This window comes from Streptopelia decaocto (genome assembly GCF_964273445.1).
Source record: "Streptopelia decaocto genome assembly, chromosome: 23".
NCBI classification, from domain to species: Eukaryota; Metazoa; Chordata; class Aves; order Columbiformes; family Columbidae; genus Streptopelia; species Streptopelia decaocto.
The window spans coordinates 3,199,480-3,336,922 of NC_138678.1; the positions used below are offsets into that span (position 1 = coordinate 3,199,480).

General features: G+C 52.0%; 7 protein-coding genes and 1 long non-coding RNA gene across 14 annotated transcripts in view; 4 read left to right on the top strand and 4 right to left on the bottom strand.

Annotated features, from left to right (window-relative positions):
- Window positions 1-4,685: 4,685 nt before the first annotated feature.
- On the bottom strand, window positions 4,686-8,126 carry LOC309449414 (UPF0500 protein C1orf216). Its single transcript, XM_082071529.1, has 2 exons — window positions 8,078-8,126; window positions 4,686-6,779 (listed from the first exon to the last, which is right to left on the bottom strand). The coding sequence occupies exon 2, from the start codon at window positions 6,761-6,763 to the stop codon at window positions 5,930-5,932; it is 834 nt and encodes a 277-aa protein (XP_081927655.1). The 5' UTR covers window positions 6,764-6,779; window positions 8,078-8,126; the 3' UTR covers window positions 4,686-5,929.
- Window positions 8,127-15,887: 7,761 nt separating this feature from the next.
- On the bottom strand, window positions 15,888-17,833 carry LOC309449305. The gene is made up of 3 exons (XR_014185931.1): window positions 17,271-17,833; window positions 16,924-17,087; window positions 15,888-16,782 (listed from the first exon to the last, which is right to left on the bottom strand). It is a non-coding gene; the product is annotated as an uncharacterized lncRNA (long non-coding RNA).
- A 738-nt stretch (window positions 17,834-18,571) lies between these two features.
- Window positions 18,572-34,235, bottom strand: CLSPN (claspin). 2 transcript variants are annotated; one of them, XM_082071319.1, is made up of 25 exons: window positions 32,911-34,235; window positions 32,056-32,185; window positions 31,047-31,510; window positions 30,633-30,797; window positions 30,201-30,290; window positions 29,953-30,025; window positions 29,751-29,859; window positions 28,592-29,139; window positions 27,720-27,911; window positions 26,331-26,518; window positions 25,802-26,004; window positions 24,810-24,874; window positions 24,229-24,434; window positions 23,589-23,749; window positions 23,266-23,492; window positions 22,961-23,075; window positions 22,503-22,584; window positions 22,114-22,208; window positions 21,550-21,714; window positions 21,338-21,459; window positions 20,995-21,122; window positions 20,625-20,727; window positions 20,403-20,485; window positions 20,042-20,203; window positions 18,572-19,833 (listed from the first exon to the last, which is right to left on the bottom strand). In XM_082071319.1, the coding sequence occupies exons 1-25, from the start codon at window positions 32,929-32,931 to the stop codon at window positions 19,720-19,722; spliced, it is 4,011 nt and encodes a 1,336-aa protein (XP_081927445.1). In that variant the 5' UTR covers window positions 32,932-34,235; the 3' UTR covers window positions 18,572-19,719. The 2 variants fall into 2 exon arrangements, with proteins under 2 accessions (XP_081927445.1, XP_081927444.1); XM_082071318.1 differs by having other exon boundaries at window positions 30,633-30,800; window positions 32,911-34,234.
- An 814-nt stretch (window positions 34,236-35,049) lies between these two features.
- Window positions 35,050-49,099, top strand: LOC309449467 (protein argonaute-4). Its single transcript, XM_082071600.1, has 18 exons — window positions 35,050-35,375; window positions 37,806-37,971; window positions 38,071-38,191; window positions 39,196-39,377; window positions 39,761-39,897; window positions 39,976-40,110; window positions 40,283-40,370; window positions 40,788-40,935; window positions 41,015-41,134; window positions 41,356-41,484; window positions 41,641-41,774; window positions 42,120-42,304; window positions 42,600-42,759; window positions 43,294-43,609; window positions 43,846-43,980; window positions 44,750-44,851; window positions 45,048-45,247; window positions 45,341-49,099. Exons 1-18 carry the CDS (start codon window positions 35,357-35,359, stop codon window positions 45,447-45,449), a joined length of 2,586 nt encoding a protein of 861 aa, XP_081927726.1. The 5' UTR covers window positions 35,050-35,356; the 3' UTR covers window positions 45,450-49,099.
- Window positions 49,100-50,775: 1,676 nt separating this feature from the next.
- On the top strand, window positions 50,776-71,213 carry LOC309449466 (protein argonaute-1). Of its 4 annotated transcripts, XM_082071598.1 has the most exons (19): window positions 50,776-50,910; window positions 56,748-56,931; window positions 57,635-57,755; window positions 57,849-58,030; window positions 58,289-58,425; window positions 58,547-58,681; window positions 58,929-59,016; window positions 59,861-60,008; window positions 60,288-60,407; window positions 61,580-61,702; window positions 62,154-62,287; window positions 62,714-62,898; window positions 63,048-63,207; window positions 63,441-63,531; window positions 64,743-64,937; window positions 65,019-65,153; window positions 65,860-65,961; window positions 66,718-66,917; window positions 67,202-71,213. In XM_082071598.1, the coding sequence occupies exons 1-19, from the start codon at window positions 50,886-50,888 to the stop codon at window positions 67,308-67,310; spliced, it is 2,574 nt and encodes an 857-aa protein (XP_081927724.1). In that variant the 5' UTR covers window positions 50,776-50,885; the 3' UTR covers window positions 67,311-71,213. The 4 variants fall into 4 exon arrangements, with proteins under 4 accessions (XP_081927724.1, XP_081927722.1, XP_081927723.1 ...); XM_082071596.1 differs by having other exon boundaries at window positions 64,743-65,153; XM_082071597.1 differs by having other exon boundaries at window positions 50,791-50,910; window positions 56,754-56,931; window positions 64,743-65,153.
- Window positions 71,214-73,600: 2,387 nt separating this feature from the next.
- LOC309449468 (protein argonaute-3) lies at window positions 73,601-109,734 on the top strand. 2 transcript variants are annotated; one of them, XM_082071601.1, is made up of 19 exons: window positions 73,601-73,842; window positions 81,895-82,066; window positions 83,211-83,331; window positions 83,871-84,079; window positions 85,199-85,335; window positions 87,178-87,312; window positions 88,263-88,350; window positions 88,495-88,642; window positions 88,840-88,959; window positions 89,589-89,711; window positions 89,913-90,046; window positions 90,126-90,310; window positions 90,584-90,743; window positions 91,000-91,090; window positions 91,238-91,432; window positions 91,786-91,920; window positions 92,296-92,397; window positions 93,123-93,322; window positions 93,858-104,044. In XM_082071601.1, exons 1-19 carry the CDS (start codon window positions 73,824-73,826, stop codon window positions 93,964-93,966), a joined length of 2,583 nt encoding a protein of 860 aa, XP_081927727.1. In that variant the 5' UTR covers window positions 73,601-73,823; the 3' UTR covers window positions 93,967-104,044. The 2 variants fall into 2 exon arrangements, with proteins under 2 accessions (XP_081927727.1, XP_081927728.1); XM_082071602.1 differs by lacking the exons at window positions 81,895-82,066; window positions 83,211-83,331; window positions 83,871-84,079; ... (13 more) ...; window positions 93,123-93,322; window positions 93,858-104,044 and adding exons at window positions 105,061-105,232; window positions 105,573-105,698; window positions 106,367-106,572; ... (4 more) ...; window positions 108,764-108,843; window positions 109,303-109,734.
- A 666-nt stretch (window positions 109,735-110,400) lies between these two features.
- ADPRS (ADP-ribosylserine hydrolase) lies at window positions 110,401-115,439 on the top strand. The gene is made up of 6 exons (XM_082071445.1): window positions 110,401-110,650; window positions 111,508-111,604; window positions 112,440-112,647; window positions 112,746-112,930; window positions 113,018-113,118; window positions 113,655-115,439. The coding sequence occupies exons 1-6, from the start codon at window positions 110,410-110,412 to the stop codon at window positions 113,945-113,947; spliced, it is 1,125 nt and encodes a 374-aa protein (XP_081927571.1). The 5' UTR covers window positions 110,401-110,409; the 3' UTR covers window positions 113,948-115,439.
- A 978-nt stretch (window positions 115,440-116,417) lies between these two features.
- COL8A2 (collagen type VIII alpha 2 chain) overlaps window positions 116,418-137,443 on the bottom strand; it is a 28,011-nt gene continuing 6,985 nt past the window's right edge. For both annotated transcript variants that reach the window (XM_082071226.1, XM_082071225.1), the window contains exons 2-3: window positions 124,796-124,977; window positions 116,418-121,282 (exon numbers count right to left, since the gene is read on the bottom strand). In XM_082071226.1, the coding sequence (XP_081927352.1) occupies window positions 119,361-121,282; window positions 124,796-124,961 (2,088 nt within the window). In that variant the 5' untranslated portion in view covers window positions 124,962-124,977 and the 3' untranslated portion in view covers window positions 116,418-119,360. The remainder of the gene's footprint in view (window positions 121,283-124,795; window positions 124,978-137,443) is intronic.

Here is a 137,443-nt window from a genome sequence, read left to right on the forward strand (position 1 = left end):
GTTATTTGCTCCATGAGAAGTGACTGATGAACCTTCCCCCTGCCTGCAAAATTCCTGGTAGCCACCCAGCATCGCCAGGGCACAGGGGGGACAGTGGGCAAGGGGACCCCAGCGCCCATTGCTGCCCCATCGCCAGCATCCACAGAGGTGGCCCAGGTGGCTCGGAGACTGGGGTGGGATGTTATTTGGGGACTGGGAGGTGACATCTCAGCTGGGTTTCAAAGCCATGTCCCTCCTGGGGACAGCGTGGGGTGGGCATCTCCCCCCCATGCTCCTGCCTGTGCTGGGTTTGGGGGTGAAGGACTGAGCAGGGCTGAGCCCCTAATCGGGGGCACGGCATCCCCCCCCACCGCATTGCCCCCAAATCTCCATTCGTTCTCCATTATTTTTGCCTTCCCCTCCTCCCCCTCTCTGTCTCAGCTGCCTGATGAATGAAGGATGGATTTTTAAGCCTTTTTTACCCCCAAGGCCCGCAGCGCTGGCTGGGCTGCTATCGCGGGGATAAACGCAGCTTTTGGGCCCAGAGCAGCATCGGCAGCGCCGCTCCCCCCGCGCAGGGTTATCAATCCCCGCTCAGCATCGCCAGTGCTGGGCTGGGTCCTCTCCACTGGGAGCCCTTTTTCTACCCTCTGGCCACAAGAAAGACCAGTGTGGCTTAATTCTGCACAGTATCAACACCAAACAGACTCAGACCAACGCTACTGGCTCCTCTTAATTCGTCTTTGTATTCCTCGTTTTTCATGAATTTTTAAAAAGTTTCCATTTCTCTCCGCGCCTCTGTCTTATCCGCTGGGTTTTGGTGGGTTTGCGGGGTGTACGTGCCCTGGTGCCTGCTCATCGTCACACAGAAAACAAAGGAGAAGGGAGGTCATCTGGGATCTCCACACCCTGGAAAGTTTTTGGATGGCTTGAGAAATAAACTCTCCCCCAGCTCAGCAGATGAAAGGGCCGGCACGGTTATCAGATCCGCGCCGCTCGGGCGCTGGCGCAGCGCGGTGACACGGTGCTCACCCGCCAGCATTGCTCAAATGTCAAAATACAGATGGTGCCACTCGCAGGGCAGGGCTGGAGCCGTGGGGTGGAAGGAGACTTTTGGAAAGCCAAACAAAACTATCTGAGCCCTTGATGGACTGAAAAAAACCCAAATGCATGTACTTGTTTTGCTCTGGTGCAAAACGCAGCCTCCATCCATGACTGGGGAACTGGCAGCTGCCTCGTCCCTCCTGGCCCTGTGCGGAGAGCGGAGAAATTACAGCAGAATAGAGAAAAATGGAGATTCCAAGATGGAAAGCACAGATAGAGCCCATGAATGCAGCCAAGCCAGGCTTGTTCAGCACTGGCGTTTATGGTTTGACTCCAAACACAGATAAGATGGGAGCCTCCCTCCACCGCCCTGACCTGAGCCTCTCTCTGCTTCCCAAGGCACGCAGGGTCCCCAGTGTCCCCAGGGATCTTGGTGGCAGTTCTGGCCATCCCAGGGGCTGAACCTGGCTCGGGATCTGCAGCCCCAGGGTCCATGCTGGTGGTGCTGCTGTCCCACAAATGAACTGGGACCTGTCCCCAGCAGCCCCCGGCCCAACATGCAGCAGCCCCGCGGGGTCATCTCCCCCATCCCGGAGCCAGGAGACATTTGCAGCGAGCCCCGTTTGGGGCTGGGTAGGTGTTTCTTGGCCATCCAAGCAGAACCTTTGTTTTTAAGCCCTCAATCAAATGCTCATAGACAAGCAGCTCGCGTGGCACTCGGGTTATTATCCCCTTGGAGGAATAAAGTGCAGCATCGAGGCTTCTGGGATTCAAACCGATGGTTGCAGGGCTCTAGATATTTCAGTGCTGCTGCTGCAGCCCAGGCAGGCGTCCCCTCCAGCCAGACAGCCAGTGCATCGCACGGGGAGCGCGCTGTGAAATAATGATGTACAACTGGCCTTGGGGCACTCTCTGCAGCTTGATTGGCCTCAACGGCAGAAGAATAACTGAGAGTTTATTGCTTCTCTTCTCCTGATCTTCACTCCCAGCTGTTTTCTCGAGGAGGTCTGGATCTCCGTCCCAAACCCGAGGAGCTGAGGAGTGGGGCTGGTGCCCAGGATGGGGCTGTGGCAGCGCGGGGTGCGGGAAAACCCCCCCGACCACCATCCAAGGCACGCGATGAGACCTGGGTACCTTTGGGACCCCATCCCCATCTCCTGCAAATTCTGGAGCATCACCCAGCACCCAACCCTACTGAGCACAGAGCCCCCTCTGCTCAGCCCTTCCCCAGCACCCAAACCTTCACCGCGATGCTGCACCCAGCGCTGGGCTCTGCCGCTGCCATCCGGGGAAAAAGGGAGCAAAGAGCATTTTCATGCCCAAAGTTGTTGGCCATCCCCAGCTCCCGGTGCCATTTGCAGAAGGCAAAGGTGAGATGGTGGCAGATGAGATGGTTTTCCCTTTTGTTTTGAGGAGCCGTGCTACAAATAGCCTGATTTCTAAGATTTCTCTATCATTAAAATGTAAATGAAAACAGACGCGAAAACAATCTGAATTTCCAGCCGAGTTGCTCTTGCTTAATATTCTACCCCGAAGGGGGATGTGCGGAAGCAACAACATTTCAAAGGGAATCATTAAAGAAGGCAGGCTCAAACTGCGTTTTCATCAGATACTGTGGCAGAGCCCAGCACTCGGGGTCTTGCCCATCCCGCCGCTGCTGAAAGGACGAGCAACAGCTTTGGAACAGAGAAACATCCAAACGGGGGCAAGGAAAAGGCGCAGGCCGAGCGAGGGGAGCAGCCCCGGTGGGATCTCCCTGCCCGTCCGCAGCAAAGGGAAGAACTTCTGCTGTAAACCAAACATGAGACCTGCAAGTCACCGAGTCGCAATAAACAGCCGATCCCAGGATGCTTTAAGTGCGTCCCTGTCTGGATCTTAATGGCCTGAGATGATTAATTTTCTTTTGTGCTTTCATAGCATCAGTTATCACGCTATTCGATTTTATTTTTAAAGACTTTTTTTTTAAGACCACAAAAACTGCAAAGAGTTAGAATGGATTCAGATTACAAGGTAAAGTATTTCCCTACAAAGCTTCACAAATACTTGATTTTTGTTTTTAATGCTCTTATTTTAACTTTCAAAGAAAGGCAACATTTGCCAAATCTTGCTTTGTGCAGTAAAACCAGGCCACTGTTACAGGGATTTAATACAATAATAACAATAAACTTTCAGAGGAGACTTAAAAACAAAGGGCCCTGTCTGCCGAGCAGTGAAATTCAAGCTCCCACGCCCCGGGCTCCGTCGCTTGTCGTCCCCCTCGTGCCGGTCACGAGCCCCAATGTGGCTCCATCCAGCCCCACCAGTGATGCTCAGCGTCCCACCAACCGGGTGTTTGGACTCAGAGCATCTCTGAGCCCCCACCAGCTGCATTATCCATCTACCAGCCGAAGATCCAACCCCTTATTTGCTGAGGGCTGGAAATCCTGGAGTTTGGGGCCATCCCTGGGTTGGTCCCGGGGCTCAACCCTGTCCCCAGCCCCATTGCACCCACCCTGCACTGGGACGGGGGGTTTGCAGTGTTACACCCCCCAGGGATCTCTCCTCAAGTCTGGGCTCAGCTTTTTGTCTCTTTATTGTTCCCCCCCACCCTGCAGTTGGTTGGGTTTTTAATTAATTCACAAATCTCACTCGGGCACCGGTGCTGGGGGTGGAAAAACCCCCTCTGTCTGAAGATGATTTTGCAAATCAGCACCGGCCATCGCAAAGCAGCTCTCGGGGCTCCCAATAACCCAGGAGGAAGCCTCGTGCTGGCGGAGCACATCCGCCACTTTGATGTGCTCCCGCAGTTATTCTTTCATTTCTTGAGCAAATAATCTGGATTTTGACAATATTTACCTTGGAAATAATTATTTGTGTAAAGCATTTGACCAAGATAAACAGAGAAAGGCTGGGGCTCTGCAGGGCTGGGAGCGCAGGCGGCCCAAGGGCTCAGGTTCCCCTAAACCTGCTGGAAAATGGGACTTAAAACCAAGAACACGCGTGTCCTGAGGAACCGGTGGAGGACAAACCTCACCATGGCCCCGGCTGCGGAGCGGCCTAAGGACAGGAAAATACAGCTGCTGTGCCCTTCAGGAATTGCCAACCCTGAGTCTGTAAAAGGGGCTATGGCATCCCTGAATTCCCACCCATTGGGGGCTGTAAAGGAGAAGAAGAAAGAGGGGGGAGAAAAAAGGTGAGGGAAGGTTCAAAGGCCGGCTACAGCTTCGGGTTTTCATCTCTAGTTAATCTCTGCAAGGCCTGAGGCAAAGTCACCTTTGGGTCAACACTCAGGTGTTTTTATCTGCGTCCCCATCTGCCCCAGCTGCCCCTCAGCCCCCCCATCTGTGGGGCCACAGGGCAGGGCAGGGGGGGCTGCCCCGGGAACCTGGTCCCCCCCGCTTCACCCCACGCTGTCCCCGGGCAGGGGGTCAATCCTGCACCCGCACTGCACCCCAGCACCCCCACGGCAGGAGACGGCAGCGGTGTCCCGCCTGTTTCTGAAAGCAAAAAGCCTTTTAAATTGAGAAATTCATCTAAATGAACGAAGCGCAGGTATCGGTACAGCAACGAGTGCACCCAGGGATGGGAGATGGTGCTGGGACCTGCGCCCTGACCTGCTGCTCCAACGCATCCCCCCAGCACACTCAGGGAAATGAAGGAACAAATCTGAGCTCTCTCACCTCCAAGGCGTTTATTAAGGTGTGCGACATGCCCACAATCACACGTCTGGGACACAAAACAGGCAGCAGGCGCTGGACATGAATGAGCAGGATGTGGAGGCAGCCAGAGCAGCACCAGCTTTCAGGGGTGCTGCAGGACCCCTCCGGTGAGCTGAGTGTCCCCAGGACTCTGGGCAGGATGGGTCCCCTTGGTCCCCTCCTGGCTGAGCCCTTGGCTGGCAGAGAAACCACCCCGCTGCTGCTCCGTCTGCATCAGCAACTTAAATAGAGTCATACATGTCATACTAACACTTAGTAAAATACAGCAAACAAACACAGCATCTCCTTTTAATCTCTGTTTGATGACTGCTCTTTGTATTCTGTATGCAGTTCTCACTGGATAAAATGCAGATTAGAAAAAAATACTCTCTTTGCTTTCGAGTGATAAATTAATACAAACACCAACAGCACGACTTTGCAAGCAGCTTCCTGATGATGCACCGTGTTAAAGCATCTCCCACGACAGACAGATGTGCATATACACACACTGGCTGCGAGGAAAAACCTAAGTTAACTCTTCTCTAACACTGAATCTAAAAAATAAATATATATATTGGATTAAAATCAGTTGACACTTAAATTTACTCTTCAGCATTCTGAGGTCACTTTTCAGAATGATTTTTATTTCCCTCTCTTTCCCCATCGCTCTGCATGAGTTTAGATCTTATCTGCAAAGCTTCTACATGTGCTTCATGAGGCCGTGCACCCAAAAGCGGCTCCGGACACCTCGGTCCCACCGAAAGCACCAGCAATGTTTAAGGGTGGCTGGGTTGTTTCCGAACAGGCACACGGGTGGGGATGTGGGGTGAGGTGGGCTCGCGTCTGTGCCCCAGGACACACTGAAGTGCTTTGCCAAGGTACATTTAGAAGCTTTGCTGCCCTGAGGCCCACGGAGAGCTCAGAGTCTGTCCCGCCACAGCCTCACACAAAGGAGATCAATTAGATTTAAAAGATGAGCCTCATCACCCAGGCTCAGCAAAGCCCAAGGTTCTGATGTCTACCCAGCCCGACACCACAGTCCCCAGACCAGTGGGACGTGGTGCGGGAGAAAAATTAACTCCCATGCAGAGGGAAAATCGAGATGATGCTTTGGGGACTCTCGGCTACGTTGGAGAGAGATGGGAAGGACGGGGCGGGCAGCAGGCGCCCGGCGAGCGCTCAGCACCAGAGATGCTGCCGACCTGCCCCACACGGGCCCTGGGGGCACCTTAGGGGCTGGGGGCAGCCGCGCCGGCGGGACACGCCGGGCCGTGCTGCATACAGCGGATGAGCTCCTTGCGGTTGTCCAGGATGGTGTCGAAACTCTCCTGCAGCCGGTTCTGCTGGTCCACGACTTTCTGCTGGAGGCCGTGGATCCAGCGCAGCAGGGCCAGGCGCCGGTACATCACCAGCTGGATGTGGTGCTTCTCCTTCTCCCGCTCCTTGAAGCGCTCCTTGTCCTGGAGGTGCTGAACGGCCTCCGCCAGTGCTGGGAACAGGGTCCCGGGCTCAGCCGCCCCTACCTGGGGTGGGGTCCCAGGGCGGGGGGCAGCGGCGGGAGGGTCCCAGGTGCTGCCGCAGGCGCTGTCGGGGCTGTCGATGCTGAGGGAGCTGCTGGCGTAGCCGTTGTCCTCCACGGGGGAGCTCGGGGCCTCGCCGCATCCCCCGCCCGGCTCCTTGGTGGCGTTTTGGCCTCCCTCCCCGCCGACCTCCGCTCCCTCGGGGGGGCTGCGCACCCCCGGCTCGGGGAGACGCGGCCGCGCGGTGCCCGGGCTCAGGGCGGTGTCCCTAAGCCGGCCCTGGACCATCTGTCTCTGCGTTAATAACAGCAGATTATCGGACGGATTTGCGGTGTTTTCGCTCCGGCTGGAGCTCTCCTCTGGCGGGGTCCCCGGCGCTGCCCGGCTCCAGTTCTCGTTGCTGTCACACACCTCTCCCACGAAGTTGGAGTTGGAGTCCTGCCCGCAGCCGGCCCCCGGCACGGCCGTGCCCAGCGCCGGCTCCCCCCGGCCCTGCTGGAACGGGGCGTTCGCCGCGGCGCCGGGCACGCAGAAGGCGAACATCTCGCTGGTCTCCTGCCTGCAAGAGAGAGGCAGAGCCATAACGTGTCTGTTTAGCATGTGGGCTGGCACAACCAGACCTGCGATCGGCCATGGCGAGATAAAATATTACTTTATTTGCCTCTCCTTAAAACTGCTGAACCCCAGTCAGGGGCCAGGCCAAAAGCCAACTGCCCGAGGCAGAAGGGCTCAGCCTTTCCTGGCGTTTGGCTGCTGCTCTCAGTGTGTGCCCAGGAAACATTGTCAAGGGGTGAGTCCTCACCCGAAACAGAAGTTTGGGCAAGCACCTGCACCCATTTCTCCTCCTTGGGAGCTGTAACTCAAAACCACGCTGCACGGCTCCCCTTCGGTGCCTGTCGGAGGACGCAGGCATGCAGCCAGCACGCTCTGCTCCAGCAGTGTTTGTGCTCATGGTACACGCAATTAATTCAATCCTGGTAAAGGTTTGCTTGGAAAGAGCTGCTTTTCCAGCAGCAATAATATTCATTTAAGCAGGTGAGAGTGCCTGGGCTCCTCTGCACAAACTCACCTGTCTCCCTTGGGCTGGGCTGTGGGTCGGGTCTGGTCTCCACCAGCACCCAAACCAGTAACGCCACCAGGCAGATGCCTTCTCTGCAAGATGGAGAGCAGAGAGGGCCAGAAAAGGAAAGGTTAACCCAGCACCTCTTGCCGGGTCATTGGCAGCAAGAGCGGATTTCTGAGCTCTCTCCCAGCAAGGACACGCTCACAGGAATCACACAAAGGAAAACCCATCGAGTGTTCCAGTTTCACCCCTGGAAAGCCACACAGAGGCAGGAACAGGTCTGGGGTGCAGTGTACCCAGCTTGGGGTGTGCGGCAGGGGCTGCAGCAGTGCCGGGGTCCCAGGGCAGAGCCGTGAACATGCACCGTGTCGCGGTACCACCGTGGGCCCATCTCTCAGCACCGTTCCCTGCGTCTGGTGACACCCCACGCTGTGCAGGATGCCCAGGGCAGGGGATGGGGAGCTCAGCCCCACAAGTGCTGTTTACCAGGGCAAGGATGGCACCCGAGAGAGGAGTGCGAGAGCCAGGGGCTCCTGAAGGCCTGGGGGTCCCCCCGCCCCGCCCCTGAGCTGCAGCCATCGGGGTGACACCCGCGTAAATCCGCATCCGCTGGATGCGCCGTGGGAGGATGCGGCCCCGGGGGCACCGAGCCCAGGAGCATCCCCGCACCCCGCACCGCAGCCGCACTGCGCCGGGAAACCGCCGCGGGGAAAGGGGAGAGGGAGGAACCGGGGGCAGCCGCGACCCCCGAGCCCAGCCCGGCCCCGCCGCCCCCCGGCCGGCCCCGCACTCACCGCGCCCCGGGCTCGGGCCGCCGCCGCCGCCGCGGGTGGGAGCGGAAGCGGCCCCGCGTGGGGAGGCGTCACGGCCGCACTTCCGAGCGCGGCTGCGGGGGGGCCGGGGCTGCGCTGGGGACAGATGTGTGACTGTGCATCTCTATACGCGCCGTGCCGCTGGGTGCGGCCACCGCACCCGCGGGAAATCCCTCCGTGTCTGCCCGGCCTAGGGGGGAAAGGGGAGAATTCCCACCCGTGTCAGCCCGCGGGTGGGAGAGTCTCCTGGGGGCAGGGGGCTGGAGCCCCCGTCAGCCACCGCCCGGCGCAGGGTGGGAGCGGGGCTGGGCGCTGGGCTGGGTGCGTGTGGGTGTATCTCCCGTGGGTTTCACCCGGGGTTCAGACACCCTGGCTCCTTCCCCCCTCCTGCACTGTCGGTCCCGTGAGCCTCAGCAGGTCCCCGCGGGGACGGGGGGGACGGTGGGAACCCCGTGCTTAACGGGGCCTTTATTCCCCTCGCCCAGAGCCGGGGTGTCTGTGCGCTGGGAAAGGAAAAGGCTCAGCAACATCAAACGGCTCCCACGAGCACTGGGAGTCACATGAAACACCATGAGTGTTTTGGGAGATAAAGAGGCTTTGTGGGGCTGGGGGGGATGCGCGGCGGTGAGGCCTGGGAGCCGGGGCGGGGGCAGCCGGGTGCTGCAGACCCCCGGTTACCTGCAGAGCTGCCCTGCTCAGGGACAGTCTCACCTCCCTCTGGGTCCAGCTGATGTGAGCATCACCAGTGTCCCATAGGAGCTCGGGATGGACGTGGCTTGAGCACAGCACCATCACCCCACGGGCTCTGCCACCCAACCCACCCTGCCCAAAGGGAGTCTCACCCATTGAGGACTCAGCACCACCCAAAGGAAGAGGAAGAGGTGCTTTCAGGGTGGACAAAAATCCTCTCCAAAGCTCCTGACTGTTGGAGGTGGGATGTAGGGGAGAAATGCTGAGAGCAGATGTTTCCCCCTGATATTGGAAGGATTTGGAGCAGTGGAATAAGGCTAATAAGTGAAAAATAAGTTCTTTTAACTTCCCATCTGCCTGACAGGCCCCTAGGCAGCCTCTCCTGCTCTGGACTGCTCCAGCCCCCAAGGCTTCGACACCTCCATCAAGAAGAAATCCATGAGGTGGGACTGAGAGCTGCACCCAGGGCACTGCGGCTGCAGGAAAGCCTGAGATTAAAGAAACAAACCCTTCCTGTCACACAGGAAAGGCAGAAACCGACTTAAGACACGTCGGGCAGGAAAGAAAAGAGAGTTTGTCCAAACAATGGGCTCAGCTCAGCTCTGCTCTGAGCTGAGTGTTTACTTGTTGGTGCTGCTTGTTAGTGCTCAAAGCAACGCAAGATATTTGTGACTGAGAGCTAGGAGGAAAGTTTCATCCATTCAGGGACCTTCTCCTCCCGTTTACTGAGAGGAGGCGCATCTGAAAACGGGCTCTTTTCACCCCTTGAATGAGCAAAATCAAACTCCAGGTTCAGGCCGGGTTTGGCTGGCGGGGCAGGAGCAGGTTCGCTCCTCTCTGGGTTTACTCATCCCCAGCACAGTGATTCCCGCAGGGCTGGTCAGGGTGGACATGCTGGAGCAGCTACAGACCTGCTGCTTCGGCTCTGGCTCCGCTGGCGGGAACCTCCCCTGGATTTGGGGGTTTCCTCCCCCAAGCGCCGTCCGTGGTGGGAGCCGGGTGGGTGCCGGGTTCCTGGGGGGAGCTGGGAGCATTGGGTGCAGGGGTCGGTCTCGCTGGGGTTGTTTTTGCACATGTTTAGCTCAGGTTCAGCCCAGCAGCCCCAGTCCTGGATTATCTGTATCTGATGCAGACCAGAGGGATTTGCTGCTTGCAATGAAAACAGCCCCGTTTCCCTGCAGAGCTGCATCCCCTCGGCTGCCCCTCACCCCAAAGATGCTGCCAGCAGGGACAGCTTGGGGCGCCGGAGAGGGGACGTGGGGACATGGGGGTGGCTGGGCTGATCCCTTCAGGGACAGGGGGACAGACAAGGTTTGGAGGTGGAGGGGGCTTAGCGATGGATTTCAGAGTCATCTTCCCCTCCCCTTCCCCCACTTTGTTCCAGAAATAAATTAAAAGCTCTCTCTCCAGGAAATTAAAACTCATTTAAGAAGACTGAGCGCAGGACACGATGCGCTGGGGTTTCAGAGGTGGGTGTCCCGGTGCACCTCGAAGCTCAGAGAGGAGAAGGGTGCTGGGGTGACCCCCCAGAGCTGCGGCAGAAGCCACTGCCACCAAAGCAGGTCCCTGGGACCCTGGGTGCAGCCTGGCTGTGGGACCCCCTCTTGCACCCAAGATGGGGAATCTGTCCTGAAAGAGTTAAGGGTGAAACATTGCAGAAATTAAAAAAAAATAAGAAAAATTACAGAAGAAAAAAATGCCATGAACCACATGCGACCCAACCTCCCCAGCGGCTCATCTGAGTTTAATAACGGAGAAGGGAAATCTCCCAAAAAGCTCTCAGAGAAATTAAAGTAAACAGCGTGCTGACCTCCAAGCCCAGGCTGCCCCGCCGCTGACTCGGCCCGGCTGCGCGGCCACCGGCTCCTCGGCCAGCGCTGTAATTGTAAACATGTTCAGGTAAATACAAGCGGGGGGTGCTGGGGGGTCCCTGGGGAGCCTGTGGCCGGGTGGGAGCAGCTCTCAGCGGAAACCGCGGCCGAGCATCAAAGATGTGGCCATAGGGCATGCTGTGGACTGATGGCTCCGGGCAGTGTGGCCGTGCTGTGTCCCCAGATGCGAGGGGCTTGGGACAGTCGAGGCTTGGGGACCAAGGTGGCCCGTGGGCCTAGGAGCCACTGGGACCATCACACTGTGGGGTTGGGGCTGCAAAACTCAACACCAAGAGCACTGGCAGGTCCTGCTGATGGAGGGAGGAGGAGGAGGATGCTCTAAAGGGTTTGTCCTCTTGGCCTCGCAACATATGAAACAACACTCTTATTTTTGTAGATGTTGGGTCATTTTTGTAGGCTGAGGGAAGGAAAAGCAACCCCGGGCTGTTTGAGTGCTGGGGCTCCTTGCCGGGGAGGGGACGGCAAAGCCACCGGCGTCCGAGGGGGTGGTGGGAGCTGAGCATCGCTGCCAGCCTGGCCCTGCTCTGTTCTCAGACCTGTCCCCATCCTCATCCCCTTCCTCATCCCCTTCCCCATCTCCACCCCCATCCCCATCCTCATCCTCATCTTCATCCCCATCCCAAACCCCATCCCCATCCCCATCCCCATCCCCATCCCCATCCCATCTTCATCCCCATCCCCATCCCCATCCCCATCCCCATCCCCATCCCCATCCCCATCCCCATCCCCATCCCCATCCCCATCCCCATCCCCATCCTCATCCTCATCCCCATCCCCATCCCCATCCCCATCCCCATCCCTGTCCTTCAGTGCCCTCACATGCAGCATCCCCTTGTCTGCGTTTCCCGTGGGGATTTTTGGAGAAAACTCCCCTCCAGGGCAGGGGAAGGGGTTGGAGGGGGCTGGATCTGGGTGCCCCACAGCCCCAGTGCCAGGCTGGTCCCCACTCCCTGCCATCTACCTGTAAAACAAATCATATTTCAATCAGACTCAAAGGCAGTGACAGATGCGCTGTATTTGGTGAAAAATGCCAGGAATCCACATCCAGATTGGATTTCAGAGGAGCCGGGAATCCCATTGAGGCCAGAACATTTGCACGGGACTGGGGGGCAAAGCCCCTCCCAGGCCTCAGGGTCAACCCTGAGTGGCGATGGGGAGAGGAGGAGGAGGAAGGGGCTGCGGGGCCAGAGAGCCCAGCAGGGACGGGACAAAGCACCGGTGACGGGGACCCAGCTCTGGCCCAGGGACATGCAGCCCCATCAGAGACCCCCTCACCAAGCCCCCGCGTTTGGGGAGAAACCTCCTCCCGAGCCCTCCTGCCTTTTTGTGCCCCAACTCCCAAACCCGGGGCTGATCGTGGGCTCTGCTGTGAGTGCAAAGCTGGGGTCCCGCAGACGTTTCCTCTGGGGTTTATCAGCTGCAGAGCTACAAACGGGGAATATTGACGGCAGCTCCACCCCTTCCAGCAGCCCGGGACCCAAAAATCACCATTTCCTCTTGGCCTGTGAATCAGTAATAAACTCCAGACAGAAAGCTCTGATTAGGAAATTGTTTGGGAACCGGAGGGGAAGGGGGAGGGATGGGCGCTCGCCGCCTCAGCCGGGGGCTCGGGGCAGCTTTGGTGCTCGGTGTCACCTCATCTTGGGGTCCCCATGTCTGTTCCAGCCACAAGTGACACCCCATGCCCAGCTTGGGGTCTCCCTGGGTCTGGCTGCAGCCAAAGCTCACCAGGGGGTGGAACTGTCTGTCTGTGAGGATTTGGGGATGGAAATCACTCCGTACATACTTGTTTCTTTGATGGGACCGTCCCCTCCCTCCCTGCAGATGAAAGGCTCAGGGCAGCTCCCTGCACCCCCCAACTGCCACGCACTTGTCCTGCAACAGAAAGGCTCCACATTTGGACCTCATAACGCAGAAAACTTCAGGATTTTGAAATTTCAGTCTTGGACACAAATCTGATACATTCCATAAATGTTTTAATTTATCCCTTTGTCACAATATTCGATAAAAGGTTTCGTTTCAGCCGCTCTGCTTTGATTAATAACTGTAACAGATTCTAACCTGAAGGAATAGTCTTATATTGCGTTCGTGGAAATTAAATGTGTGATTGCACATAGTCAGGATTTTCTGATGTGGAAACTGCCCCACTGGAGAACTCTAATCAAAACCCACTTTTTTTATTCCTCAGTTCCCCCTTCCACTATAACAAGTCAAAACATCTGTTAAAATTCAATCAGAGCAAAACTGGCTTAAAAAAAAGTTCAAATTCTGAGTGTACAATTAAATGAGTGTCCACGTTGCAGCCAGGTGGGACGGGGCCGACGGCCCTGCACGCCGGGTGTGGGTCTGGGGTCCTGGGGGGGTCCCACTGCCCCGTCCCCCTGTCCTGACCCTGTGTCACCGGGAGCCGTGCGGTGCCACCGGCACCTGCCGGAGCTGCCACTGCTGGGCCGATGGTGACATCCCGCCAAGGCTCGGGGCATCGCTCTGGTTGTGCTGGGACCGGGCAGCATCTCCCCAGCAGAAAAGGCCTTTGAAGCAGAAGGCGCCTTTTAAACCGAAAAGGACGTTTTCCTTATGTTTGACATCCTCTACTTTTTAATAAAAATAGAAACACTGGAATTCCAGGGTTGGGTTCCTTTTCCTTCCTCTTTTGTCCTTGTCCACGGCCGATGCAGGGTTTAAATGTCCCTAAGCCATGAGCAAAGGATGGAAAAGCAAGAGGGAAAACCCAGACCCCAGAGCATTTGGGAACAGCAGCACTTGTGTGAGCACTGTTGGGTGCCGATCCAGCCGTGCCGCAGGTGCCCCTGTGCTGGCCGGGGAGCGGTGGCACATTTTTGAGGTCAGAAAGCAGAGTTTTCAGCAATTAGAGCAGCATGCCAAGACAAACCCCCGCTTCCTGGCGGGTCCGTTCCCACCAGCCGGTTTGGGTCCCGGCGAGACGGACCCCGGCGTGGGGCTCTCCTGGCGGGAGCAGCCCGGCAAATTCTCTCTGCATGGGTGAAATTCCCTCCGCTACCGAGGTTATTATCTCCCAACAGGAACCAACAATATCCTTTCATTTAGGCACTAATTTGAACAATGTGCGTGGCCGGGGGAGGAAGGGCACTCGCTGCTCCAGAGCCTTTGATAAATCCGGGCAGGAGCCAAAGCAGAGGGAAAACCAAACCTTGCGGTGATGCGAGCGGCTCCGCAATGCGCGGCCACGGGCTGGTGCTGCTGCATACACGGCCCCAGCAGCTCCCCAGGGCTTGGTGACAGTGTCCCACGGGCTGCGGCCACCTCGCCCTGTGCAGTTTGCAGTGTGATCAGCGCAGTTTGCAACTGATCCCAACAGGGATCTGCCACGTGGCCGGCAGCAGCAGCATCCCCATTCCCACCCCATTCCCACCCCACCCCATTCCCATCCTATTCCCATTCCATCCCATCCCACCCCATTCCTGTCTCCATTCCCATCTCCTATCCCATCCGTATCCCCATCCCATTCCATCCCACCCCATTCCCATCTCCATCCCCATCCCATCCCCATCCCACCTTGATCCCCACCTCCATTCCCATCCCATTCCCATTCCACCTCCGTCCCCATCTCCATTCCATTCCCATCCCATTTCCATCCATATCCCCATCCAATTCCATTCCATCCCTATCCCCATCCTTATCCCCATCCAATTCCATTCCCATCCCTATCCCCATCCCGATCCTTATCCCCATTCCCATCCATATCCCCATCCAATCCCATCCCCACCCATATCCTCATCCAATCCCATTCCCATCCCAACCCCACTGGCCACCCCAGTGCTGGTCCCTCCTGGGCAAACCCTGTGGGTGTTTGCAGGGGAATTTGGGGGGATTTCTACTGTATTTACTCTTAAGGTGCAGCCGTGATGAATATTCACACCCATGTGGGGAGAACAGGCGCGTTCCCCGCCAGGGATATCAGTTGGAACATCATCTAATTGATTACATGGAAATTGCTCCTGGTGGAAAGGGAAGCCCTCGCCTCGCTCTCGGTGAATTCATTTAGCTTTCGCCATTCTTCACTGTGCTCAATTAATCTTGTTAAAGTGATATAATTTTAGCTTGCACTTCACACACAAGGGTACAGGGAAGGCCCTGGCTGATAACGAGGGGAGGTTTGTTAATGAGGGGGTAACGGGGGCTCAGCCCCTTCGCACAGGGTGGTCAGTGGTGGGACAGGGGCTCCTATCCCAATGTGTGGGATCAGCCCTGAGACCCGTGGGACCCCAGGGTGCCATCCCAGGGCCACCGGGATGCAGGACGCTGGGTCCCTGTGCTGTCCCCAGCCCCAGACAAAGAGCGTTGGCTCCGCGGCCCCCCGGCAGCTGGCGCGGGGGGACGTAATCCCACAAATGTGCTGCTGCGGGGGGCTCAGCGGGAGAGCGGGGGGACACGCCGCCGAGCCCCCGCCGCCCCTCTCCATCCCCGCTATTGACTGCCTAAACAGTTCTTTGGTGATTACAATGTAAATATAGCTTTTCATGGAGTAAAGGCCTTTTATGGGCTGCACACACACTTAACCACTTAACCCCGGCACAAAAAGAGCAGTGAATGAGCTGGTTAGAGGCTGCTCGTGCAGAAAAGCGGCCCCTGAATAGGATTTGGGGAGCTCTGTGTATCAATTGCTGCGCTCCAGGGGCCTCAATGGGGCTTCCCGCGTTCGAGCATGTGCCAAAGGGCTCGCGTGGGGATGGATGGAGCGTCAAAAAGAAAGAGAAGAAGAAAAAAAGCAGCTGCTTCTCTTTTATAAAACAATGATTTATTCATAGCGACTTGGGGAAGTGGCGGGGGGACGTGGGGAAGTGCCAAAGTGATGCTCGTCCTGCTCCATGCCCAGGAGATGCTCGGGGTTGAGCACAGGGACCCATGGGGACCCCCGGACACCAGCGGGTACCGTCCCCACACCCGGGATCACGAAGGGCTGGTGACAAGCAGATTGAGTCCGGCTCCAGCCTTATTTTCAGGCCTGTGCAGCTGGAGGGATGAAAGGAGAGGGCGAGGCAGAGGAGGAATGGGAACAAGAGACAAACAAGGGCCCGGCAGATGTTGAGACTGACGCTCTTCCCCCCGCAGGATGCGGCTCCTGGTGACGCTGGGTCTGATGGGGGCTTTGCCAACAGCGTGGACCCCATCTAATCTTTCCTTTCTTGCCTTTTCCCGTCCCAGCAGAAGGGGACAGGGAACAGCAGCACCTTAGGAGCCATTATCAAACTTTGGGGCTCACGTTATCTCCTCTCCAAAGATCACACACACTCTGAGCCGCCCCACAACTGCCACATCCAGGCTGACGGGGCGTGGGAGCAAGATGGAGAAAGGAAAACCCTTTTCTTTTTTCTCTAATCTGGTGTTTAATTGCAAAAGATGGGGAAAAACGTGGCATTGGGGACGCTGCGTGGGTGCGAGGACACACGCGAACGCGCGCACGTCTCGCCCTCCAAAGGGAACTCGCCTCTCGGGCGCTGATCCCGCGGCACCACGAACATCGTCAAACATTAACAATCACTGTAAGGGAAGCAGCACAGAGCGTGTTGCATGAGAACAGCCTTGAGGAGCAGGGGAAAAGAATTAGATGAAAATAAAATGAATCTCTTGCAAAGCTGTAAGATTTGCTTCTCGCCCCTCCCCTCTGCGGCGCAATCTTTCGTGGCGTTTTCTTTAATTACAGCTGGTTTAGGTCTCTGCTGCCTGGAGAAGCGTCGCTGGAGTTGGCCATAAATTTGGCTTCTGGATGCTACAAGAGAAAATAATAACCCCCAAGGACTGAACATCTGTCCACGCGGAGCACGTACAATGTTATAATTAATATTAATGACTAGTAGATACAGAATGAGACTCATGCTCTACGGGTCACCTAATAAACCCAGCCTTTGCACCGTCAGTCCTGTAAGGCTTTTTTATTCTCTCTGCTGTTGATTGTTGCTTCTCAGTGAGGAAAGCGCTCACCTGTCAATAATAGTGAGCTCTCCTTTTCATTTTCCTATATTCTTATATAGTATTTCTGTATTTTTTGGGTTACGTACTCTATTTCAGTTAGACTGGGGCCATTCCTGCCTGTTTCTGCTGCTCCATCTTCTGCATTTCCTTCTGTAATAACGCAGAACCCAAAAGAAAAGAAGCAGGTGTTGCAAACGTCACCTGCGCTGTGGGATATTTCCACGGGCCCAAACCCTAGAAAGGCCACCCCAGCTAACGAGGGGGGTAAAGAATCATGACCCAGACACTTACCCGGGTGCCTGGGGGGCTTTTTGTCCTTTAACGCTCATACGGGGTCTGGGCTGACCGATGGAGGTTCCAGGACAGCCGAGGCGCAGCCGCCCTCGTGAGCATCGCACACCAAACACACCACACGCTTCTCCTCGTGTGGCCGCTCGGACAGAGTTCCCCACACGCTGGAAATACAGATGATTTTAGCCTGGATCCATCTGGTTTCCCAAATAACCTGTCTATTTGATGAATAACATAAATTAAATTAGACAAGACAAACAAATAGTTGTCTGTGTTTTTTTTTTTCTCTCCTCGCTCCCTTTTAGTCTCTTGGCAAAAAGGAAAAGAAAACATAATTCAGCAAGTACCTTGAGCCCCCGAGGAGGCCTGTGGTGGTGGAAGCTCCGGTTCTGAACGTGTCTGCAATGCCAACCTTTAACACGCACCCAGGGCCCTTCCTGACTCCGCTGCCAAGTTCTTCTTTAATTTCTTCACTGTCATTTACGTTCCTATGAGCTCATTTTCTCTGCAACCTCAGCAGGTAACACCACAGAGCTCCTCTCAGCGAGGCTCCACGGTGCAACCGAGGATCAGGTTTTATCCCCCCCGTCCCTCGTGCGGGTTGGGGAAACTGAGGCAGGGAGAGGGGCAGTTTTACAGCTGCCCAACGGGGACGAAACCTCAAGCTGCTGCTGTTTTTGTGCCTCAGGCAAAGCCAAAACCAAACGTCACCAGCTGGACCTGCCGGGAGTTCACCCAGGATGTGAGGAGTGGGGAGAAGCAGGGAGGGAAGGAGCTCGTCCTCCAGCCCAGGACCCCCATTCCCACCCTGTCCCCTCTCCTTGTCACCCCCCGGGGTCAATCCCCCCACCAGACCCCTCCAGCAGCAACCCAGGGGGGGATTTTTCTCCCCGCTAGCACAGCAGCATCATCTCAGTGCCAGGAGGGGCGAGCGGAATCAATAGGTGAAAATGAGAAGGCAAAACCGAGTTAATGTGCCAGACAGGAGGTGGGGGGGAGTCCTGGGGGGATGCAGAGGGGGTCAGTGAGCAGGGGGGGGTCACCCCAAAGCCCAGCGGGGAATTTCTGGGGTGCAGCACAGCACTTACCAGCAATATTCAGCAAACCCTGAGCTCCTGCAAGGCTCTAACAGCAGAAACATTTACTCTGGACAACAGCAGCGCGAAATCTTCCCACTCTGAAGTATTTCAATTTATAAGCTCTTCAGGGCCAACAATAGTTATGTGCACTTGGCTCTGGAACAAGCAAAATACATTTTGAAGGGAAAATTCTAAAGGGAAAGCAACACAAACGCCGTGGTTGTGGCTCGCAGATGCTGAGGTCAGTGTGCTCTTCAAGCCTTCACATGCAAAAATATAGCAATTAGAGGTCTATATAAATTTAATCCCTTCCAACACCAAAGAACACTGAAAACTGTACCAATTTCCTCTGGATTCAAGAGGTTTCAAGGTTTAATCCTCCTTCCTGCCCTTTTGCCGGAGGAAGAGCGTTCTCTTGCTGCTCTCTAGTGGCAGCCACTACTCACAAAACTGAGAAGACGCTGAGATTTTGCAGCTTTGAATGTTTTTGCCCAGTAAATCTGTGCTGAAAAAAAAAGAACAACAAACCCAACCAACACACACACAGAGTGAAATCAATACCAACTGCCTCCAAAATTAAAAACGTTTTATTGTAAAATTGCACTCCAGCTAGTACCATAACTCTTTATAAACATAATATACAGTAAAATATTTTACACGTGGCACACCAGGTGTATGCAGATGATGTTACAAAATGTACAGGTCAGGATAGTTCTCTGACAGAGTCGACAGTTTAAATAGATGACCTCAAGTCCCAGAAAGAGGTTTAGTATCACAGAGTCTCTAACACATTCAACGTGCAATCAGAAATGTCACGTATTCTGTCTTAAGTTTCTTTCACACTATTTAGTTGTGAGCGATGGCTCCTTACTATTTAATCTCTGCATTCTAGAGGCCTCTCGCCACTGCTCACAAATGGATGGTTTCTCCTGGATGGGCACAGCTTGAAACAATGGAATAGATGATTTAAGTCTTTAGTTGGGGGGAACAAAGCAAACAATTCCCCCAATCCAAGCAAACAAAAAATCCTGACACATCTCCACTTCCTCTCCCACATCTGTTATTCACATTCTTCCCTCTCCACACACCAACATTCATCTGGATGCATAAGAATATGAACAATAATAAAAAACACGGAAAGAAAGCCTTATCGTATTGCCTCATGAAAGACTTGGACCTTTTTCAAAAGCATACATTTCAAATATAAATTAGAGCTCCTCAGAACGTCAAGCTTTAACCTTAGAGAAAGACAGACACGGGGGGGAAAGCAGCGCTACCTTCACACTGCACGTGTAAACAGCACGTCCTGGCACCACTGACACTGCTGCCTCCTTCTCCAAAGATGCAGAAATACCTTTGAGCTACCTGCAGCACACAAACGGTGTTTTCAGGTGGACCCAGCACCACTGAAACACAAGAGATGCTGGGAGGACAGAGTTCCGTAGTGCGAGTTTCCTTAACGCCTGGAAAGACCAGGTTAGCGTTTCGTTCCGAACCAAGTGTGGATTTTGTGCTCACCTTTGTCACAAAGCACTGAGAAAAAAAACAAAGGGGAATAAACAAGATCATTGCCCAGAGGTTCCCAGAACCTGTGAAAGAAGCGGCAGCAGAATGTGCAGCGATTTGTTCGCCTTCCTGATTATCACCAGCAGATTTGCAAAACAAACCGCAACTGGCAAAGACACGAGATAGAACCTCCGGCCCTAACCAGGGATGTTCAGCTCTCCAGGTACTGGAATATGCTTCGGCTTTGACTTGTTTCCTCTGTGCTCTCCACCCTGGGCCGCTTGGCCACAGATGTTATTGCTGCAGCAGGACCTCTTTTCTTTGCCTGCGGGGGAACGGGGTACATTAGAATCCACAAAACCTCCACAAAGCTTAAATTCTGAGTTATCAGAGAATTATTTGGTGCAAGAGCACATACAAGGCAATCACAGAAAATATTTTAAGCAGCAATGCTCTTAACTACTTGGCAGTGCTTAGTGCCTGTACGTTGAAATAATCTACATGTCGGCAGCACATTCCACACAAATCTTTACCTGAAGTTTTGATTTCTCCTTCGCCTCTTCACTCTTTTCTGGGGAAAGAGTGTGGAAGACAAAATTCCTTGAATTTCGAGGTGCGTTTGGATTCAGATCTGACATTGCTGCCAGTTTCTGAAGGACGGCTTTAGGTCTGTTCAACAGAGACCCATTTTTGACCTGAAGAACAATGAAATGCTGTTGTTAAACCACTCGCACGAACAAGACAGCTCTTTATTAGTAGGTTACTCCTAACAGAAAAGCTCCGCCCTACTAAAATGTTACTTGCTACCACACAAAGCAGAAACGGCCGGAATCTGGGGTCAGTTGACCGCACAGACGCAGTTTGGAAATACCATTTTTCAGCCCCATTCCTGACCTGGACGTCGCTGGTGGGTCTGAACGTCTCAAAGGGGCTGCGGGGCAGGAGCGCTGTGCCTTGTACCGCGGCTGCCGGGCTGGCTGCAGACAAAGCGGAACACATCAGCCTCTGAACTTCATTGGAAATACCACAAATTTCATATCGAACTGAAGAGCTTAGAACTGAGAGTGGCCAAGCTTGCTTTCTCTTGATTGCCACTTGGATAAAAAGTGAGCTTACCTTTCTTCTGCAGGGATTTGGCAGTCACTTTTTTTGCTAGTTTCATGAATTGGCTGTCTTCACCAATTTCCTCCTCCTCCTCCTCCTCTTTATTTTTCTCCTTCTGTAGCAGAGAGAAGGCACGTTGTAAAATTGAAAAATTCATATTAAGGAGGAACATTCCGTTCGGTATTTTAAGTAGACAGAGTCATTTCCTCTCCCTTCTGAATTAGCTCCTCTCTCTGGACAAAACTTGTAGAAGAGAAGGAGCAGAATTCACAAAGACACATTTATAAATGGTATTTTTTTCCAGAGTTTAACTTGAGGAACTAACAATTTCACATCTAGCAATGAGACTGAGCAAGACGCCTTTCCTGAAGCTAATTAATACCTGCTCACGAAGCCACTGCTCTCGTTCAAAGCGCTCTTTCCTCCATTTCACTTCTGTCTCGTCAAACTGTTCATTTTCATCATCATTATCTGAATCTCTCTGAAACAAGTCAACCTGTGAATCATAATCTAGACAAAGAAAGAGAGAAATAATTAGGTATCAGTTTTAAAAGAGGCATAAAATACAGACTAGTAAACAAAGAAAAATCAAAACACGTCCCACCCCCCAATTTATTTCTGAAATACTCTGTTTCCTTTTGGAGGATGACTGAGTGCTGCTTCATACACACGTTCTTTCTTGCCAATATTTCACCCCATCTATTAAGCAGGGATCAGAAAGGCACCTATGTTTTTCCATCGGAATCTCCTCGTCCTGCCAGGGCCGTCGCTGTGCAGGTCCCCGTCCAGCAGGTACCTCTCCTGGTACAAGCGCAACTGGCGCTTGTCGTCATCCAGCATCGCTTTCCTGCCGGCGCGGGAGAGAGCAGGTTAGGCCGGCTTAGACCCCAGAGCCGCGGCTTCACACGCAATAACACCCACTAATACTGCCACTCACATGTGGAATTTCTGTATTTGATTTTCTAATTCCACTTCATTAGGGAGCTCCTCATCAATCATCTCTTCTTCATATTCATTCAGGTCTTCGCCATCATATTCATCCTCGCTTCCCACGTCGCTCCCAGACAGCTCTGCTTCATCTTCCATGAAATCCTGCAGTTTTCTATAGAAGAATGTTAAAGAGTTCGCTTGGGTAGACCAATAATCACCCAGACCTTCTGAAAGCAAGATTTCTCTTTTGATGTAAAATTAACATCTATCCCACATAAGAAGGGATGATTCATTTTTAATTTTGGAAAAGACTAATTTGGGTCAAAAAAACGCTGCGTTGCTGTCATCCTGGCCTTTTGATTTCCACCTACAATGGAAATTATAACAGAAATCCTCTATAGCCCAGCAAAGTAGTTAAATTCATGCAACCTGACAGCACCAAAGCAAAACAACCACCACCAGAGCCAATACTGTATAAGCATTAGCTACTAATGCTGGGGAGGGAATAATAACAGTGCTGTTAATATTCTATTCTGTCTGGCAATCAAGATACAAAAAAATATGTACTTACAGTTTTTTCTTCGAGCCCCATCTGGGTCTCAGCAGCTCTTCTTCTTCATCACTAATTTCTGCTTCTTCAGGATCACTGTCTCCACTTTTTTCATCCTGTCAAAGAGAAATTAAGAGATTTCTGAGAGCGGATTGCTTTGTAGGGACAGTTTCTTCTGTTCTTTAACCAATAAGCACAGACTAAAACACCACAGGTATTTCAGAGGATTTTCAATGCCTTATCCAATTTATTATAATATTAAGTGGGCACTTTAAATGACACAAACATTGCTCTTAGAAATGTTTCAGTAACTTGTTCTGGAAATCACAATACTTATAATGAAAAACCTAATAAAGGGAGTTCTCATAGTCAGAAGGCTGCAGCAGTTGCCTCACTCCATCAGTTCATACCTCGGCACTGTCAAAGGCGTTATCATCTGTTACAAGACGAAAATCACCAATTTCTTCTTGCTCCTCCTCATCTTCCTCTTCCCTATGGGAAAAGTGAATGAAAAAATGCAAGCATCCGACTTCCACCTGGTTATTGTTCCTGTAGTTTGGCAAGAGCCCAGAACAGAACCCCAAAGTCCTACATTCTGACAATCTTTTCTCAGTTTGATGGCACTTCTTCAACGTTTCTTTCACTATTAGTGAAAGACAAAGAATTTCCCTTCACAGTAGCTGTGGGAAACAGTACATGCTGCTCATTTAGAGTGATTGCTGAGCAATTTGCAATATTAATCTCCCTTCACCTCCAAAACGCTTTTGCTTACAGCACTTTGAACTGATGTTGAAGAAGACAACCCATTAAGAGTGAAACAAAACAACTGCCACTATAAGCTTCTGTAAATTTTAGGAAGAATACTAACTTGTCTGTGGGAAAGGAGCCTGAACAAAGTGCCAGAGCTTCTGCCATTGGATCTTCTATGTCACTGTCTTTTTCTGCCTTGGAAGACACTGAAGATGCCCACGTTGGAGAACCTGCTACAAAAAGCAGTAAGATGGCAATTTAGGAGATAGAAATGACAGTCAGCACGCTCCCACAGGGGCAACCAAGTGTTAGAGGTCTCAGAAGTTCTGTGTTCTGCATTAGTGCCCAGAACTAATTGGTTCCTTAGTGTAAAGCTTATAACTCAAGCAAGCAGCAAAGCTGACAACAGAATTCAGGACCTACTCTGAGACGTGAATTTTCCTGAGCAAAGATTGAGCAATTCTTCCATGTTCTGCTTTTTGTTGGTGCTGGTGTTCGGCGCGTGTTCAGCTTGGCTGCTGAACTTCCCAGAACACAAGTCCAGCAGTTCATCCATGTTGGCGTCCATCGCGTTCTCATCCATACTGGCCAGAGTCAGCGGGTGCTTTGAGGACTGGTATTTATTCCTGTGCTGTCCAACGTTCAAGAACCTGAAAGAACATCTGTAGTTAGAAAAAGCTTGCTGATCTGTATGTCCTATTTTCGTTAAAGAGCACAAACCATCATCCTTTATACCTATTACTCACCCATCTGCGTCAAGCAGCTGGCTCTGAGTGTCATCTTCTAGAGAAAATTGAAACTGTGACTCCCCAGCCCCCGGAAATAAACTCTTGGGCTCAGGAGAGGCGTTATACAGGTCCTGGGAATCTTCTATGGGAAGAGAGGGCTCAGACGCCTTTCCTGAGCTCTAGCCAAAGCAACACAAAAATATACAAGTTATTCATTTTGCAATCCTAGCAGCCAAAAGGAAGAACGGGATAAAACGTTTAAGCTGTATTAAAGGATTAACATGATGCAAGTATCAAGTATGTCCCCACTGCTTTGATAAATCACAGGAGTTCACTGACATCAGACATTGTGTAGCTCACGTAACTAGGCTTAAAAAAATATTTACAGTGCACATATTTTAGATATCAAAACCAGATGACAGCATCTTTTCTGTAATGTAAGTTTTTGTCATGTCATTTTTATCCATTCCAATGTGGAGACATTTGAAACTCCAAGGACAGTTGGCTTTTCTGAAATCTTACATACAAGCACTTGGCTAGATGCTGCCTCTGGTATTATCTTTTTGATAGATGTGACAGTCAGGACAAAATACACTTATTCATTACTGCTATTAACACAATTGTTAGTATGAGATGGGAGTAGGACTGAGAACTTTACCTTGGAAGCAGAGCTGATGAAGCTTGTTTTGAAAAAACCCGGGGAAGGTGACCTGAAACCTCCTGCTGCAGATAAAAAGTTCCCTCCGCGTGACATCTGTTTGTTACAGGGTTGATAGGACGGAATCATGGAGCCGATCAGCTCAAAGCTGCTGTTATGGCTGTTGTCTTTTGCCAGCGTTGGCAGAGAAAATGAGTCATCGTCCTCTGAGAAGAACAGAAATATTGCAATAGAGTGCTTAACTTCTCTTGTAGCGATCCAGTAAAACCTCAGGATACTGTTTTGCAACACCAACACCTTGCTAAGAATTCAATATTCTGTGCTCAGGTTGGATTTCATTCTTCACAGAGGCACATTGCACTTTTGTACTGAATTTTGTCTTGATTTCTGACCATTCCTGTATTTTTCCCCAGTATCATTTTGAACTTTGTTTTCCTCCAGTTTTTTCAAGCCCTCCCATTTCTTTCATCAATCTAAACTTTTATAGTCATCCTGTACAGCTACGCAGACAATGAAATACCAAAAGCATTGAATACCAAACCCAGACAGAAATGATAGCTACAATAATGGTTCTACTTTACCTAACTTGGTAGGTCCTTTGTCTGCAGTTTCTTCCATTTCAAGTTTCTCATCAGGAAGAGAATATCTGCAATTAATGACATAAAATGTATTTGCTAACGTATACAAGATGAATTGCTATTTTCTGTCAAACCTAACTGCAAAAAACAAGGTAACATACAAAAATACATCTAGTACACTTTGATTAAGAAACAGACGATACCACTAAATATTTACAGTCACAGAATCCCAGAATGTCAGGGGTTGAAGGGCCCTGGAAAGCTCATCCAGTGCAATCCCCCCATGGAGCAGGAACACCCAGATGAGGTTACACAGGAAGGTGTCCAGGCGGGTTGGAATGTCTGCACAGAAGGAGACTCCACAACCTCCCTGGGCAGCCTGGGCCAGGCTCTGGTACCCTCACTGGGAAGAAGTTTCTTCTCAAATTTAAGTGGAACCTTTTGTGTTGCAGTTTGAACCCATTACCCCTTGTCCTATCATTGGTTGTCACCCAGAAGAGCCTGGCTCCATCCTCCTGACACTCACCCTTTATAGATCTGTAAACATGAATGAGTCCCCCCTCAGTCTCCTCTTGTCCAGCTCCAGAGCCCCAGCTCCCTCAGCCTTTCCTCACACGGGAGATGCTCCACTCCCTGCAGCATCTTGGTGGCTGCGCTGGACTCTCTCCAGCAGTTCCCTGTCCTGCTGGAACTGAGGGGCCACAACTGGACACAATATTGCAGGTGTGGTCTCCCCAGGGCAGAGCAGAGGGGCAGGAGAACCTCTCTGACCTACTGACCACCCCCTTCTAACCCACCCCAGGTACCACTGGCTTCCTGGCCACAAGGGCACACTGCGTCATTAAGTTTTTTAAAGGAAATAGATATGAATGCACATATAACTACTGGAACAAGACAGAAAATACTTACAAAAAGTACTTTAAGTCAAAACATCTACAAGTATTGATAAAATTTGGAATTGCTCAGGCACCGTTTTCAAAATTTGGTTTATTTACCCCATTTTTGAGGAGCTGTCCTTAAAAAGCATCAATGTAGATTCTGTTGACGGTGGTTTGGGAACAGAATCACAGTGCCCAGATTTCTCCAGCTTGTCTCCATCAATTGATTCTTTGTCGGTTTCTTTATCACCATCTTCAACTTGTTTCTCTTCTATATCTTCGTTATCTTCCTCTGCTTCACCAAGCAGAAATTCCGCATTCTAAAAAGCATCCCCAAACACAGTAGATATGGTGATTATTGCTTTGATCCATCCAATTCCTTGCATACTTCTCAAGAAAATGTTTTAATATATCGAGGGTGAAGCTGAACGACATTCACTGCTCTTACACATACCTATTCCACTTTGAAGCAACTAACATAGGCACTTGAAACTCAAACGTGCTAACTGTAGCAATTTTTTAGCTTCTAGGAAGAATTCTTGGCAATTTTCCTAATATTATTAGTGTACAAAAGCCTAATTTCACTGGGGAGAGGCCATCAGAATTGAGAAGCTGGCTAGATGATGTAAAAATGTTCCATACAGACCTCATTATCACCTTCTTCCTCTTCCTCTGACTCATCCGTCATCTCTTCCTCCTCCTCCTCCTCTTCTTCTTCCTCCAACATCTCCTCGTTATCCAGTTTAAACAGCGCTTGCCGCTTCTGCCGTTCCTCAGTCCTGCGCAGCTTCATGGCCTCCTGGAGTTTCGCCTTCAGCGCCTGCAGCTTCTCACCTGGCCAAAAATGAGCACGTGAATATCCGAGAGGAACCACAGCGAACCCTTCACTTCATTGCCTTCAAGCATCCAACCCAGTGTAACCACGCACATTAAAAGGGAATTAAAAAGTTACTTGTTTCCAATATTTTTTGAGTTGATCTGCCAGCTGTGAGAGCTGCAGTTGGTTTCCAAGAGCTCGATTTAGAGAGAGTGCAGAGCCTCATGAATTATCAAGATGCCTCATTATCCACCCATGCAGCGCTCAGAATGCACATAGGGTCTGTCTTCCCTTCAGCCAGTTCGCAGTCCACCTCACTACCCGCTCATCCAGAGCGCACTCCCTCAGTTCAGCTGTGAGGATGCTGTGGGAGACTGTGTCAAATACCTCACTCAAGTCAAGGGAGATCACGTCCACTGCTCTGCCCTCATCCATCCATCTTGTTATGTCCTCATCAGTCAATGAGGTTGGTCAAGCACGACTTCCCCTTGGTGAAGCCACGTTGACTGCCCCAATGACCCTCTTATCCCTGATATGCCTTGAGATGGCACCAAGGAGAAGTCGTTCCATCACTTTCCCAGGATGGAGGTGAGGCTGACCGGTCTAGAGTTCCCCGGGTCCTCCTTCTTGCCCCTCTTGAAGACTGCAGTGACATTTGCTTTCCTCCAGCCCTCAGGCACCTCTCCTGTTTCCCAAGACTTGGCAAAGATGATGCAGAGCGGTCCAGCAATGACCTCAGCCAGCTCCCTCAGCACCCGCGGGTGCATCCCATCTGGACCCATGGATTTATGGATGTCCAGATTGCCCAACTGCTCCCTAACCCAGTCCTCACCAACCCAGGCAAACTCCCCCATTGTCCTGCCTTCCTCTGGGGCCTCAGCGGTACGGGATCCTCAGGACAGACTCCAGCAGAGCGGACAAAGAAGGCGTTCAGTAACTGCCTTCTCTGTATCTTCTGTCACCAGGGCACCCACCTCGTTCATCAGTGGCCTACATTGCCTCTGCTGTTAGTTTTACCTGCCACGTATTGGAAAAAGCTCTTCCTGTTGTCCTTGACCCCTCTTGCCCACCAGGTTTAATTCTAAGGAGGCCTTAGCTTTCCTAGTTGCATCCCTACACCCTCTGACAACAGCCTTATATTCTCCCCAAGTGGCCAGCCCCTCCTTCCGTGGTCTAGAAACTCTCCTCTTCCATCGCTATTTCTGTTGCTGCACCCACCTGGCTTGGAGGGGCCAGTGTCACCCAAGGTCTCCGCAGCCAACACCGCGGGCACCACGTCGGCTCTCAGCTCCTCTTTGCCTTCGGACGTCATCTCCTTACGAATAATGGGCATGTTTATGGTCCTTTCAGCTTTGGCTTTTGCTGTTTGAAGACTGTGCTTCAAGAAACGTTCTTTCAAGGCTTCTAATTCTTTAAAATACATATGAATTACATTTCAAAATGCAAATTAAATTAATTTGATAGCATTTAAAAGCACTGAGTGTTAAAGTTTTATCAAGAGTAGGTCTTGAGAATTTTTTGTCAAAGGAAGTTAAACTCCATCTTTAATATTAAAATATTTGCAAAACCATTCTATTTGACTAATAAACGAATAAACCATTACTGAGTATTTTTGCTATAATTTGTTCTTAATTAATACCAGCTAATATTAAATTACTTTACCACTATGATTTATGCACAAGACCTCAAATCACTTCCAGTCTGGCCTTCCAGCCACCCAGCACCTCTCAGTCTCTGTTAACATACACACCTAAAGCCAGACCGCCAGCTGACAAAAACACTATTTCTCAGCAGAGCTCAGTCTCCTGAACACAGGGGAGTAACAACTCAGACATGCTCTTAATATCTTCATCATTTAATAGTTAACACCGTGTTCCTTCAAGCTTTCAGTTATTAAGGACTCAGAACTTCCTTTATAACATCGGCTGAAAGGAAATGGATATCAACATTACACAAAGAATCTGTGCGAGTAAGAGAACGGACCTGACTATTCTGTCACCCAAACGTCTCTCAGAGACTTCCCAGTCCAAGTCAGGTGAACTCTGCTTACTTGGACAGCCCTGACAGGGTGACAACAAGAAAAGCGGTACCTTTATTAGATTCAGATTCGTCGAGGTTAATGAAGGATTCATCGCCAGAGCAGATCCTTGGCTTGATGGACAGGTCTATTCCCAGTTCGCGGAGTTTCTCTAGCTTGGATTTCCTCGCTTTTTCAGGCTGTGCCACCGCTCCAGCCCCCACTTGCCAACGGCTTTTTTCACCATCTGAGTCTGGCGCCGTTTCACCTCTTTGCTCAAGGGCATCTCCTCCAGCCGCTGGAGGAATTTCATTCTCTTTTTGTTCACTGCAATCAGCGCTTGGGAAGTCAGAGCGCTGCTGCTGTTCTGCGCTATTACCAGTCCCCACGGTGTGAGAATCATCACTGTCCTCCCCACGCTTTTCCGCACAGTTTTCTGCCAAGTTCTTCCCCACATCAGCAAGAGGCTCGTTCGCAGGAGGTTCAACATCTCCACCAAGGTTCCTTTCTGGTTCATTAGCTGCTGGTTGATCGCCTTCTGCTCGCCCATCTTTGCAATCCGTGCCCATGTTCTTAGTGTCTGCAGATTCCTCATCTAGGGATAGCTGGTATTTAGTGGACCTAATGAAGGCAGAAAGAAATGCATCAGCCGTGCCTGTTGTGGAAGGGGAGAAGAGGTTGAGAACAAACCCGGAGAGAAATAAATAATTTTCTAGTTATTGTCATGAATATGTAGGAAGAGGTGAAGAAGTCTTGAAAACTTCATTTTGAGGAGATAAGGAAGATGAAGCGTGGAGCAGTGTAGAGTTTGTCCTACTTACATTATCACACTATAAAATTCCTGAGAGATTTTGTGACAACAGTAGCTGAATTATTTCACTACGCATCACGCAAAAGAAGAAATAGCCCAAGTCCAATAGCCCAGTCTAAACCACATTAAAGTAACTTTGCGTGAGCACGTTGCTTCATCTGGAGAGCAGCACTGCCTCATGTTAACAGCAACACGCTCCAGGTGTTCACAGAATTAAAGGAGCCAAAGAAAGTTTCTTAATAAAACTTCCCAGGCAAAGCAACAGCTAAAATGAAAACAGAAAAGGGATGTGACTGCACATAGCACAGGTGTGGACATCATACAACGCCTGCAGCGCGCAAAAGTCTGCTTATCTTCAAAAGCAAAGCGGGGATATCCTTAAAATTTATGAAAAAAACACGAGGAAGGTTTAAGTCCTTACTTCAGCAAGGCCATTGCGTTTCCTTGACATATCGGTCGAGGTCTTCGCTTGTAGAAGTCATGAACGCTTTTGGTCTCAGGCACGTGATATGGGAGAGACACAGATGATTCTACCAGAGAAACGAGGTGAAAGAAAAACTAAAATGTCACCCGAGGCATTTATTTATTTTACTTGTATTTTATACAAAGAATTTAAGTTTTACCTCTAATAAGTCGTTGGGTCTCACTATGTAATTGCTTAATGGCTTCTTTACTTAACCTTGCTGCTTTCCGCTCCTTAAGGAAAGAAAGGATTGTTAAGTTAGAAAACAAAATACAGGACTCTATACTTTCTAAACAGATTATTTTTCCCTTTTAAACAGAAAGGAGTCAGAATAAAGCAGCCAGATTAACAAAAAACATTTGAGTCACTACAACAAACAACAGAGCTTTAAAAAGAAGAATACTTCACCTTCCTTTTTGGTTCTTTTAATACAGGTTCCTCATTCTCATCATCAAATACATGTTTGTAGCCTTCTCCCTCAGAAAACCGTTCTTTGTTCTACAGTGCATGAAAAGAGATTCATTTATTTGTTTAGATACACAGACACTACCAAGGGCAAACAAAGGAAAGGTAAAAAATAAGTGTACAAATCATCACTGGTCAGCAAAACTAGCAGATATTCTCCTAAAACAACACAAATCCCACATAATACTTATGGTAGATTTTCAAAGCTTCTACTGTAGCATTATCTTTACAACTTTCCAGACAACATCGCTCCATCCTTAAGAAGAAAGAGCAGAAGAATATTCTCTCCTCTGTCACAGCAGTAGAAGCGCAACATGCTCAGGTACAATACTTCCCACTAATCACCGAGAATCTCGCATCACTATCAAACGTTACCTTATATTTCTTTATTTTGTTTTTCACTGCCTCTCGTATTGATTCTATCGACTCTTCATCCTCTGGGGGGGAATTGTTTTCCTCTTCTAAGCCATTATCAAAAAGCTCTTTGTCATCAAGAAGACATCCGCTGTCGTTAAAGGGATACGTCTCGCCACCATCTACCTGCTTGCCATAAGAATAAAGTATTCGTGTGATTCATTCCAGATGCCATCTTTAACGCAGCTGCAACACCAATCAAAAACGTTTGTGCACGCAACAAACCCCAAGGAACCCAATTTCCACCTGGGTTCCACACCTGCTACAGGAACACAGGCACCAGGAGTGCCGAAGCACTGAAGCACGACAACCAAATGCAGCAATAAATTTAACTTGGTGGAGAAAACACCTGAGATTTTCTGCCAAAATATATACCTCTGCTCTAGGCTTCTTTTCCTTTTTCAGCTCTTTAAGGGACTCAATTCTTCTCTCCTTCTCCTTTCTTCTTCTAGATTTTCCGACTGCTTTTTCTGCTGTCTCCTCTTCAAAATCCTCTTTATGTTGTTTATGTTTTCTGTACTTTTTCCCAGGTTTTAGGGGTCTCTCCTCTTGTGGCTCATTCTCCAGCAAGCCAGACTTTCGGCTTGTTTCAAGGCTTTCAACCTGCAATTGGTCACCAGCGTCACTGTCATCACTATCTAGCAGACCTTGGCGAATCCGATGGGATTTCTTGTTCCTCGGAGCGGTAACATTCTCTTTTTCCTCCCCGTTTTCATTGTCTCCACCCAGCACATCGTTCTGCACAAAAGAGCCACCATCCTCTCCATCTTCACTCTCACTGTCTTGAAAGACCTTCTTGCTTTTTGCTTTTTTACGTACAAAAATCTCCTCCTCTGAATCTGTCAAAATATATTAAAAGAAATCATGCGTGCAACAGAGAGGAAATTTCCACAAGTTCATTAACAAAGGTAAAGATACAAATCTGTTGAATTTTACAGATGTCATCATCTATAGCAAATTAGCTTCAACTCGTTTTCCAAGTCCAGCTCTCCCTGTAGCGCAGTATATAATTGACTCAAATGGATGTTATAGGGTTTTAACCCTTAAAAAAAAAGGCAAACCAGAAAATCCTTTACCAATAGACTAGTGACTTGCCTTCGAATAATAAAAACATCCACAGTAAGTAACTAAATATGTACATAAGTTAAGTGAATCATAAAAAGAAAGGGAATAAGCCATTAAGATGCTCACATCCCACTTTGCCCTTCCTGTACCTCAAACCCCCTCGCCACGTGTCAGAGATTTACAAACGTCTACCCGTGTTCTCAACAACAAGAAAGGCAGTTTGGATTCATACAGGCCAAGCAATGTAAAATGGTATTTACAAACAAGAAACACACTGCTGAGGGCAGCACCCAGCACAGCCCACGGGGCCGCCACCGACCTCTGTCCTCCAGCGCCGCCGTCCCCAGGGCGCCGTGTCCCGGAGAGGCCGTTTGGCAGCTGCCCTGCCCGCTGTCCGAGTCGCTGTCGGGGCTTTTCTGCGCCTCTGGATTCAAATCTTCTAACGGAAGCTACAAAGCAAAACCAAATTTTCCTCACTGTGATAAGTGGTGTTTATGTGGTAATGACTTCTAGCGTCTGGCTTCACTCCAGAAGCTCGGGTAGCCCCTCACACATGATTTATACACACACACTGCCATTATATTTTAAGAATTAACTGGTATTTATATAAAGTGAGATGACATCAACCTTTATTAGCATTTAAAGGTGAGTTTGCATGCAGAACAATCAGTGCACGGGCTGATCTCCAGTGATTATCATTCAAACCCATTAGAATTAAAAGGATAATGAGAAACCTATAATTCTATTATCCTCTCACATCTGCATCTGCCTAATCAATTAAACCGGGACCCTTCCCGGCGTGCACCGCGCCCGCGCCCTCCAGCATGCACCGCGCGCACTGGGATTGGCCGCTGACAGCCCTCCCAGCATGCACCGCGGGCGCAAGGCGGAAGAGCGGCCGCCAGGTGTGCTGGGAAGTGTAGTCGGTACGGAGCGAGGCCGGTGACGCCGCGGTACCGCCCGGCCTCAGGGGCGGCTGAGGAGGCGCCGTTACCGCCGCCGCTGACACCACCCTGCTCGCTGCTCCTCGCTACCCTTCCCGACCCTCCGCCACACCACAGCCTGAGGAGCGCCAAGGCCGCAGGAAGGCCGCGACCTGCCGCCGCCGCCGCCGCCGCCGTCACCACCACCGCCACCACCGGCCCGCTATGCAGAGCGGAGCGACGGGACTCACCTCAGCGAGGGCTGCCGCCATGGCCCCGGCCGACACAACCCAGCGCTCCCGCCAGACAACCGCGTAGGAAACCGCTTCAAGTCTTCGCGCGCTGCCGCAGCCACTCCCAGCCCCGCAAACAGCCAATGGCTGCCCAGAGCTGCCTCGGAAGCCCCGCCTCTCTCATCTATTGGGCTATTTTTCCGCCTAGCCCCGCCCTCTCCGCCTGGCCCAATCATGACTCGCGCTTCAAGGCCGCTCAGCACGCCTTATAAGGTCGCGCTGTAGGAGCGCCCTCTTGTGGTTGGGGTGGTGATGCTGCTGCGGGCGGGAAGGTCCTGGGGCGGGAAGGTCTGGAGCGTTCAGCCCGTCCATGGCCCCGGAGGCCTGGTGGGTGTCAGTGGGTGTGCGCAGCCCCCCCGGTGTGGCACCAGGCTGCGTGAGTGCCTTGGGTATCTGTGGGCCCAGGTCCCTCAAGTATGGTGGTACCTCAGAGCTCAGACTGTGGCCTACAAGGCACCTCAGTTGTGAGGGCAGCCTGGGCCTGTCCCCAGAGCCGGGCTGAGCCAACACCGCACCTGGCGCTGCTCCTGTCAATCCTGCAGACGTTTGCTAGTGGCAGTACAAAAGCTTTCCCGTTGTGATCCAGACTGGTGAGTACGGATGAGTCTGAGTACAACCGAGTGTCACACCTCAGCTCATTCCTCTGTCTGCTCCATGTAAAGTGCTGCCACCACACGACACCACCAAGCCTGCGGGTCTTGGGCCTCAATATCCCCAAAGAGCAGAAAGGGTGGTGGGTTGAGCTCAACCCTGACACTCAAAAGGCTTCTCCAGAGCTGGAGGAAGTCACAGGGCAGCACAGAACACTTTGATCTGGCTTCAGTGGCTGTGAGGTGCGTGTCACCTTCTTTCCCTGCCCAGAACAGGGAACTCTGAGGTGTTTGCAACTCACTTCCTACCACCAGCAGCTGGAGGGAGAGCAGCGAGCTGGGCTGGACATCGGGGGCCTTGTTCTGGACCAGAGTTTGGGATGTTTGGCACATTTTCATTGTTACGTTTGCCCTGTAGAACACGCTTCTGCAGTTAATGATTTTTTTCTTCCAAGTCAAACAGCAGTAATGTGCTGTCACTGAAAGCAAACCCAGGAAAAATAATATTTATCAAGTTAATTGCTTTGCTGGCTTTTTTAAAATTTAATTTATAATGCACTAAGTATAGGTTTGAATTGTACTCAGCATCTTACAGGACCAAGCCTTTGTATTGCAGATTTCTTCAGGCAAAGACTGTATCTTGTTTTTTTTTTAAAGTACTGTTTGCGTAGCCCTACAGGGCAATTATATGAGAATCTCAGATTTCATTTCATTTTAAAATATGTTTTTGATGTTTTGACTTGGAGAATATCAACCCTGCAGGTTAAAAAAGGCAAATAAAGGGGCCTCGGCATTTATTATTTATAAAATGTTCTGACTTCTGACCTTGTGAGTCAGCTGAGACTTGTTGGCTAAACAGAACGTGAGGGGTGGGAGAGGGAGCAGCCCAGGGCAGCAGCAAAGCTGCTTAAAAAGGCAAAAAGTCAAGAACCCGCTTATTCTGGGGATCTTGACCTGAAACGTTGGCTGGTCCGTGGTCACAGCCCTGAGGTGCTTTGCCGGACTTGTACAAATGCTGCTTTTTCGGGTGTTTTAAATCACGCCGGGGCTGCTCAGCTGGCCCGGGATGTTAATCAGGCTGTAATTAATGAGGCTGGGCAAAGTTCCCCCCGGCGGGGCGGTGGAAGGCGCCGGCGGGGCCGCCCTCACGGAGCGCGCCCGAGTTTTCGGTGACCGTTCGGTTAATTATTAAACCTGCGAACAGGTGTCGGGCTCCGGGACGGGAGCGGGCGGGGAATAAGGGCGGGAAGGCACGCGGGGACCGCTCCCTGAGGCGCGGGGCGGGGCCGCGCGCGAGACGCCGTCACCGTCACCTGTTGCCGCCGCGGGGCCGCGCCGGCGTCGAAAGGGTGCGGGCGGCGTGCGCGCCCCCGCCGGCAAGGGGCGGCGCGCGTGCGCGAGCCGGCGGCGCCGGGCGGCGTGGAGGGGCCTGAGCCGCTTCCTCCTCCTCCTCCTCCTCCTCCTCCTCCTCCTCGCCCGGGGGGCGCGCGCGCGGCGGGGGGGGCAGGCGGCGGCGCGTGCTGGCGGCGGCGGGGGCGCGCGCGGGCTCGGTCTCGGCGGCGGCGCAGCGGGGGGATTGTTTGCGCCGCCGCTCGGGGAAGCGGAGCGCCAGGAACGCTCCCCGCCGCGCCCCCCCACACTCCCCCTCCTCCTCCTCCCCGCGCCCCGCCGCCGCCGTTCTCACGCCGGGCACCCACCCCGGAGCCAATATTCCCGAGATCAAGCGCTACGCGGCGGCGGCGGGGCCGGCGGCGGGGCCCGGGGCGGTCGTCGGGGCCGGGGGAGACCGCAGCGAGGCCGCCGCCGCCGCCGCCATGGAAGCGCTGGGACCCGGTGAGAGCCGCGGGGGCGCGGAGGGGGCGAGGCGGAGGGGGCGGCGCGGGGGCCCGGCCGCGGCCTGGCGGGCAGCGGCGGCGCGGGCAGGCGGGGCCCGGCGGGCCGTGGCAGCGGCAGGAGCGAGGCCGCGGGCCCGGGGGCTGCCCGCGCCATCCCGGGCGTTCGCGGCCGGGCCGGCGGGCGGTGGCGGGCGGGCCGGGCTGTGCCGCGGCCGGGCCGCCGGGGACCCGCAGCAGGGCCCGGAGCGGGGGACACGCGGCCGGGCTCGGAGGCGGTTGGCAGCCGGTAAAGAGGAACTGCAGCGGGTCGCTGAACTTTCCGAGGAGATTTGCAGGTGCCCCGGCTGGCGGGGACTCACCCGCCCGAGGGTACCGGGCTGGCCAGGCCGTGGGTGCGATGGTGACAGCGAGGGGACAGGAGAGCGCGTAGGTCACTCAGTGCACACGCAATGTGCTCCCTGTGCTGGGCTCCTGTGAGCCGTACAGTAACGCGGTTTATTTTTGACATTGAGCCGTTATGGAGAGCCTGAGATGATACTTTCTGAAGATATGTCCATTATTTTAAATTTTTTTAACAAGCTCTAGTGGTATTTTGCATGTGGCATTTTCTTACTTGTGTCTTATTTCCATAATTATTCTTCCGTCAAACATCTCCAAGATGTATTTCTTGAGTTAAGTGGCCTGCACGTCTTATCAAGTTCCCCTTCAAACTGTTAGTATAATCGAAGTAGTGTTACTTTTGGTGTGATAGGAAGGATTTATTGACACAAAGGTGCAATTCCAGAAGAATGCAGGTTTTAAGATAGCGGAGGGGTGGCTTGGCGAGCCTGTTCTGTGTGTGTATGGTGTTGGATGCCTCTCTGGAGATCCTCTTTTAGTTCTGTAAAACTGCTTCCTGTCTGCAGTAACTTGGTTGAGGGTGCTCAGTATAAAACTGACAGAGGGTAGAAGAAATTAAAGGGCTAACAGCACATAGAACCCTAGTCAGGTAAAAATCCTGGTAAAATCGGTGTGACTTGCAGTGGAACCTGGCTTACAAAGGGGAAAATAGTTCTTAATCTTTGGAAGAAAAACTTGAGAAAGGAGGAGGTGTTTTATCTCCCTTCATCAAAAGCCTCTGAGGTCAGTGTTGCCATGCCTGTGTACAGAACTTGTCAATACCGGGGGAGGAAAATGGGTAAATATAGTTGTCATTTAATCTCTTGCAGGAGGTCAGCGCCTGCACTTCAGACTAATTAGCACGGGATTAATGGATCATCTCTCTAGTATCCAAATAAGCACAGCAAACTTTGATTGCCCTGGATGATTCACGCTTGACCAGGCAGCTGTAGTTTTTAAAGTAGTATCTGAACCCCAGGATGGGGGTTACGGGGACGCTGGTGCCCCCGGCAGCTCTGGGGTGCTCATGGGTCTAGTGGCCTACAGGTGTTACTTCTGCTTAAAAACTCTCTGGGGTTCGTGTCCTCAGATGGATAATTGTATTTGATAGTGTAGTAGCCGCTGTAGTAGCCTGTAAGCCCGGTGTAGAAGGCTCCTGAGGCTGTGATAGATCTTTAAAGCGTCTTTTTAATGTTCTCTTAACACTGTGAGGAAGACTTAACTAGCGACTAGCTTGCGTGTGGGTGCTTTCTAAAGCCTCTAATAATTTCCTCCTTAGAACTCTTCCTGAAGCTCTTACTTTTGTATAAAGAAGTTATCTTCTCCAAATCTGGTAGGAGTCTATAACTCTTCATGCTTTCTCCCATATTCTTCTTTTTAGAAGAAAGCCTAAACCTTTTCTCACTCCTTTATTCATACTGGAATTTAAAATTGGCTGAAATTGTGCTCTAGGGGAAAAGTATTTAACTATTAACAAAAACGATGTGTTCATGATGTAAGGGAAATGACAAAACTTTTAGCTTAGATCCAATATGGAAATATGGTTTTCATTTAGGTTAGAATAAAAATATCCCTTACTCACTTCCAGATAATATCAATTTTCAGATAAAAATTGGGGATGTATATCCTACATATGCCAAGAGTGACAGCATTAACATCTGAACTTTAAGCCTAGAGTGACAACAGTGAAAAAATGTGGCTTGTGTGGCTATTGGCTGGTTCTAGAACTGGTGGTAGGAATATATTTATCTTTACATTACGTAAAGGTACATAATACGTGAGTGGTTGCATTCCGTCTCAGCTCTCTGTGAAGTTCACAACCACAGTCATGAATGAATGTCACTACAACTTTCAGAGTGAATGATGGCACTAACCTATACATGCTTTGGGCAACGTGGTTTTTTACCTGTAAGTTCCAAGCAGCTGGAAGGCTGAGCCACTTGGAACGCTTCCATTTGCAGCCTCAGAACGCTGCTTAAGGCCGCTGGAGCGCACCTGAGCGGCTGCTGCGCACAGTGACATCTCAGACGTGTCCCCTTGCTGTCCCCAGGGCCCCCAGCCAGCCTGTTCCAGCCCCCGCGCCGCCCCGGCCTGGGAACCGTGGGGAAACCCATCCGCCTCCTGGCCAACCACTTCCAGGTGCAGATCCCCAAGATTGATGTTTATCACTATGATGTCGATATCAAACCAGAAAAACGCCCCCGGAGAGTGAACAGGTATGATGTGTTTAATAAGTTATTTTAGAAAATGAGAAAAAGGAATTACGAAGTGTATAAGATTTTCTGTTCTTCAACCTAACTCAAATTCCTCTGCAGAGAGGTGGTGGATACTATGGTGAGGCACTTCAAGATGCAAATATTTGGTGATCGGCAGCCCGGATACGATGGCAAACGGAACATGTACACTGCGCACCCGTTACCTATTGGCCGGGACAGAGTGAGTGTTGCTGTCAGGACCCTTAAGTGTCTGTGGGAAAATGGTTACAGTGTCATTTGAAAATGACATAAACCCAAATGCTGTCGTGAGCGTTAGTGTCATCTCGGAAATGAGAGACAGTGCCAGTCAGGGGTTTCTAGGGACTTAACTGGTGTTTTAGTGAAGTTTGTGTTTGGGTTTCTAATTCCCAGCTCTTCAGTTGGAGAATTTGTCAGTGATACTGTGAACTAATATGTTGTGCTCTTTTGGCTATTAATAGATTTTTTTTTTCCCCACCCTGGTAGAAACTTCCCGTTTCTCTGTTCTAACCCTTGTTCTGTTGCTAAATGATAAAGTAGTTGTAGATAACAAATACGTTCGTTTGGTTTGGCTGAGCTGTTGAGATACGTCCTGCTGGTCCATAAGAACGACGAGATCGGCTGCACTGGCCCTTGGCGCTCTGGGCTGTGCTCACCAGCACCCCCCAATTCAACCAGTCCTGGTACAAAACTTCACCCCCATCTACTCTCCTCCCCAGGGATCTGGTTCTTGTTGGTACAGTGCCACGGGAAATACACAGGATGAGTTCACTTTTACTCTTTGGGCTGACCCTGTGTGAGAATCATCTCAAGTACTGTGCTACAACTCTGAGATTTGTGTTTCCCACTTAGTCTATTTTTTGGACCAAAAGGTTTCCTTGCCTTCCCATTTGGTTCACAAGGCATATTGCTGTTAATTGGCTGACTTAAAAAAATATGACTCACAGTTTTCCAGAGCTTTGATGTCACCATACTAATTACTGCTTAAAATTTACACTTCAGGTTACCTCAGTGTGGTTTCTCAGATGAATAAATTACAAGCTTTCAAAATCCGAAGGAAACCGATTGTAGTATTTTAAGAGAACTACACAGACTAATTGTCAAAAATATAGATTCAAAGGATACCGTAGGAGAAAAACATAACATTGCTTAGCGTTGTTATAGTCTGCAACCTGTAACAAAAGCTTGTGCTTAATTCTGTATCAGGTGGATATGGAGGTGACGCTTCCAGGAGAGGGGAAGGACCAGACGTTCAAAGTGTCCATTCAGTGGGTGTCTGTCGTCAGCCTCCAGCTGCTGCTGGAAGCTCTGGCCGGGCACTTGAATGAAGTTCCTGAAGATTCCGTGCAGGCGCTGGACGTGATCACACGGCACCTGCCCTCCATGAGGTGGGTGCTGGCGCTGCCTTCCTGCCGGGCTTCATCTCCTCTGTCTTACCGTCTGCATTAGTTATTACTCGCTGCTGTTCTGCTATTGCACTTCCCTACGCTAGAAGGGATGAGGGATGCGGTTGTGTAATTCAACACCTGCCTTACAAATTTGCACTAGAAGAGGGAAATCTGATCTGAACTTGGGACTTGTATCTGCTGGTCATGTTTCTAACAGGAATTTGCTATAACCTTTCCAGCTGCGCTGTCGGTAGAGGCTTTGTGTGCCTACCATAAGTTATCTCAAACAGTTCTAACGTACTGTAGAAATGCGTTTTAAACACTGTAGGAAAAAGGCGTATCAAAAAGAATGATCAAAATATAAATGTTCTTGATTTTTTCAGGTACACTCCCGTGGGTCGCTCCTTTTTCTCCCCCCCCGAAGGTTATTACCACCCCCTGGGCGGTGGCAGGGAGGTCTGGTTTGGTTTCCACCAGTCGGTCAGACCTGCCATGTGGAACATGATGCTCAACATTGATGGTATGTAGGAAATTCTGTCTCACTAATGTAAAGGAGTTCTTTCTGCCTCTAAATTAAATGTCTTCTCTTTTATCTTAGTGTCAGCAACTGCTTTCTATCGTGCCCAGCCTATCATTGAGTTCATGTGTGAGGTCTTGGACATTCAGAACATCAATGAACAAACCAAGCCTCTTACAGACTCCCAGCGTGTCAAGTTTACCAAAGAAATCAGAGGTAAAGGCTTGTTCTGAAGCTGCTGCAGCAAAATACTGGAAACCTGCTCATATTACATTGTAATGAAAATTTGCAAGGCACTTTGGAAACTGGCCTCTTTTTGCCTTCATCTTTTTCAAAGGTGACTCCTATGCTTGAAGTTATTTAGATGACTTTTGCGTTGGCTTTTCAGGTCTAAAAGTAGAGGTTACCCATTGTGGCCAGATGAAGAGAAAATACCGGGTTTGCAATGTTACTCGGAGACCAGCCAGTCATCAGACGTACGTATACAAGCACTTTCTGAGAATCTTTTAAATCTTGGACATCTTAGATATACTAGGTATATTTTTTATGGAAGAATAGTTGATTCTGGAGGTGAAGCAGCTGTGTGGCTTTACCAGAATGTTTAGTTGTAGTGGAGCAGAGGAATAGTGTGGGTTTAGACCACTGCTTTATTTCCTTCAACGCAGGAAAATGGAAGCTGTATCCTGATTTTAAATATAGTTATCAAGGGCTATAATTTTTAAAATGGCTATGAAAAAATCAGTATATAGTCTGTAAAATCTTTTCATAAAGAAAAGATCCAGTAGCTAAGGAAAATAAATGTTTCAAGTCTGGAATAGATTTGTTTTTTCCATACCGTTTTTTCCTTTAAAAAAAGTCTTGAAAAGTCTAACCAGAACAAATGGCCTTTGTAGGTTTCCTCTGCAGCTGGAAAATGGGCAGGCTATGGAGTGCACAGTAGCTCAATATTTTAAGCAGAAGTACAGTCTGCAGCTAAAATATCCGCACCTTCCCTGTCTCCAAGTAGGACAGGAACAGAAACACACATACTTACCGCTTGAGGTAAGAATCTAAACTTCCTCTTGCGCGTAGTATATCCTCTGTTAAACAGTGTCAGGCCACCTCCGCTGTCCCTGTGCAGGTGTGTAACATCGTGGCCGGCCAGAGGTGCATCAAGAAGCTGACGGACAATCAGACGTCCACTATGATCAAAGCAACTGCGAGATCCGCGCCCGACCGACAGGAAGAAATCAGCAGACTAGTAAGTGTGTTTTCAGCCAAACAGTCTGTTGTCATGTCTTATGGCTCTCCCAGAAGCATTGTAGCATATAACGATAAGCAGAATGACCAAGAACTGCAGAAGTTAAAAAATCTGACTTCTTTCAAACAAGTCCTTTTCAACAGAAAGCCTATTCATGGCAAAGAGGACAGAGCCACCTGAAACATGCAGTGTAGTTACAGAAATACTTTTCTTCTCGCCAGGTGAAAAGCAACAGTATGGTTGGTGGACCTGACCCGTATCTGAAGGAGTTTGGCATCGTTGTCCATAATGAAATGACGGAGTTGACAGGCAGAGTTTTGCCAGCACCGATGCTGCAATATGGAGGCAGGGTGAGCTTTCATGCTGTGTAAAGTACCTCGTCCTGAGACTGTTTAAATTCACTAGGTGTTCCCTAGATCTTCTCATGAGGTTTCCGTTGTACGAGCACTGTTTGGCTACAGTCAAAGCAGTATTTTATGTTTAATTTGCCTTTGGTTTCTACCTAGAACAAGACTGTGGCCACACCAAACCAAGGTGTGTGGGACATGAGAGGGAAACAGTTCTATGCTGGCATCGAGATTAAAGTTTGGGCTGTTGCCTGTTTTGCTCCTCAAAAACAATGCAGGGAGGACTTACTAAAGTAAGTATTTTCCTGTTAATTCCAGATACCTATTTCAACATTTATTCTCCTCATATTTCTGAAAGGTGCTGTGCAGTACAAGTTGATTTTAATGCATGTAATAGTAAAAAGAGGAAATGACAGTTCTGCAGTGTCTTAAATATTTAGAACTTGAGAGGAAGCTACGAAAAAGTTCATAACCTAATTGGCCAGCCAGGCAAAGCATTAATTCCCTTACAGCTGAGGCTGCGTTTCCTGCTCTGGGGGCTGCATTCCACTTGTATTCCGTTGTTTTTGCAAATAACCAATGATAGCCTTTCATTCTAAAACCTGAACTTTATTTTTTTCCGTGTATTTAATTTACAGAAGTTTCACAGACCAGCTGCGCAAGATCTCAAAGGATGCGGGGATGCCCATCCAAGGCCAGCCCTGTTTCTGCAAATACGCCCAGGGTGCGGACAGCGTGGAGCCCATGTTTAAACACTTAAAACTGACTTATGTTGGTCTGCAGCTGATTGTGGTGATTCTACCCGGGAAGACGCCTGTGTACGGTATGAAGAAGAGGCTGTAAAGTGTTAATTAATGGCACAGCAAGTGGGCATCTTGTTAAGCACTTCAGCAGTAGGAAGGAGACAGAGCAGGCAACATGTTCTGTTTACAGACGGGTTTTGGAGTTGGGTTTGTCAGGCCAGGGAGAACTTGTATGTTACCAGAGGGCAAACAGAACCTGTGCCAGTAACTTCTAAGGATCTGAATTAGAATGACGCGAAAAAAATATAAGAAAAAGCAAATGGAACTACTGGCTGTTCAGGTAATTTGAAGTGCTAACTTATTTTTCTGTCACAGCTGAAGTAAAGCGAGTTGGTGACACTCTCCTAGGAATGGCCACTCAGTGTGTTCAGGTAAAGAATGTGGTAAAAACCTCACCGCAAACGCTGTCCAACCTGTGTCTGAAGATAAATGCAAAGCTTGGAGGAATCAACAATGTGCTTGTGCCTCATCAAAGGTGAGATTAAATCTAAAGTTCTCCTTGAAGTCTGGATTGACAAGCAAAATGGTGTAGTTAGTTTCGTTTGCTAAAATGGTATCTTTCAAAATACTGCGTGCTATGGAAATACCCACAGTCTGAAGTGGACAGAGGATGCTTCTGCATTCCGAATGTGCTGAGGAGCACCTGCTGCTAGAGCTGGCCGGCAGTGTGTGGAAACAAGCTCACACAGGCTTTTTTTTCCCATATCTCTTTGGGTTCACTCAATCTTACCTGTTCCCCTTGCCACCTCCCCAGGTGTACTGTATGTCCCTCCAAATGGTGAGAAATGAGTGCTTGTAACTTTGTCTGCCTCTGCTCCTTCCCTTTTCACTTTCTGTTCTCTCTGCACTGTGAGAGATTGAGGCAGAGAGCTTTGTCCTTAAACATTCTGACAGGATTTCAGTTCTCTTGAACAGTTTGGATATACCTTGGTTGTCATTTTTTTTTTTCCTTCCTCACCTGCCTTCTTTGTATTATTATTTATTTAATGAACCTCAACTTGTTGAACAGGCCCTCGGTGTTCCAGCAGCCAGTGATCTTCCTGGGCGCAGACGTCACTCACCCTCCCGCCGGGGACGGGAAGAAGCCGTCCATCGCCGCGGTGGTGGGCAGCATGGACGGGCACCCCAGCCGCTACTGCGCCACGGTCCGCGTGCAGACGTCGCGCCAGGAGACCTCCCAGGAGCTGCTCTACAGCCAGGAGGTCATACAGGACCTGACCAACATGGTGCGAGAATTACTCATCCAGTTCTACAAATCCACTCGTTTCAAGCCCACGAGGATCATTTACTACAGAGGAGGAGTATCAGAAGGACAGATGAAGCAGGTATTGTCTAATGGTTTCGTGTTTGCTTGGGAAAAGGGATTCGCCCTTGAAAATACATGTATGTATGCGGATTGCATTTGTTAAGCAGTTTCATTGAGTTTTCCTGGGCAAGCACAATGTACAGTTATCCTGTCTGATCACGTTCCTTACAAAGCAGCATTTGTACGTGGAAAAAAACACAAATAATATTATATGTACTGAATTTAGCACCTTACAGTGCAATCTTCTACTTCTAGGTAGCTTGGCCAGAACTGATAGCAATCCGGAAGGCCTGTATTAGTTTGGAAGAGGATTATAGACCAGGAATAACCTACATTGTTGTGCAGAAAAGGCATCACACCCGGCTATTCTGTGCTGACAAAACTGAAAGGGCAAGTAATGTTGACTACATAAGGAGGAGGTGATGGCAACAGGAAAGTAAAATTGTTGGTTAAGTGGGGTGGTGTCCATCTTGCCCACTGAAACGGAATTAATCTGTACAAGCAGTAGAGGTTTTGTGCAAACCAAAATAGCCAGTTCCTCCCTTTTTTATTGCTCTGGATCAAGCGGTCAGATGGAACAGCGAGTTCCCAGCCCCTTTTGGAGCAGGTGTACCCCATTTTCCTGCAGCTGTACCTTGGGATTTTATAGCCTGGGTGGGATTCCTGACTAAAACCTGAATTAGTTGTTCAGTTTGTCGCCTGTTCTGTCTCTAGATGCATCCGTAAGATTTGCCTATGGCACAAATGCACAAGCCAACTAAGAAACCTTTTTCTAGGAAAGTTCTTGATCTTGGGTTTGCTTGAAAAATACAGATCTCTGGGGTGTGAGGGCAAACAAGGGTATGAAATAAATTTATCTCAGAAAACCTGCGTTTTCAGATCCCAAATGACTTGCGTAGGCTTGATCCCACTCTGCAATTTTAATGGTACTGGCAAGTATTTTATTTTTCTCTGATGACGCACCAATTGGATTTGGCGAAGTTTCTAAAAATGAACTCGCAGAGAACATTTTCATTCCTCCTGTGTAAACGACCTTAATATTTTCCACCTTTTTGAGCAGTAGATTCTGAAACAGCTTTGAGCAGAGCCTACCTTAGGAGCTATTTTTGTGTCACTTCCAAAAAAAACCCATAGGCTAATAATAAACTTTCCTCAATAGGTGGGTAAGAGCGGCAACGTACCAGCGGGCACTACTGTGGACAGCACCATCACGCATCCTTCTGAGTTTGACTTTTACCTCTGTAGCCACGCAGGGATTCAGGTAACGGTTCAGCTCTGCCGTGCTCGGGCTGTGGGACTAAATCTTTATCATTGTCCCCCTGAGTAACGTCGCTTGGCAGCCGTACAGGCGCATCAGTTCACTCGCTCTTCAGGGCGCTGGCAGAAGGTACAACCTTCAGGTGCCCCCGTGGTTTTTGCAGCTGCTCTGCAGCCCATCACTCCTCTGTTCTCTGCAGGGAACCAGCCGGCCCTCCCACTACCAGGTCTTGTGGGACGACAACTGTTTTACCGCAGACGAGCTCCAGCTGCTGACGTACCAGCTGTGTCACACCTACGTCCGCTGTACGCGGTCGGTCTCTATTCCAGCTCCTGCCTACTACGCCCGGCTGGTGGCGTTCAGGGCCAGGTACCATCTGGTGGACAAGGATCATGACAGGTAAGGAACCGCGCCTCGTCGTCTTGGTGGCTGGAAAACGGCCCTGAATTACCGCTTGGTTCACGGCTCTGTGCGTGTCTCTGCGTTTTTCAGCGCCGAAGGCAGCCACGTGTCGGGACAGAGCAACGGGCGCGATCCTCAGGCTCTGGCGAAGGCGGTGCAGATCCACCACGATACTCAGCATACCATGTATTTTGCTTGAGAGCGTCTGGGGAGATGGGGCAAAACCCCCGACCCGCGCAGTCCTGAAATGTTGCGAACGGCTCCTGCTGCAGCCGGGGCCCAGCTTGGCTCAGGCTGCCCAGTACCAGCAGCTCTGAACAGTCGCACTGAGTCTGTGCTTCACAGCGATGTCTGATGCACCAACACAATTGAGCCATTTGTTTCATTGTTTTATGTCATAGAAATTCATAGACTTGTCTTTTCTGATGCATTGGACTGAATTTTTACCTCAAAGCGCAAAAGGCCGATCATCCTGAAATTTTTAAAGGACTTGGCACGAAAGGTTTCTATTGAATATTTTGCTAGCTGTCATTTTTAAGTTATCTTCTCATCGCATTAGTTTATCACGACGACTGATTCCCCGTCTTCATGCACTGCTTAGTGAGTATGCGTGTTCCGGCAAAACGTTTTACTCCGGTTCAATGTAATTGTTCTATTGTGTGGGGCCATAGATTTTTTAATGGAGATTTTAGACTTCACTACTGTAAATGCCTTTTAACAAACATAACTTTCACAGGTATTGCAGTTTTTTGTCGGTTTTACTAATTATCTTTTTAATCTCTGCAGACTTTGGCTGCAAAGCAATTGCACTATATTGCGAGTTCAAATAGGTGGTTCTTGTTCTGTGAATGTGTAATATAACCAGATAGTGATGCCTGTCAGTAGATTTTAATTATAATGGTGACAAATAATACTGCCATGGTATCGTAACAAGTTCTGAACCATCATTTCCCCCTCTAAAAACGATAAAAAACGACAAAAAAAAATTAGCTTTTAGGTATTTTGCAAACTTTTACTAAAGTGCCCACTTTATGCTGCTGTGTGGTTTGATAAATCGAAATGATTTTAAAACTTTTTTCTCATAGGAGGTTTAACTTTGGCAATAAATAGTTGTTTTTTAAGCCCCCCCGACAGTGTAGTTTTCTAGCTGAGGATTGTGCATGAGTTCAACCAACGTTCTCGTGTCGTTTTCTGAACACACAATTTGGCAGTTTCTGAAACCAATTAGGAAAGACACGCTTCCATGCTTTTTTTTTTTTAAGAATTATTTTTAACTGTTTTATATTCACTGTTGGTTTCCTGTCTACAACATGTTTTTATAAGCTTGGAAACTGGGTGTTACGTGTAGGAAGGCTCGCCAGCCTGTACAGTCTAAACGTATCGTGTGACAGGCAACCTAAGGACTTGTACCAGCATTTTAAGCTCTTTTTTTCCCTTTTACTTTGTTTTTTCCCCGCCCCGGGAATGGAGGTTGCGCACACAACTGCATTGATGTCTAACCAGTGTACAGCTCATTTACTGATTGCATCCCAGCCGAGAAATTAGGGGATTTTTAATCCGTTTGGCTTTTTTTAGCTGGAATAGAGAACAGGGGCTTGGTTGCACGGAATCCTGGAATCCGCCGACATCGTACGTTCAGACTCGATTCCTCGCAGTGTAAACCTGAGTTAGAGCAGATCAAAAGCCTGTTCCTAAACCAATTAGAGCCAACGGCGCCACTTTGGTAAGAGAATTTGGCGAATCTGTGCTGCCCGTGCGGGGTTTGCTGCTGGTCCAGAGTCGAGGAACCAGCCCCTCTGCATTTCCGCAATATAAAATGCTGTTTCCTTCAGTCTTTAAGCTTGTAAATAAATTAAAGTTTACATTTCTAAATGCTGGGGTTTTTCAGTTGTACCAGAGTACACTGAACTTAGTCTTCAAACAGTTTTATAACCTTCTATCAAGTAGTATGCCTCATTAAATTAAGTTTAAGCTCTTGTTTCTTTTCTGTTGAAAACGGGACTGAAGGGAACTCTGCTCCTGGCCCGTGCTGTGGACAGGTTTAGATTGAAAAAAAAGAAGAAAATATATATATTCTTTTAAGTTTTCTTTTTTTTTAAAGAATACCTCACTTGTGTAATAAAATCAGGACATGTGGGTGAGAGACTGACCGCTGCTTCAGCTAGATGGCTGCTTTTCTCAGTACTCGTTCAGGGAGAACACAAAAACCCCCTTTTTAGAATGAACTCTGACTGACCCAACACATACGGAGAACTTTTGGCACCTTGAAAAGGAACCGTGCACCCTTTTTAGGTTCTAGGATCAAAGATCGCTATTTTGCATTTGTGCACTAGGCAAGAATGTGGCTGGTTTAAACAAGGGTGCGTAAGAAGTAACTTAATTTGATCACCAGTTCGTTAGTTGTCCAGTGCCAAGCACTCCCAGCTCAGATCAAGTGACGCGAGAGCCTCTCCTTTGTTTGCCTGAGTATTTAACCTCAGACTAGGGGGCTGTTAGACCTCGACTAAGGCCAGGACCTGAGCTCAGTGTGGTGTTAACCCGCCGCGCCGCAGGGCTGTGGTTTTGGGGGCAGAACGCTCGAGTTCAGGCCTGTGACGAGGCCGAGATCAGAGTTTGGGCAGCGCTGTCCTACGCAGGCCTGAGTCTGAGTCTGAAGGTTGGGCTGGACGATCTGGATTAAGCCCTTGGGACTGACTGAATCGTGATGCATGTGTCAATCAATGGGAAGATGTGCATTCTGTAGCTGTAGTTCTTAGGGTGTTTTGGGTTTGTTTTTGTTTTTTTTAATAAATAACGCCTGTTGGCCACTGTTTAGCTCTGTGGTGTGAAAGGTTTTAAATGTAGCAAAGTTTAAAGAGTTGGGGAAGGGGGTGGTTGACGTAAGACAAAGGCAGAAAATGCCATTTTTCAGCCCAGTTCTGCTTGCTTTGTGACCAGCTGGGCTCTGGCCATCGCTCGTTCGCCTCTCGCCGACCTGCCCAGCCGTAAGTACCAATCTTAGCGCCGTAAGTACTGATCTTAGCGCCGTAAGTACCGATCTTAGCACTGTAAGTACCGCAAGGGCAGGCCGTGTCACGCAGCGCGGCTCTCGCCCCGACGCGGCGCCGGAGCCCTTTAATCCGCGGCGACAGCTTTGCCCCTCGGGCGGGGATACGGGCACCTTAGTTCAGAGCCAGCGTTTAACAAAACCGACCCCCAAAGTACCTTCGTGGATGTGCTGTAGGATTTTTCTTGCTCAATAGCAAGGGAGTAGCTCTGCTTTCATTTTCGGAAGGCAGGGCGGGAGGGCATTGTATCAATACTGTCTCAACTGCAAGGTTTTTTCCTTGTGCACTGGAGGAAAGATCTTGTAATATCACGTACAGATTTTCTTATACCTTGCTATTGACATTTTCATATTTCTATGTCTAGAGGCTGAAACTTCAATGTAAAATGTTTGCATTTGTTCATTTTGACTTATGATGTAATTTTCGTTTCTATATTGTTAGACTTGTAATGTTTAAAATGGTATTTTATTAAATTTGGACTGGATGTATGTCTCTAGCAATACGAGGTACTCTTTCTAAACTGTTATGGGTGGGTTGCAGCCCCATGTTGCGATAAGATGCTGGTTGTGTACAATTTGCAATGTATTTCTTTTTTTTTTTAGCCTGCAGGGATATTTTGTGTTCATGTGTCCAAAAATGAGAAGAATAATAATAAAAATTGGCATTCTTGTGCCAAATGTTCTGTTTTTCCTCGTTGATGTCTATTAAATGCAATGTACAGAGTGAGCAACCGATACTGTTGCCTGTATACAAATGTCTTAAATTATTTAACTTTTAATTAAAACTTGTACACAATGTGTAACCTGTGGAACTCATTGCCACAACATATTTATTTCTGATGTGCAAGGATTTAGAAGGCGCTAGAGCTACGGATAACATCCCATGGTACTAACGCGGGGTCGAATTGCTGGTGGCAGAGCCTGCGCCAACCATGGGATGTTCACAACGGGCCTATTTATTTTATTCTTTAACGTTCTCGGAAATTCTATAGCAATGTCTAGAGAAAATATGGTGTCGATAGACTCTGTATCTGCCTGGGGATGTGATTCTATATTAGAGAGTCGCTAATTAATAAATGGAAGAGCTGTTTGCTTTATTCATCTTCTCTATTTCAGGTGAGGGGTTGTTGTTTCCTCAGACAACTGGACAGAAAAAGCTTTTTGGATGAGGCTGCAAGTGAACTCGAGACACAATTGCTTAAAATAAGCTGCTTTTCCAGCGACCCCTGCTCTGGGCTCTGTGGGGTTGGCAACCAAGGTTGTTCAGCCCAAAAGCAAAGGCTGAGTTTATCCTCGTGCCTCCTGAAAACGATGTGAAAATCACCTGGACCAAACCCAGGAACCTGGAGCTGCAAAGAGCTTTAGTGACCTTGGGCTCAAGTAAGGAGTGAAAACATTTCAATAGTTTGAATTTCTGGGGTTTTCTTCCATGACCTGACGCTGTCCAGTCGGATCACAAACCCCATCTCACTCAGCCCTGCCCGGAACTGACTTGGTGCCCAGAGCTGTGCTGCGGGTCGGTGTCTTCACCCTGCACACTCACTGGGGAGGGTGAATCCAACAATTATGGTCAAAACCATGATGTTTATGCCCAGTTTTGCTGGGTTTGGGTGGACTGGGGCCACAGGGTGCAGCTGAGGACCATGGAGAAGCTTTAGATCAAGAGAGGTTCTGCCCCTGTGCTCTGCCCTGGGGAGACCACACCTGGAATCTTGTGTCCAGTTGTGGCCCCTCAGTTCCAGCAGGACAGGGAACTGCTGGAGAGAGTCCAGCGCAGCCACCAAGATGCTGAAGGGAGTGGAGCATCTCCCGTGGGAGGAAAGGCTGAGGGAGCTGGGGCTCTGGAGCTGGACAAGAGGACACTGAGGGGGGACTCATTCATGTTTACAGATATCTAAAGGGGGAGTGTCAGGAGGATGGAGCCAGGCTCTTCTGGGTGACAACCAGTCACAGGACAAGGGGCAATGGGTTCAAACTGGAACACAGGAGGTTCCACTTAAATTTGAGAAGGAACTTGTTCTCAGTAAGGGTGGCAGAGCCTGGCCCAGGCTGCCCAGGGGGGTTGTGGAGTCTCCTTCTGTGCAGACATTCCAACCCGCCTGGACACCTTCCTGTGTAACCTCATCTGGGTGTTCCTGCTCCATGGGGGGATTGCGCTGGATGAGCTTTGCAGGGCCCTTCAACCCGTCACACTCTGGGGTTCTGTGAAGCTGCCAACATCAGAGCTGGTTCAGCCGTTGCCTCCTCGGCCTGGCAGCACAAAATAAGCCAGAAAAAAACCCGCAAGACTAACCCCGAACCTCCTTTCTGGCGGGGAACGGGAGCTGCTCGGGGCCGCTGTCCCGGTGCCGCCCGCTGTCCCCGCCGGGAGCGGCCGCGCCGCGTCGCCCGGGCCCAAGATGGCGGCGGGTCGGGCGGGCGCCGCCTTTGTTGGGCGCGGGGCCGGGCGGCGGCGGCGGCGCCTGCGCGCTGGGGCGCGGCCAGAGGCGGCTGCGGCGGGCGGCGGAGCAGCCCCGGCCCCGGCCCTGCCCGGCCCTGCCCGGCCCCGGCCCGCGGCCCACGGCTCGGAGCGGCGCCCGCGTGGATGGGATGGAAGCGGGACCCTCGGGAGCAGGTTCGCTGGGGGCTGCGCAGCGCGGGGGCGAGGGGCGGGGAGCGCGCACCGGGGGCCGTGCACTGAGGGAGGCTGCACAATGGGGCCGGGGGGGCTGTGACGGGAGTGCGGGGGGGGGCCGTGCGGTGCGGGGCTGTGCGGCGGGGACTGCGGGGGGGCCCTGCGGCGGGGTGCGGGGGGGCTGAGCGGCCGGGGGTGTCTGTGCAGCGGGGGTGCAGGGAGCGCTCCCGGCTGGGGGCGATGGGGGCGCCGAGCAGCCGCAGGAGGGGGCACAGGGTGGGGGGACGTTTGTGGGTGCGGGGCTGAGAGCAGGGGACCCCGAAAGCGGGGGGACCCCCAAAGCGGGGGGACCCCCCAAAGCGCGGTGTGAGCTCTGCGCAAGGGGCCTGTTGTGCACAGAGGAGCAGCAGCAGCGTCCCCCCCAGGTCCCCGTGTGTCCCCCCCCAGATCCCAGTGTCCCCGCAGGTCTCCGTCCCCCCACATCCCTGTGTCCCCCCCAGGTCCCCGTCCCCCAGTGCGGTGTTTGGGGTGATATGGGGGACGGGAGCAGCTGGCGGTGCTTATGCCCCTTGGCACCAGGCTGCCCCATGGGGTCTGCCTCCCCAAAACTCGCCAGCCCGCCTGTCACGTCGGCAGACGCTCCCTCCCGTGCCCGGCTGAGCATCGCGAACTCGCGCCGCTCTAATTCCCACAATTTTGGTGCCTAAAACAAGGCAGGGGCCGGGGGGACCGCTGGCCTTTCGCGGGTCTGGTGCTGGCAGGTTCGCCCCCACCGTAACGCGGTGCCGCGGTGAGATTTCCACACAAAACTGCTGCACCTTCGCGGTGAAACTTTGGCCGTTCCTTGCGGTATTTCATTTGAAGCGTGGCACGGAGATCCCTTGGTGCGCGCCGCGTTACCTTCTGGCTGCCAGCGCTTTGTGTTTGGGGCTGATTTATTGGCCTCTGTGATTTGGCGGCTGCGCGGGGGTGTCGGGGCTTTGCCGGCGCCTCGGGGCGACGCGGATCAGGATAACGCTGCCGGGGCGCCCGCACCCTCCTGCGCCAGCCCCGACTCTTGCTAAGCTGCTTTAAACCAATCTCTAGGATGGGGCTGCGCTCAGGGAGGACGGTTTTGGGTTTCGGTCCCGCTGACGACACGGGGATCCCTGGGGCGGTGGGCGCTGCGCTGGAGTGGGGCTCTGATGCTGAGCTCTTGGGATTTTCCCTTTTCCTCCCCAAATCTGGCTGGGGGGCGCCTGCTCCCACCCGGGTCACCCCGTGCGCAGGGGAGACGCTCGCCCTGTGTCGCAGGAGCCGCTGTGGATCCCACCCTGCCCTAATGTCCCTTTGCAGCCCAGGGATGGGCCTGAGCCTCGTGTCTGGGCTCTGGCGATGCTGGGCTGCGACCTGTCCGGGTGATAAAGCACAAACCCAGCGTGTGCCTGGTGGGAAGATGCCTGGAAAAGAACCTGGGACATAGTCTGACCCGCCGGCACTGCTTGGGAGGCACGTGTGTGCTAGTTTTAAAAACTGAAGTCGTTTTACCCCCAACTTTTAGTTTGCTTCATCTTTCACAAACTTCCTAAACGCTGTTAATCTTAACCGTTGTCTTCCTGTGCTAAACCCTGCAAAAACCCCAAAGCTGTTCTATCTGCTGGATCTCTTTATCTTCAGGAAACATGAAATCGCATGTGCCTGTTTCTGGGACAGGATTGTACCAAGAAACAAAGCCGGGAGAAGCACCTTGTCTGGAGACACGGCACGTATGATTTATCTCTAACCGTTTTCAGCAGCCTCTCTCTAAACCCCAGGAAGAACAAAACGGGGACAAGTTATTAAGATGGCAGACGTTAAAATGAAGCCGAATCAGGCAGAAAAGCTCTGTTCTCGCAGCAGGGTGATCTGTGGCGGAGCCGTATGCGGGTTTTAACATCCCCACCGGGAGCCGGTGGCTCCGCAGGGCGGTCCTGGCACGGTGGGATGCGGAGGGGAGCTGGTGTTGCCTTTGTCCTGTCCCCCCATTACCAGGGCTGCCTTTGTCCATGGCTTCCAGCCCCTCACAGACTTTGGAACCTTTGCCCACTCCCCAGGCCGTTCGTGGGGACCCCAGGCGAGCCCGTGGCACGTTCGGCAGAGGTGGTGGCCCAGCCGGCGCCTGCTGCTTCTCACACCCCATCACAGGGTCCAAAAAGGGGGACACGAAGCCGCTGGGCAGCCACAGCAGCTGGTTGCGGCCTCTGCGAGTGGGTGCGAGGGGGCTGGTGATGCTCTGGCTGTTTGTCGTGCTCCATTGTAGCACCCGCAGCTTCGCTCCCTGGCGCAGCCCGGACCGTGGGACCGCGGGGACACCGACCCCGGCTGTGGCGGCGTCCAGGCAGATTTTTGACTTGACGCTTTTGGGTTTGTCACCTGCGATTTCCACGCGGAAAGCTGAGGTTTGACGCGGCACAGCGATGCCCTTTGCAGCGCTTGGTGTTTGGCATCGAGGATACAAAGCGGTAAACTGCTTGAAGATGTAAATATCATAGTAAAACAGATTAGAGCCCGTTTTGGTGCATTTCCTGGATGCAGCCACTACAGCGCCGGGCAGGAGCAGCTCGGACGTTCCATGGGAAGGTGAACTGGTGAACTCTGCCCAGGACGGGTTTAGTGATGTTGAGCCTGGAGACTGGGAAAGACAATTGCTCACCCCACGTTCCTGCTGGTGCAGCTTTGCCTACCAATGGGGGGTTTTCCCTTCCCTGTGGGGTTTCTGGGGCTGCTTTAATGTGGGAGGTGGCTCGGGGTGAGGATGGACCATGTGTCCCGCAGCGTTTGCTGTGCTGCGGCCCCGCTCGCTCCTCTCCCATCCCTGGCTGTATTTTGGTGGGGACGGGGCTGTCACGGCCCCGCCGCCATAAAACCCCCTTTTGTCTCGGCCCCGTTCCCGCGGCCCCTCGGCTGAATGCGGCACTGGGGAGGTTTTAAATGACATGGTAATTTCATGCCGTCCCACTGGCGGCTTTGCCTGGGCGCGGGCAGCTGTTGGGCAGTGGGTCCTGTTCCCCAGCTGTTACAATAAATAACAGAAACAAAGCCTATTCCAGCACTAATTACCCCAAACAGACTTTCACCTTGGCAGCGGTGCCCTTGTCGCCGTCTCTGCCCGTCGGTGCTTCACGTGCCCCCGGTGAAGGGCCGTCGGTGGCCGCGATGCTCCCGCCGCCGGCGCGTCCCCAGGGCACGGCTTTTGTGTGCGAAAGTCTGCGATTCCTCCCGGGCCGCTGAATTTATAATGGCCGGCGGATTTCATCCCGCTCACTGCCCGCATTGTGCTTCAGGAACAACGCTCGCCCCGCAGCCCCTGGCCCCGGCGCCTGCATTTACATGACAAAGTGGGAGCCTGTGCAGCTTCCATGGAGAGCCGAGGTATGCGGGGGATGCCGAGGATGCAGAAGGCCCCGTCTCCACGGTTTGGGGCGCTTTTTAACAAGGCTTCTCCTGCTGAAGTGGAACCGGCGCATCCAGGGCCGCGGGTGCGAGGTGCCGGGGGTGCCATGTCGTGCCACCCGGGGGTCCCTGGCACAGGCGGCTTTCAGGAGGATTTGCACCGAGGGCAATTGTGGGGCACCCCAAGCATCCTGGGGCTGGGATGCGATGCTGGGAGGGGTGAGCCCAGGCTGGTGGGCACCAAAGGGCCGTGGGGTCTCTCCCAGCTGGACCAAAGCAGCCAAGGGAGGTGAGAGCCCATCTCACACTGGAGGTGCTGGATGCTGCTGAGCGTCACCCCGGGTCCCCCTCCCTGTGCTGGCTGTCCCCATGTCACCCTCCTTATAAACAGCCGTGTCCCGGGTAGGCACCGCTGTGCCTGGCTGTGCGCAGGCGCTGGGTGATAATGGCTGTTTGAAACTCCTTGGATCTCAAAGTAATTTAGAAGGGAAAAGTCGTTATAGCTCTCCGCTTTGCTGCGTGGGTGGTGTGTCTGCAGTCGCCAGAATAAACCCCTCCGAGTCAGCCTGGGTGCTGGACTTTCCCATCCTCGGTGCTGCTCTGGTGTCCTGCCCTGGGTTTTGCGGAGCATCTCCCGGCCACTGTGGTGCTGCTCCCTCCAGCCCCTTTACGTTATCTGGCTTTTGCAATATCCCAGGGCTTGCACCAAACTCCTGAGCCAGCTTTTGCGTGGCTGACACCTTCATCTGATTCGTGATCCCAATTGGGAGGCTTTGCATCCATAAAGCATCTGGTGGTCCTCTGGTGAGAGGATTTGTGTGGCACGGTGTTATTTTGGGGCTGACGGTTGCAGCGCCGGGGCTGTGGGACAGTTCGGTCACCACTTTGGAGCGAAGCTCCTGCTGACCCCAGACCTGCTCCAGCTGCTGAGCTGTGGCTGCTGCCCTGTGTCCCCTGCATCCACGGGGACACCGTGGGCACCTGGAGATGCTGTCCTGTTCACGCGTGGCTGCCAGGATCTTCTAGGGGGTGAGAAGGTCCCAAAGAGGAGAAGCCTTTGGCGCTGGTCGTGCCGTGGGTGCCGGTGGAGAGCCCCGTCCTGCGGCACATCTCGCGGGTTGGCCGCGTGGTTCCTCTCGAGAGAGGCAGAGCAGGGAGCGAAGGCTCCGGCAGCACCGGCAAATACCTCTTTGATTGCAAACCGCGGTTGAAAAATGCATCAGCTTGCAGCCAGGGAGCCGGCGGGTGCCAAGAAATGCTCGTCGTGTGGAGACATGAATTACACCCTTAGTAGCTCATCTGAAAATCATGTTTTTAAGAGGAGCTGCCCCCGGTGTGCAGCGCAGCCGTTTGTCTCGGGGGTGCTGGCGACCGAGCGGCCCCGGAGCAGCTGTGTCAGGGGGTCTGAGCCCCACATTGGGCTCGGGGATCCCTGTCTTGTTCCAGGTCCTGTGTGGCCTTGTCCAGGAGGTGCTGGGGCCGGGTGAGCCGCAGGCTCAGGCTCCCGGCAGGTTCTGGAGCTCCGGGGCTGCTGCTGCAGGGCAGAAGCAAGAGCAGAGCTGGGCTTTGCGGGAGTTAATGCTGCGGTTTGGTCCCTGGACGCTCACAAGGGTCGTCCCATCCTTACATCGGCACAGATCAGCTGCAAAACCGAACAGCAGATCCGAAGTCTGCTGCTCTTCTCTTCCTCTGCTTCTGATATTTTTAGCCTGGAGTTGAAACTTGGGTTTCAAACCAAAGTGGCTGAGAGCAAGGGGTGCTAAGAGCACCATGTGTTCAGGAGCCTGAATTGGAGCCGGGATGCTGTTTGCAGGCTGACTGGGACATTTGGCCGCCCAGATGGAGCGTTCCGAACGTCCCCCGCGCTGCGCTGCCGCAGCCGCCCGAGCTGCCCGCACCTCGCGGGCTCCAAGACACGGGAGCTGCAAACTGGGAAAAGTGTGGACGGGCCAGGAAGGGCAGATCTCACACACTGTGACATTCCTTGCGCGAAACACGAGTGCAGCTTGGAGGCTTTGGTGTGGACATTTGGTACGGCCTGTCCTTGGTGTCAGGAGAAGCGAACGTGGCCGCCTGTCCCCGCGTTGGGTCAGGGGATGGAGTGATGTGTGTCACAGATGCGGGTGTCCCCTGTCCTCCCGCTGCGTGTGGCCCCAACTGAGTCCCCGAGGCGAAGCAGAGCCGGGTTCTGTGCCGGCGGATGGTTTGACGCTGTCACAGCTGGCGGAGCGGGGACTTGGCGCTGCCCTGCGGCTCGGCTGGCGCTGGCGCTTGCCGGATGGTGCCCAGGGAAGCTCCTTCCCCTTCCCGCTGTGCTGCTCTGAATTCTGCCACCGCTGCCGTTCTTCCCACCGTGTCCGCACCGTCTGTCTGTCTGTCTGTCCGCGGGGTTTTTGCAGCCCCGCTGACCCGTGTTCTCCCCGCAGCTGCAGGCGCGTACCTGCCCCCCTTGCAGCAGGTATTCCAAGCGCCGCGTCGCCCCGGGATAGGAACCGTCGGGAAGCCCATCAAGCTCTTGGCCAACTACTTTGAGGTGGACATTCCCAAGATCGATGTGTATCACTATGAAGTGGATATCAAACCCGACAAATGTCCACGCAGAGTCAACAGGTAAGGCAAGTATTAGAGGTTTTGGCACTTGTTCCCCACTTCCAGTTCCCTCGTGGAGGCTCCATAAGTGTCTGTCTCCCTCGTCACCATCTGGGTGACATGGTGGCCAGGGTGGTGGCGCTGCCTGGCACCCGTGGGTGGCTGGACCCATCAGCAGCGCCGGTTCCTGTCCCTGGCAGCCCTGGAGGCCCTGAACCTCAGCACAGTCCCCTGCGTCTTCACGGCAGCTGCGCTATTTTGGCAACAATCCTGTATTTAAAAATAGCGAGGCCAGAGCTCGGGCCATCGTGTACTTTTCTTTGTTTTCCTTTTTGACATCCTCTGCGCTGCCTGTCCCCTCCTGCCCCCAGCAGCTCGGGTGGTTTGTGCCCCAAAGCAGATGCTGTAGCTGCTGTTCCTTGTGCTTTTGCTCCCTCTCACCCTCCCAGCACACGGGTGGGTTTGCAGCAGCTCTGACGGCTGCACGTTCCTGCACACTGGGTAAAGTCATCCTGCCAAAGCCGACATGCTGCGCTCGGGCAAGGCTGCTTGTGTGGGGGGACCTGGCTCTGCTCCGGGGTGCCCTGCGACTCAGAAGTGCCCCGGGTGGGGACACCGGGGACCGGGCAGGTCACAGAATGTGTTGGGCTGTAAAGAAACCGGCAAAATGAACCTCACCCCTCCCTCCCCTTGCCCCTCTCTCTTGCTCTGCTTGCCCGCGTAGGGAAGTCGTGGAGTACATGGTGCAGCACTTCAAACCGCAGATCTTCGGTGACCGAAAGCCGGTCTACGATGGGAAGAAGAACATCTACACGGTCACGGCCTTGCCCATTGGAAATGAGCGGGTAAGAGGCTGCGAGCCCTGTGCAGGCAGCGCGAGCGGCTGGGAGCAAGCTGTGCCCGCAGGGACGCCATGGTCGCTTCCCTTCTGCATCCAGGTTGACTTTGAGGTGACGATCCCGGGGGAGGGCAAGGACAGGATCTTCAAGGTGTCCATCAAATGGATGGCCATCGTCAGCTGGCGCATGCTGCACGAGGCGCTGGTCAGCGGGCAGATCCCGGTGCCGCTGGAGTCTGTCCAGGCGCTGGACGTGGCCATGAGGCACTTGGCTTCCATGAGGTACCTGCGCCCAGGGCGGCCCCGTGGGGGACGCGGGGGGTGACGCTGGGAGGGGACCAGCTGCCCTTGGTGGGTGGCTGTGGCTGGGACTGGCCTCAAGGGTGTTTGGGAGGAGGCGGCTGTGGCTGCTCTGCTGCTTGGTGCCATCCTTCTGGGACCTCCTGCAAAAGAAATAAACGGGGTGATGGAGCCGGTGGGCTGAGCTGGGGCTCAGCAGGCTCGGGGGTGCTGTTTCATGCAGTCTGTGCCCGTTCACAGGTACACTCCCGTCGGCCGCTCCTTCTTCTCCCCCCCCGAAGGTTATTACCACCCTCTGGGCGGTGGCAGGGAGGTCTGGTTCGGTTTCCACCAGTCGGTCAGACCCGCCATGTGGAAGATGATGCTCAACATTGATGGTGATGTATTTTTCATGCTGTGGTGGGGCTGGGCGTGGGGCGGGGCTGGATCTGGCCAGTTCTCGGGCCAGGTCCGTCTGCAGGGAGGGAGCAGAGATGCATCGTGGTGTCCATCCTGTAGTGTCGGCCACCGCCTTCTACAAAGCCCAGCCCGTCATTGAGTTCATGTGCGAGGTGCTGGACATCCGGAACATCGACGAGCAGCCCAAGCCCCTGACGGACTCGCAGCGAGTGCGTTTCACCAAGGAGATCAAAGGTAGAGGCCTGGGGACCATCCCCAGACACCAGCTGTGGCTACAGTGAGGTGGGGGCACAGGGGGTGCACATTTAAAATATCTCCTGGGTCACCGTTGCCTCCCTCATGCACTCGCAGGGTGTCTGTTCGCATCCCTGCTCTGCAAACAGTTCATTATTGAGGGGAGGTGGCCGTGGTGTCCTGGGGAAGGTGGGCGCAGGGGACTCGCTCCCGCCATTCCCGGTGACTCCGAGCTGTCCCCCGGCAGGTCTGAAGGTGGAGGTGACCCACTGCGGGCAGATGAAGAGGAAATACCGCGTGTGTAACGTGACCAGGCGGCCGGCCAGCCACCAGACGTAAGGCGGGGGGAAGATATCCTTGGAAAAACTGGAGCCTTTCTCCATGCGAGCGCCCGCTGGGGTCGTTAGGGAGAGCCGGCTGGGAAGCGGCGGTGGCACAAGGGGCCGTGTTGGTGCTCTGCAGCATTTTTGGGTGCAGCAGCTCCGTGTCACGCACGGTGGCAGCGAGCGGGATGCAGGGGAGGGCGGGAGCGCAGAGGATGCTGCGTCTGGCAGGCGGCGGCTGCAAACACGCCAGGAATTGTCCTACTTTTTCCTCCAGGTTTGGTTTTCTTTCTTAAAATAGACGCTGCCAAAGCAGGAATTTTGTCGGGGATAAAGCGATTCTCTGCGTTGAGATAATTTGCCTGCGTGTGGGAGCAGGCACCCCTCACCCGGGAAGTTGGGTTATTATTTTTTCCCCGTGGTTTTGAAGGGAGATGTGCCCTCCTGCCCTGCGCTCTGCCCACCCTGGAGCTGCTGCCCTAGGCCCAGATAGGCTGGTTAAGCTTCGCCTGGAGCTCAGCTCGGGTTCTGGGGAGAGCACCAGGCACAGAATCCTCCCGAGTGCCAGCGCGCTGTATTTCTGTACCTGGCAGCGGCATGCGCGGCATGTCCTGCAATAAACATTTGCCCTGATGAGCTGGATTAGCGAGGGAGAGCTTTATTTAGGGACCTCAGTCCCTCACTGAGGTCAGAGTATTTCTGACTCCATTTCTGAAAATGCCGCTGTCGTGCTTTTTGTTTTCTTTGACGGGAGCTGGGGCGGGAGCTGCCAGCTCCCTCTGCCCCGGCAGAGCCCGCTGTGCGCTGCGGAGCTGTGTTCTGAGCAGGCGCATCCCTCGTGTGCCGCCTCTGCCAGGTTTCCGCTGCAGCTGGAGAGCGGTCAGACCGTGGAGTGCACCGTGGCTCAGTACTTCAAGCAGAAATACAACCTGCAGCTGAAGTACCCGCACCTGCCCTGTCTGCAGGTTGGCCAGGAGCAGAAGCACACGTACCTGCCCCTGGAGGTGAGTGTTGGCTTGGCGCTGCTTGGTTTTTGGGCACCCTGCAAAGCAAAAGCAAAATGCATGGCAAGATTCTGTTATTAATATGTCGTGGGTGCTAATTGCCTCAATGTTGACCTGGTAAGAGCCATTTCTAGTAAGTGAGGGAGGAGTCCATGCTGTAAAAATGTCATTTTCATGCAGCTGCAGGTTTGGGCCCCGTTCCTGTGGGCCAGCTCAGCCATGTCCCCCGTGTCTTGCCTGTCCCTAACACGCGGCTGCCATCTCTCCCCTCCCATGCAGGTGTGCAACATCGTGGCAGGCCAGCGGTGCATCAAGAAGCTCACGGACAATCAGACATCAACCATGATAAAAGCGACAGCCAGGTCTGCCCCAGACCGGCAGGAGGAAATCAGTCGCCTGGTAGGTGGCACGAGTCGCTGGGGGGGACGTTGTGGCTGCAGCTCTGGTGGTAGGTTATGGCATCATGTCTGTGATGGTCCTTGTCCTGCTCCTCAACTGCTCCACACTGGAGAGCTGCAGCTTGCTGGGAGGAGCGAAGAGAGCTTTGGAGAAGAGGAGACTGAGGGGTGACCTTATTAATGTTTATAAATATATAAAGGGTGAGTGCCATGAGGATGGAGCCAGGCTCTTCTTGGTGGCAAACAATGATAGGACAAGGGGTAATGGGATCAAGCTGGAACACAAAAGGTTCCACTAAAATTTGAGAAAAAACTTGTTCTCAGTAAGGGTGACAGAGCACTGGAACAGGCTGCCCAGGGGGGTTGTGGAATCTTGTTCTCTGGAGACATTCAAAACCTGCCTGGACATGTTCCTGTGCATTCCTCACCCAGGCGTTCCTGCTCCAGCAGGGGGATTGGACTGGATGATCTTTTGAGATCCCTTCCAATCCCAAACATACTGTGATGCTGGAGGGGTCAATGACTTGGGTTCGTCCCCCTGCTCTCTCCGAATTCCTGCTCAGAGCCGCCTCCGTGTGTGTGAGGGACACTTGCACAGAGGAGCCCAGCTCAAAGTGACCATGGAAACTCGCGTGCAGCAGATTCAGGTCCTTGTGCTGGTGGAACCTGACCCAAAGGGAGCTGGAACTGAAAATAGGAAAATGAATTAGAGAAGTGATGCTGGCTCTGTGTGTACACGGGGACTGAGCAGTGTGGGACTCTGCAGGTCAGGCTGGGCCAAGCCAGAAAACGGCAAACCCAGCTGGGCAGGAGCTGCTTAGCGGTGCTGCTGGCACCCAAACAGGCATTTCTGGGCTTTCAAAGCCACAGACATTTGATTTTCCTTCTGAGGCTGCTAATAAGAGTCTCTTGCCAGTGTGAACCTTTCTGTTGAAGCCTTAAAGCCCCGCTCTCGGTTGCATTGGTCAGTGCGTTCAAAAATTGGGTCCCCCATGAGTCAGTTTGGAGGACGGGGTTTGGCCCTTTGTGTTAAACCGCCTGCCCTCCCTGTCGGGGGAGACCAGCTCTCCAGAGAGCGGGACTTGGGGCGCCCGTGTCTCCTGGGCAGCTGAGGCTGCGTGGGGCGCAGCTGTTGGTCTCGCTCCCCCCCACGGCCCTGCCTTCCCTCCGCAGATGAAGAACGCCAGCTACAACCTGGACCCATACATCCAGGAGTTTGGGATCAAGGTGAAGGACGACATGACGGAGGTGACAGGGAGGGTCCTGCCGGCCCCCATCCTGCAGTACGGCGGCAGGGTAAGCGGGGCTGCCTTGTGCAAAGGCGCTTTCACACCAGAAAATGCCGTTTCTGAATAAAACTTGTGCTGCCTGCAGGTTTGTAGGTTAGAGCTGGAATTTTTTTATCAGAGCACCTTGGCTTTGGATTTGGTTTGGTTTTGTTTTGGTATTTTTGCAATATAACTGTTCTGAAAGTGTAGCCAAGAGTCACTTGGTGACGGTGCTGGGCAGGAGAGGGATGGTCAGGGTGAGGCAGCTTGGGTGGATCTTCCATCCTATTTGAGGAGCTGAGATTCCGAATTGCCCATCGCCACGCAGAACCTGGCAGTGCAGGGAGCTGCTCCGGCGAGGGCACTGGTTGTGCTGGGAAGAGGGTTTGATGCTGGGGAATGGGTTCGGTGCTGGGCAGCACAAGCCAGCGCGGGGCCAGGGGCCGCGGCAGCGCTCTGACCGTGTGTTTGCCTTGCAGAACCGCGCCATCGCGACCCCCAACCAGGGCGTGTGGGACATGCGGGGGAAGCAGTTCTACAACGGCATCGAGATCAAAGTGTGGGCCATCGCCTGCTTTGCCCCGCAGAAGCAGTGCCGGGAGGAGGTGCTGAAGTAAGGAGGGGCGGATCTGACACTGCCCGCGTTGAACTGGACTGAACTCTTCTCAGCCGAATCTCCTCAGGGAGACGGGGTTGTGAGGAGTATTTAATTAACAGTTTCCCCAATGGCCTATTTGAACTAATGTAATTCATGTATGGGCTTTTATTACAGAGAAGTCTTAGACTTTAAGCTTTGGTAGGTTAGAGATTCTCCGTTTCATCATCAGCATGACACAGAGCAGGGACAGTTTATTTGATTTAGGGAAACGGTCACCTTGGTTTTGGATTCCAGTGGGGATTCAGGTTGCTTCTGACCGAGAGTGGATGCATTGAAGTGTGTTTTATGTGTCTGTTGTGGTGTTTGGCACGGTTCACGTTTGGGCTGCGCCTGGGCTGCCATGACGGGTGCTTGGGGCTCACGGCTTCTCCTCCCGGGCAGGAACTTCACGGACCAGCTGCGCAAGATCTCCAAAGACGCGGGGATGCCCATCCAAGGCCAGCCCTGCTTCTGTAAATACGCCCAGGGTGCGGACAGCGTGGAGCCCATGTTTCGACACCTCAAGAACACCTATTCGGGGCTTCAGCTCATCATTGTCATCCTGCCGGGGAAGACGCCGGTGTACGGTGCGTCTGGGGCTGGGGCGAGGAGAGGGGCTTTGCTGCGGCTCGGCGGGGCTGGCTCTGCTCCTCCTGCCATGATTTCTCTCCCCGCTTCCGAGGATGCTGCATTGCTGCTTGCCTGTGTGTTCATGTTCATCTGCTTCTGCCCGCAGCCGAGGTGAAGCGCGTTGGGGACACGCTCCTGGGAATGGCCACGCAGTGCGTCCAGGTCAAGAACGTGGTGAAAACCTCCCCGCAGACCCTTTCCAACCTCTGCCTCAAGATCAACGTCAAGCTTGGCGGGATCAACAACATCCTTGTGCCTCACCAGCGGTTTGTACAGCCTCTCACGTTTTTGGGGCTGGTTTCCCGAGTCCCTGGTGGTGCTGCCCGCCTGGAAGAGGTGGCCTGTGGGCTGCTTGAAGTAGCTCTTTGAACTGCAGTTCTGTCCGACCTTGTAGTGAGGTTGGGACATGTCCTCTGTGCGATCTCGCCTCGGATGGGCCATGCGTCACCCTGAGATGGCCCTGAGAGGTTCACGGCTGCTTTCTTTTCTCTCCCGCCAGCTCTGCCGTCTTTCAGCAGCCGGTGATCTTCCTCGGGGCCGATGTCACTCACCCACCGGCGGGAGATGGGAAGAAACCCTCCATAACAGCTGTAAGTTCCATGTTTGGGGCCAGGCCTGGTGTCCACCGGCCCTGCGGGGACACAGGAGCTGGGACAAGACTCGTTTGTCACCACTGTTCCCATAGTGACACTTCTCAGGGCGGTCCTGTGCCCTGTGGGGTGTTTCAGTCCCACTCCTGGGGTGGTGGGTCCCCCATCTCCTCCTGCCTCGCCGCAGAGGGGCTACAGTTTTGGGGAGCAGCTGTGAGAGGTGGCAGCTGCCAGCAGATGGGGCTGGTGACCTGATGGACTCCACAGCACAGCCAGCCAGGTGTGTGGGGTCTCCAGAGTCATCCCTGGTATGTGGGGAGCTCCAGAGATGTCCCCAGGTGTCCCCATCCTGCCGGGCACCCCTTGGAGGGACCTTGCCTAGGCGGGAGAGCTGGGGTTTGTGAGATGGGGAAACAAGGGTGGCGGGGCTTCTTCAGAGCCATTTGGGGAGGAGGGTTTCCCATCACGCCAGGGGAACCAGGGGCGCCCGTCGCTCGCGTGCTGGGTGGCTCTAGGACACTGCCTCGTGCTCGCTGCAGCCAGGGCAGTGTCAGGTTCTCGTGGCGTCTGTTTTAATTAAGCATGTCAGCATTTTCCTATTAAGTTCTTAACTTTCCAGGACTCATAGCTCAGGTTTTCCTTGGCATGCAAATGTGGCTTTGCAGGAGTGTGTTTTTCTTAATTAGAAGGGCTTGGGAAATGCGTTTGGCTGTTTGCTGTAGGTGTGGGTGGGACAGAACAGTCTGTTTCCTGGCGGCAGCACTTCCACTCTGAAAACACATTTTTCTGGGGTTTTTTTGTACAGGACCACTGTGAGGTTTTTTTTTTTCCCTTAATTTTTATAAAAGCCTTTTTGAAGCTGCAGGGGAGGAGGAGGGTCGAGCCTTCAGATGGCATCGATCTTGCCCTTGGTCTGTTGTTAACTAGACAGTAGAAGCTGATGGGTGGCTGAGGCCAAAGGACACCTATAGCAGAGCTGGCGGTGCTGTGACAGAGCTCAGCAGGGACATTGCAACTGCTGGGGGGGTTTGTCCAGGGGGTGTCATTGCCTTGGTGACACAGCGGAGCGGGGTTTGGGCTCGCACAGTCTGTCATGGAAGCCCGTGGGCTCGGCAGCTCTGCCCGCTGCGCGTGTTGGAGGCAGACGGGGGTTGGGAATGTCCCGCATCCCCTCCATCCTGCGGTAACGTGGCCCGGGGGGTGTCCCGCAGGTGGTGGGCAGCATGGACGCGCACCCCAGCCGGTACTGCGCCACCGTGCGCGTGCAGCGGCCGCGCCAGGAGATCATCGAGGACCTGTCCTACATGGTGAGGGAGCTGCTCATCCAGTTCTACAAATCCACCCGCTTCAAACCCACCCGCATCATCTTCTACCGCGACGGTGTTCCCGAGGGGCAGCTCCCCCAGGTGAGGACCCCTCGGATCCCCCAGCCCAGGGGGACGCTGGGTGCCAGCGGGTCCCCTCACCGTGTGTCCTTGTCCCTCCAGATCCTTCACTATGAGCTCCTGGCGATCCGAGACGCCTGCATCAAACTGGAAAAGGATTACCAGCCTGGCATCACGTACATCGTGGTCCAGAAAAGGCATCACACCCGGCTCTTCTGCGCAGACAAGAACGAGAGGGTGGGTGCGGGGAGGTGCCGATGGCGGCCGGTTTGTCCCTGGTCGTAGGGAACGCTCACCGCGGGCAGGCAGAGAGCTCGCACATGAAACCTGCTGCCCAGATCACATCCGTGCAGATTAGGCTGCTTCCAGAAACCCCAACAGCTGTTTGCTGTTGTAATGACAAGTTGCTGGGTGCTGGTGATCCTGGGGACTCTCTTGAAATAGCCCCTGTCAGCTGGAAAACATCTGCTGTTTTGGTGGCGGCTGCAGCCGCTGACGTGACAGGGTGAATAAGCCCTCGCTGGCTCGCAGCTTCTTGGTGTGTGCAGGGCAGTAGCACTGTTTGCTGCAGCTTTTCCTAGATCTGATCTAAATTTAGTGGTTAGATCTAGTCCAACCAGACTCTGGCTATACCTGAGCAGGAAGATTTAATCTTGAGAACCGAGGACAGTTTCTGATCAAGATGCAGAGACTGTAGTTCACACTCTCCCCAGAGATCCCTGGAGTTTTGCTCACTTAATCCTCCTTGCTGTGGTGGGCTGGGCCGGTGCCAGCCCTCACTCTCCTGCTTTCCTCCTGACACCGTTTGCTCTGTCTCCACGTCGTGCCTGGTGTCACCCTGTGCTGTCCCCCGTGCAGGGCAGGTGTGTTACAGACGGTGCTCTGGGCAGCAAGAAATAACCAACCTCTGCAGCGCTTGGGTCTCTCTTTCTGTCCCCTGTAGATCGGGAAGAGCGGGAACATCCCAGCAGGAACAACCGTGGATACAAACATCACCCACCCCTTTGAGTTTGACTTCTACCTGTGCAGTCACGCAGGCATTCAGGTACCGCGCCACGAGCCAGCTGTTGCAATACCGCTGCTTTTCGTGGGCTGTTGTTGCAGATCACACTCTGGTGCATCTGACCCAGCCCTGGCGTATCATTCCCCTGGCACCAGGGATGTGGGCGGTTCGGTCCGAGCTGCCGCTGCGGTGGTTTGGCGAGCGGGTGCTGGGACGGCACAGCCGCTGTGCTGTGTGACACGTACTTGGTTTCTCTCCTGGAGCCAAGGATCTCTCTGAGAATTTCCTCCTGCAGAGTAGCCAGTTCAGCAGCTGGTGTGCCGGTGTGTGAGTGTGCCGGGGCGCCTGGCTGGCACCGGGATCTGCCGTCTGGCTGCGGGCGGGAGGGCTGGGGACAGCGGCCGCGGAGCAGGCGCTTGCTGTGCAGCTGCCTCTCTCCAGGCAGCCAAGATGAGTCAGAAACCAAACTGAAAAAATTGCACTCGTTTAATCTACAGCCGCTTCCGCCAGGGAGGCTTTTTGGCTTCCCATCCTCCTGCGAGGACAGCGGGGAGCTGGCCGGTGCGGTGGGGAGCCGGTGCCATACGCGGTACAGCGCCTTGGCACGGAGCGGCGGCGTTAGTGCCAGTTTGCACCTCGGTGCAAAGGGCTTTCCTGCCTCGCGGTGCCTGTGCACATTGTGCTCTCACATTGAGGAATTGCGGGCGTCTCTCCTGCCCGGGCTGTCTGCTTTGATTGGGGGGAGGTTGATGAGGATGCGAAGTGATGCCTCTCACCCTGTCCCCTCTCCCTTCGCAGGGCACGAGCCGACCGTCCCACTACTACGTGCTGTGGGATGACAACCGGTTCACCGCTGATGAGCTGCAGATCCTCACGTACCAGCTGTGCCACACCTACGTGCGCTGCACCCGCTCCGTGTCCATCCCTGCCCCGGCGTACTACGCGCGGCTGGTGGCGTTCCGAGCGCGGTACCATCTCGTGGACAAGGAGCACGACAGGTGAGGGGGCTCTGAGACCCCGGGGATGGGCAGGGGCCATCGGTGTCCTCTTAGGGCCCAGTGTGGGGGGTAAAGGAGGGTGAAATCCCAGCCTGAGCTCATCCCAGGCCTGGGGGAGCATCCCTGGGTGTCTGAGCACCCCGAGGTCTGCGGTCTCTGCAGCATCACACTGAGACGCCGTCCTGTGCTGCCAGCGCTCATGGATTCTCATTTCCAAGGGGGTTTCTCAGCATTCCCAGAGGGAAAATATGAAATAATTACACCGCGATTTCCTTGCTTTTCAGTGGCGAGGGCAGCCATATATCTGGCCAGAGCAACGGCAGAGACCCCCAGGCCTTGGCGAAGGCTGTGCAGGTTCATCAGGACACTTTACGTACCATGTACTTTGCTTGAAAGCCTAACTTTGTTACCTCACTCAAGAAAGCTTTCAGATTTGTAGGAGCCATACAAAAAAGGAAGCATTGGGACACCTTGGGTTTTTTTCCAATGAGAAATCACTGCAGGGCAGGCAGCGTCGATTCGAGGCAGGAGACCAGCACCACGGGACAGAAAGATCCGACACCCTCATAGGATTGGAAAGAGACTGATGATCATGTTTTGAATTTTTCTGGCTTTGCAAAATTTTGACCTGACCAAACACATAAAGGCATTCGAGGAAGGGATAAAACTCCCAGGAGGCGGACGCAGGTTTTCATTTTTAAGATGCAATACTATAGACTCCTGACTGTGAAAGGCGGATTTGGTCCTCCGTTGCCCACCGGGCGCTGGTAGGTATTTTTTGTGGGGGTTGGGGGGAGGGGATTTTTAGAGCCTTAAAAACAGAAGACTAGATTTATAAAACTAATATTTTAGAATATGAGATGCTTTAATGGGTTAAGGGGGAAAAAAACAACTAGTTTATAGGAGAATTCTAACACTAACGGTTCCCCGCCCCTGAATAATCCCCCCCAGATAAGGTAAGGCACCCTAGCACTTAGCTCAGAGCTGAGAACTGTCTTCCTCGTGTCACAAGCTCGTTAGCTGCTGCCATTGAAGCAACAGTCACAGACTTTTCCATGGGTGAGTGCCTTACTATGATGCTGCAAAATTTCCATGTTTTTAATCTCGTAAGGAAAACAGTAACCTTGTCTTGATGGTGGTCCATATTTCCATCGGAAGGAGTTAATTTCTATGGTCCTAAGTTGCAGTTTGTGTTCGATCACGACCTCATGGTGGTTAAACTCCATTGAAAGATGTGCACTTTCATATAGGACACGTTTAATGGCTGCTGACCCATTTTTGTTTCCAATGTACTACTTGTTATTTAAAACTGTTTCTGACAAATGGGGGCATCTTCATCCCATGAGGACAGAAATCTCTTATCAGTTTCTTTTCTTCCTTTTTTTTTTTTTTCCTGAATTTTTATGATGGACACCGGGATTTTTTTACTAAACATTATTTTTATACGATAACCGAGTCTGTTGCCAAAACACACGAGTCATTAACATTCTCAGAGTTTACATCCCCGCAGTTCCCGAGGCCGCGCGCTCAGGCCAGAGGTTTCTAACGGTTCCCGTTGCTGAGCGTTGGGCACGCGGCTGCTTTCGGAACCACCACGCACCCCAACTCCAGCACCCCCAGCCTGTCGCCCTCTCTGCTGCTAGGATTTGCTGCTCTTTGTGTCATGGTATCACTCATGCACAGGGTTTGTTGTTTTAATTCTGAAAGCACACCAGATTTGTTCCTTAGTCAGAACGATGAAATCCTTGTTACCGTCATGGGGGAAACTCCTGCTGATTTGTGTTTGTAACAGGAAAAAAAAGCCTTGTTCCCGACAGTAACGTAGTGGCTGCTTTTCAGACTCATTTTCTGCACAGAATGACCGTTGTGCACGGCGGGGCAGTGGTAGCAACTCATTACCAGTATCACGTGGGCAGATTATCGGGGGTTTTTGATATGAAAGTGTGCACGGCGCTTCCTGCAAGAGAAAAAATGAGACGCACGCTCCTCCGAGCTCCTAAGGGGAAGAGCTCTGTTATTATATCGTGTCACTGCCCGAGGTGAACGTGTCTCCCAGGCAGACCCACCCGAGCGCTGCCCCGTGTCCGTGGATAGAAACTCACCCTTTGGGTTTGCACTTCCCGACGTTTAAATTTGCCTTCATAAAACCACCTCGCTCGTGTTGTCCCATTGACGTGTCCTGACACCGGGAAGTCACTCGACCCGTTTTCTTTTTGGGCGACGCGTTTGTGAAAGACGCCGACATCGATAAGCTATGCAAACTCAGTGCTGAGCCCGCTGAGGTGGCGTTGGGTGAAGATCCTGTGTTTAGCACAGTCCCGTTTCCCCTCCGGACTGCAGTGTTGGGCTCCTGTGCTCTCCTTGTGCCGACCTCAGTGCTGTACGGGGGGCGGAGCGGGTGCTGGGGGCACCGGTGGGCTTGGGGAGCTCTGGGAAAGGCTCTTGGCGAGTAGGGAACGCACCAACACTGAGTGTCGAACAGGAGAAGCGACATTCCGATACACAAGTGCCTGCATGGTGACACAAATCGGCACCTCCATCTCATCCTCCGAACTCTGGCTTGGGCTCGCTGACAGCAAGAACGGCCTCGGAGGGGCCGTACCCGCTCCCCTGGTGTTAGGAAGCCCCTCGCTAAGCGCACGATGGGGGTTAAGGTCAAGGTTCTCTCTGCAAATCGGTTTGTTCACCAGCATCACGACGGAAAGCGCCCAGCTGCTGCCCTGCAGCGAGGGGCAAGGGTGGTTTGGTTTCTAGTTCTTATTTTAGTGTTTTAGTTGGGTCTAGAATTCTGAAACGTCTTTTAGTAGCTGTGGCATTAGCACATGCCGTTTTTAACCGTTTGAAAAGAGATAGTGTGGGCATTTACAGAAACAGCTTGTTGCTCTGTAACAATTTTTTTTTAACCTTGAGACTTGAAATGTAAAATGGACCTTTAAGATTTGCACTCATTTGTAAGGTGGCTGTTCGTAGAAAACTATGAATGAAGACTTGCTGATGTAGCATCTACTTTTAACAGCGATTTTAACTACACAAAAGCTTCACAGCTTCTGAAACGCTCAGCTGTTGACTTGCAGATCGCGTTCTGCCCTTACTGCACCCTCTGCGCCGGGTTTTCATGGTTTTGAATCGATAAAACAGCCAAACATTGTAGCTGCTGTGCCCTTGAAACCCTGTTTTCCGTTTTGAAGAAGTTCAGAAGGGGTTTGAGTTACCGCACGTTTTGTATGACGGACTATGCACTGCACCTTCCCCGCGGCTCCGGCGTTCGGCGTTTCTACCCTTTTCTTGCATGTTGAGGTGCTGCGCGTTTTGCTGCCCGTACGGATCGGGGTTCGCCCGGAGACATGTCGGGTCTGTGTTCACCACACACCGGCCCCAAGTCACCACGTGTTCACCCATTAAACAGCTGGACACGGCGTGGGTCAGTTTGGGAGAAATGGAGTGATTTTGGTTCACCCATCATTTGTTGGGCGCCCTCGGTTCCCTGTGTTCATATCTGGAGGCGACGGGCTGGGGGGTGGTCGCAAACATCCAACCCGACATCTCGGTGTCGAAGCCCAAGCGTTCAGCATTGCCTCACGGGAGGTTTTCATCTTGGAAAACGAGTGTGGAATAAAGGAACGTGACTCTTCGGGAAGGGAAGCAAGACAGCAATAAACCAGTGAAATTCATATCTTGCCTGAGTGATTTGCACTTCAATAGTTGTGAACGAAAACTGACGGGACTCCAGTGCTTTTGTGTTCGTTTCTAGCCCCTTTCGTACCTCCTTTATACAAGCCAGTGTTGAACTGCACATGGGGTGTTTGCCAGACACTCTGTTTGGGTTGTTATTTTTCTTGTGGGTTTTTGTTTTGATTTTTTTTGGTTTTTTTTTTGCTTTAGCTTGAACTCTGTATGGTCCATTTGTTGAATAGACGTGAACAGTTGATGTACAGTACTTACTAAACAAGCAGCAGCACAAAACTTATTTTATTAAGAAAATATGGCTTATATTTTAAAGGTTGAATATCAATTTTTTTCTTTTTGTATGCGTAAAATTAAGACTGGTAAAGAGTAACAAAGTCCTTGGATTAGGCCAAAAGAAATACTGTAAGATCACAACCACCTCTTTATTAAAGAAAACGGTATGATTAAAGAGCTCCAGAACATTGTATTTATATTTGATTTGATTGCCTTTGTGGATTTCTTTTTTGCCTTGGTCCTGGTTTTTGCTTGCAACTTTGACTTTGCAGTCCCAAGTGTCTGTTACCCTGTAACTGTTGGCAGAAGACCTAAATAAAAGCGATGTGAACACGCTGGGGTGACGCTCCTGAGTCGGGTTGGTGGGGAAGCACCGTGTGGGCTCCACGACACCCGGGAAATGCCGACCGGAGCTGAGCTGCACCCGATGCTGTGGAGGAACCAAACCCCCCCTTTTCCAGCCTTCAGTGTAGTGAGAGAAACACAGAAGCGGACACACGCGTGCTCAAAACTTGCGCGTTGTAGCGGCTCCAACGTGCTCCGAGAACAGATTGCAAACTCCTCTTGGGTTGGGCTTAAACTCGATCCTCCGCGCTGCGTCAGGTTTTACGTTCCCAGCTTTGGAGTTCCTGGCAAGCGTGCCGGTTGGTGGTTGTGGCTCAGGGTCCAGCACCGGCGGTTGGTTCCGTGCTCGGAACTCTGGATCTGCTTGTGCTTTACCTCGTGCATCGACGCTCCGGCAGACGAGGAATTATTAAGCAGCTGAGCTGTAACTGGAGGTTTGTCAGTAACACAAAGCAGTTTGAAGGAAGTGCTTGCTAATGGCATGTACTCGTTAGCTAATTTCCGTGCGCTGTTGCAGGCAGAATGTTGTACAGAACTGAGCGTCGGTGCACATTCTGCGCAAACCCCCCTGCTGCTTTTAATGTTATATCACCTTTAACATCCTACCATATAATAGAAATCTCTCGCAGTTTCAAGGGGTGCGTTTCCCTGAGGGGGGTATAACAGAAAATTGTGCCTTGTGTGACTGGGTCTGAAGTCCTGGAAAACAGGTCGGAGTCCCTGGTTTCGCGTTTTCAATTGGCATTTGAGCCCCGGCCCTTGGCTCTGGTTACGGTGGCGGCGCCGGCGGTGCCTCCCGGCGCTGCAGCCCGCGCGTCCGCAGCGATGCCGCCCTATCTGCTCCATCTGGGCGATCGCGTTTCCCCTTCCCTCTCAGGATTTCAGTTAAGGAAATAATCTCGTCGTTTACTGCTGATTTGCATGGGTTTAGAGTCCTTACTGTGTAACTTACCCGATAACTAAATTTACACTTTTAAGACAAATTTAGCTGGCAGTCTCCAGGGTGATCATTCTCCATAATGATTCTGAAACTGGGATTACAGATCTCTAACTGCTCTTCTGCTGGCCCTGAGTTCCAGTTCTGATAACACCTCTCCCTCTGTTCAGCTGGGGAATGTCCCTCATGACCAGGAAAGTTGACATCGTTTCTCCATAGTGAGTAGGAAAGGACCTTTAAGACCATCAAGTCCAACTGTTCTCCCACCCCTGGCACTGCCCCATGTCCTGAGAACCTCTGTCCAACCCTCCAGGGCTGGTGACTCCAGCACTGCCCTGGGCAGCCTGTTCCAATGCCCCACAGCCCTTTGGGGAAGAAATTGTTCCTAAATCCAACCTCAACCTCCCTTGGCGCAACTTGAGGCCATTTCCTCTGCTCCTGGCGCTTGTTCCTGGGGAGCAGAGCCTGACCCTGACATTGACGCTGATGCAGTGAATCACAGTTTTAATTCTTGTTTACGCCCGGTGCTTTGTGTCTCATAGCTCCTGGGCAAATGGGAAAAATAAACAGAAGCCTTATGTCAATCCTTTGGTTGTTACGGGAATGCCGAAGGATAATGTGCATTTATTGGGTTTTTCAGGCAGTTTAATGTACGTTGTCAGCTGGAGGTGGTTGTTTGAAAGCCCTGCAGTTCACACGTGCAGCCTCGCTATCCGCAGTGAACGTTTCAGCCTGGTTTGTCAGCCCAGCCGCAGCTCTCCCGCGCTCTCGCCGTCCCACAGGTCCCCACGCCGTGTCTCCAGGTGTCCCTGCGGCGGGGACGGTGGCGGTTCAGCCCGTCCTGACCCGTGCGGAACGTTCCGGAGCGTCAGCTGCTGCGTCCCGCACGTGTGGAGATCCTCGCGGCGTGACGAGGCTGGGCCGTGGGTCTGCGTCTGGGAGGTTTAGATTACGAAAACAGCCCGCGGTGCTGGGAGCGGGGGAGCGCGGGGGGTCCGGCTCCAGCTGCACCTGCGGATCCTCTCACAGGTGACGGGAGAAGCCGAGGCTGAGGGGCCCGTGCTCGGTGCTGCGGGCCCGGTGTCCCGCCGGGGGCACATGCAGCCCCGTCCTTCCCGCGCAGACGCCTCCCGGGCCCCTCAGTGCCGCCGGGCCCCCCGCCCCGTTCCCGGGTTGCCCCCGTTCCCCACTCCGGCCCCGGTGGCTCCGGCCGCTCCCGTTCCCGCCTCCGCCCCGTTGCCGGGCAACCGCGCCGGCTCGCGCCTCCGCCGCGCGGCACCCGCCGCTTCCGGCCCCGCCCTCTCTCATCCCTCCCACGCGCGTGCGCCCGGAAGCCCCGCCCCCTCCCCCCGGAAGAGCGCGCGCGCGTGCGCGCGCGGCGTGCGGGGGCGGGATTTCCGGCGGTTGCGGCGCGCGCGCGCGCGGCGGGGCAAGAGCGGCAGCGCGAGCCCGGGGCTGCGGGCGGCCACGCAACTTCCGCCCGGGGGCTCCGGTCGCCGCCGCCTGAGGGGACGGGACAGGGCGGGAGCTCCGGCGCGGGGCCGCGGCCTGCGGGGAGCGGGGCGGCCGCCGCCCAGCGTTGCTCAGCGCGGCCCCTGGCCGGCCGGCGGGCCCGGCGTAGCGGCGGAGCCCGCAGCCCCGGGCGGCTGCGCCCAGCTCCATGAATGGAAATCGGCAGCGCAGGTGAGCGCGGGCGGCGGCGGGGCGGCCGGCGGGGCTGGGCCGCGGGCGGGGCAGCGCGGGGGGAACGGGCGCCGGCCCCCGCCCGCCGCCGCTCGGCCGGAGCGGGACTCCCCGCGGGGCTCCCCGAGGTTCCCCGCGCGGTCCCGCGGAAGGGCCGGTGCGGGCTGTGGCGGGGCCAGGCCGGGCGGGTTCGCCCCGGGGGTGAAGCGGGCGGGGGGAGCCGCCCGAGCCCTGGTGCTGCAGCTCCGGTGACCGGGGGGAGCGGGAGCCGTCCCCCGCTCCGCCGCCCGCTCTCCTGTGCCGAGCACCGCACGGAATTATTTTTTCGTATTTCATAACGAGTGTTTCCCAGGCAGCGGCCGCAGGCCGGCTTGCATAACCCGGTAACTGCGGCGATGCCGGCGGTGCCGCCGCCACCGGAGCCGCTTTTCCCGCGGAACAGCCGGCGAGCGCCCGGGCCCGCCGTTCGAGTCGGTCCCGGGCTGCACAGCAACCCCAGACCTGTGTGTCTTTGGCCGTCTGACCCTCTTACTTGGGAAGCACATGCTTAGTGTTCATAAGGTGCGTGTATAAATTGTGCTTTTAGAGTCAGAGAAGCAACTTTTACTTTAGTTTGTCAAACAAACGTGTCTGCTGATGGTGAGGTGGATCGAGAGGTCAGATTTGGGCTGTGTTTAATTGGCGACATAGCCAGATGGCAAAGGGAATATCAAAACTACTCGGAATTCCATTTCTGTCACTTCAAGAGGTGCCACAGCCAGTGAAAATAAGACTGTGATGTTAAAGGTGTCAACGTATGATGTATTTTCATCTGTGTGTAGGTACCTTTGGAATGTACATGGAGTTTAAGTTAGTGGTAGGTTTAATGGTTAAACCTGTGACCTGAGCTATGGCCTCGCTTAATGAGGTGTGTGGTGGAGCTGGGACCATTTTGGGAAGATGCTGGATTTTAGCAATCTGGTGGAATTCCGATGGCGTCCTCATAATCCGTATGTCTTAAATAACCTCTCGTTATAACCTGGTGTAATTCTAGTTGACTTATAATAAGGAATAGGTTTGCAAGAGTAGCACGTAAACCTTTTAGTTTAAGTTTGGGGCGGGTTTCCCCGTTTTTAGGCTGTAAGGTGTCAGATTTGAGCAACACGTGCTCCTGGTGGGCTGGATGGATGCTGCCGTGGAACGGGGGACGTTCCGTGTTCCAGGGAACCTTCTGGCCATCGGACGCCAGGAGGACACAAACCATCCCTCGACAGAGCGAACAAGGGTTAAAGTTCTGTCGTAAAAGGGAGAAGGACATCGCGATGCGCTTCCTTTTCTGTGTGTGAGGGGAAAATATGTGATAGAATAAGCGGAGTTTGTGGCGTAAATAGGGGAACAAAGACAGGGTTGGGAGTATTTCTGGAGCCAGGATGTTTTAGGTGAAGCGGCGCTGTAGGCGGCTTCCTAGTTGTGAGATAGGCTTAGCCTGGGAAATCTAGCAAGTGTGCCTCTTCTGGTCTAAATAATTTAAACATGTTATAGTTTAAAGTAGGATGTGAAGCGGCTGTTCAGGGTGCAGGTTGTGGTGAAATCGAGTAAATGGGAATTGCAATAAAATGCTCACTGTAAAAAAGATGAAGCAAAGTAACAGCAGCTCTCGGTAGATTAAATTCAGTGTCGCGCATCACACTTCCAGCAGGAGAGCGCTCAGGGAACTCCCAACAGGCAGGAACATACCGTGGGGCTGAGGATGCTCGGTGGTGCAATCGAGTCCAATCGGTGCTGCACGTGTCTTCATTTACGTTTCGGAAATTGTTCCTTCAGAGTTCGCAGCTTGTTGCGTTAAGAGTCAAGCTGGGTTTTCTTGACTCTAGCATGGTCTGGTTTTCATGAAGCGCTGCAGACATCTGTAATCTTGTTTGCTTTTCTAGACAGACTTCGGGCTGCTGAAATTCTGAGAAAGGGCTTTTTTCTTTGGGTGTTAGGAGCAGTGGTTTGGGAGGGCATTGGAAGTTCCGTTCCTGTGGGTGGGGTGGCGGAGGGAAGGGGATGAATCACAACTTGCGCTGCCCCACAACAGTGTGACGGGCGTTCGTGGGACTTTTCCTCTGGAGTTGCAGCGGCAACTGTTTGACTCACAGCCTGACCTTTGCAAGTTGTTTCATCCTCGTAGCTTTACTTCCTCAGTGGTAGAGGTGTCAGAATACTTATCGAGCGAATTTCCAGTCGAAAGGTAAAGAAATGACAGGAATATACGGCTTCTATGCGTTTCGACACATCTGGTACGTGTTTAAACGACGTGCTAATCGAACCGCGGTCTCCCACCGCATCCTGCTCCAGCAGAGTCAGCCTAAAACCGACGTTTTACAATCTTGCTGGATAATGTGAAAATTCAGCTGATGGTCCAAAGGCTCGTATTGAATTCGGAGCGAGAAGCAGCAGCGAGCAGGCTGACTTGCCGAGTGATCGGAGATAACTTCAGTTCTCAAGCTATTTTCCTCTCTCGTTAGATTAGACTGTGCAACTGAACTGTCATACAAAGCATTTACTTCTTAATTAAAGGCTACGATTCATGATGAGTCTTCACAGTTTCTCATTTTGTGAGATGGTCAGTTTACCTTCCTGATTTTGCTCTCTGGAAATACCTTCAAGGGAGAAGAATTGCTGTGTTTTGGGGGTTGTCGTGTTCTCCTAGAGCACTTAGGTATTAACTCTGCAATGTGCATATAAACTGCTTTTTTGAGCTAAAGTTCTTTATGATTAGCTTTTTTAAATGGTTCAGAGGCAGTTATTATCTCATAAATCCTTCCAAACGGCTTCACTGTGTTTTCTGTAACGTCGTTAGGACAGAACAAGTTAGCGCACTAGTACATACTTGTGCCGTTGGCCGTCGTTGAGCATGGCATCGAAATGTTGGCTTTTGATGAGTTTTAGTATGACTTATCTGAAACCTTTAAAAAAAGCCTAAATTGCAAGTAGGAATGTTTAGAAAACGGGGATTGCATTACTCATAAATAATGTAATACCACCCAGCAAGGCCGCTGATGCAGAAATAAGGCAATTCATGCTTTCTGGCAGAAAGAGAGCGCAATTATTGAAACCGGCATTTAAATATAATCTTTCCTATCTCTCTCTTTTTTTAATCTAGCATTAAGTTAATTTTCGGCAGCGCTGGGGTTTTCTTTTTGCTCCTCGGGCAGGGCCTCTGAGCCCAAGCGAGGCCAGGGGCCCTCCGAAAGGGCCCTCCCTCCGTGGAGACTTTTCCCCAGCCTGAGGACAGAATCTGCCTTGTGTTCCTGAGCCAGACTTCAATAATATTTTACCTGTTAACAGCTTCCATCATGTCTTTAAGGCTGTTCAGTCGCCCATTCAATTAGAGATTTAGAACTGTTTTATAACCAGAAATAAAACTATTAAGTAATCACAGAATCCCAGAATGTCAGGGGTTGAAGGGCCCTGCAAAGCTCATCCAGTGCAATCCCCCCATGGAGCAGGAACACCCAGATGAGGTTACACAGGAAGGTGTCCAGGCGGGTTGGAATGTCTGCAGAGGAGGAGACTCCACAACCCCCCTGGGCAGCCTGGGCCAGGCTCTGCCACCCTCAACCCCAACAAGTTTCTTCTCATATTCCAGTGGAACCTCTTGTGTTCCAGTTTGAACCCATTGCCCCTTGTCCTATCATTGGTTGTCACGGAGAAGAGCCTGGCTCCATCCTCCTGACACTCCCCCTTTATATATCTGTGAACATGAACGAGTCCCCCCTCAGTGTCCTCTTGTCCAGCTCCAGAGCCCCAGCTCCCTCAGCCTTTCCTCACACGGGAGATGCTCCACTCCCTTCAGCATCTTGGTGGCTGCGCTGGACTCTCTCCAGCAGTTCCCTGTCCTGCTGGAACTGAGGGGCCACAACTGGACACAATATTCCAGGTGTGGTCTCCCCAGGGCAGAGCAGAGGGGCAGGAGAACCTCTCTGACCTACTGACCACCCCCTTCTAACCCACCCCAGGTCCCATTGGCTTCCTGGCCACAAGGGCCCAGTGCTGGCTCATGGTCACCCTGCTGTCCACCAGGACATCTCTTAATATTTTTTGGTTTTATAACGCTGAAGGCCACAGTAGGAAAGAGGATATTTTTGTACTGGAAGCTCAGTCGCGATGTCTCTTTCTGTAAGGAAATCTGTAATTTCTATCAGCATCTTGCTAGAAATCAGTATTTGGCTTCACACTGTAAAACTCTCCTGTGTGCCAAAAGCTTCAGTTTTCCGTAAAATGGTTTTTGCTGAAAGTATTTGCAGGTTTGTGCTCTTGTGCTCAGGCTTTATTGCGACAAAGGCTCTGTTTGCTGCTGGGTGGGTTGCAGCCTGGCTTGGATGCGTGCCAGGTATATTTTACACTGCTGTATACTTATTATTTTTATTAATATTTCTATATTGCCATAGAAATCACAGTCAGGTTTGGGTGTGTTTGATCTTTATTATAGCATCTTGAATTCCACAGAAGAAAATACTCTGATTCAGAGCGCATTGAAACCTTTGGTGGGACTTCCATATTGGTCTGGAATACCATCTGTAGTGAGGATAATATTGTTGGTCTGAATACCAACAACTGCACATTCCAGCTATTTTCGTGTTTTGTTGAAGTAAATGGTTCTGTTGGCAGAGGTGCCACATAATTGCACTTGAAAATGATTTCATTGTCTGTGTGTTTTTAACGTTACTCCAAACTTCAGCTCTTTGAAAACGTTGTGTTGGTATGAGGTTTGTCTTCAGAACGTTATGTAGTGACAGATCTTGTATCTCCTTGAAACTTATTCCCTTGCTGTGTGAAAACCTTCCAGGAATCCGTCCGAAGCACCAGTTTTAGTTCCTGTCTGTGTGTTCATAGTTGTGTTAATTAGTTGATTGTCAGCACTGGGGATTTTCTTTAACTGGGTTTATGAATTGAGCACTGTCCTGGCATGCCAACCAGCCCTGCTTTCTGGTTTTATTTCCTGCATTTTTAAGAACATACCAGGTATGTTCTAAAACTTCTCACGGGAGCAGCTGATTTCTGGAGACACCCCAAGACAGGAGGTTCCAGCCTCTCCGAGCTGTTTGAAACACCAAGGATTTTGGTTTAGCAGCACTTAAATAACATGAAGGAGCCAGTCTGCCAATCAGTCCTTCTGTTCTAATTGGAAGAATATTACTTTTAGTGTTTTTGCTCGGTGTGTTTATTTCCAGGGGCTTGACACAGGGCTTAGGCATGAGGCCGGGTGAGTCAGGATGCGATGGGAGCAGCCGCTGTCCTTGGAGCGTTATTTGTTTCGTGTGTTTGAGTCACAGCTTCGAAGGCAGTGACACAGACTTTAACAACGCGCAACCTGGCAATCCCGCGTATTTTGGAAGCCGGAGATCCTGCGTGGGCGCCGGTGTATTTGGGCAGCGATAGAATTGATTTACAACTTGTTTTTAAGTTGGGGAGCGTGTATATCACACCAAATGATTCCTGAATAGTGTGTAGACCTGTGATTCTTATTCATATGTTGGTCGCTTTGTTCCTCTTTGCCAAGATCTGCGTTCTGCCTCCTTGCAGATGAGTGTGTGTGGTGCAGCTGGACAGGTGAGGCCCAAGAAAGCTTTTGTCTGGGTTTTGTCTGTTTTCTGGTTTCCTCGCCCCGTGTCCCACGGCAGAACCTGCAGCCCTGTTTGCACACTTGGCTTTGGGCAGAGCGTTTCTTTTATCCCCCGGATTTCAAAGCGCACCCCTATTAGTAACTGCAGATCGTTCTCTGTGTCGGGTTTTTGCAGCTGAGCACTAGGATTCTGTGAATCGAAGCGCAGTTATATAAAATACATAAATATAAACTTCGGCGTGTGTGTCTTTGTAATATTAAAATAAGCTATTGAGTCATTTATGCCACTCAGATGTTTAGTAGTAACTTTTCGCACGTGCTTATATTCTGAAAATATATCTGGAGTAAATTGTAGAGCAGCTTTTACTCGCGTGACAGTATAAAAATGAAGAAAATGCTGAAGAGAACAGATGCTTGGAACAAGTTTTGCATAAGCATAGTCTGTGAGGGTGTGTTAAATGATGCTGCTTGCTCTGTGTTTTTGTTTTATGGCCCAAAGCCAAGCCCACTCAGGATTTTTTGGTAGGTTTCTGGGTAGAGCCAGGCGAATGTTATGGTAGAAGTAGCTATGATGTTCACCTCTTCTCAGCATTATTTTGAAGGAAACCATGTTCTATTTTCTTCCAGGAATGGTGGAGATTAATCAAAAGGCAAATAAGACATTTTTACCAGCCCTTGACATTTTAACTCTTCTATGAAAATGAGTGGGCTGGAATTGCTGTCTGCGTCACTGAGTAGGAGTAGGGGAAGAACTTTTAACTAACTTAATCCAGCGCTCTGTAAATCGTGACATTTGTACAATGAGTAATTTTTTTAATACTCGGGCTACAAAGCGTGTTGGTTTTGTTGTTGTTTCTTGATTGTGAAGAGATATTTCGAAGTGGAAATACCAGTAGAAATTCTTGAAAGCGAACTGTGTTTACTACTGTGGTTTTGTAAAGCATGAGTAACCTGGATCTTGTGCAGAGGATTCTCATCTAAGTGGTGCGACGTAAATTGAATAGATAACCTGGTGAGAGTGTAGCATTTATCACTAGACAGACGTTTTTAACTGACTTTCAAAATACCCGTATCTTATTGCAGATTTTGATGGTTTCTCAGCAGCTATGGGTGTTCCTCTCTAATGTATAAGTAATCAAGAGGTTTTTTTAATCCTGTATCTTAATCTGAGTCTTTCCTCTTCAGGTCAATCGGCTTTGTTAGTGCGGTTAGACAGAAGGTAATGGGTTTACCCTTCATCCATTTCCAGCCGGCAAAGTTCACGAGTAATCTGTCTTCCAGGAATAAGCTAATAATGGCAGTGAAACAGCATCAGTCCGGGGCTGCTGCCTTGTTTTTGTATTCTGCGGCAACTTTGCTCTTAGTAGGGTGTCCAGAAAAGACTTGTAAAACTCTTTGTGTTTTCATGGCAGACAGGCTTTCCGCGGTGGTAAAGCATTACAAGGAAAAGCACGCTTGTTTTTGTTTGTTTAGGAAAGCTGATTTTATGCAGGCTAATCGCAGAAGCTGCAAGTGGTTAATAAGAAAAGAGTCTGGATGTGGGTGGAGGCTCAGGGAGGGAAAACGGGCAAGCGTTGGTTTGGGACTCAGCAGGTTTGGTGTGCGCTGGTTGATCCCATCGCTTTCCCTACTCCTGCACTGGTTCTGGTGCTTCAGGGAATCACCCGAGACTGAAAAAGTGGAGAATCACAGAATGTCAGGGGTTGAAGGGCCCTGGAAAGCTCATCCAGTGCAATCCCCCCATGGAGCAGGAACACCCAGATGAGGTTACACAGGAAGGTGTCCAGGCGGGTTGGAATGTCTGCAGAGAAGGAGACTCCACAACCCCCTGGGCAGCCTGGGCCAGGCTCTGCCACCCTCACCCCAAACAAGTTTCTTCTCAAATTTAAGTGGAACCTCCTGTGTTCCAGTTTGAACCCATTACCCCTTGTCCTATCATTGGTTGTCACCGAGAAGAGCCTGGCTCCATCCTCCTGACACTCCCCCTTTCCATATTGATCCCCATGAATGAGTCACCCCTCAGTGTCCTCTTGTCCAGCTCCAGAGCCCCAGCTCCCTCAGCCTTTCCTCACACGGGAGATGCTCCACTCCCTCCAGCATCTTGGTGGCTGCGCTGGACTCTCTGCAGCAGTTCCCTGTCCTGCTGGAACTGAGGGGCCACAACTGGACACAAGATTCCAGGTGTGGTCTCCCCAGGGCAGAGCAGAGGGGCAGGAGAACCTCTCTGACCTACTGACCACCCCCTTCTAACCCACCCCAGGTACCATTGGCTTCCTGGCCACAAGGGCCCAGTGCTGGCTCATGGTCACTAAGAACGTCACTAAGTCTCCATGAGGGACCAGTACGTGTACCTGTGAATGCGAGGAGCCTCGTGTGTTGTTCATCTGCTGACATGTAAGCTCTGTGACACAGCTCGTCCGTCGTGCTCATCTTCTTACCTGTATTCTTTCTGTCTTTGGCAGGACCCGTCGGGGCGCAGCCCCTGCTCATGGTGCCGCGGCGCCCCGGCTATGGCACCATGGGCAAACCCATTAAACTGCTGGCCAACTGCTTCCAGGTTGAAATCCCAAAGATCGATGTCTACCTCTATGAGGTGGATATCAAACCAGATAAGTGTCCTCGGAGGGTGAACAGGTAAGAAGGTGCAATTTGTCTTGTAAATTAGACTGGTCGAGTACTGAGTGGGTATTTTGGAGTTGCTTAACTAATTGATGTGCTCTTACTCAGTGGAAGGGTATGTATTTGGAGAGTTTGATAACATGAAGAAATGCGAAATGGAGAATTTCTCTTCCCTTTCACCAGGTCCCAGCTGAGAGGTGCTGGGGAGGAAGGCAACACTGAGCATCCTCCTCAAGTGTTTTAGGTTAACATTGCCTGGTCAGGAAATGGTATACAAGTCAGCTTTTGCTTTTCAAGAATGCTGCTTTGCATATGCTGAAGAAGAGAAGTGTTTAATTTCTGTAGAATAAGGGAATTATGATGTGTCAAGTAAGATACAGTTAACGTGCTACTGAAAGCATTCAAATCCTGGAGGCATATTGCAGTTACAGGTGTTGTAAAAGTCTCTTTGGATCTGACATATCTACTACTTGTATGAAGATGCCTTTTTCTAGAAGATGAACAATTTATGGTGGTTTTGTCCAGTGATTGTATCTGGTTACTGCTTGCTTGTTTTTTTTTATTACTGCCATCAACATATAATAAATCTAAGATAACCTATAATTACATGCAAATTTTACAACAAAATCAAGTAAAAGTCTGATCAAAACTCAGATTATTAGGGACTTAAAGCTAAGACTGTTTTTTCTAGGCTACCTCATTTTTATATAGAGTGTAGGCAGTTAACTGAAGAGCAGAACGTTTCCCGGTAGCCAGTACAAGTAGCTGTGCTGTTCTGTGCACCAGTGTTGCTTTCGCTTGTGAGTTTGTGCTGGTGTTTCATAATACAACCTTGTGGGTTCCTTCCAAGGTAAGCGTGTCCTTGCTGTGTATAATAAAGGTTATACAAAGCCCTCAGTTGTTTCTGGGACTTTCAGAAATCATTTCAAACAATAGTTTACAATATTTGAGCATTTGCGTTGATTGTGATATTTTTGTCTTTAGTATTCACCTGTTATTTTAGCTGAAGTATGTGAAGCACCTTTCTGGAATACCAGTGGGTGTTGTATAATTCGCTTGAGTGGCACGTTGTTTGAAACCACTTCAGCAAAACACGGGGTGTGTGGGAGCCATTGCAGCTCTTTGAAAACATCTGCAATGTAAATATCAACTTTTCCAGGGAGGTGGTGGACTCAATGGTGCAGCATTTTAAAGTGACAATATTTGGGGACCGTAGACCGGTTTATGATGGGAAAAGAAGCCTCTATACAGCCAATCCGCTGCCTGTGGCCACTACTGGGGTAAGAGAACTGGAAATAATATTTGAAACAGCTTCTTAGGAAAGAAAGAGAAGCAAACACCATTGCTGGTATTGCTGAGTTCAGAGAAGCTGGAAGTATCTTACAGTATCGGTATAGAAATTGAGTCCTTCTAGAGTCTTTTGCTGCAAATCCCAATGTATGTAAATGTGCGTGTAGTAGTTGCACTCAGGACCTCTCTTAGAATTTCGTAGCCCCTTTCTACAGCAAAATCTATTAAATACTCAGTTTTACAGACTGTGGTACATTATCTTATGATAAAATACTATTAAAAAATCAAACCACAGTTTCTCTAGAATGAAGAGTTTTCTGATTTGAGATGACAGAGTTATGTGATGCTCATCTGCATGCTGAGGACCCAGTTCTCTGTATTTTGTGCATTTGGTCATGTACCTTTATCAGATATACTGTGTCCTAAATATCTGAGGTTTTGAGTCTCTGGCCCAGTTATGAGAAGGAATGGAAACTCAGACTGGAGGTTAAACAGCTGCTTTTTGGTTCTTTTTTCCTCCCCCACCCAGGTGGATTTGGATGTGACTTTGCCAGGAGAAGGTGGAAAAGATCGTCCCTTCAAAGTGTCAATAAAGTTTGTTTCTCGGGTGAGCTGGCACTTGCTGCATGAAGTTTTGACAGGAAGAACCTTGCCTGAGCCTCTGGAACTAGACAAACCTATCAGCACTAACCCTGTTCATGCTGTTGATGTGGTGCTACGACACCTCCCCTCCATGAAGTAGGTTCACTGTCTTCCTGCGCTCTGTCTTTACCTGAGGTATCTCCCCCGGGAGACCTTCATCCTTGTTTATTCACAGGTGAAAAGGAAAAGCTATGGTTCCCCTTACGCAGCACAGCTGGTTAGCTGAACTGGGGAGATTGCAGCTAATTATGTAAAGTGTGTATTTCTGGAGCCATTTAAACTCCAGAGCAGGTGATGTATATGAAAAGATCAAGAAACGGGAGACACTTCTAATAGGCCTTAATTGAAATACTAAGAGATTATGGGATGCTGTAGCACTGCTTTCATGTTTTCTGCTGAAGTTGAGCCAAGTATCATGCCCTCGATGGCAGTGTCTGAAAGCACGAGTCTTTACTTCATTGATATACCCGCCAATGATCGGTGCTTCTCATCTTTTGAATACACACTTGAGACCTGCTGTACCAAAGTCTGCTGCTCTTTATCTTGGCACCTGAAACATTAGAGAAGGGCAAATTGATTTTGCTTCATTTGGACAATGAAAGTTACTTTTAAAGTTTGATTGGTGGCTTTGCACTGGTGTTTTTCATTGGATGTGACTGGCTTTAAAAATGGCCCGTGGTTCTATGGAAGCCGATGTTCAATCTGCGTCCTCAGGACGTGTGACAGATGTTGACCTCGGTCCCTTACAAATGTGAGGAGATGTGGAGGTTTATGAACAGCAGTTTTCTACCCGAGAGAAACATCAGTTGCTCTAGTTCTGTGTTTCCACCATAGCTGTTCCTTCTCTCAGTGTGCATTTACTAGGGAACATTTGAATACAAACATGCAAAATGATATCTGAGGGTCAGTCCAGTATATACAATGGAGATTATACTTTCTTGAAGTGGAAGATCCGAAAGGGTAAGTTAGTTCTTGCTTTGTTGTGAAAACTGGAAGTGGTTGTGTGTTGCTAAACCTAGTAAATCTTTTTATATAAATGTAAAGATGCTGCAGTGGCAATGGCAGCATTCAGAGTGCACTGTTTAAACTGGGTTCTAGGCACAGATTCCTGGGGCACAAAATTAAAAAATAATAGTAATGCTGTGTGTTCTAATCTTTATTATGGAGTGTATTTGGAAAGCAATAGTCTAAGCATGTGGTTCTCTTTATCCGCAGGTACACCCCTGTGGGCCGGTCCTTTTTCTCAGCTCCGGAAGGCTACGATCACCCCCTGGGTGGAGGCAGGGAGGTCTGGTTTGGATTCCATCAGTCTGTTCGGCCTGCCATGTGGAAGATGATGCTCAATATCGATGGTAAGTTGGGATGCAGGGTTAAGAATAAAGGTCATAACAAACAGGCCTCTAAGAGTAAAAATGACCTTGCCATTCGGTAGTTTTACTGTCGCGTGCTTGAGTTTGGGGTACCACGTTCTGTGTGATGATAACTTTTGGTGCCATCTGTGCACCGAGAAGAGCCTGGCTCCATCCTTGTGGCACTCACCCTTTAGATATCTGTAAACATGAATGAGTCCCCCCTCAGTCTCCTCTTGTCCAGCTCCAGAGCCCCAGCTCCCTCAGCCTTTCCTCACACGGGAGATGCTCCACTCCCTGCAGCATCTTGGTGGCTGCGCTGGACTCTCTGCAGCAGTTCCCTGTCCTGCTGGAACTGAGGGGCCACAACTGGACACAATATTGCAGGTGTGGTCTCCCCAGGGCAGAGCAGAGGGGCAGGAGAACCTCTCTGACCCACTGACCACCCCCTTCTAACCCACCCCAGGTACCATTGGCTTCCTGGCCACAAGGGCCCAGTGCTGGCTCATGGTCACCCTGCTGTCCCCAGGATCGCCGGCTCCCTTTCCCCCACGCTGCTCTCTAATAGGTCATTCCCCAACTTATACTGGAACCTGGGGTCCATATGTTCTAGTTTACCTAAATTGTGGATGATACTCATGTGACTTCAGATAGGTTTATTCTTGTAAAACTGCCTTTCAAAGAGCAGCTGTAGTGTAGCTTGAAATAACAAACGTAAAAATCTTACCACTCTGAGAAATAATCCATGTGAGTATCTATACGCTAGGTACTGAAAGAACTACAGTTCAGATGGGACATAATTTGCACCGATTTATGATATATTGCACTCTTTCTGTGAAGCCAGTTTTCTTATCAGCATTACAAAGTGTAGGAGTAACTCATGCAGTAGAAATTTTTCAGTCCTTTCTGTGAATGAGAACATTTAGAACTCTGTAAGCTCCGGTTTACAGGGCAACCCCTTTCCGTTGTGGTTTGAGGCTGCGAAGGCAACTTTCAAATCCCATCGCTTGACTCTGTTTTAGTCGTTTAACTTCTCTGGGGTTCTCTGCCAAGTCTGTTTCTCTCTGTTGCTCGTTGTTGTCAAGTGTTTCTGTTTTGTTGTCCTGTTGTTGCCATTTGAAGTTCTAAGTGGATGGAGTAGCTTGTGTTTGTCACCGTTCTTACTAAAAGGTGTCGTTTTGATTGTTTGTCACTTTGGCAAGCGGATTGTTTATGGGCTTCCTTCTGTGAAATGAGTCGAATCTCCTCTTGAAAAACCCTGCAGTGTCACTTCGTGTGGTTGTGTCATTAGTATGCAGGCAGGGTAAGAGATTTGGGTGGATCAGGGGTTTCAGGCATTGCAACCCTAACATAATTTGTGTGTAGTCAAAATAGTGCTCGTGTTTCTACCAGATATTGTTTCAGTAATTGACCAGTTCATATCATTGACAAAATTATGTTGCATATTGAATAATCTTAGCTTTTCTTGTTAAAAGTTTTCTGGTAGAGGTATATTAATACTGTCTCTGCTCACAGCTCTGTACAGAATCGAAAGAGAATGTTGCTCTGGGATATTACAGCTCTCTAGAAATAACTGTTATCTGGGGAAAAACCCTTTTAAAACCCTGAGATGGGCAGTATTTGCAGGATGACTGTGCTGCAGGCTGATGTGTCACTGCGGGCCCTACGCTGAATTTTACACACTGAGCTGCTGCAAGGCTTGCTAATCTGTTTTTAGAAATATGTGCCGCCCAACATTGGCTTGAGGGTTATGCTGAGTTTTAAAAAGCATTCGTTTATCTACTGCTGCACAACATTCTGACTGGTTTGGTTTGTTTTTTTCCACTTAATATTTTGTTCCCTTAGTTTCTGCCACTGCCTTCTACAAAGCACAACCTGTAATTCAGTTCATGTGTGAAGTTCTTGACATTCATAACATTGATGAACAACCAAGACCTCTGACTGATTCTCATCGGGTCAAATTCACCAAAGAGATAAAGGGTGAGTAGAAATGTATCTATTCTGTCCCAGGTAACGCAATCAAGTTAATTCTGAGGGATTTAGACTGTAGCTCTCCTGCTGTTCAAATGCTGAAGCAAAGCATTTCAAAGCCGCCTGGTACTTAGGGACCCAATTTGATGTGATCTGTGGTCCACAGCCCATAAAAGCTTCGACAGGACAAGTCAACCAGTTGCTTTCTCTGGAGCCTTTACTAGTGGACTGTAGGTTGAATCTTTATGGTAACAAGTGTTGTTTTCCACTGAAAGCCATAACAGTGTGCCGATGCTGCGCAGCACTTGTGTGATAAGCTCGGCACTTCCAGCAGGTGTTGAGTCTGCTCTGTGCCTGCACAGCGAACAGAAATAGCCGCTGAAAGCCTCCCGCAGCTGCCGTCGTTGTTGTCATTATCGTGCATAGAGAGTCAAGTCTGCGAGCTTCTGGTGTGTAGTCTGGGTGCTTTTAGACGAGATCTGCAGCCGTTCAAAACCTAAAGTTAAACTTGGTCAGTGAAACTAAAGAAAATGACTGTCTGAATGTGGACACAATAAATAAGGTAGAAATCTGATTTTTGCCCTGTTAATTACATTGGAACTGCTAGTTTTAAGAGGTATGCAGCATTGAGGATGAGAACAAAGAATATGGTGAAAGCAGCCGTCTGTGCCTGATATTAGTCATGTGCCTATTACATAAAACTGCTTAAAAAAAGTCGGATGATGTTGAATGTAAAATATCATACGTTATGATTTTGTTTTGAGGATAATACCTGATTAGTCAGAAACCAAATTATAATGAAAGCAAAATGTTTAGAGAATAATAAATAACTTCTTACGTTGTGCTGTTCGAGTATCAAAGCTGTTGGATTGGAACATGTTCTGTTATAAGAAGCCTTGTGTCTCCTGTGTAAATTCTTGTGTAGTTATGACATCAGGGTTTTTGGTGCTTTTATGCAGGTCTAAAGGTAGAAGTGACTCACTGCGGAACGATGAGGAGGAAATACCGTGTTTGTAATGTAACAAGAAGGCCTGCAAGTCATCAAACGTAAGATGCTTTTTGTCAGAGCATAAAATGTGTGACAGCTTAACACTGACCGTGTAACAGGACCAGTATTTTATTGCTTTGGGGGATGTTGATACTTGCCAACTAAGATTTCTAGACCTTTTCTTAAAACGTGTGTCTTTTCAGCTTTCCTTTACAGTTAGAAAATGGCCAGACCGTGGAGAGAACAGTAGCACAGTATTTCCGAGAGAAATACAACCTCCAGCTGAAATACCCTCATCTTCCTTGCCTACAAGTGGGACAAGAGCAGAAACACACCTACCTGCCTTTAGAAGTAAGGCACTTATCTTGATAAATCAGCTTGTTATTGGTAGGCTGTATCATTTTGCAGGATGTTCAGTATTTCCCTTTGCAGTACCAGCATGTTCACGTATTTATGTGTTCACTGTTCTTTTACTTCAAAGACTATCTGCATTGTAAAAAGTGCTTTAAAGTCTAGAACTATGTTGACGCTTCTGCTTTTCCGTTCAGGTGTGTAACATCGTAGCTGGCCAGCGGTGCATCAAGAAGCTGACGGACAATCAGACATCGACTATGATAAAGGCCACGGCGAGATCTGCTCCAGATAGGCAGGAGGAAATAAGCAGATTGGTTAGTTCTTTAATTTCAGCTCGGTGTGATGCTACTCACTAAATGCCACTGGACATCTCCTTGATTCCGGCTGATATTTGAACACCTTGTTTGTTTGTTTTTTATTATAGCATGCTTACCTTCTAAACATCAATGTCTTCCCTGACTTGAAATATTATAAAGCTTGAATACAATACTCTTATAAACAGATAGCTCTTATTTGAAATGGTCTGGTTTTTGAGCTGACAAGTTAGCCAAACTTTTAAAGTTAAAATAAGGCTGATCTGGAAAATACAGTAGACATGAATGTGCAGTAATAATAGGAATTAATTTGCTTGATCTTGGGTGTGCTTCTCTCTAAGGGAGGGTGCTTTTTCATCTATCCCATGAGTAAATAAATTGCTTTTAAATAAGCATGCTACAAATGAGCACATGAGTAACTAAGGGAACCAGAAAATGTCGTCCAATATATGTCGTTGTATTAGTTGTTTTCACTGGGGATAGGTTAATAGTGTTGAGCAGTTCAGTCTGCGCCTTTTTCAGTGTGAAAGGGAACTGTCGTAGGACACTTCTGTAGCATTCCTCCTACTCCGTCTGTTATACAACTTATAATTAGATACCTCTGTAATATGGAAAAACTCTTCTTCTAGGTGAGAAGTGCAAATTACGATGCAGATCCATTTGTTCAAGAGTTCCAGTTCAAAGTCCGGGATGAGATGGCCCACGTGACGGGGCGCGTGCTCCCAGCTCCCATGTTGCAGTATGGAGGACGGGTGAGATTTCTTGCTTTTTCTTTCGTTTCTATTTTGAAGAGTGATTTCCCGCACGCGTTCGCTGTTTTAGTTAATTCAGTTGCATTGTGCAATACAGGGATGAAGTTTGAGTGGTAAACTTCTCTCTGTTGTGCTGAAACTGAAAATAGCATGGGCTTTTTCATTTCCAGTCGCTCGAATATGTTGCTTTTGTTTCCGCAGAATCGAACGGTGGCAACCCCAAGCCATGGGGTGTGGGACATGCGAGGGAAGCAGTTCCACACTGGTGTTGAGATCAAGATGTGGGCTATCGCTTGCTTTGCGACGCAGAGACAATGCCGAGAAGAAATACTGAAGTAAGGCATGTCAGAGTTTAGGCTTTGTTGTTGTGTGCCGTCGCTACTGTGAAAATTCAGAAAACCTTCTCGTCTGTAGGGGTTTCACGGACCAGCTGCGCAAGATCTCCAAAGACGCGGGGATGCCCATCCAAGGCCAGCCCTGCTTCTGTAAATATGCCCAGGGTGCAGACAGCGTGGAGCCCATGTTTCGACACCTCAAGAACACCTATTCGGGGCTTCAGCTCATCATTGTCATCCTGCCGGGGAAGACGCCTGTGTATGGTAAGGGAATATTTCTGTTTTACCTGTTTGGTCGAGTATTGTTCTGAGACATTTGCAGCCCAGCGTATGTTAGAAAGTTCTCAGGACTGTTCTTTAGACATTAGAAATCAATGTTTTGTGTCTGAAGATAAAAGTAATTGGAAGCAGGTGTGAGCGTGCAGATAAGTTGGAAGTTATTTTGCAGAGTATGTACATTTAAATTATTGTGACTTAAGCTAAGATCAAAATATAGCAACAGTTTCAAATATTGTTATCCTAATATTTGCTTCTCAGCGGAGGTGAAGCGTGTGGGAGATACGCTGTTGGGAATGGCCACGCAGTGTGTCCAAGTCAAGAACGTCATTAAAACATCTCCACAGACCCTGTCAAACCTGTGCCTGAAGATTAACGTTAAACTGGGAGGAATCAACAACATCCTTGTACCTCATCAACGGTAAGAATCTTTGTGGAGACTGATCTGAGTTTGTGTTCTCCGCTGGAATCGCGCCGCGGTGCAACGGCAGTGTGTTTTGGAATGACTGCTGTGGCGGTTTCCACGTTCACATCTTGTGCACAAAGATTTCTTTGTTCAGGCTTGGCCAGAGCAGCTGATAAGGCGGCTTCTCTGTGCAGCAAAACCCCATCTTGAGCAATAACTTGCACCAACTGTTCACCTACAAGTGTGACTTAGCACCTTTTTCTCTTTGAAGACCTTCTGTGTTCCAGCAGCCAGTGATCTTTTTGGGAGCTGATGTCACTCACCCTCCTGCTGGAGATGGAAAGAAGCCTTCTATAGCTGCTGTAAGTTCTATTAAATTAGCTTATTACTGTTTTAATATAAGCATCTTTTACTTAAACAATCCTCTTCTTGGCCTTTTTTTTTTGCCTTTATTTAATTTGGTCTAAATTTGATCTTGAAGCCTTTACTCACACGATGTTCTCCTGAAGGTTGTAGGTAGTATGGATGCTCATCCAAGCCGGTACTGTGCCACGGTGAGAGTCCAGCGGCCGCGGCAGGAGATCATCCAAGACCTGGCCTCCATGGTGAGGGAGCTGCTCATCCAGTTCTACAAGTCAACACGGTTCAAGCCCACGCGCATCATCTTCTATCGGGACGGGGTCTCCGAAGGACAGTTTCGGCAGGTTGGTTCGTTTCTGGGTTTCTTGAAGGATTGTGTTGTTGCACAACTACTCCACTTCTCATATTTGAATAAGCTTGGCTGCTTGAGGTGCTTGTGCCAAGATACCACAAAAAAACCAGACTTTTTAAGAGAGAATTTCTTGAGCGTGTGGGGTAAGAAAGGTTGCAACTTCTTTCCTCTCTGGGAAGGGAAGAGTTCATAGAAATAGATTATTTCCCAAGTTCTACGTACTTCCCGAGATTACTAATAATGTGGCAAAGTTACGCTTGGTGTTAACTACAAGCTGATTATTAGGTGTTGTGTGTAAACTGCAATGGAAGGCAAACCTAAACTGCTCTGTTCTTGCGCTTGTAGGTTCTGTATTACGAACTGCTAGCCATTAGAGAAGCCTGCATCAGTCTGGAGAAGGATTACCAGCCGGGAATAACCTATATTGTGGTACAGAAGCGACATCATACACGACTGTTCTGTGCCGACAGAACAGAAAGGGTAATCGTTGTAGCTTTACGTGAAAAGCTCAATGTCAAGTGCTTGTGCTGTTGGAGAAAATATTGGCAAAGGCTTCTCTGTCAATCTGTCTTTGCATTCGGGGAAGATGTTGAATTAATAGGCACAAAATGTGGCCCCAAACTGAAAAACCATTGACCTTAAGTATGTTAAAAAGAAAGTCCCCATCGGGATTCGTCATGTTGCACCCTGGAACTAGTCTGTGTCGGTGAACTATAGCTGATATTCACGTGACTAACTAAAACCAAGTCTACAGCAATTGTAATAGGAGGAAATACAAAATTATGGAAACCTTAATTACAGTTGGGATGTATAAGCAGTTGTTAGCTGCACTTTTTAACCAACCCTTTTCTCTAGGTTGGACGAAGTGGCAATATTCCAGCTGGAACAACTGTAGATACAGACATTACACATCCATACGAGTTTGATTTTTACCTCTGTAGCCATGCTGGAATACAGGTATGATCGTTTCTTTGTAAGTAAATGTGAATTTAGAACATACTGTTTTTCTCCCTTTTGCGATGTTTGTGTTTATAGAGAGTTATTTAGTAGAGAAATGTCATTTAGCTCAGTTTTATGAGTTATCACGTTGTTGTGTGACTAAAGCACTGATGGTGGAAGGCAGCGTGTGTCTGTGGGAGCGTCAACACGAGTGACATGTAAAAATCTGATTCAGGATGATGCCAAAGAGCAAAGCAGCTCTTGAGCCTGTGGGAAGGAGGACATTGTGTGCAAGTACAGACGTGTTTTGTGCAGAACTCTACAGGTCACTTCTGAACCACTGGAACCATCTCTAGTGTTCACACTTTGACTTGGGGAATTGGAAAGAGTTAAACGCAGCAGTTGTTTCTCTGGGAAATGTGTCTCGGTGAGAAACAGTTTTAATTGAAGGTAGTTAGGAGGTGGTGCGATCAGGGTTTAGTCGCGTTGGGAGCAGGTTTTAAGTGTTGAGGGTTATCTAGAAGGCATGTGGGGTTTATTCAAAGCAAGAATAATTAGAGTAACATAACCATGTCAATGGTAGACTTCTTATTTATCTTTAAATACAGGGCTGACTTAAGACTGAGTTTTCTTTGGCTGCATTTACGTAGGAATTCAGAATAGGTAGTTTGGCCCTTTCTGAACTTCATCTGACTTGATTCTGTGGAAATCCAGCTAAGTGAATTATGTTCCCTTCTTCTTAGGGTACCAGCCGTCCCTCACACTATCATGTTTTGTGGGATGATAACTGTTTTACTGCAGATGAACTCCAGCTGCTAACTTACCAGCTCTGCCACACATATGTGCGCTGTACACGATCGGTTTCTATACCCGCACCAGCGTATTATGCTCACCTGGTAGCATTCAGAGCACGATACCATCTCGTGGACAAAGAACATGACAGGTAAATGAAAATGCACACCGGAGTTTTTGTCCCCATTAGTCTTTGCTCCATTGTCAGGCATAAAGCCATCTGACTATAGATAATTACTGCTCGTTTTACAGTTAATTTTTGTTACCCCTGGGACTAGTCTTAAGATAATGATTCCTGACAGCTGCTGCTTAGTATCAGACAAGAGTGGGTTGGTGGATTCTACTGAATAACACTCAAAAGAATTAATCACAGAACCACAGAGTGTCAAGGATTGGAAGGGACCTCAAAAGATCATCCAGTCCCATCCCCGTGCCGGAGCAGGAACACCCAGATGAGGTTACACAGGAAGGTGTCCAGGCGGTGAGAGAGTCTAACTAGCAAAAGGTGACAACCTCTGCACCCTAGTGCACGAGTTACCTCGAGCTTGCTGGGTGAATAGAAAAGTGCCTTTTTCTCAGTATTCAGTTTTAGTGCTATTGCCATGTTGCTCTCCTAAGCCCTGAGGGCAGCTTTTGATCCCAGATAATACAACTCACAACCCTGCTTGTGTTTTCTCCTCCTGCAGTGCTGAAGGAAGCCACGTTTCAGGCCAGAGCAACGGCAGAGACCCCCAGGCCCTGGCCAAGGCCGTACAAATTCACCAAGACACCTTACGCACGATGTACTTCGCTTAATTCTATAATCCGGGAGCATCCTCGCTGAAAGGAGGAACTGAGCAGTGAAGCCACACGCAGCGTATGTTTGGGGTTGGTTTGTGGGCTGTGCCTCCCGTCGTGCTGAAGGTGACACTGTGCAGGGGCGAGAGGCTTCACCCTTAAATTGACACGAGGAAGATTGTTTACTTCATCGAGGAACACAGCACTATTATGCAATATGAAACCAGCCAACCGCTTTTTCGGCGCGGTCTTCTGTAGGAAGCACCGCCATCATTTTTTTTTTTTAATTATTATTATTATTATTTTTTAATTATTTCTCATAGTTTAACCCTCTTATGCCTTTACCTCAAGTTGCTCGGCAGCACAACTATCTTTGCAAAAAAAAAAAAAAAAATAAAACAACAAAAAAAATCTGGTGTAATTAAAATAAAAGCAAACCACCTTTATAGGAACAATCAACAATGATTGTTCGGGGGACAGAAGTGTGCAAAAGAAAAATAAGAATTAAGTCGTTACCCCGCTGCATTGAGGGATCTTTTCTCGCAGTATTGCCATCAAGGTTTGAATGTGAACATATCCAAGTACATTTGACTGTACAGCGCTAGCTAGAAAACAAATGAGCAGGGGGGGAAGATATTTTGCACACTAATCCAATAATTTGAATATAATTTAGCCAACTGCTGCCTTTGTGTCTCTGTTCCCAGCTTTGGAGTTCTCAGCTCCACTAATTCCCCTTTCCAAAGCAAACCCAAGGCAGGAGTGAGCCCACCAATTCCTGCTCCCCGGTGAATTTACTAAAGCTGCTGTTTTACCTAGTCCAAGAGTTTCAATTCTTTTCTATCTGGCAAGTCCAATATGTCGAAGCTTCACGTGGGCTCAGATGTCCCACGTTTTCTGGGATTCCACGTAGTAAAGACCAGAACTGAAACTTCAGAGCTAATGTCTTTTTGGAAAAAAACAAAGAAAAATGCTAGTTTACTTGCTGCCTCTCACACCTTAATGTGATTTCATATGTATGTGTTTTTGAAGTTTAGCTTCCTTTTGTTTCTTTTATATTTATTAGAGTAATAATAATGCTTTAATTTAATTATTACAGAACATATGGTCAACATCAACTTTTATTTTTTAGAAATGTAACCGTGTTTATTTTTAAAAAGAAAACTGACAACTTGTTTTGCTATCTTTTAGTGCAATAAGCGTTCGAAAGGAAACTGTGTCCATTGAGCTGTACTCAAGCAGTGTTTGCACCACTAACTGTGGAAGAATGGACACCTCCATGACTTTAAAAGGACAAAGTTAAAAGCCTTAATTTTGAAAGGAAAGTTTTCTAGTCAGAAGGAATCTTGAATTTTCCTTTTTTAAATCAAAAAAAATAGCAAAAACGCGTCTAGAATCCTGCGAGCTTTCTTGTCACTGCAGTATTTTGATTTAACAAAGGAACTGGCCATATTTTGGGCTTTGAAATGTGGAGAATATTTGAATTAAATGAAAGGGTTTTTTATTAAGATCTAAGTTTTTATGTGCTTAGTTAAATCTATTTGACATCAGTGAAATGTCTGGAATTGATAAAAGTTTTTAGGCTTTTTTCCTCTTTGATAATGACTTTCCTTTTAAAATTAAGTTATTGGTAACTTCATTTCACTTTGCAAATCAAGAGGGCTGGGATAGTTCTAACATGTTAAATCACTGAAATGTGAAACAAATTGACGGGGACTCTTTCATTCCACTTTCAAGGTAAAACAATATTTAAGATGTCAGAGATGAGCATTTACTCAACGAGGGGACTGGGGAGTTTTGCACTTTGTAAACTCGTGAACTGCATTTTTTTGACTGTTTTTATTTGCACTGGTTCATAGTTATATACTGCAGCTGGTTTGTACGGGCATTGCTGTTATCCCAGCCCTCCGCACCTCCTCCTGCTCTCACATGAAAACCAGCCCGGTGGAAGTAGCTTGTCTCGTGAAATCCGCTCTTCGCCAATACACTGTATTCTGAGCCTCCAATCTGAGCCCGTTTTGCTTCAACAAGCACGAATCCCCCCAAAGTTTTCCCGCCAGAAAACAAAGTACTGTATTTTCATGCGTTTGTATGTGAAATGTAGGTAGTGCTGATCACAACGCTGTCTCCAAGAGGGTCTTCTGGCTGTTATCTCCCCGTCTCCGGGATGATAATATGAACAGGCTGACTTTGCAGAGCGACCGTTGCACTGGACATGGGGGTGACCTGCGGGTCCCCACGTTGTCCCCAACCTGGCCCTTCTCTCTTGATCTGTGGCCTGCCCGTTTTCTCTCACAATCACTCTCCCTGGTAGTTCTGTTTATAAAAAGTTCAAGTCAGGCTTTTTGCGTAAAATTAATTTTAAAAAAATTATCTATTTTAAATCATTTTACAAAGACTCCTCGTGGATTTCTGGCATTTAGGTGAGAATTCCTTTCTAAAACGAGTCTTTCCGCACTCCTTTCCAAAACACCGTCTGCTTCTCATCCTGCCCACGCTCACTATGATCTGAGAAGCTTTTTTGCTCGCTACTTTCACCAAAAAAAATAAAGCAGCTTCATTGGGAAAAGTGATTTAAATTACCTGGTTTTCATGTGAAGAGTATTTGGAAGTTTTAATCTCTTTTCTTGGTTTTGCAAATATCTACGTAAAGTGCCGATACTTATTTGTATTACGATATCAAGTTACTGGCGTTGTGAGGGCCACACATTTATGATGCTGTAGCTGCTATATTTATTTAAATGGAGATGGACAATTACTGCACTAAGGAACGAGGAGATAAGCAAGGAATCAAGGTTAGTTAGATATCTCGTTTTGTTTCAAAAGAGAATTAATGGTGTGAAATATCAAGTGTAACAAAGGGTGCTGTCATTTTAACTGAGATTAAATAGCCAGATATTCTTCCTTTGTTTAAAAACATATATATTTTGATGTTTGCAGTTGGGGGGTGGGGAGGGGGTCGGGATAAATGGTACCTCATCTGTGGTGGCAGTTTCCAGTATATTTTCAGAGTATATGGATTTCTTTTATTTTTGTACCTGCTCTCCTTTAAAAAGAAAAGAAAATAATCTCAAATTTTATGTGCCGTTTGGGGAAATATCGAGTGGTGTCCCAGGTCCCCCATCTGTATATAGTCCAAAGAGGAGCGTGGGCAGAGGCTGACGGTTCTGTTTGCTTTGCAGATGCGCCGGCCTCGTTTTTATGCCTGTCTAGACCAACGGTTCCGTCTCCTAAGACCCTGTTTGCACCGAGACCTCACTTGGCCGTAACAAGTGCCACTAATTGTCCCCATGGCGGGGAAGGCGCCGCCGCTTCTACCCCGGCAGAAACCACTGGTAGATCCAGGTGTGGAGAAAAGGCGAGTGTTTGGTAGATGAGGCTTTAGACTTGTTGTCAGCTACCGGAGTGACTGACTCTGCTTGCACAGAAGTGGCTTTTAGGAGTAAAATGGGTTTCTGAAAGTTGTCAGTCAAATTATTTCAAGAGGTGATTGGTCCTAAACTATTTTCACTTCTTCACCTACAAGTTTTTGTCCTATAAAATGCTCAGCGTAAGATACCAGATAGTCATCTTCTGTTTAAATTCCAGCTATGAATACTGGTTTTCTACTAGTCTGGAAATCCACTCTGGTTAGGGAAGGTTATGGTTGGACTCAATGATCCCGAGAGTCTCTTCCAACTGAAGTGATTCGATGAAACTCCAAGCTCAGCCAACACTTAAAAGCTTTGAGGCCTTTTTTTTAATGCTTTCTTCATATCTTGTCCTCTTTTGATATTTTCCCTATTTTGTGAAAATGACTCGAAGCACTTTTGTAACCAAGGAATGAAGCGCTCAGATGATGTACGCTACCAATTCAGTTTGCAGAGGCTGAATTGGATCCATAGGGATGTCAAAGGGAAAGATTCCCGTCCGTCTTTCCTACCCAAAGACGGTCCTTCAGATCAGCGTGGGCTAGTAGGATATAGTTTTGTTTTCGGCACGTGTTTAAATAGAACTTCACTCAGCCAGTTAGAGCTTGAGCCGATGGACACATTCTGCTAGTAGAAGACTTTGTACTTCCCGTAGCTGAGGTGTGAACGAGGTGGGTACGGGATCCTTCATTTTACCTCCTTAGCAGAGTCTCAACAATCCTGATCTCTAGAACACTAAACCAAAACCAAGTTGTCCCCGAATAGGCAAAGGTGCGTTTGGAGGGGCAGGACCTGCACGGGAGGAAAATACTGAAGCACCCGTTTTCCAGCCCATGTGCCCTGGCTGAGGTTCCCTCACCTAACACGGGTAGTTAATGGAGGGTCCTGTTAAAACAAAGCAGTTCCACTGTTTAAAACTTGCAGTGATTATTATCTTATTTATTTTTAAGCAAGACAGTCCTCAGAAAGTGCCTTTTTAGAAGACGGTGCTGTAGATTTTTATTTTCCAGTTGTGCGTGGCTGAAAATTTAAGATAAATTATTGCAAATGCCAAGTGTTTGATGGTATCTTTCAGGTACTTTCAAGCACCAGCTTCTCTGAGTCAGGACCAAGAATAACCAAGAGGGTGTTTCCATGTGGAGGGAGAGGCACTGAGGAGCGATCGCCAAATTCGGCTGGTAGGGTCAGCTCGGGGCGAGTCAATGCGGTTTAGCTCTTCACATCGAGCGGGACTCCGGGGACAATGTTAGTGCTGCAAGGGATCCCATCGTTAGCGCAGGACGTTGTCTCAGCAATGTAGCAAGATGAAGGTGGGAAAGCTAAAGCTCTCTGAAGGCTTAGGAGGTGAGGAGTCCTGCTGCGAGCAGAGCTCGGGTGGCTCGTGATGCACGTGGATCCCTGGGATCACTGATTCCCAGCGGGGAGGTGGGATCCGTGCAGGGCTGTGGGTCCAGGGCGAGTTTGGTGACGTTCCTCCGGTCGGGAAAAGCTGTCGACTATTAAACGCTGCACCTCAGTAACCTTGTAATGCTGCATAAAGTAATAATAATAGCAAAGTTCTGCTTTGATTACACTGTAATGTGCTCGCACATGCCTGCAAAAAACACACACTTTCGTTTTTGTAACGGTCTTAATAGCAGTTATCGAAGTTTTTCTTTTACAATCAGCCGTGTCCGCAGGTGTGTTTCTGTATATTTATTGGTAATCTGTGTGCAGCTCATAGGTCTGTGTCTTTGGTCTCTATGTTGCTTTTAACACTTATTTTTAGGCAGGGAAAGTTTCTTAATGTTTTCTTTTTCTTCTCCTCCAAAGTCAGCTTAACAAGTCACGTTTGAGAGGAGACTGGATAGAACAGCTTGGCAGACAGACTACTTCAATTGGTACCTTGAGTTTAAAATGAGTTTGTGTTCATTTTATTACTGTTCGTACACTATTGGGCATTGAAGATGTAGAATAACTTGATGTCAGGTTGCTTTTGAATATCAGGAGCTTAAGCGCAAAACTCCCACTTTAATTGCGAGTGGTTTCTTTGCAGGAATATTGGTGTGTCCAGCCTTTTCCTAGGAGCAAGCAGAGCTTTTTGACATCTGTTAATTTGGACACAATCAATGAAATACGAGGGTGCAGAGGCCCAGAGTGGGCGCTGACCCCTGGTCAGAGCTGCCATCAGCTCTTGGTTGAAAGGGACGCTGTCAGATTAATGCGCAATACAGCAATTAATTCACAATATGGCAATTAATGCACAATATGGCAGTGAACGCGCTACACGACCCCAGAGACTGAACCGAGTATCTTTTTGCTGTGTAGGTTTCTTCTGATTCAAGTTAGAGAAATGAACTGATGTTTCATGTAGCTTGTTAGCAACTTTTTTGTCTTATTACAGCGCCGGGTGCCATGTTGTTGGTATTTAAGCTCGCAATGATGTTAAATTATTTTATATTCCCAATTTCTTAATGTTCTTAGGCTAGGATTTAAAAGCTTTTATTTCAGTCTAAATTCTGAGCCAAAACTGTGTCTTCTATCCCTTTTACTAGTAGGGTATTTTTTATCTTTTAGACTACTAAAAAGGGCCCAAAATCTTGCACCATCAGCTTGTTTGCAGCAATACTCTCATCTCTTCCCTATCACCCAGTTTATTTTCTATCTACATTTAGCTAATACTGAGCTTTAGAAGGAAGCTGCTGCCTCCTCTTTCTAACTTGCATCTGCCGGTGCTGGTTTCTGTTGGGCACAGATCTCTCCTTAGAAGTCTTGCCTTGGTGATGATGAACTGTAGCACACAGGGGTTTAATTCCAGTGGAAATGTTCTGTATGTTCCCGTTGGATTCATTGGAGGGTGCGTGAAAACAAACAAAAACCCCAAACTGCGTAGTGCACGTGGGCTGTTTTAATTCATCCTCCTTCCTGGCAAAGTGTGAGACTAAGGATTTGTTTTAATTGCCGTGCTGGGATTAGTCCTAGAACTGAACTGACTCAGCCATACGTTTTATGAAGAGAAGTGGTGTAGTGGTCACTGTGCTATTAAACCAGCAGCAAAAAGCTCTAAGAAATACAAGGTGGGAACTTGTCTTTCTTTTGAAAAAGCTGAATATGCTGAAAAAATGTCATGCTGCTAGAGCCTTGTGAACCCGCATCCTTGCACCCACGGTTTATCCCACACGACTACTTCAAAAGCTAATAAATGAGGGGAAAAGCGTTTTCCTGTATTTGAGTGCCTGTTCACCTCCTGCAAGGCCCGTGCTGAGAGCAGGTGGCGCTGCCTGCAGCTCCCGTATCATCAAATCAAACCCTGCGCTTTGTATCTGAACCTCGCGGCGACCTGACTCGCTCCAAACCAGATACACGTTCCAGTAGATCGGTGCTATTCGAAATAACGGAGCCAAGGGGGTTTGTGAGCAATATGTGACCCCTCCATAAACCACAGATGCCGGGGCACGTTTCTGGTCGCGGTTCTCACGCCGTTCCCGCTGCGGCGGCCCAGGACGCGGGGCTGACGTCGCTGCGGCGCCGCGGTCGCTCGGCTCTGGCTCAGCTCTCACCTACCTCCCGCTCCCTTGGCAGGATCGCTCTCCCTCTGCTCCCCGCACAGGATTTACCGGCTTTGAGGATGCTGTGGGAGGTGAACGGGCTCTGGGTGTGAGGGGGGTGGAAGCAGCTGCCTGTGGAAATATAGGAGCGGCTTAGGTGTCCTCAGGTGGTTTGTGTCAGACTTGAACTCATGGAGAGCAAGCATGTGCCTTTTTCTGATCAGGAACAGGAGCTGGAAGAACTTGCGTCCGCATTGGTTGTACCATCAGTGTTATTCTTGAGCTGCTTATAGAGCTTCAAGTCCTTGGTCAGAACGGAGTTGGTTTTGTGTTGAGTTACTTAAAGTGAGCCCCGAATTATTTGTGGATTAGAGCTACTCAGAGGGGAGACGCTTTTAAAATAAGCGCTTGCTGGAGAGTAAATGTCATTAAATAAATATACTTCCTGGTAGACTTGCAATTTTTCTCAACAAAATTGAACCTTGCTATGTTTCTCTAAGGAGAATCATTAATTCTGCCTTTATCTGAATGTTGCCTGTCCAGTAACACCTTCACTCTGCACACCCATTGCTCCCCTGCGTCGGTGGCTGTAGGGACACAAGGGATGTTGTTGGGGAGCAGCGCAGAGCTCTGGGTCAGTAGGAACGTGGAGGTTGAGGATTAAACATCGCACGTAATTCTTCAAGAAAGTTTGCCAGCAGCTGAAAGCTGGGATGTCTGTGGAAAATATTGTGTGGTCTCTTGGCTTTGGGAAGAGTTTGTAAAGTGGTACAAGGGGAGGAAAGATCCCCCGTGACAGCGAGGTGGAGGCTGTGCTGCGCAAAACGGGGCACCTGGGTCCTTAGATGTTAGTTTGGGCTTAAAGCTGCTGAAAAGGTGAGTTCTCAGAGAGAAATGGAAGAGCTTTTCCAATAGGTTCTGTTTGATGCAGTTTTGAGATATCGATGAGTTTCCTACCCAAGAACTCGGGTACCAACGCTGGCTCTGACGTGGGTTCCCTCGCTCGCCTTGGGTGAGCGATTCTGCCTCATTCTTCGCCCTATCTGGGAAACATCTGATGATTCATCTCGCCTTACGAGAGCGCTCTGGGGTGTTCTGAGGGTGAACCGTGTTGTGGAAGTGCTAAATTCTTGATACAAACCTTCTTGCAAGTTTGCATCCTCAGTGAACACGGTTCTGTTCGGGGTCCGTCTCTGCCGTGAGCCTGTGCCCCTGCGAGGCCGTTGCCATCGGTCCCGGGATGTTCACCTGTTGCTTTCTTTTAAGATAATCCATTTGTTGCAGAACAGACTGTCAGAGGGCAAGTTTATTTAATTTAAAGGTTGTTTTTTTTTCCCGTTGCTGAGAATTTTAGAGCTCTTTCAAACGTATTTGGCAGTTGGAGAATGAATACCTACTGTAATACTACCTAGCAGCGCAGAAAAACATGACTGCATGTTGAGTTCAGGGCTATGCTAGCCCATAAATCATAGGTCTGCAACCCATTTAACTACAGGTGTTCAAAAATTAGCTATTGAAATAGTTTATTAATAAACGTTAACAATGCTTACACTTGCAAATCTCTTAAATGTATTCAAAACCAGTTTCTTTGGTAGAAACCCGTGTCTTGCCGGTTAGTGTTGACTGGGACGTCATAGCAAAGCAATACCCACTGGAGCAATGCGCAGTTTAAAGAACCTTTGGGAGTGTTTGAGGGTTGTGATGTGCCAGCGAAGGGGAAAATCGAGCAGAGCTCTTTACCTGGTGAGGAAAACTGAATGCCCAGCAACCTCAGTGAGAGGAAAACTGCTGGAGACCAAGTTTGGCTGGTGAGGAATGGCTTCTCCTGGGTACTCGGGTTTGTGCGCCACTTTCCTCCTGCGGCTACGCTTTTGACTTTTCTTTGGACTTGAATTCTATTCTTCATCGAAACGTTCTTATTTCTGCTTTTCTCAGTGTTGAATCTAGCTGAGAGACAACTTATTGTTACGTTTTCCTGTAGAAAAACCTGCTTCTAGAAAGGTGCGTTTTTGCGTCTGGTTTGCAGGCGGTTTTGCAAAGCCGGGCTCAGCACAGCAATAGGTTGGCAGAAGGAGGTTTTGGTCTGAAATGTTGATATTTTACAGACTCATTGTCCAGCCCCTCCTGCCATGGCCAGTTCATGGGCTGGGGGACACACGTGGGGCTCGCAGGGCACAGATCCCCTGTTACAGTCTTAATTCTTCCCCAGGTTGGTGAATAAATAGTGTCATTGCTTGTCGTGGGGATAAACTGGGTGGTTTGCGTGGCTTGGAGGCGTCTGATCATTGATAACAACATTGTCTATCAGCAGGTATTACTTTAAAGCTTTCACGGTATTGGTAGCGTTCAGTTATGAGCCAATGTGGGTATTAAAGTATCTTCAGGAGCAGGTGGCTCAGGTGGCATCACGTGTGCCATAAACATCGCTGGCGAGCAAGCTGGATTGGTTTGGGAAACTGCTGGAAGCAATGTTGTGCTTATAAATCTTGCATAAATGTTTAAATTTTAAAAAAAGTGCTGTTTGGGTTTCCTTTTCAGAATAAAATCCTAGTAAAGGGGTCCGGTGGATTGCGATTCCCTTCTGCGTGTGCGTCTCGGTTTTTCTCGTACCTGCTCCCCTCGTTTGGGTGTTACCGTTGTTTCAGCAGGAACTGGAATGTGTCCCACCACGAGGGTCCTGGGGGTTCTCAGAGCAAAAGGGAATTGTTTCAATAATAAAGTAGACTCGAGACGTTGCACAAACATATTGTAGACGGATGGCGAACGAACTAGTAAAAGCCTTTATTTTTACTTAACCATCTTGACCATGTGTGCCTATTTGTATCGCGGATGTGGGCTGCAACCATGTGGGGTGGGAGGGAGACCGCGTGTCGGTGTGTTTGGAGATGTACTCGCGAAGCAGAAGCCTCTTCTCCCTTTCCAGAGAAATTGTTCTTGCCAAAATTTTCTACCTGTTGCAAGAGTTGCTTTCTTTCCAGCACAGTAAAACGTCAACCTCTTTCACTGTTCCTTCCCTCTCGTAGGCATCTGTAACCTCTGTACGACTGTGTATAGTACACACAACAGTCACCAGATCTCTGCTGGCTTTAGATACCATCAAGTTGGGTGTATTGTAAACCAACCGTATTCATTTGAAAAATAAAATTTTTTTTTTGAAATGCAGATGTGATCGTTTTAATTTTTCTTTTTTATACTTTGCATCATTTTAATTTCGTCCCAAAGCCGCGTGTGTCTGCAGGAGGGGCCGGAGCTGGAGGTGTTGATGAGAAAACCCCAGCACTCGGGCTTCACTGGTTATTTTGTTGGGTTATTTAATAATAATAACAACGGGGTTTGGTGTTGCTTTGCGGTGCAGCTGTCCCGAATAACCCCAGTGAAAGACATCAGCTGTGTTGTGGGCTCCGCCCGCACCGGGGCCTCGAACCGGCGTCTCACAACTGCCCGCACTGGGGCCTTGAACCGCCGCCTGGCAACGGCCCCGCGTGTGCCTGGTAACGGCACTGGCGACCGGCCCGGCGGCGGCGGGGCCGGCTGAGCGACCGGGACCCGACCGGGGCCTGACGGTGAGGGGAGCGGGGCCTGGGGGGGGGCGGAGCGGGAGCAGGGCCGGCCCGAGGAGCGGGCCAGGCTGAGGATGGGCCCTGAGGCCAAATGCTGAGCCCCTTCCCCTCTGCTTTGCAGCCCCTTCCTTCCCTGTCCCCCTCTGCCCTGCAGCCCCTTCCCCGCTGCCCTGCAGCCCCTTGTCCCTTCTCTCCACGCTCCCCCTGACCGGGGGTTTTGGGACCCGCAGTCTCCTCAGGAGCTGCTCTGATCCCGGCGAGCGGTCTCTGCGATTGCTGCCGGTTTTGCTGGGTAACAAGGGAGGTGACTGAGAACAGGACTGTTCCTGCAAAGCCTTTGAGTGCCCTGGGGCTGCAGCCCTGGGCTGAGCTGTAACAAAAGCAGAGTCGGTAATGTAATCAGCCATTTCACCCCAGCTCAATAAGTGCTGTGTGGGAGGTGGTGCTGCGAGCGGATCCTGGTCTCTCTGCAAACAGCACCGTTCCCCAGGGACAGAGCGGTGCCAGGTCAGAGCTTGCTGCTGCTTTTCTCTCCAAGAGCTTTCCAGTTTGTGGACACATCTCCCGTTTCTGGTGTATTTCCACAAATAAACACTAAAATCTTCTGCTCCCTTGCAGTCACCCGTTTAGCGAGATGGCCACGCTGAGCGTGAAGCCGGGACAGCGGTTCACCTTGCCGGACTGGCACACCAACGCTGACTTTATCTCCGCTGATGCCGAGCGCCAGCGTTCGACTTCCCACCAGGTCCGTCAGGAAGGCCGAGCTCTCCGCAACGAAACCAACAACCAGGTGGGGCTCCGGGCAGCTTGGTGGCTCCCAGGACTGCCAAACAAGAGGGCTGAGGAGTATGGGAGGGCACCTAGATCTGGGTGTCTGGATGAGGGAATAGGAGAAGGTTTTACCTCTACAGACCCTGCTAAATGTGTACATTTACTTCCTCTAAACCCATGTGTGTGCTGTCAGGTAATCCCTGCATCTCTTTCAACTTGTATTGTTTTCCATTTGTGCAGGTGGCTGTTAGACCAAATGGCAACGTGCTGTGCTCGGTCAATCCTGAAAGCAGGAAAAGGCTTCAGGTTCACAACTGCAATTTGGAAAAAGAATAACGGCGTTTCTCCTCTAATTCCAGGCAAAATGGGATGAGCACGACAACCGAACCCGCCTGGCTGAACGGATCAGCAGCGTGAACAGATGGAAGGAGACTCTGGACAAATGCCTCACAGACATAGATGCGGAAATCGAGGCCTTAGCCAAAGTATGTTGGGAAGGCAGATGGCTGGAAATCAACTTCCACTCTCAACATGGGATGTTAAATAATTGAGGCTTGTCTTCTGCAATGGACAAGCCCATCTGGAGCGTAAGGGGGAGAACGAGTGGTGGAACGACTTCCTCGGAAAGCAGCTACTGTGTTCGTGGCTGAGCCAAGCCGTGGGATGGAGCTGTGCATTGCATGCTCATGGTTGGGGTTTGGGTTGTGCTTGGTTGGGGTTTTTTAAAGCTTTGAATGACCATGAGAAATACATGAATGCCATCATTCAAAAATATTTGATTTTAAATAGAGAATAGTATCACAGTATGTTTGGGATTGGAAGGGACCTCAAAAGATCATTCAGTCCAATCCCCCTGCTGGAGAAGGAACGCCCAGGTGAGGTCGCACAGGAACATGTCCAGGCGGGTTTGAATGTCTCCAGGGAAGGAGACTCCACAACCCCCCTGGGCAGCCTGGGCCAGGGGGGTATCTCTCGGGTTCTTTTAGTTCTAAACCCAGAGGCTGCTGCTCTCTCACGATTTTCATTCCAGACTTGCTAAAAGGCTTCGGAACTGCCAGAACAGGCAATGCGAGGCCCTCTTAGCAATGGCATCAGTGGGTTCCCCTTCCATCCCTGAAGGAGACCCCCACACCCCCCTGGCTTGCTCCTGCAGGTGAAGGAAGCAGCAGAACGCGCCCTCCAAGCCAAGAACTTGTCCTTGGACGTCGCCATTGAGTGCCTGACGCTCCGCGAGAGCCGCCGCGCCATCGACGTGGTGCGGGACCGCGTGGAGGAGGAGCTGCACAAGGAGGTGAAGCTGATAGAGAAAGCCAAGAGAGAGCTGCAGGAGAGAGTGGACGAAGCCTTCGAACAGCTGTGGTGAGGCGGACGGCCGAGGGGGCGATGGAAGCTTTGGGAATCGGGAATCTGCCCACCCGCTGACCCCAGCCCCGCGTCCCGCAGCCTCTTGCAGGAAGCTCGCCAGCAGCTCAGCTTCGACCACCGCTGCAAGATGGAAGCGCTGGAAATAGATCGTGTGTGCTTATCCCTCAGCGTGGACTCTCCCAACATCTCCTACAAGGTCAACCCAACACGTGTCCCAGACGGGTAAGGAAACAGCCTGCCCTTGTGCGGCCAAACCCGTGCTGGTGCTTGAAAGCACCCCAGGATGCTTTTTCCTTATGTGCTGTATCCTGGCTTGATGGGAGTTGGCTGCTGGGATTTGTGGTGGCTCTTGAATTGTAAAGCCACAGACTTTGGGAGGTATCTAAACAGTCAGCACAAAGACAGAGGAGCTGGCTGCACGGCCTCCCTTGTGCTTGGCTGGAGGTGACTGTCAGTAGCGCGGTATCAGCCTTTGGCACAGCTCGGGGGGAGCTGCTGCACATTTTCCCCCGTTTGGCATTTCACAGCGTGGTTTGGATGCGTCCCTGGGCTGAGCAGGCGCTGGGCTCAGTGCAGGAGCCATGGGGCAGCAGCTCCAGCTGGTGCAGTGAGCTCAGGCAGGATGTGACCTCTAGAATTCCTGAACCACACAAAGCCGTGGCCTGCAGCAGGTGGTTTATTTTGAGCTGTCTTGCAAACACGCCACTTATTTTCATAACTGCTCATTTGTTCACAGAACAACTGGACTTGATGGGTGGGAACAGAACAGCCAAGGCAACAAGGAGAATGCTGAGGCAGAAATGAAAGCCTCGACTAAGCTCCGAGAAGAAACTGTGCTCACCATTGCGCAGGTAAATCCCTCCTTTGGCTGCAAATCGGTGGTGGGGAAGTTCTGATAGCGTGGGAGAAGGGGCTGGCACGTGCTGTGGCTGGGGAAGGGAGTTTTGGAACAGCCAGAATTGACTCACGGGCCTCTCGAGAGCAGCTGCTGTTGCGTTTTGAAAGAGGGGCTGGATTATGCTGCAGAGTTCAGCAGTCTCAGCAACCTGGAAGGCATGAACCTGGCTGTCGTTCCCTGCCATGCATGTAGCAGCAGCCAGAACCCAGCTGGGTTTGCTCGTAGGCTTGTCGCAGCCTTGCAGGAGGTTGTCGCAGCCTTGCAGGAGGTTGTCGCAGCCTTGCAGGACGTTGTCGCAGCCTTGCAGGACGTTGTCCCCTGCGATGGTCGCGTTGGCAGCTGCTGGGAGGGAGACTCATTCCAGGTGTGTGTGACTGGAGCCTGTTCCCTCCCCAGACAAACAACGCGCTGGAGGCTCAGCGTGTAGCAACAGAGTTTGCCTTCCGCAAGAGGATTAGAGACCTGGAAAGAGCCTACGATGAGCTGAAATGGCAGGAGCAGAATGTAAGTGTCACTTCTTTGGTTTTCAACCACAACCTCGGGCGGGAATTGAATCCAAAGGGCTGGTTCTTATGTGGAAGGCTGCTTGACCAGAGCGTGGTTTCCGTGGCACATGTATGATCCCTGCAACATCCATCCTCCTTCTGGCATCGCAGTTGCTGTTGTGGCATTTCCCAGCAGCAGTGCCAGCTTTTGGCCTTTTTATTTCACCCCTGGTCTCAACAGCCATGACCACAAAACATCAGCGGTCCGTGTGAAAAGCCCGATTCACGAGCAGAGGGGTTCAGTACTCAGAAACCCACCAGCCCTTGTTTAAAATCCACTCCCAGCCCAGCGGAAGCGCGGGACGCGCGGGGCTGCGTTCCACCCGTGCCTCCGCTGTTCCTCCTCATCCATCTTTGTCCTTAGACCTTGGAGGAGATTGCTGAGATGGAGGAGGACATCCGGCGCCTGGAGGAAGATCTTCGAAAGAAAATGCAGGATCTGAAGGTGGCGCACACCCGCCTGGAGACCCGCACGTATCGGCCCAACATGGAGCTCTGTCGCGATCAGGTACCGACCTCGCCTGGTGCTCCCTGCCAGGATGGGGCCTCCGGTGGGTCTGAAAAACGGGGCTGCACTTCAGAGACCATTCCAGAGGGGCTGGGCGATGGATCCTACAGTCACATAGCAAAGCAAGGAAAGAAACGGCGTAGCCGGGCTAGAAGGGGAAGGAGAAAACCGCGGCCTTTGTAAAGCAGCACCTGAGCCCTTTTAACCTGCGCCTCCTCCCTCCCCGCCTCGCAGGTCCAGTACGGGCTGACAGACGAGGTCCATCAGCTGGAAGCAACGATCCGTGCGCTCAAAGAGAAGCTGGCAGAGGCACAGTAAGTCTCCGGTGCTCTATGTGCAGCTCTGGGCCTGGTGCACCTCCAGAAGCTGCATTTTGGAGCTCGCGTCCGCTCAGATCGGGAGTGGAGAGGGTTTTTGGGCTCGGTGGGGAGCAGGGTGCGGGCAAGGGGTGAGATGAGAGCTCTGGGTGCTGGGAGGGCGAGCGGCGTTCCCTGCTGGACTCTGACCTCAACACCGTGAAAAAAGGGTGAAAAGTAAAGGAAGAAGCAAAGAGCTGGCGTGGGCTCCCAGGGCAGACGTCGCTGCGCTCAGGAGCAGCGCCTGGGCGCGTTATTCACAGCCCAAACAACCGAGAAACACCCCGTGCGTTTGTTCTTCGTACAAACGCTGCACAGATATTTCTGCTGCCAGAAAGCGGGAAGTTGGGTGTTTCCTGTCCAAACGTGGGAAGCGACTGCGGCGCTTGAACCCAACTCCTTGCTTCTCGTTGCCAGGGATGCCCTGAGCGCTCTTTACAGACAACTTCACCGCATCCAGACCGATATGGGCTACAAAGCCAACTCCCTGGTGCTGGACAACAAGTGCATGGACAGCCGGAGGAAACTCGTCGTCCCCGCCGAGAAATTTGTGCCGGAGGTCGACACTTTCAACCGGACCACGAACCGCCCGCTGTCCCCGCTGAAGAACGGGCAGCTGGAGTTGGCTTAGCGCACCGGGAGCGTTGTGCAACGAGTCACGCCGAGGGGAAAGCCACCAGTGACTCAGTTCCGACATCTGCGTTGTGTTAGGATAATGTAATTCTCCTCCCTCCTCCTGGTTTGTTATATAACTGTCTGTCCCCCCTGTATGATGTTTATTGCCTCTTGCACTCCAAGGAGCATTATAAACAATAAAAGAGTCTGTCCCCAAGAGCGGTTGTCATCCGACGAGTGTTGGAAGCGTTTTGTGGTGATTGAATCCATCTGGGGTCCTTTAGCGTTTTTAAATCCTTTAGAAGCGCAAGGCTGCGCTCTGAAAAGGGGCCGTGTAATGGTGGCAGCCGGCCAGATCTGCTCCGTGGGCGCACCGACTCAAATCTGCTCGCTTTAATGATTAAAGCAAAGTTTGGGTTGGGATTTCCCCTCGCCTGCGAGCCCCGCAGAGCTGACACGGCTACGAAAAGCAAGAGCTGGAGTCCATTCTGGCTCTTGTGGCCACAGGCTTGTTAAAATTCAATTGCAGCGCTTGCATTCTGCCGTGGATTTATTGTTTCTATTCCAGGCATGCTCTGGATTATTGCACGTGCAATAGGACCCGAACGTGGCCAGCTCAGCTTCCCCGAGGCGGGAAAATGATGCTCAGGAAAGCAGCCTGCATTTGCCTCCTGGCTCTCCGATTACATTTTTATCGTGAGAAATCGAAGAGGAAAAAAAAAAAAAGCCAAAAAGCAACTTTCCCTTCCTGTAAGTAGGAAAATAAAGCAACAGGCTCTGAGCAGCTTTTTGCTGCCCCCGCCGCTCTCCCCCGGGCCGCCAGGGGGCGGTGTCTGTGGCGGTGTCGGCGCTGCCGGGGACAGCGCCCCCTGGCGGCCCGGCGGAGAGCGGCGGCGGCTCGGGGACAAGATGGCGGCGGCCGCGGGCTCGGGAGCGGGCTCCGGTGCGGGGCGGGCAGCGGCGCGGGCTCGGCCGGGACCCGCCCGTTTCAGGGGCTGTCTGGCCGGAGCGTTGTTGGGTGACTGTCTGGGCGCCGTGTTCGAAGGCAGGAGCGTCGTGAAGCTGCCCGATCTGCTGAGCTTCCTCCGGGGCCTGGAGCCGGCGGCCGGGCCGGCTGAGGAGGGAGAAGCGGCCGGCAGCGCCCGCAGAGGTGGGGGAGCCCCGGGAACCCCGGGAACCCCGGGAGCGGGGCGGGGGTCTGGCCCGCAGCACATCCCGTTCCCTGCACTCACCGCCTCCCAAACCCCTTCAGATTCGGTCCCAGCGCCCCCGGGATCGGGCTTTGGGGTGCGTGTCCCCCCGTCCCTGCTCCCCCAGGCCTGGGTTTCCCCGCCCTGCCCCTCAGCCCGGCCGGGGCGCCTCCCCGGGACACCCGGGCTGCTCCAGCCCCGCTGGGCCGTGTCCCCTTCGCTGCGGGTTTGTCACCCCAGCTCTGGCTCCCCAGGACTGTTCCTGTTTCCTTAAGGACGTGGGTCACTATGCTCGAGCACGGGGGTGTCAGCGAGGAACAGACGTACCAAAAATAGATAAGGACTAGAGCAAAAGAAGCACAAGAATGGTTGTTTAACTCATAGCAAGCAGTGATGCATTCGTATTGGGGTTCTGAGCTGTGCAGTGAGCCCTGTACACCCTCCCAGTAGAATCTTAAAGACACTTGATTTTGTTGTGGTCTTGCCTAGAAATGCAACTGCTTTCTGTTCTCTGCTTGTTGGGAAAGAGGCTCATCTCTTGCTTGTCCATATGTGCCCCTGGATATCAAACATTTTGGCTTGTGTTAATCTTGAAATGTTTTCTGTCCCATTCTTGCTGTGGGTGCATCTCTTGCTCTGCACCTTCTTACTCCGATGAGCGTGGCCAGTGATGAGCTCGAAGTGCTGGGGAACTTCTGGCCGTGTTGTAGCTCCAGACATACGGGTCATTAGGCCTCAGGGAGCAGGGAAGCACTGATAGTGGAGGAGGAGGGTTTGTCCCTGGATGTTCACGTTATGTTTTGACCTTCTGTTGTAGAAACGCTGTCGTACACGGACGACACGGCCATGAGCAGGTCGGTGGTGCAGTCCCTGCTGGCCAAGCGGGAGTTCGATGAAGTTGATATGGCCAAGAGGTAAGGACGGCAAGCAGGGCGTTGATCATTGCTAGTAAAGGCAAAACTGCATTAAGATTAAGCATTCGTTGTTATGTTTTGTGAAAAGGAACAGGGGCTAAGGCAGAGTCATTGTTTAATTATGGAGGAAAATAAATCATAACAGCACTGGCTAATCCTGTAGTTTGTTGTGTTCTTTGCACTGTCCGGGAACACGCAGCAGCGTTAGCTCTGGTGTGGGTGCAGGGTCTGCTCTAAAGTGAAGCGGGATGGGACATGCTCTATTGCAGCTGTGTACATGTATCCTCCTTTGAGGAAGACAGTGCTTAGACATTTCAGAAGCCTTTCCTTTCATGTTTATTTGTTGCTATTTGTGTTTGTATCTCCCTTAATTTGGTTAGTGAACTTTAGTGAGGTCAGCTTCAGTTTGTTTATGATCCATTTCCCTTTGGAATCCACAGCCCTGGTAGCATTTGGTTCCACTTAAGGGAGAACGTTTTTTTGTTTAGAAAACTCTTCCATTGAACTTGAACAAAAGACTTTCTTTGTGGTTGTGACCCACAGAAATGTTTCCAGTTTGCTTCTATTTCAAGGCGAAGTTCAGAGGGAAGTGAGTGGGGTGAGAAAGGTGATGTTTATCCACCCTTTCCTCTCTCCACACCAATTTTTAGGAGTTGGATTCTTTCCCTACAGAACTGAGTCACTAGAACCCTGCCTGTCACTGGGTTTACCCGTGTGTTACTGACTGACTCACTTTCTCCAGTTGCTTTATACAACCTCTACAAATGGTAGTAACAGACCAAATATCCCCTGGATTTGTTCTCACCCGTGTAACTGCTGCTCTTGCCCACACCAGGTTTGCTGAGGAATACAAGAAGGAGCCCAACAGGGGCTACGGGATGGCTGTCGTCAACGTCTTCAAGAAGCTCCTGAGCCCCAAGTGCAACGATGTGTTTGAACCAGCAAGGGCCCAGTTTAACGGGAAAGGCTCCTACGGTAACGGCGGTGCCATGAGGGTGGCAGGCGTCTCACTGGCCTATTCTGACGTGCAGGATGTTAAGAAGGTACCGTCTGGGCACCGCGGCTCCGGGAGTCCCTGCTGTCGGGCCAGTCTCGCCCCGAGCTCTCGGCAGGTTTCCTAACGCTGTGTTTTCATTGCCAGTTTGCAAAGCTGAGCGCTGAGTTAACCCACGCCAACTCCCTGGGCTACAACGGGGCCGTCCTGCAGGCGCTGGCCGTGCACCTGGCCCTGCAGGGAGGGCTCAGCAAGGAAACCTTCCTGGAGCAGCTCATCGGCCACATGGAAGATGTAGAGGCAGATGATAAGTCTCTTACTGATGCCCGAGCGTAAGTAGGTGGGAGGAGCACTAATTCTGCCATGTACAATTTATTTGGGCTCTTTGCGTTATCTCTTCATTTTACTCTCGTTTCTAGGCTGGGATTTGAGGATTTACCATTTTCAAGGCGTCTGAAGAAAATAAAGGAATTTCTGGAGCTCAGCAGTGTTCCCAAAGCAGATGTATTGTTTGAACTAGGTAAGTACCTTTCTTACTACCAGTATTAGGAAAGAACTGGATGCAGGACTAACTCAGCAAGCCCGGTTCATGTGTCCTCCCCCAGATTGCCACTTTGGCCTGTGCTGCCTGTCAGGCACAGAATGTTCTGGAAAGGCTGTGCTCACCAGTCAGCAATTCTCTGAGTATTGACACAGTGACTCGCTCTCCGTATGGATGGGGAAAATAATGTCTAAGAAAAATGATCATGCATAACATTGCTTAATATTCTGAGATCTGTTGTCTTCATGGCTGCCAGATCTGCGTTTTGGGTGGGCAGGGGTAGGTGGGCATTGCCAGACTGTACTGGTGTAGCTGGGAGTCAGTCTCCAGGGTGCGAGGAGTACAGGAGAGATTCCCCTTCTGAGATGCAGATGTTTGCACCTTGTGATCGAATCAGCGATACTGGTGTGGGAAGTAACAGGTCACAGGAGGCTGCAGTTAAGGGGAAAAAGGTGCTTCTGCGGGAGGGCAGAACTGAGCGTCCTGCGGCGCTGAAGCTGATGGTTCTGTTACAGGCAACGGCATTGCTGCTCTGCGCTCTGTCCCTACTGCCATCTACTCCTTCCTGCGCTGTATGGACGCTGACCCAGACATTCCTGAGCACTACAACAACCTGCAGAGGACCATCATCTACTGCATCTCTCTGGGTGGAGACACAGACACCATCGCTACCATGGCGGGAGCCATCGCAGGGGCTTATTATGGGGAGGAACAGGTACCCGCAAGTTGGGAGCAGAGCTGCGAAGCGTTTCAAGAGACGCAGAAGCTGGCAAATAGCTTGTATGAACTCTACTGCCAGCGGCTCTGAGCTCCGAGGGAGCGTTTGCTGAAGGCGAGGCGGGCGGTCACCTCTGCCGGGAAACGCTGGTGGATCCGCGCCCTCGGCGCTGCGGGTTGCGGCTGGGAGCATCAGGCGGTTTGCAGGACGGGGAACATCCCTTCAGTTCGGGTTCAGCGGGAAGTGACTCCATGTGGGACCGAGGACAGTGGGTGCGTCTCCTCTGAAGTGTGCAGGAGTGTCAAGTTTTTCATAAGATGCTGCTTCTCGCTTTGTCCACCGTTGTGCCATTTGGTTGTTGCAGTTGCTCGGTGCGTGTCCGAATCCACTGACTTTTTTGCTGTTTTCCTCCACTCCCGTGTGCCCTGACCTTTGTTTTGGTTGTCAGCGGCCTGTCCTGCAGTGGTTTGAGAGGCTCCGCACCCGTATGAGGACACCAGGTCACCCTCTGCTGACGGGAGCCACCGGAGAGGCCCCGGCACCATCCTGATCTGCTGCATTTTGTGTTCCCTTATGTACCTGTGTTCACTGTGCTGCAGCTACTCCTTTGGTCCTAATCTGAGCATCCTGCGAGTTTAATCCTGTCCTGTGTACATCCAGAGCACGGAGTGAGATTGTTGTTTGAATCTGTGGGTGGATGTAGTGGTGAAACTGAGTGTTACACAAGGATCGAATTCTCAGTTCTGCGGCACTCAGTGACAAAAATCCCTGCAGCGGGATCAGGAGTTCTTTCTCATGGTTTTAAAACTCTGTACTTGGTAAGAATGATCTGAAAATAAAGGGAAAGGTGGGTTAATTGGGGAAGAATTTATCAGGGTTTAAAAGAATTTGTGCATTTGAAGCTGGGACTGGTGGACAGGAATATTCCAGCAAAGTCGTGTTGTTCCAGAAGCTCAAGTTCAAAACCTTTGCTCAATGGAGCTGGTCAAAAAGGGAGCAGCGGCTTGGGTATGGCGCGTCTAAAAAGGGTTAAAAGCTTTGTAATAATTGAAAACAGAAAGCAGTCAGCATGTGGAATTGTTTATAAATTTGAATGTGACAATGTAGTTGTCTATAATCTCTCATATTTCCTGGGACACTGGGCCGTGACCGTTCTGCTCAGAGCTCGCTCCCTGTTGGAAAGTCTGCCTGGAATGGCTTGGTCCAGTTTTTATCTGGAGTGCCAGGCTTCTGTGTGATGCTTTAATGGGTTTTCCTTGTACAAATGGATTCTCGTCCTGAGAACATGTGGAGTTTTGGTCTATCTTATATTTATCTATTGTGCTGCGGATCCGAGATGTAAAATGTCGGGTTTTTCACATTATTCTGCCAGAGGTGTGAACAAGTTGACTGAATTATTTAAAAGATATTTTCCTTTTAAAGCAGCTTCATAATTTTAAAAAGTTTGGAAATAATGAAGAGCAGAAGAGCTCCTGTTTAAAAAAAAAAATAGCTCGTTTTAGGCCAGAATTTGAATGTGTACTGAAACGTTTAGCTCTGATGTCCTTGGAAAGAAATAAAATCACTTAGTTATCTTTGCTAATTAGCCACTGCTCGTGTCTTTTCATTCAAGCTGTGTACTAAAGAAGCTGTATGAAAACCTCTGGGCTATTTCTCCCCATGCTTCACTTCAAGACTCGACCTGAAACTAACAGCTTCTCCAAATCTTTCTCTAGAAAGCAGAGGATGCTGGTTGGAGGTGTCTTGCGTGCAGCCGAGACTCGTGCGTCGTTTGGGGTGAGTTTTAGCGCTGGAAATGTGCTGCGAATCTCCGGTGGCCGCTCTTGCCCGTGAGCAGCGCAGGGCGGCTGCAGTTTGGACGATAAAAGCTCAGGAGTGGTTCTCGTTACCGCAGGCGAGTTGGCAGCAGCGGTCGCGTGTGTGGCAGGAACGTCGCTGGTGTCACGAGGAGCAGGCGCAGAGGGAGCTGGGTCGTGCTGAGTGTGCTGGGTGCCCCAAAGCGCAGCAGGAGAATCGCGCGTTCTTCACCATCAGCTCTGCAAGGAGCTGCCTGTGTGGCAGCCGGGCTGCCCTGCAACACTCCCATCTCCTCTTCAGGTGAGAAAACTCATTTTCCCCTCTTAATTCATTTTACTCTCAGCCTCTGAAGGGAACGCGCTGGGAGGTGATTCGCAGTTGCCATGTGTCGCGGAGCTGATGGCTTTTGCCGCTCGGGATGGGAGGTTGGCTGCAGGCGAGGTTGTGTAACGTAGCAAAGAAACTGCGATGGAAAAAATACAGGAGGGAAAGGGAATCCCCACCACTTAGACTTAAATTCCTCCAATTATTAATTGCCACTGTGGAAAGGTCTGGACCTCGTCTTTTTTTTAGAAACGAACTTCTGGAGACAGGGATCTTTTCTGTAATCACAAGAAGCACGCGATGCCTTCTTGCATAAGCATATTAATTAGCAAGCAAACCTGCTGGAAACGAGCTTGGATGCGAGAAGGGAACAAATGGTTTTGCTGGCAAGGTGGAGCAAGCCCGTTAATAGCAGGACAAAGGCACAGCTGAGGCCACCTTTTGTACAATAAGTTTTATTGATGGTTTGTCAATACAATCAAGTACTGTATTTTAGTTCTGAAGAGAAGGCCAGTTTCTGATCACAAAGAGTGCATTTTAAACCAACTTTTACTATGACAGACAGTGCATGTAATAAGTATTTACAAAACTAAAAACCTCTATATACTAGGTTAGAAATGAAGATACTAGAGGCAAATTAAAAAAAATAGTAAGAATTTGTATATAAAAATGCACATTGTAATGCAGTTCTCATAATTAAAAATAGACATACTTCATCCAACCCAACCTTTTTTATTATTGTGATTGAAACCCAAATCCCATGCGCTCACACACACGACAGAAAATAATCCTTTCTGCTGGCGAATATCACGTACTCCAGAAATAAACCCAAATCTTCCTGACAGTGTCCGGTTTAGTGAACAGCCTCCCTCATCCTGTGCATCGTTTCTTCTAGCCTAACTGTGTGCGTGTAATACCTTTGCCTTTCCATTGCTGTGTAAATGTAAAGGTTATATAGCTGCGGGAGGTTGATTATGGTTTATGCTCTGCACAAGAAGGGAAAGTGAAATTGCGAAACAGTATCTACAGCGCTGAACGAGTTAACCTCTCGGTGTGGTTACAGCGAGTCTTTGTGTCATTGCTTTTGGCCAGCTAGAACGAGTTTCGAATAAAACAGAACAAAAAAGAGATGGAATGTAGATTAGAACACAGCATAAATAAGTGGATTTGCTGAGGAACAGGATGAAGCTTCCACCCTGGCGCGAGGAGCTCCCGGCCCTGCTGCCGGTGCCTCGCGCGGCTCCAGCTCATCGCTGTGCTCCCCAGAAAGACGCGTCAGTAAAGGAGACACCGGCCCCTTCCTACCGCCCTACCGCATCTGAGCTTCCGTTCTGAATTTTAGGGACTTCTTTTGTACAGCTCCTGTTCCTGCCAGGGAGTAACCCAGTATGATCAAAGCCCAAATGGTCCCAACACCCCTCAGGAATTAAACACATCTGGGGGATCAGACACTGGGGCAGCCTTTCACCTTGAGAAGGTTTCATCTTTACTTGAAATGTGCAGCTTCACGTGGAGTAAAATCCCCGGGATTGGGGACAGCCCAGCCCCAGCCACCTTTCAACTGTACGTTTCCTTTTTGTGTTTCTTTATTTCAGGGATAGGGGTGTTTTTAAAAGGAAGCCCTGGATGGCAAGAGGCAGAAACACAGGACAAAACCAAACAAACCAGAAAGAGGAAAAGTTGTTTAAACGTCTTGTACAGTCCCTCCGGAGAACAACCCCCAGGCCCATTCTTGCTACGTTTCTTTGGCCATAGAACAGGCTCTAGGGAAATAGAAGGGTAGGTGCTCAGCTGGTGACCAAATTGTTGCTGTTTTCTCAGGGATGTGCCTTTGCGGAGGGACGTGCCGTGTAACACACATGGATTAACAGCAGCAGCGTGCTACTCGCCTGGGATGAGAAGAATCGCCTAACTGTAAGTGCAAGTGGCAAAGACTATTCTACCATGAGGAAATCTGCAAAGAGCAGGGTTCGGTCGCTCCCTTTAGCAAAGGCCAGAGCGACCAAGGGGTCAGTGTTGGGCAGACCTTTCCCAGATCCTGGTCGCTCGTGTTCAGGTCAGTGACATTTCAAGCATTAGTGAGACAAAGTGGTAAAAACAGACAAATGTGATCTTTTTTCTTTCTTTTTCTTAACCTAAGTCACAGATTGGCACCTGAGATGGTGCACTTTTACAGGTACATATTGCACTAGACTCGTCAATAACATTGTTAAGTAGATAATAGCACCGTTGTAAAAGGACTGAATGGAATGTTAGAACAAACACTATTTTTTTTCTTAATTAAAAGGTCCCCAGAGAAAGGGGGGATACCAATGCAAAAGTTTACACATCCCAGAATAGTGAGACAGTAAAAGCAGGTTGTCCGTAAGTGGCACTTCCAAGAAAGCATAACTAAACCTGTCAAACCAGGCCAGAAGCACCGTAAGCTGGGCTTGCAGAGCCGTCCTCGTGCTGTCAGGGAATAAGATGCTCCCAAGGCCAAACGCATCTTTGGGCTGCAAAGAGACAGGACAGACCGAGCCCTTGGACTTGCCCTTAGACGAATTAACCCAAGAGAGGATCCTTGTTCATCGCAGGGGTCCCAGCGTCCCTCAGCAGCTTTGGAACAGCTCGTCTGTCATCCTCCCAGAGACCGAAGCCTGGATGGTTTTTATTCCTAAAGATGCTGGGGGCAAGGGTTAAAAATAATATTTACTTCTTATAAGAAGGTGCTTATGCAAAGTGTCCCACTTTTTATGATTATAAATCCAACCACACTGAGTCCGCAGTGAATTGGTGAGACTGCCCTCAAAGCACAGTCTGAACAAATCGGCATCTGCGAGACTGAAACTTGGGCACTTGATGGTTTGGGAAGGAAATTTCTCCATCCGTCGCGGATCTCTGCTTTGTGTTGAGTGCCTGGGACCCCCGTGCTGGTTAGCAAACACACCATCCATGGCAACAGCTGCATTTATTTAACTTCTACTCAAAATGGGAAACAAGGGCACTTGATTACAGACCAGGAGGGTCTGGTCTTCCCGACGACCCTCTCTGGATCACAGAGCAGTTGACTGCAGAGCCAGATCCTTGCCATCCCAAGCACATTCCTGTGTTTGATGTACAGTCACTAGGGTAAGATTTATTCCAAATACTCTTTGCTGAGGAAGTCACTCCCCTCCCTCCCCCAAAAAAGAAAGCAAGCTAGATAGATGTCTCCTTTCCGATTACCCTCTTGACTCATGGATCAAACAGCGTGAAGCAAGGTCCCACGACAGCGGCTTGCGCGTTCTTCCCAGTGATTTTTCTTTTTTGTATTAATTTTAAAAACTTCGTTATCAAAAAAAAAAAAAAAAAAGATAGTTTATGGCTAAAGTGGGTGAAACGGAAATGTGCCGAACAGCCGTTATGTGGGGCAAAGCAGGAACCCGGAGAAGGAGGAGTGGATGTATTCCGTGGAGTACAGCCCGTTGGCCTGGTCCGAGGGCATCTGTACCCAGACTTGGTCGTTCTCCTTGAGTTCGAGCACGGCGCTGCCCGAGGCCTGGTCCAGGTAGCCCTTTTTGTACTCGTCGTAGGTGTAGGTGGCAGGGACGTTGTTCTTATAAAGAGCCACCCAGACGTTAGTCCCTTTGACATGCACGTGGTAGGCAAAGTAGTAGATGCCGGATACGGGGCAGGTGAATATCCCGGTGACCGGGTTGTAGCCGTTTTGCCCGTTATACAAAGTCCGGTCGAACTTGACCGGCATGCCCGACGCCGGGAAGGGGGAGGTGAGGATGGCGGTGAACGCCGGCGCGATGCGGGCGGCGAGCTCTCCGCGGCCGTACTGCGGCTTCCCCGGCTTGCCGTTGCCCAGCACGGCGCCCTCCACGCCGCCGTCCGGCAGGTGCAGCCCCGCGATGCCCGTCTCGTCCAGCACCCCGGGTGCTCCTGGCGGCCCGGGCGGCCCCGGTGGGCCTGGCGGCCCGTTCAGCCCTGGCGTTCCTGGCATTCCCGGGGGGCCGATGGGTCCGGCCATGCCAGGCTCGCCCGTCTTCCCCTCACCAGGAACCCCTGGGAGCCCGGGCTCCCCTTTCAGCCCTGGTATCCCCTGAGGCCCCATGGGACCAGCGGGTCCTTGCAAGCCCGGGATGCCGGAGGGGCCCCGCAGCCCCGGCTGCCCCGGGATCCCACCGTCCCCTTTGGGCCCGGGGCCGCCCGTTAATCCGGGCACCCCCGGGAGGCCGATGAACCCCGGTTCTCCTTTGGGGCCCGCTGGGCCGGGGGGTCCCTGCGACCCAGGCAGGCCCCTCTCTCCCGGCACCCCTGGCTTCCCCGCGAAGCCGTTCAGGCCCTGGTCCCCGCGCATCCCCGGCATCCCGGGGGGCCCGCTTGGCCCCACGTCCCCTTTGGGGCCGGGCAGCCCATGCTTGCCCGGCAGGCCCATGGACCCCGGCAGCCCCGGCGGCCCGATGATGCCGGCAGGGCCAGGCTCACCCGGCTCCCCATCGACGCCGGGTTCGCCCTTATCGCCGATGGCTCCCGGCACCCCAGGCTGCCCGCGGTCTCCTTTTAGGCCAGGCAAGCCCGGCTTCCCGTAGCCCGTTGGGCCCGGCAAACCAGGGAGGCCGCGGATCCCCGGCTCTCCCTTCGGTCCCGTGGGGCCCTGTATCCCCGGCACCCCTGCGACGCCCGGGACACCGATCCCGTCGATGCCGGGGGGGCCCCTGGGCCCCGCGGGGCCGGGCTCCCCGCTGACGCCCGGCCCGCCCGGGGGGCCCATGTCGCCCTTCTCCCCCGGTGCGCCCGGCAGCCCGTCAAGGCCGGGTTTGCCAACGCCAACGGGCCCGGGGGGCCCTGCAGGGCCGGGAGGGCCCCCGTTCCCCCGGGGCCCCGGTAACCCCGGCTTCCCCACGCCGTTCTCACCCTTCATCCCTCGCTCTCCGCGGGGGCCCGGCTCTCCTTTGGGGCCGGGCTCACCCCGGAACCCGGGCAGGCCGGGGCCGCCCTGGGGACCCGGCTTCCCGTTGACCGAGATGCCAGCGGGCCCCGGCAGCCCCGGGGGGCCGGGCAGTCCCCGTGGCCCTTGCTCTCCCCGCATGCCGGGCTCGCCCTTGGCTCCTGGCATCCCTTTCATACCCGCCTTTCCGGGGAGCCCGGGGATGCCGGGTTTCCCGATGCCGGAGAAGCCGGGGGGCCCGGCCGGCCCAGGCTGGCCGTGCATTCCTGGCTTCCCCGTGCCCGGCTTTCCTGGGTAGCCGGGGGGGCCAGGGGGTCCACGCGGGCCGGGCTTCCCTGGCGGTCCTGGCTCCCCTTTGAGGTCCATGGGCAGCAGCGGCGGCATATCTGCGGAGAGAGGAGACACGGAGCGTTATTGGGGCTGCCGGGGGACGGAGGACGTGCCTGGGGCGTGATGTCCTCAGGGTGTCAGAGCCCGGGGCTGCAGTGCTGCCTGGGTCTGTATTTGCAAGCCTGTCCTTCTCTAGAAATGGTTTTATTTAAACATGGCCACAGCAGCTTCCCGGGCCACCACGTCAGCAGGACTGTCTTGAGGCGAGACCTTGGCCGGAGCCCAGGGTGCTAATCCAAGCCTTACTCCATCCATCCCTCCACAGAGGGTGGCAACAAGAGCAGCGATTGCCGTCGGCTCTGCCGCTGTTGTTTTGTGATGACCTACTGTGGTTTTGTTAGGAGCTGGATTCAAACCTCCTGCTGCCTCACTTCCCAGCGGCCTCGAAAGCACCGTGGGATTCGGTCGCTCCTGCCTGGGCTCAGCCCAGAGGATGGCGACAGAGTGAGCCAAGGCTGAGGATAATCCCTGCACCCCATCCCTCGAGTCCAGGGCCTCGGGAGACCTTTAATCCTTTGGGATTAAAAAGAAAACTCTTGGACATGTCCTTGAGAGAGCAACGAGGTGATTCGTGTATGGGTTAAGACATGCCCGCGGTGCTTGCTGGCTCAGCTCTCGTGTCTAGCAAGGCAGAGAAAAACTCACAGAAGAAAAAAACCGCTGAGGATGGAGGAAAAGCCAATAGCTGCGAGGAAAATGAAACCTCGGTTACATCCAAATGAGTCAGCCCAGCTGGGAATAGGCCGTAACCACTTGACATTTAAAGAATTTATAGAGGTCTTTTGCAAACGGATATAAGAGAAAAACTAATGGGTTGAGAGATTCCAAAGCCGAGGAGAGCCAGACTACATGCCCACTGCAGCTCGGTGCTCAAAGCGCAGACATGAGCATAAATAGCGGCTTGAGCCCGGCCCAGGTCGCCCGGCGCTTCCCACGTGACGCCCAGAGCGGGCGAGAAAGAACAAATCTGACAAACCCTTCTTTTGGGGAGCTTGAAATGAAGGAAATACTTGGCAGTCACGTGTGCACGGGACTATGGCGAGAAATGCGAAGGGCAGAGGAAGGGGCCTTGACACCTCGGGCAAATTTTAACTGAATCTGCCCGTGGTTGGGAACAGATCCGTACGGGTGAGTTCCCGGGATGGGAAGGGATCCCGAGGGCTGCCAGCCCCCCATCCCGGGCACTGGGCGAGCACGACGCCCGCGGTGCCAGGAGCTGCCAACACGGCGATTTTCTCAGTCAACGGGAAAAGATTAGGGGAGATTTGAGACACGTGAAAAGAATAACAGCAGCAGCAGGCACCGTTCCCGGCGCATCAGCGGCGGCTTTACCTTCCCTAAGCGCAGCAATTAGCTCTGGCCACTTCCAAGCCTGGTGCCTGCTTGTTTTTCTTTTGGTAATGGAAACATTTTGGGAGCTTATCTGTATATCAAAGCCTGGCCCACATCCTAGGCTGTAACAGAGGTCACTTGGCTGTCTCAGTTAAGGAAATACTTGTCTGTCATGACATTGCCACTGGATTTTTGCAAATCTCCTGCTCCTCACCCCAGAAAACGGTGTAGGAAAGAAGGCGAGGGAGATGTGACGCGTTGCACTCAAACAGATTGCTGGGGTTTGAATTCTGGAAAAATTTTTCTCCAGAAAATTATTTCAATGTGTTTTCTCCCCATCCCTTTTTTCTTTTTATTTCGTCTTGCAACGGTTTGAAATGAATTAGTTTTCTAGGTCATTTTGCATGGAATCAGAACAAGGATCTACAGCTGAGCCCACGAAGGAAGGAAAAAGCGCACACACGCTCTCACACAAGGCAGCGAAGGGGAACGCCAGGCGGGAGCTGCCAGCTTGCAGGCGGCCAAAAAAGCAGACGGGAAAACCAAACCGGGGACGTTAGCGGAGAGAAACTGGGACATTGCAGCCCCAGCGGTCTCCGATTTCAAAAGGCCGTGCGTTACCACAGCCGCATGTCTCGGAGCTCTGCGTTTCACAGCAGCAGCGTGGGGTTGTGTGTTCCCCTCGAAGCACGAACAAAGCTGCCGGGGATGCCAAGGCCAGGAGCCCGCTGGGCAGGGGACGGGATGGGGCAGGCGCACCCCATGGAGCTCCGCACCGCACTGGGAGCGCCGACACGGCCAGGCTGTGGCCCCTCGGGAGCCGCATTGTCCATCTCGGGACCCCATCACACCTGGGAGAGGGATGTGGCCCGCAGAGAAATGATCCAACAAGGTGGGAAGTGGTTCACAAGCAGTCAGCGGCGCGTCTGGCCAGCGCGGCCGGATGACGCTGCGGGAACGGGAGGTTGGCGGCTCCTGGCAAAGCCCGGCCCAGCTCATTCCAGCGCCGCTGCCAAGCGCCGTCTCGTGAGAGCGAGGTTCACATGCTCGCGGGGACGTTGCGTGGGACCAGCGTTGCTGCGTCTCATCTTCCCCAGCAGCGCAGGACCCCGCCGCAGCCACGACATGATGCTGCACCGTTTTAACCAAGCCAAAATAAAACCCAGCCGTGCAAATACCTGCTTGAATGCTTTTAGCATTTGGGATCGCCTGCCCTCACCTGCCTTCGTGCTCCTGGGGAGGCTGGTTTGGGGCCAGAAAAGGTGTCTGGCGCCCTGAGGAACACAGCCCTGTCTCTCACCAGCTGGCACCTGCAGGCACCCTGCGCGGCTCCCGCCGGCTCAGGGCGACCCGCGGGGACACGGCACGGCCTGCGCCGTCGCGGGAGTCAGCTGAGCTCCCCGCGCAGGGCAGGAGGCCAGCGGGGATTTTCCTTGCCAAAGCTGAGGTTAAGCGGAGATGGGAGCTCAGGCTGCAGCTGCCCCCCCGCCCGCATCCCCCTGTCCATCCCCTTTTCTCTTTCCCAGGGGTTTTAGGTGAGTTAGTCCAGGGGATGCCCGTGCTCTGTTCTGCCTCAGTGTCTCCTCTAACCCTGGCCTGATCTAACGGGGCAGAGCTCACAGCAGCTGGCGCCTCGCAGAGCCTGGCACGCTCGCTCCTCTCCCGACATGGTTAGCAGGCAGCACGAGCCGCTCCGATGCATAGGAAGAAAGGGGAAAAAAAAGAAGGAAAACCAGCAGGGAGATACTTGAATCCAGTCCCACCAGCAGCTGAACCGTTCCTGCGCTATGCTGGAAGGTTTTGTCTCTGGCCGGGATTCAGGGAGCAGCTTTACAACAGCTGGGAAGGGGGCAGGGAGGGGGGCTCGTGGCTTCGGCTCCAGGTTTTGCTGTGTGTTTTCTGACACGTGTGCTGAGCTGAACTCCTGATAAGCCACTCAGCCCAGTGGTAAATCAGCCCCCGGCAGCCCAGCCTTCTCCAGTTTCTCCTCCCAGAGCCAAGGCTTTGGCTCCCCGGGGGGTCTGGGGCTGTGTGAACCATGGGGGCTCTGCCTGCACCTCCCAAGGGCCAAGCACTGACCTGGTGGCTCCAGGCACCTGGTGCTCTGCCCCATCCCTCACCCAACGGCTACGGGACGCTCCAGCCCCATCCCACCCCCCGCCAAACGCGTCCCTTACCCAGGTACTGCCCTTTGCCCTCGCGGAACGGGGGTCCCAGGGGTCCCTTCACCATGGGCTGCATGTACTTGACTTGGCCGTAGCCCGCAGCGCCTCCTCCTGCCGCTGAGCGAAGGCCGAGCACCAGCACCAGCATCCCCAGCAGCACCGCGGCGTCCGGCAGCATCCTGCTCCCACGGCTCCTGCGGACAAGGCGACAGTGAGAGCGAGCACCCAGCACCCCGTCTGCACCCCGTCCTGCCAGGATCGGCTGGCACCCCGGGGAGGGTCCCGGTGGGAGCAGGACTCCCCCAAATTTGCCCTTTTCTGGACCGCAGTTGCCCTGAACACGTTATCCTTGCTGACGTGCCGGCTGGGAGATGCACAATAAATACACGGTTTGTGAGCAACAACTGACCACGTGCACCCAGCGGAGCTTCTCAGAGCTGCCCCAGCACCTGCTTGTCTGCAGTTATGCCCATGTCAGGCATAAAAAAGAGGGGAAAAAAGGCAGGATGGATACCAGAGCTCGCTGAGCCAAGCGTTGCTGTCGCATCTCTCAAGCAAGCGGGGTCTCCTCTATCAAAACCTGTGTGTGCTCTGGCCGCGGCTGCTGTTGGTGGCTCGGGCTGCGTCTCCCAAGCGGGTGCTGTGCCTCCCAAGCGGGTGCTGTGCCTCCCAAGCGGGTGCTGTGCCCCCCAAGCGGGTGCTGCGTCTCCCGGTGGGTGCTGGACCAAAACCATGATGTTGCAGCCCAAAACTCACTGTGTTTGTGGCTCCAGCACAGCCAAGGAGCTCGCTCAGGATGGGAACCCATGGCCAGGAAAGCCCAGGACAGGCACTTGGGAGCAGCAGCCTCTGCCTTGAGTGCTTGTTTATTTAAAATAAATACCCTCTATAAATATACTTTTCCTCTAGCAACATTTTCTGGGCCAGCTCCACGCGCGGAGCTGCAAACAGATTGATTTGCAAAGAACATTTATTTTCAGAAGCTTAAATAACACGTGATACCAAAGAGCTTTGCTGCTTTTCCTCCTTCTCGCAATAATTGACCCGTGGTGGTTACTAATGAGAATTAAGCTCGCGGGCTCTCCCGCCGGGGAGCAGGGGCAGGGCTGCTGGGCGCCGGGATTTGATCGGAATTTCCTGAATCGCTTTTGCTGAAGCAGCAGTGAAAAAAAAAAAAGTCTGCAGCCTGGAAAAAAAAAAAAAACAACCCCAAAAAGCCCCCAAATTAAACCAAAATTAAAGCAAATTATGCAAAGGGCAGGGGGAGCCCTGGCATGGGATTGTTCCTGTTGCTCCGAGCGCTGGGAAGGTTGTTGGAGGTGACGAAGCGGCCGTGAGCGCTGCTCTGCCCCGGAGCTGGCGCCGTGTCCCCCTGCGCGGTGCTGGGGCTGCAGGGACGGGGACGGCTCTGCCGCGGTGGCACCGTGGAGCCCGGGCCCTGCTGTGGTGGCACCGTGGAGCCCGGGTTCTGCTGCGGTGGCACCGTGGAGCCCGGGCGCTGCCGCGGTGGCACCGTGGAGCCCGGGCCCTGCCGCGGTGGCACCGTGGAGCCCGGGCGCTGCCGCGGTGCGGGTGATGCTGGGAGGGCAGCGCTGCCCGTCCCGCCGCAGCGGCCGCACCGGGGCTGCGCCAAAACCGCCGCGGCACCAGGACAGGAGCCCGCTGTGGCTGGGCATGGCCGGGGACAGGGCCTTGCCGGCGTTATTGTTTTTGTGTCTTTGGGGTCGAGTAGAGGAACGCTTATTTTCATGAAGCGTTATTTTACAAGGATTTGTTTGAGGGAAAAAGAATCCCATTTTAAGGGATTGCAGCTGTAAAAATACAGTTTCTGCTAAATAGAAGAGGAGAGCAAACCCCTGAATCAGCTATTTATTTGTTTTCCTTACCTGGTATGACCCCTGTGCCTCCGTCTGCAACTCCCTCCCTCCCCAGCTCTCGGTTCCCACCTGGGCTTTGTTCACCCCGTTATCCATCCCCGGCCGGGCTGTTTTCACGCGATGCTGCTCGTGGCTCCAACATGGGAGCAGCACCCGGGGTGACTCTCCCGAGGGGCTGTGGGGCCAATGGGGGGATTCTGGCCTGAGACCCCCGGGACGGGGACTCGGATGCTCCCCTGTCCCCCCGCAGCGCTGCCCGGCACCGGGGCTGGAGGCCTCGCGCTACCCGGGCTCTCCAGGCACCGATTTAATAAGAATAAAATGGAAACATCTGGAGTCTCGTACGATGGATAAAGTGCACACGACGTGTCTGTGAAGAGGCTCTTTCATGCCTGAAATCTCCCACGTTGTGAAATGATAATTAATCATAAGGAGCGGCCGCGCGGCGGCCTCATCTCCCAGGGCAGGTTGCGAACAGCGGCCGGTGCGTGATGCGGATGGAGCCGCGGTGCCCGTGACGGCTGCGGTCGGGTGTCACCTGCGGTCAGGTGTCACCTGTGGCCGGGTGTCACCTGCGGCTGGGTGTCACCTGCGGCTGCGTGTCACCTCCTGTCCCCCTGCGGGGCCGGGGGCCGCCCCGGTACGGAGCAGAAATCCCACCAGGAGACACTTTCTCCCACCTGGAGCAGGGAAGATGCTTTGGGAGCTCCCGAGCGCTGCAGGATGGGCTGTGCCCCCAACTGCAGCTCCAGCCCCCCCGGCACTACACGGGGTTCGACCACAACAGCTCCTTGAAGAAACCCCAAGCCCAGCAGGAGCAGCGGGGCCAGAGGGTTCATACGGGGGGAGCTGCGGGGCTGCGGTGATGCGGTGGAGCAGGGACGGGGCTCGGCAGCACCGCGCTGGTGCGGGGGGGCTTGGCTGTGCCGGTGCAGCACAGCACCGAGACCCCTGGCACGGCTTCAGAGCCACCGCGTGAACCGCGCGAGCGTCTGCTCCCCTGGCAGCCGGGGAGCAGACGTGTTAAAAACCCCTGGCACACCATGAAAGCGCCGGGAAAAGGGGAAAAAAAATCTCACACTTAAAGCATGAGAAAGGAGACAAGAAATGTCACCTTGTTCTCGCCGGAGCGCGGGGGCTCAGGCAGCGCAGCCCGGACTGCGCCGTCGTGCATCTTGTGCTGGTGGGTCTGCTGAGCTCTGGTGAGCTCTGGTGAGCACCTGGGCCATTCACGGGAGAAGGGGGTGCTGCCCCGCACTGTCCCCTCCCCACAGCACCCCTGTCACCGCTCCCCGCACACCGGGTGACCTTCCCGCAAGCAACGCGGCCACTCGCTTCCCCGCGCGCATAACCAGGGGCTTGTTCACTGAGCTGCACTGATTTATGGCCCTTGTTATTTAAATATTAATTACGGGCCTGGCAGGCAGGCACCGCGCCTGCTCCCTTCAAGGCTAATTATTTTTAAAGTCAATATATGTGATCCACGGGGGATCCGCGATTGCGGTTCGAGGTCAATAAAATGGAGAACTTGTTTAAAAGCGGCAGTAAAAGCGTGATCGGCGTGGGGAGCAGCGTGATCGGCGTGGGGAGCAGGGTGCTGCTCGCCAGCCCTCACCCGCCTCCGTCCCCGCGTCCCACCCGGGGCCACGCGGGGACCAGGATGAGCCAGGATGGGGACCGCAATGTGCTCCACTGTCCCCATCCCCATGCACACCACGGCAGGAGCGGTGGCACCTCATGCTCTCGCCTGGCACGTGTGGACGCCGCACATAGAAAGGACCGAGCGAGCAGCCGACGCGTGTGGGTGGGCTGGAGCAGCGCGGGTTTGGACGCCGCCGTGTCCCATCGAGCTGCTCCATCCTCTGGTCATTTACAATAAAAAATAAAGCGGGGAGGTTTTCCAAGCCTAACACGGGGCTGGCCGGACTCCAGTGGGAGGTAGGTGATTTGGTTTGCGCTACGCATGCTTTAAAAATAATAATAAAATGAGTCAAAAACGAAAAGTGAGCTATTGAAACAGAGTGAGCACGTTGTTTCCGTAGGCTGGGCTGTGAAAGCCAAAGGCATCAGGCAGCAGCTCGGCCGAGCAGCGCCGGAGCACGGGGAGAGTCTTGGCACCGGCCAGTGCTTAACTGCACGACACCCGCTCGCATCCAAGCGCTGCTGTACGCGCCGCGCGGCCCCGGAGCCTCGCCTGCCCGTCAGCCGAAGGAACAAGAAAACATTTTCCTTGACCAAAGAAAAACACCCCACCCCATCCGCAGGCAGCCTCCCGCCACCCCCGCAGCGCCCGCACCGGCCCCGCGCAGAGCGGGATGGGCACCGCACGGCGTGGCACGGCACGGCGTGGCACGGCACGGCATGGCACAGCATGGTATGGCACAGTGCATCGCTCTGTGGCACAGCCCCGCTGTGCCCGGCTTGCCATGGGTGGTGACAGTGTCCAGGTGAACGGCCCCGGTCTGGGCAGCGCTTACAGCCAAATTAACCCCAAGGCTGGGGGCTCTGTGTTAATTAACTCCTGCTGCGTCTGCAGCTACTGCGAGGCGTGCAGAGGGCTGAAGGAACGGCCACGGGCCGAGCCGCTCTTGGTAGCCACGGGCCAGCTGGCACATGGGCAGCTTGGGGGACCCTTGGCTGTGCTGGGGTGCAGGAAGGAGCTGGCACTGGGGGCTGTGGCCACGGGATGGGGGTACATCATGAGGTGGTGGGATGCCATAAACCAGCTGTTTGGCACCAACCTGGGGATCTCTCCCTGGCCTGACTCGCCTCCTGACACCGCGGAGCCACGTGCAATGCCACGCTGTGCCACACACCGGGGTCTGGCCGCGGCGGGGGCCTGCGCGGCGTTCGCGGTGCACGTCACCCATGTGCGTGTTACCCAGAGCCGAGGGGCGCAGGGTCCGGCGGTGCTGACAACAGGGTCGGTGCCGCTGCCTGATCCCGCAGCCGCCGGGTCAGGGATCAGCTCAGGCGGATTAAGGAGCCGGAGCGCAGCAAGGCGTGAGCCGGCCGCAGGTCACGGCTCAGGGCTTAATCCCTCACCTCCCGCTGTCAAAACTCCTCCGCCGCGCGCGGGAGAGCCCCGCGCTGATCGCTGCCGACACAACCGATGGCGGTGAAGCCATCGCTGGGAACGGCTGGACAGAGACCCCGGGGTCTGTGTGGGCTTGGACCCGGCGCTGGTGCAAAACCCAAAGCCGCAGACATGCCCCGTTTCTGCCCAAGGCCTGAGGCTCAGCCCGGCTCACCACATCCCCGGGGCACCGCGGTCCCCTCGCCAAAACGCAGCTGAGATGTCCCCCGGGCACACCCAGAGGCGAGTGAGACCCGAGGGACTTGTCCCCCTCTCGCCGCAGCCCTGACAGAGGGTTCCTGCCCCCCGAGCTCCCCGGTCCCGTCCTCCTCCCCCCGCCAGCCCCGGCTCCACCGAAATACCAGACTGCGCAGCATTAATAGCAGGGTTGCCTGCCAGGTGCATAGTTTGACCAGTCGGATCACACATGCCAAACCACAGGTATTTTATGAGACGTTTCCTGTTATGAAGACATTTTTGTGGGGATTCATTTCTTTCTTCCCCTCTTCTTCCCCTCTCCTCCTCCTCCTCCCGGTGGGACGCTGCCTGCCTGGGGCAGCAGTGATGCTGTCCCGCACAGCCGAGGGATGGAGCAGAGCGAAAGAGGAGGGTGTCCTGTCCCCGCTGCCACCCCGGCAGCTGCGGGCAGGGGCTGCAGCCGCTCTCCCTGCGTCTGTGCAGGGGCTGAATTGCCCCGTGAGCCCCAGGTCATGCTGTGACCTGAGCACAGGCTCTCGCACCCGCATCCCAGTGCAGGACGTGGAGCATCTGCCCAGACGCCCCGAGGAGGGACGTGGGTTGTGAGCCCCACTGAGCTGCAGGAGCTTCGGGCATCGCTCCCCGATGGCCGCGTGCTGGCTGGGGCAGTGCAGCCCCGCGCCGGGGACACGCGAGCTCTGTGGGAAGGGGGCAGTGTGGGCTGGGGGTCCGTGGGTCAGACGCCACTTTGCACTCACAGGTCTGGGGCAGAAACGGCATTTTCTAATGCAACGAGTATTTTGCAAACAAATCTGCTAAGCCTGGAGGGACCCGCAGAGAACGATTCCCATCTTGGGGAATTTGCAGGCAAGTGGCCATCAACCGCAGACATTTAAACTTCCAGCCTCGTGCTGGGGTCACTGGCTTAATGATAATGAACTGTTGTCTGGGGCAGGGTGCTCAGAGGGGCTCAGCTCGCTCAGGGCTGCTGCCCACGCTGCAGGCTGGGACGTGTGGGCAGGGATGCTCCGGAGCCCTCCTGGGTCCCCATTGATGCTGTCCCCACTGAGAGCGGGGGCGATGGTGTGACACAACACAGCTCAGCGCCGCTGGAGCCGCTTGCACCTGCACGAGCGTCATGGGGGGGACGTGGCTTCTGCGCCCGAGGGAACGTGGTGGCACCGCGGCTGTGCCAGCCCCTGCCCACCGCTGCCCAGGTATGACGGCAAATTTCTGAGCCACTATGAAAACTCGTTCTCACGTGTGAAACACCAAGAACAGAACCCAGCCCCTGCCCCGCCAGCGAGCCCGGCTGCCTGGGATGCGAAACAGCCTGGCGGTGTTTATCCCAGCTGTTGTTTTACTCTAATGTCAGGGGTTGAAGTCCCGTCTCCCTGTTTTGCCGGCTCCTTTCATCTCCATTTCCTCCCCTCTTTCAGCTTCTCAGTGACACCGCCAGGTGAGCCTGCGTGTCCCTGACCCGCGCTCCGCACACCCTCACCTGCACGTCCCTGTGATAATGCGACGGGGACACCAGCGTCACCCGGGGAGCAGCGTTTCCTTAGGGCTTCAGCATGTGGGGGGTGACCCCAGAGCGAGAAACCAGCGGGGGCTGCACCAGCCTCCCACCCTCTGCTGCAAACCCCCGGTGTCACCGCTGCCACCGCTCCCTGTGCCGGCGGGTTGGTGACCCGGCACAGCCCTTGGGGACCAGGTTGGCCATGCGTGGGTGCACAGCGGCGTGGCTGCAGGTGACAGGGACCTGCCCGGGGCGGTGCCAGCGGCCACGTTCCTCCTGCCCCATGGTCAGCCCGTGAAGGTGCTTGTGCTGCTGGTGGGGTCCGCGCATGGGACCCCCTCCCCACCGTGTCCCCGAGCCGGCTGCTGCTCCGCTTCTGGGGTGAGCAGGGGGAAAATATTGTTTGTGCTTCTCTAATATCTGCCTTCTGTTTTGCATTTGCCGTTTCTTCAAAGATAGGGAGCCGCCTCTGCCAAGATTCCTGAGGAGATATCCTCAGCAATGCCGACCACGCTCCCCACCGCACTCAAAGAAAACAAATGTCAGGCCAAGGATTGATATGAAATAGTTTAAAAATGAGAAAAAGCTGCCTTAGAGCTAGGTTTACATTAAAATACATTTCAGGAGCGGGAGGCTCGGCCGCGTCCCTCCCCGGCGGGCGGTGCAGGGGGATGGGGTTACCTGCCCTCGCCGCCGCGGCACCGGCTGCTCCCCGGGCACGGGGGGACATGGGGCTCCGCTCCCTGGTATCTCCCACCAGTACCCCCATCCTGCTGCCCCAAGCACCTCATCCTCATCCCCATCCTCATCATCACCCCCACCCCACCACACCCCAACCCCACCCCACCCCACCCCATCCCACCCCACCCCACCCCACCCCACCCCATCCCATCCCATCCCATCCCATCCCATCCCATCCCATCCCATCCCTCCCCTGCTGTCCCCAGGGCCATGAGCCATGCAGGAGTTTGGCACAGCAGCTGCGGAGCTGCTCACACACATTCACACCCCGGCAGGGGCAGGAGCGCTGCTTTTCAGGCAGTATTTTAGTTTACGTTATTTAATCTAATTTAATTTCTGAGAGCTGCTGCGAGAGCCCAGCAAGCCCGAGGTGTTCAGTGGAAACTCTGACAGGACGCTACCAGAAACCACACTCCCGCCGCCCAGCCTCGCGCCGCCGGCTTGGATTTCAGCGTTTCCTCCATGTAACGCCGGTTTCGGCGGCGCTGGGGCCGCGCTGGGTGCAGCGTCTGTGCTCCCGGGGCTCTGCGGCACCGTGGGGCTCCGGGGACCGATCCCCGCGCCGCCCCCCAGCACGTGCCTTTCTATCAGGACGGACACGGGTTGTGCAAAACCAGGCTGATTTTTTCCTAGAGTTTCGTTTGGAAAAAATGTGCCATGATGCTGTCACAAGACGTTTCGACATCGCTGAATCAGCTGCTTTGATTTTTCAATTTGAAATTTTTGTAAATATATAATATATCTATTTTATTTTTTGTTTCAGTTCCCACATTTCCTTTGTCTCGCAGCCGAAAGCCTCCCAGGGAATTCCAGCGGCCCCGGGGATGATGCCAAAACCCCCGTTCCCCGCGAGTCCCGGGGGGCAGCTCCGCTCCCCTCCAGCCCCAGGGCTCCGGGGACACGGGGGGGACCACTCGCCGTTCCCACGTGCACCGTCTCCATTTGTCATAAACAAAGAGCTCCCAATCTCAAGTAACGCCAATGTGCCGCTACCCGAAGCCACAATCTTATTACCAAGCTCCTAATTTCCAGTGCAATCAAATACCTCATTGAAGCTGCTCTAAAGGGTTCCAGATCCCCCCGCCCGCGCCTGGCTGGACCCTGCACCCACAAACCCTGTTCATCCCCCAGCCCCTATGAGGAAAAGGGGATGGATTTCGAGTGCCCCAGACCATCCCAGGGGAAAAACTGCATCTGGAGCCCGGTCAGTGAACAGAGCGGTAGGAGCAGGCAGGACAGTGCCAGCAGCCTGGGGACAGCACCGAGGAGCCGGTGACCTTCGCAGGCTCCGGGCTCAGAGCACCAGGTCACCCCCTGTCCCCACGGGGCGTCGAGCATCGGCCTTGGGCGTCTCTGTTACCGTTGACCCTTTGCCAAGCAAAACTGGGGACCTGGAGCTCAAGCACTAGTGGAAATCAGTGCAGAATATACAGAATATTTTCTTAGTGGAACTTATTTGTTTCTGTTAGACACGCCAGCTCTCGGACAGACACACAGCCAGCGGCACTTGAGCCCGTCCCCATGTCCCCGCAGTCTCCTGGGGACACGTTTTGCTGGAGGAAGGGATGGGGCAATGGGGTGTGAAGCCAGGAACCGAGTCGGGGGGGACAGGGAGGGCTGTGCCGGCCACCGCGGCTGGCCAAGCCAGCTGCCGAGCCAAGGCCAGGGGACACGCTTATTACAAAACCTTTTGTTTAGGCTTCAAGCTGGAAAAACATCCATCTCCGCTTTTCCAGGCAGAGTTTTCCTCCAGGCTCTGTCGTGCGGGAACCTCCCTCCATCCCACTGCCCGAAGAGGGGCTCGTCCTGCCCCAGGCTGTGGTGCTGAGCCCCGCGGGACCCCCGGCCTCTGCATGGGGCACCCACTTGCTTGGGCTGCTGTGGCACCCACTCCCACTCCCACCAGGCACCACCACTGGTCCCCATTGCCCCCCAGCCTGGCGAGCAGACCCCGGCCCAGGGCAGGTGCCAACACATCGCTGCCTTCTAGGAAACGTGGCAGCCCCGGCGGGGCCAAGCACCGGGCATCTGCTGCCAGGCCTGCCCGGCATTTGTGAGCTTTCACATGTGGCAATGGAACAAGGGGAAAAACATCAAATTGACCTATTCATTCCATTTTTCTAGAGGACAATTATTTAAAAAACAAACAAACAAAAAAGCCGCAAACCCACACAAACAAAACGAGGAAAGAAACCCAAGAAGCTCTTCAGCTCTCAACCCAGGGGCTGTTGTGCGGGAAGGGAGCAGGGAAAGGCTCTCGGAGGAGCTGGCCGGGCTGGGGGTGACACAGGGTGACAGCAGTGACCCCCTGCACGGGCCTTCCCGCACAAGCCCACGGGCATTTTCCACCTCAGTTACAGCAAGAGCATTAAAACGCTGTTTTCCGAAGGCTCGGCACATTGAAATGCCAGGCCCTGGGTGGAATTTGGCGGGGGCCGGTGCTGGCTGCCGGGAAACCCCGGTACCCGGGGGGTCCTGTCCCCACGCTTGGCTCCCGGCGCGTCTCCTGCCCCCTCCCACATCCCCGCCGGGTTTGGCCATGGTCAGACCGTGACCCCGGCGGTTTGTCCTTCCTGCACCGGCAGAAAGCCAACGATGCATGAGGCCGCCGTCCCACGGCCTCTGCCCTCCCCGGCCCGCACTGCGGTGACAATACGGTGCCGGGAACTGGGGGCGAAGCTGCAGAGCTGGCGCTCTCCTCCCAGCTCTTCACCATCACCAAAGCTGGCCCAGGGGCTGTTTCGCTGCAGTAGATGTCCCCTCCATGCAGTGCCCAACATGCACCGTGCCCTAGGAACACAGCATCATGTCCCAAACAGCGCTGACCCCCCTTTTCCGTGTCACCATGTGCCTGTGCTCCCGGGAGGTTTCCTCAGGCACCCAGAGCTGGGGCTGCTGGTGGGATGGGAGCAGGGGGAGCCCTGGGGCTGCCTCTGCCAACACCCCGGCCACGCGCGCCTTGGCGGGGCTATTTCGGGAGCTTTCAGCACCACCCAGAGAGGTGTCCGATGCTTTTATTTATAAACCCACTGGCTCCTGCCCAGCTCCAGCCGGCTCGCATGCAGGAAAGAGCCTGCCGGAGCCAAGACAAACAGAGCCAGCAGCATCCCCGCACGGTAGGAGGTAACGCCGAGCGGGCCAAGGATGCTCCGGCTGAACTGTCCGGCGGGACGGACATGCCTCGGCACCGCGGCCACGGCGACGGATCCAACAGCACGAGGTGCTGCTACGTCTGTGCAGCCGCCACGGGTGGACCCGGCCATGTCGGGGCTGTCACGGGGCGGGTGGGGGGCTGCCGGCACGACCCGCTGTGCCACCTCCAGCTCAGGTGCTGCTGCTCCACGCCCGCACAGAAGTGTCCATGCCATGCTCGGGGTGCTGCCGAGCTGCTGTGGGGAATCACAGAACTGCGGCTGCTGTGGGACGCCAATGCCACCCGGGGGCAAAGGCCCCAGCGTAACGTGGCCCCCGCAGCTCCCGTGGGATCCGAGGTGGGCGCAGACAAAAGCGCCGGAGCGTCGGCTCCAGCCGCTTTGGGGACTTGGCTAATGGGGTCCATTTACTGGGTAGTTCTTGGAATAACAAATCATATCATCCAAAAAGCAAAACCACAAAAGGGGATCGGCTTGCAGCCCAGCTCACAAAAGCCCCTTGTCTGGAGGCCCCCCGCGCCCCTCGATCTCCCGGAGAAAACTCAGTTTAACCAAAATAAACAGCGTGCCCAGCCCTGTGCTCTCATGCTTTCCCAGCAAACAACGGACGAACGCGGCTCAACCCGATACCGCTGCTGGCAAGCGCCATCACCGGGCTTGTCGCATGCCTGCAGCATCCCCGCGCCCCAGCTGTTTGGCTGTGCCGTGCCGTGCCGTGCTGTGCCAGAGAGCTGTTGACTTCTCCTGCTCATGGGCTTCGAACAGCCAGCCAAACCGTATGAGCCAAAGCTGCCCTGGAGGCCCTGGGAATGGTGCAGCCCCCCTGCCATGGCGCAGGGGCACCAGCTCACCCTGACTGCAGCAAACCCCATCCCCAAAGCGCTGCCGTGGGGACGGGCAGCCCCGGCGCTGGCCGGGCTGGTGTGGGGGGAGGGCAGAGCGAGCCCCCACCTTCCCCGCAGCGGATGGAAGATGAGGCTTGACACCTGCTAAACCCTCTAATCCTCCTCTTCATCACTATCCGCTCTCCAGCAGGCTTGGAGCCCACCAGCCAGGCGGGAGGCAGAGATTGAGAACCTCTCTGGTCAAACCCTTTTCCTACAGGGCTGCACTACGGAATAATGGGATTATGGGCTGTTTTTCCAATGAAGATTGGGACACAGGGAGCAAACACTGTCCTCTGCTCCTGCCCCCAGCGCTGGGCAGGTACCCCCAGCCCCAAAAGTCACATCAGTCACTTGCAACCTGTCACCTGAGCAAGTCTGCTTGGGTTTCCGGCTACGTTTCATCCCTGGACCAGCCAGGGGATGCAAACAGAGGATTAATGACACCCTGTCCCAGCCATGCAGGATGCCACAGCCGCGCAGCACGCAGGCGCTGGGCTGGGAAACAGCCACGCTGGCATTTGCCTGACCTTTGGGGACAAAAATGCCTGAATTCCCATGTCCCTTGGGAGCACAGCATGTGAGGGGGTGGATACTGGAGCCCCATACACAGCTGTGTCCAAGACAGTTGCTCCAGCATCTCCACTCTCCCCAGCCGATGCCCGAAGAGCACCAGGACCAGCACCGCTCTGGTCCATGGGCGACCCCACCGTCACGGCTCATCTGCCGCGGGTAATTCGCCGCCTGCCCGGCAGCGCTCTCGCTGCATTCCTGCCCTAAGTACCGCGGATTTGCTGTGCTTTATGAAAAATGAAAAGAATGTTTTAAATGAAATTAATTCTTACGAGCCCAAGATTTCATAAAAGCGCTGCCTGGGCACGGTTTGGCACAGGCTCGCTCTGGTTCACTGTATTGGCTGTCCCCTGGGGGGAGGAAAATACCAGGCTTGGTATAAAATAATTACAACCTTATTGTATAGCTCTCCTTATAACTGCTCAGAGGAGCTCTGGGGTCTCGTCTGAGCTCGTAGTTTACACGCAGCAATAGCATCACACGTGGTCCTTAAGAAACAGCTACAGGAGAAGGCGTAATGGAAAAAAGCATCCACAGACATGCCGTGCAGCATCAAACGCAGTGTGGCCGGCGGAGCGATGCCGGACACCCGAGCATCTCACACGGGGGCCGTGCCCTGTGCGCTGGAGCTTCCCCAGCC

Excerpts from the sequence above, each read along its gene's own strand:
- LOC309449414 (XM_082071529.1), bottom strand. The coding sequence starts at position 6,763 with ATGTTCGCCTTCTGCGTGCCCGGCGCCGCGGCGAACGCCCCGTTCCAG.
- CLSPN (XM_082071318.1), bottom strand. The coding sequence starts at position 32,931 with ATGGCGGCAGCCCTCGCTGAG. Across the intron at positions 31,511-32,055 it reads GGCGGCGCTGGAGGACAGAG|ATTCAGAGGAGGAGATTTTT; the intron begins GTCGGTGGCGGC and ends ATATTTTGACAG. Across the intron at positions 21,460-21,549 it reads CAAATACAGAAATTCCACAT|GAAAGCGATGCTGGATGACG; the intron begins GTGAGTGGCAGT and ends CCGCGCCGGCAG.
- LOC309449467 (XM_082071600.1), top strand. Across the intron at positions 40,111-40,282 it reads GTTTACCAAAGAAATCAGAG|GTCTAAAAGTAGAGGTTACC; the intron begins GTAAAGGCTTGT and ends TTGGCTTTTCAG. Across the intron at positions 42,760-43,293 it reads GTGCTTGTGCCTCATCAAAG|GCCCTCGGTGTTCCAGCAGC; the intron begins GTGAGATTAAAT and ends CTTGTTGAACAG.
- LOC309449466 (XM_082071596.1), top strand. The coding sequence starts at position 50,886 with ATGGAAGCGGGACCCTCGGGAGCAG. Across the intron at positions 58,682-58,928 it reads TTTCACCAAGGAGATCAAAG|GTCTGAAGGTGGAGGTGACC; the intron begins GTAGAGGCCTGG and ends GTCCCCCGGCAG. Across the intron at positions 62,288-62,713 it reads TGCCGGGAGGAGGTGCTGAA|GAACTTCACGGACCAGCTGC; the intron begins GTAAGGAGGGGC and ends CCTCCCGGGCAG.
- LOC309449468 (XM_082071601.1), top strand. Across the intron at positions 85,336-87,177 it reads GATGATGCTCAATATCGATG|TTTCTGCCACTGCCTTCTAC; the intron begins GTAAGTTGGGAT and ends TTGTTCCCTTAG. Across the intron at positions 93,323-93,857 it reads GTGGACAAAGAACATGACAG|TGCTGAAGGAAGCCACGTTT; the intron begins GTAAATGAAAAT and ends CTCCTCCTGCAG.
- ADPRS (XM_082071445.1), top strand. The coding sequence starts at position 110,410 with ATGGCGGCGGCCGCGGGCTCGGGAGCGGGCTCCGGTGCGGGGCGGGCA. Across the intron at positions 111,605-112,439 it reads GAAGTTGATATGGCCAAGAG|GTTTGCTGAGGAATACAAGA; the intron begins GTAAGGACGGCA and ends TGCCCACACCAG. Across the intron at positions 112,648-112,745 it reads ACGTGCAGGATGTTAAGAAG|TTTGCAAAGCTGAGCGCTGA; the intron begins GTACCGTCTGGG and ends TTTCATTGCCAG.